Source organism: Fringilla coelebs, assembly GCF_963513975.1.
Source record: "Fringilla coelebs genome assembly, chromosome: 18".
NCBI classification, from domain to species: Eukaryota; Metazoa; Chordata; class Aves; order Passeriformes; family Fringillidae; genus Fringilla; species Fringilla coelebs.
Window position 1 is genome coordinate 5,878,466 of NC_140044.1, and position 140,704 is coordinate 6,019,169.

The following is a 140,704-nucleotide window of genomic DNA, read 5'->3' on the forward strand; positions in this document are numbered from 1 at the left end:
GTACGGGGATATGTGTACACAGAGCAGGGCAATCACAAGCAGCTGCATCCCTCACCATCAGGAGAGAACCAAGGACAAAGAATTGGTCAAGCAGTCATTACAGCAGCCCTCTCCACATGCCAGGCCACAGGGATGTTAGATCCTGGTCGTTTCTTTTACCCTCCTTTAATTCCTGAGGATGTGCCTGTATTTCAAGAATCTGATGCACATCCTGACTTCATGGAGGGAATGGAATCCTTCCATGGAATGGGAAACATCCTCAAGTTCAAATGATGCTCCAAAGGTTGATTAGACAGGGTTTGTAACAATACAACATCTACCCATCCAAATGTATTGTTGCATGGATCTAGCTGCATTGCCAGGGGAGATTTACCTTAGATGGCAGGACCTTGTTATCACCTGTCTGATTACATCCAAATTTCTGGGAGAAATCACAGGTTTACTTTAAAAGAGATGAAGAAACGCAGTTAGCACACTTGAAACAAAGCAGCAGTACCTTACCACAGCTTGTTATCTCTAATACCTGCAGCCTCCTCACTCTGACAGATCAAGAGGAGCAGTAGAGGCTAAAAGTATTAGCTGGGGACATGTCTCTTCACAGCCAAAGCCTGTAATTGTCACAGCTGCTGAAGGCTGGAGGTGCTCTTACATCCCACGGTACCATGGGGTGCATTATTCCACTCAGTTCATTTCCATCCTCCTCCTCTCCATTTTAATAACACGGTGCCTTTGCAGACGTCTGATCAAACACAGAGGTGTCAGAGTGTTCCAGCCTTTCCATCCACACCCCAAAGGCAAAGCCTGCCTGTCCCAGAGCTAATCAGCCAGCCCACTCCCCTGCTCCAGGGCACACAGCAGCCTTCCCAAGGTGGCATGTCACATCCTATTTCTGTGTCACAAGTAGAAGTAAGCCCTACTGCCAGTGGCCTGAGTGGTGGCAGCTCAGCAGTGCACACAGCAGGATTTCCTGCAGACACATCCAAAATTATCACTGTCAAGTCTACACATGCAAGGTGGGTGAGCTGTGAAGTTTCCACAGAACACTGTGGAAGTTTAAAATGTACAATTGAATTAGGATAAATCACCTTCCTGCACGGAAAAGGAAAGGGCTCTCTCCTGTCTCCTCAAGACTAACATTAGATGCAGGGAGAGGATCTAACTGGTGACTCAAGGTTGCCTCCAGTCACCTTGGGCAGCCAGCTCTGGCTGTAAAAACTGGACTCTGCGATGTGTCCCACGTGTCTTATTGAAGACTTTCAGCATAGAGAAAGATTACTGAACCAACTAGAAAGAGAGTGTGAAAAAAAGACAAGAACTCTTGACCTTCTAATTTTAAACTTGTAATTTTATAAACCTGCCATTACCCTGGCTAATAGCTGCTGCTCTGGGACTGCAGTCAGCTGAAACCAAGACTATCACAGTGGAAGACCCAAGAGAGGTAGCGATAGCTCAGACATGTCCTTCTTCTCTCCAGAGGGACCAGAGAGGCAGAGAAGCCCAAACTGAGCAGCACTACAGTGGCACATCCGCAGCAGGCCATGGAACACTCATTTTCCCCTCCTTTTGCAGCCTAGAGAATTAATTGCTGAGGAAAACAGCCCAGTGAAAGCAAAGCACAATGTTTCAGAAATTGTTCTCATCACTGCACAAGAAAGGAAAAATTCTCAATGACTTTTACGCTTTGAAATGGTTTCCCTGCAGCCCAGGGCGATCTGTAAAATTCATCAGAACTGGTGTGTGAAATCTGTCATTTTCTCTCTGATCCCTGTGAAGTCTCCAATGCTGGGGGGAGGCAGCTCCTAATCAGGGCTTTTCGGCATTTTTACACCACCATAGTCTGCATTTCACGTTTGTAATTCTCTAATATTAACTTGCTGAGCTGCACAACAAATTCTCATCACTCTCTGATGAGCAGGTGGAGGATGGCAAAGGTAGAAGGCAGATTCACCAAGTTCTCTGGTATATCAGAGTAACAGCAAGGAGAACAATTTGTCCATATTTGGCTGATGCAGCTGCGACTGGCATCCTTCCTCCCCTGGATCAAACACATCAGCAGCACCCATTTGGAGGCAAGGTTCAAATTCACACCTTTACAGATTTGCTAATGTGGTAATTCTGCCATAACGTCCCACAAACAGCCTCTCACAGCCTTCTTTGCTCTATTTCTGCATGGCTATAAAGGCAAAACATTGAGACAGATACAACCTGGAGGCTGCCAGCATATTTGTTAGTCTGAGGGGGTGCTTTGTGTCACATGCCATGTCATCCAAGCAACAGCACTGAAAATCCTCCCTCATCCACTGAAATTCCCCACCTGTCTTATTGGTCTGGAGACCAAAAACATGTAACAGCTACTGAACTTGAGAAAGGCTGCTCAAACTAGTGCTGTAGTAGCTGTGGCGATGGCATGTGCAGGGAACAGCATGGAGTTGTGTTTTGAGAGGTTTAGGTTGGATATTTGGAACAGGTTCTGCCCCCAGAGGGTGGCTAGGCATTGGAACAGCTCCCCAGGGAAGTGCTCTTGCCTCCCAGACTGGCAGAGCTCATGAAATGTTTGAACAATACTCTCAGCACATGAAAGAATTGTTCTGTGCAGGGCCAGGAGCTTGATGGATCCTTGTACTTCCAACCTAGATTGTTCTATGGTCTGTGTCAGTATTCCTGACAAAACAAGCACAGCCTGGAGCAGAGAGGAGGCAGTGCCCGAAGGGTTAAACCCCTCAGGAGAAGCACAGCTGACACCCCAGCACCTCAGCCATGCAATCCGAGTAGCTGGCATGACTGCAGCCACATTTCCAGCCGCAGTTTCACTAGGCACTGTGACCAAGGAGTAATTCAATGCAGCTGCCAAGGTCCCTGGGTATTGATACCAAGTGATTATTCAAGGTTTCCATGCAACAGTTGCATTTCTCAAATGATATGACAAAAAAGAGAGCCTGAAGGGTGAGAGCAGTCTCTGGTTTCGGGCACTGGCTTAGGGCACTCTCATTTAGAAAAGCTGCTTCCCCATTTGCTTAGGAGAATCATTTCTTCCTCTTAAATGATTACAAACTTCCCCCAGCCAATTTAACAAGTCTCAAGTGATGTGATGGAGAAGAAATCAATCAAGTTTCTTTTAGCATGTCTCTTGAAGGACATCTGCAGCAGTGTGGGTGTGCGGTGTCAGGAGCGGGTGTTTGTGAGTCCTGCCCCAAGGAGGGATGGAACATGCAGCCAAAGATATTCCAACACATACACACACAAACCCAGCTATTTTTCTGCTGTGTTTTCAGTGATATTCTCTCCAATCCCAGCCAGGGAGAGCTAATGCGTATTAAGAAGTCAGCAGTGTCAGGTGCCACCAGGCTGAGGGAGCATTTTTTATACACATTTACTTAAGAAAGACTTAATTGCCTTGGAAATAAGCCACTTGAACCAGCCTCCCAGAGTTCATTCTGAATATCCACAGAGTAGATTCAAGCAGCACTTCCAGGCTTTTTCCCTCTCCTGGACCAAACAGGCCACTTTGACAGCTTTGATTGACAGTGCTACAAACTGTGATGTGACACACATGGATGTGACATAAACACAAAGTTAAAGCTGCGTGGAGTAACAACTGCTTTTGAAAGAAAAGGCCTTGCTTTTCTGTTTGCTGTTCTAATATCAGAGTAAAGCTTCCTGTGGTCTCATGTAAAAGCTTTCCAAATTTTGTTCAATTTTTGAAATGAAAAAAATGTGCGTAGGGAGAAGGACTGATGGGAGTTTATAAATACAAGCATTTGCTTAACTTTTGTTTCAGCTCTAGCTCTGAGGTGGAAAAATATAATGAAAGGATGTCTGAGTGACCTGATGGGTAGCAGAAATACACACATTAAAATGCCCTCCCAGCTGTGTGGGGGAGTGGGCACAGGGAGCTCAATCAGAAGTGAATTCCCTATAAATATGCAGAGGAAGGATGGGGGCTGATTGCTGTCCTGATCTTGTCTGTGCTTTGAAGAGCTGGACATGAAATTCAGTGCTGGAGCCTGTGGTGTGCGGTCATGGCATAGGCAGGACTGTGATTTAGCTGTAGGACTAAAGCCCTGCCTAAACTCTGGTTTCTGGTGCCTGACCACAAGCAGGGCTGCGCTGGTCATTAGATGGAGTTACTGATTTGTGTCAGTGTCAAGTTAACTGAGGAAATGTATCAGAAAACACAGTTTCTCAGCTGAAAAGGAAGGAAAAAATTCATGTTCCCTTGTACAAGGAAAGGGAAGAGACCGTTTTATTAAGTGCATGTGACGTTTCTGTAGCTTAATGGCAATATTCATTGTAGCTGGCTAGGTTTTCTAGACTGTGGCTGCCAAATGCAATGAGTATCAATAGCCCCGAGTGCTATGATTAATAAAAATAAATCTTATTCATTCAGCATAATAAATAATAATATAAAAATAAACATTTAATAACAACTGGTGTTTCATCCTGTGGCAGAAAATACGTCACATACAATTTTTCTAGTATTTTTTTATATGGCATAAGGTTAGGAATCTTCTGTGGAGATTTACAAAAATAAGACCCTCACCAAAGTTACTCTGAACTCTCAAGCTCGTGAAGTTGAAAATGAAGTGAAACTTTTGGTGGCTCAACCTGCAGTTCCCAGGGTGCTACTCAGAGCAGGCAACACAGAAGTACCAAAAAACCCTGCAGGAAAAGGGTGTTGCCACAGTCCCATAATTAACCAGGCCTCTGCTGGTGCTAGAAGGGTTGAGTTTGAGGTGGCATTATTATTCACACAGTTACAGACACAGCTCTGAGTTACAGACACACTTCTGTGTTACATTCACAGTTGTACTTTATTCACACGGTTCCATAAGTCACACACAGTGACAATGCAGAACTCCAGTGGTGACATTTATCATGCAAACAGGCCCATTCCTCGCTCCTTGCTCCTCAGATTTATTAAGTAGATTTATCTAAGAAGGGATCTGCATTTCTTCTTGTTCCCCCTCAATTTAAGTGTTGTGACATCCTGATATAGTGGCTCATCTCAGGTGTGTTGGGAGGGAAAAAGGCAATAAAAAATCACAGTTTCTCAGTCCATGACAAGTGCTGCTACTAGTGAGGGTTGTAATTCAGCCCACATAGGCATCAGTAAACAAGTCCAAAAAGGCTTTTGCCTTTAATATTTGAAGCTCAGGCTGTCAGCTATTCTAGAAGAGAATTTTTTAGGTATTTTTGTTTGATTTAAACCGAGAGATAATGCCACTTCATTAATGGTAAGGACTGCAATATTTAATAAGCAAAATCTAGTCTTATTAATAGATTAGAAAGGGTTTAGTAAATCTGTAAAACGGGAAAAAGTGAAAATGCATGCTCTTTGGTTTAAATCCTATTCCAGAGATTCTTTTTCCCCTAAGAAGTTTCAAAGCCATCATACAAAATCATTAATTTACAAGAGAAATTGCACACTAGGTAGCTTCTCTTGGGAAGTTTCCACTAGCTGTTAGTCTTCTTCACCACAATTATGGTGAACTTATTCATGAAATCTCTGCAGAATTTGGCTCTAGCTGTTTTCTGTGCTCTCAAATCAGACTGACCTTTACATGTTTGCATATTGTCCTTTTGAAGCCAAGCAAAATGATTTCTATCTGGAAAATCTCAACATGGAAAACAGCTCAAGGATACTGCGCCTGCCTTGTATTATTTTATGCTGTAATTTGTTCCTTATCATCATGTTTCATATGTTCTTGACATTGGGCATAACAATTATAACAATGGCAATTGTGCTAAAAATATTTGTCATTTAGTTTCAAGCTAGAAACAGTTCATAAGCAGATAAAGGGAACAAGTAGGGAAGGCAGTGCTGGCTGCCTTTGCAAATGTTTTTTCTTGGCATTGTCTATTATCTCAGAATAGACATTTGCCACACATTGCAGAGATGGGAGAGAGCTATGCACCCATCCCAAATTCCAGGAACGGTGCAAACCAGACTTGCCAGGCAATGGCACACATTTATTTGCTTGCTCTGAGAAAGACAAATGTTTTGTGGCATCCCTTCATTCCTGCTGCACACCAGACAGCCCCATCCTGCAGCCTTCCTGTAGAGTCTTTTCTGCTCACTGTGTGTCTGGGGTTGAGGATGACTCCTGGCTCAGGCTGTGAGCACACACATTCACCCAGAACCACTGCAGAGCCAACGCCAGCACAAATCCCTGGATTATCTACCAATTATATGGAAAAACAAAGATTAATATGCTCATTAGGCCCTGTAACACAGCATTTGTGTAATGGGAACCTCATTGCCTGTTGGTTCACGTTTACCAGAAAATGATGGTGCTTATGAGAAGAGATTACTTTCTTCTTAACTGGAAAAGCAAGTTATTTAAGCCGAGTTTGCTTTATATTTCATACCCCTTCCTCTGTCGGCCTTACACACGCACACTTAAGGGCCCATTATCTTCTCATTGATGTGAGGGCATTATGTGTGTAGCCACCATTAATGGTAATGAAAATGGCTCCTGTTAATCTCCCGTGCGCTGATAGTCTGATAATAGCCTACTTATTAAGTACAGAGGCCAGACTAGGAGCTGCACTGAAATGAGCAGCGTATTGTCTCTGTGGGATTCAGATGTAAACACTAAATCATTGCCCTGTGCCTACAGCTGATGATTAAAAAGAAGTTAGCAATAGCATAAATGTGCTCGCCAGGCCCGTGCTTCCAAGCACCACAAAGCAACTCTGGGTGCTCTTTCCATCTGGTCCACCCTCACCTTCGGGAGGATCTCTGGAGACAAAGTTCTAGCTGGAAGGGACACAGAAGGATCATTGAGTCCAACCTGGACTTTTTGGTGCACAGAAAACCCCAAAATCCTACTCAGTGCATCCCTGAGAGCATTGTCCAAAAGCTCCTTGAGCTCTGGCAGCCTTGGGGCCGTGACCATTCCCTGGGGAGCCTGTTCAGCACCCAGCCACCCTCTGGGGGAAGAACCTTTCATAAACCTCCCCTGACACAGTTTCAGCCATTCCCTTGTATCTTATCGCTGCTCACCAGAGAGCAGAGATGCTCCTCCTGTTCCTCTCATGAGGAAGCACACACCTGGATGATGTCTCCCCTTAGTCTCCTTCAGGCTGAACAAGCTGAGGACCCTCAGCTGCTCCTCTAATGGCTTTCCCTAGACCCTTCCTCATCCTTGTGGCCTCCTTGGGATGCTCCTTAGTAGCTTTAGCTCCTCCATATATTGATGGAGGTACCCCAGACCATCCCAGTGGTCCATCTGTGACCACAGCAGCGCAGGCAGAGCTGGATGTGAAGCTGGGGGAGGCCTGGGGGTCCAACCAGCTCCGCCATCTGCTATTGCCAGCTTGGGAGCAACATGGGTCATCACCTGAAAACCCTGCTTCGCTCACATCCATAGGTGTGTGAGGAAAAACCACGCAATTCCACATAATTCACCCCCACGGGCAGCCTCCCATCAGCGATAAAACCCGGGGGTCGTTTTTGCAGCCTGGAACGGCACGGAGAGCAGCGCGCCCGCAAGGCTCGCTTTAAAGCTTTATTGCAGCTTTGGCCGGTGGAAACAAATCCCTTAAACTTCTCTCTGGAGCACGCGGACCTGGATAGAACCGAATGTTTTGGGCGCTCCTCGCCCGGCCCGGCCCGCAGCGGGTTAAACCGTGCGCCCACAATGCCTCGCGCCCTGCAACGTCGGCGGCGCCGGGCGGGACCGGGCCGCGACCGTGACCGGGATCGGCACCGGGTTCAGGACCGGGACCGGCATCAGGACCGGGACCGAGACACGGAGAGCAGTGGTGCTCAGGGTCGCGGTGCGTCCCCGTGGCTCCCCGCGCTGGGGCTCGCTGTGCCGGGGCCGCCCTTGCCCCCCAGCGCAGCGCTGAGGTGGCGGCACTCGGGCCCGGCCCCCGCGCTGTCACACAGGACGGTCCCGAGGGCGGGCGAGCTGCGGGTGCCAGGCTGGCGTGGCGGGCAGGAGGCATCACCCTGCCCGCTATTTCAGCTATTTCTGCGTTATTTTCTTGCCTAGAAAGCAGAGGCCGGAGGGCTCGGCGGAACCCGGCCATGTTCTGAGGGAGGCTGCAGGGCGCCGCTGGGATCCGGGTAGCGCAGGTGTGCCTGAAGGAATCGCCCTTCTCTTCGGCCCTGCGAGGCGCTGGGTGAGGCGGGTGAGTGTGAAACCGCTGGCTTTAAAAGTCTGCAGCGGTCTTTGGTGTATTTGCGGCGAGAACCGTGCCAGGTCCATGGAGATGGACGCAGTGTGATGTTGCAAAGGGTTCTTCAGCCTCTGTGGCCTTTTTGCACTGGTGGGACTCGCAGGGAGTCTTCAGGACCATGAAGTCACCAGGCCACGTCACCTGCTGACTCTCCGTGTGCTGAATTGCAAAGCCCTTTGCAGGTTGGCTCTGAATTTGCTGCTGTCTCAGAGGAGCAAAGTCCTGTTAGGTATTGTTTCCACTTCTAGTCCACTTCTGCCTTTTTGCTTGTTTAGCAAACTAAAGATTTAATAACCAGAAAACTCATATGGTGTACATCTAGTTTTTGCTCTGGGAGCAGATTGTTTGGGAAATAAGAGTGTGAGATTGGTCTGTGTGAAGCTGTCTCTTTCCACTTTGGAATCCTTGTCAAAAATATTTATGTTCTTCAATGGAAACTTACTCCAAAACTAAACATTTGCTTCACTGCTTATGTCCATTTCTACTAGATCAAAACAATGTTTATTTCTTTAAGGTGGCTTCTTTCTTTGGTATTTAGTCATGAAACTTAAACAGCACAGTGGTTATGTGTCCAGTCAGTTACAAGGGCTCAGTTTTTTGGTGGTAATCAATGATAATTTGAACCCTTAAAGCTTTGTGGGAAATCATTAAAAGTAAGCTAGGCACCTCTAAAGATATTACCTATTAGAAAGCTTAGGACATGATATTTGTACTGTGTCCTTTATTTCCAAATGCTTTGGTGGAGGAAGACAAGATGAAAAGCTGATGCCTTTAGTTATCTCCTCCTTTTCTTGGGTGTCATGGTGTGGGTGAAGCTCTGCCTTCCCACCAGGCAGACATGGTTTGGGCAGGGAGCTTGGTGCATGTGGAATGGGTGTATACTCAGACTGCAGTTGGCCAGTCTTTCAGTTTTTGTTTTAAAAAAAGGTAGTTCTGGGAGAACCAAAAGCAATTGCTTCCTCTCTCACCTTGGAGCTGGAGATCTGAAACTGGTGTATAAGCTCTGGAAGGGGATTGGATATTGACTGTTGGAGGATGTAACTTTCTGCTTTGTAGACAATTCCTGGCATGTGCAGAGTTGGAGTGGGAAGAGGTTTTCCTGTTCAGCTCCAGCAGTGCTCATCTGCTCTTGAGGCTGAAAGGCCTTTGCATGTAGACTGCCTCTGTTGGTTATTCTGATTGAAAACCTGTAAAAAAGGAGGAAAAGTGGTAAAGAAAGGGTAGGGGTAAGAGAATTGAATGTCCAGCCAAAGAGAGGAGCTTTGGAAGCTGTCAGTAAAGTACAGGAAGATGCTGGGGAAATTAATTCCTGAGGAAGAGATGTTGGCATGCAAAGAGCAAGCAGCAATAATGGCAGAGAGGAGGGCCCAGAGGGTGCACTGTTGTCTGTTTGGCTATTCCTGCTGAGTTATTTACTTAATTTCGCTACTGCAGAGGAAGAATTCTCTATTATCTCACCAGGGACAGATAGTAGAATTGAAGACAGAGACTGGGAGTCATATAAATGTGTTTATGGTTGCTATTTGGGACATGAGCAAATGCATATAGTGCTATCTCCCTCCCTGCTCACATGCACATGAGTAAGTCAAGGAAGGCTAAATGTTATTGGAATGCTGATGGAAAAAGTCTGTTTCATTGTATGAGAAGTCACTTGACACACTTTCATTCTCCTGTTCCTGAAGTTCCACAATTTTTATTAGATTATTGATAAAAATAACTCTGCTCAGTTTTATTTTCATGCATGATGGCAGGAAGATTTTATTCACCACTATTTGCAGTAACTTTCATCACAATTACCTCGTTTTTTCCAATAAAAAGTAATTAAGGCTGAAAAGGTGGCATGTTCTAAACATCAGTGAAAGCACTTCACCTTAAATTCCACAGAATTAAGCATTTGACAACAAGATGTTTACAGAGGAATAAGTGTTTTAGATAAAAAGCACTGACTTCTGCTACAAACACCCTCTGCTTTTAGCAGTGGCAATATGTAGGTTCAACACTGAGCTTTTTCTTTTCTGAGTCATGGTATCTTAGTGGGTGATGCACAGAACTATTTATTGTACTGCTTTGCTTTAGAGGTTGAACTTGATGTCAGCCATACAAATGCAATGTTTCCTTACCTGTAGCATTTTACCTTTTTAAACCCCCTTCCTTTATCTATTAAAGATACAGCCTTCCTCCATCCCCTAGGGCTGTTGTATGTAACATTTGCCTTCTAAAATTATTGTGAGCTTGTTAATTTTATTGATGTTTTAAGGACTTTTGATTATTTGGTCAAACAGCATAGTGAATAGGGAGTTGCATAAAGGCATTTTTGCCTCTCACAGCAGTGTTTGGTGAAAATACCAAACTGCTGTTTTATGCTTTGTATCTCGATTGGCCATTAAGTTTGACATTTAGTAGTTGGTGCTGTTTTTAGTCAGCTTGGTGACTTGTCTTTTATTACATCTTAGAAGTTTGTTTTCTGGAGTAGAAATGAGAAGATGGAGAACAAGTAAAAAGGGAGAACAGATGTTGTTTATTTAAAGTTAATTTAAATATGATGCTATTAGTTGATAACAAGATTTTTTTTTTAATCTAAATTGCAGCCTTATGCTGCACCCTACACTATAGTTCTTCAAGTCATGAGTGCTTTGTGTACTTTGGGTTTTTCCAGGCTGTGTACTGTGCGTGAATCACATTTTTTGTCTTAATGTGAATTTTATCCATAGCTTGACACTACTCCCTGCTGTTTTCTGCGTCATAAAAATTAGAGTGAGATGATGTGGTCTGCCAGTGAGACATGCCTGTTGAATTACAATATTTTGTGTAAAAGGTCTCAAGGATTGCCTTAATTTCTGACAATTCAGTTGACAAATAAACTCAATATTTCTGGAAAATTACAAGTTCTTGTATCATCTAGTAAAGGGCTCTTTTAGCAACATGTTCTGTACTCTGAGGTGGAAGAGTTTCTGCTATTTTTTGCATAGGTCTGATGAGTTGTGTGCATGTGATCTGGTGAAATCATAGATGTTAGGAAGTGCTTTCAGGAATGGTAGTGGATGGGCCTGGGAGCAGCAGCCAGTAGAATCTGTTTTGATACCACTTGTGACATGAAAAAATTCCTGTGTTTATCACCCCTGCCCACTTTTCAGCCATGACTGAATTGCACCTTTCCACTGGTGGAGTTAAGATGAATAAATCACCTCAGAAGTGCAAAGTAAATGGAAAACCAAGATTGTGGGGTTTATGGTGGTTTGGTTTGTCTGTTTTTCCTCTGCAGCTGGTTGTGAGTCAGTGGTTTAGATTCCAGGCTCTTTGTCACAGAGCTGTGCTTGTGAAGTACTGAGCGTCCTACCAACATCAAATCCCTAATCATGACTTAGTTTCTTTTTCTCCCTTTGCAGAATCATGGCAAGTCCAAGAACAAGGAAAGTCCTCAAGGAAGTCAGAGCGCAAGATGAGAACAATGTGAGAAAATTATGATGTTTAGATCAGTTTTGTACAATTGCATTTGCTTTTTACCTACTCCAGATGTACGCTGGGGTCTGCTACAGCTGCTGTTGTCTTTGTGCTGTGGCTCACTAGTGCTAACATAGGAATTTGGGTATCTCATATATGCATTACAACACATTGCTGCATATTTGACACAAGTATTTCAGAAGTTCTAGTAATGCTGGAATCCCTGGGGTCTTTTCAACAAGTTGTATCTGGGGCACAACTTAAATTAAAATTGTCCATTTCAAGTAGCTTGATTATACCTTAAATGTGATAGTCCATGGAAAGATTCAGTTTTATTTATATCAATACATTAAATCTTGAGTGGTGAATCCCATCGTGAAGCTGAAGTTGTTCTACTGTATGAGCAATAAAGCTATTTCTAAAGAAAAAAATTCTTTTTAGATCTGCTACCATTTACTGCCAAACTGTAGTGTGGCTGAAAAACTGTTCCAGACTTCAGATATTGCATTTTTATTTTGCCAAGGAGATCTCAAGAATTCATTTTGGTTACTTTCTTTCAAGGCAATAGAAATGAAATCAAAATTAATTCTTTGCATGGTAATTTCCATTTGCTTGTCTGTATTTCCTCACTGTTTTTTGGTAGTTGGTGCAGAATTTTTACAATCTAAGCAGCATAAATAAATATCTGGAAGAAGTTTATGATAGCAGGGAAGGTGTTTCCAAACACTAAGAACCCTTCCTTCTGAAAGCATTTTCGGTGTGTGATGTTTTCATGATTTGCCTTTTTGAGCTGTGAAAACTTCCCATGGACAGTGATGACAGATTGCAGAAGTAACTGTTTTTCTGTCACAGGTCTGTTTTGCAGAAGTAACTGGTTTTCTGTCACAGGTCTGTTTTGAATGTGGTGCATTTAACCCCCAGTGGGTGAGTGTGACCTATGGAATTTGGATCTGTCTGGAGTGCTCAGGAAAACACCGAGGCTTGGGAGTTCACCTCAGGTCAGCCTTTCCAGCACACCATGGACTGAATTGCATTACCTCAGGGTTCATTATGGCTGTGAACAGCATGTGTTGGTTTGGAATGTATAGAATGTCTCAAATCCAACATTTCACTGGCAGTTTTGCTTCATGCTCCTCTCCAAAGTGGGCTTTGCTCTCTGTGCCTTGTCTGTAACTAGTTGCTTATAAAGCTACTCTAAAAAACAGCTTTATTCTGTTCAGGAGATTTCTTTTTTCTTTGTAATATAAATGATAGTTTTTGTTGTTTTCTAAGAACTGTGCTCAGCTGAGATGAGGGTCTATGGAATAAGAACTGTTTGGGGTTCTGGAGACTCAGTGTCTATGTACTATAGGGTCAGAGCAGGGAGCAGTTACTAACATGAGGAAGGGAGAGGAAGTCCAGGAGGGAAATCACCAAAGCAAGGAGGCCATTTAGAAGTACATTCTTTGCTTTTCCAGGGATGAGCTGAAGCTCATTAGTGAGTAGATGTTGCATAGGAAAGGAACCTTTTTAAGTGTTCTTTATGTGGCATGGATGAAAAGATAAAATTTCTGAGATGAGGACATAGTATCGTAGAATTGCTAAGGTTGGAAAAGACCTCTAAGATCATCAAGTCCAACCATCAAAATACATGATAATAGAGAGAAAAAGAAAATTGCAGAGTGAAGTCTGGGAAAATTTTCTGTTACATAGTGGGCTAGATTAATTTCTGGGCTTTAAAGGAAGCTGCTTTTTCAGTCATTTGCCTTCTGTTGACTGTCTCCTTTAAATGCCAATAAATGACATGATTTTGGCTTATTTCGGTGAGGATCTGCCCACCTTCTTATGATGATCTGTCTTTCTCTACTTGGAGAGTGTTCTCTAAGATGTTTATACTCTCAACTTTTGAGATAGGTTGTAAGAAGCTTTTTTTCTGTCACTGTTATTACAGCATGAAATTATAACAAGCTATAATCTAAATTTTATTTTTTTAAACCTACTTTTCAGTTTTGTGCGTTCTGTAACCATGGACAAATGGAAGGATATTGAACTGGAGAAAATGAAAGCGGGAGGTAACAGCAAATTCCGGCAGTTCTTGGAGTCTCAAGATGATTATGATCCATGCTGGACAATGCAAGAGAAATACAACAGCAAAGCTGCAGCTCTCTTTAGAGACCAGGTAGGCTCAGTTTTAGGTGCATTCTCAGCCCTGTGATCTGAAAATATCAAAGTGTTTTGTAAGCACCTGGTTTTGAAAGGAGGGAAAGTGCAATTTTTTGAACCTGTGCAGTGGTTCCTGGAAAGGTAAATATGAGAGAGTGAAATCCTGGAAGAGTTAATGTAAACCTGAATGAGTTCATGGCTCAGGTATTCGGCAAAAGAGAAAAGGAATGTTGTCCTGCCAGGGAGATAAGGTGGGGTTAGGAAAGAGTGTCTTGGGCAGGCAGGAGCTTTTCTGGACTAACTCCCTTATTTTGAGTAACTCTCTCTAATTTAGCCCAAGGGTATTCCAATGGTCTGGTACCTCAGAGCTGGCAGTCCAGGACTGCCCTCTTGGGACCCTAAAGGTCTTAGAGTGCTTCTTCCCAAGTCTTGTAAGAGTTTTCTATTGAAATTTTCATTTCTGCATTTAGCTGAGGTAGCTCTGATTTGCACTGCTGCAGTTTGTGGCAGCTGTTTAATCAGTGGAGCTGTCTCAGTTCTCTGTTCACTACCTCAGCTGTACAGTTCTATCCAAAGCGATTTGATGAATCTTTAGTGTATGTAGTAACATACAACAATAATGTTGTTCTGTTCCTCCATTACTCTGTGATTAGTGCTTATATCTCATTAATCCAATCTTTCCTCTTCAAAGGAAACCTACCTCTATGAGAAAGTTGTCTAATTTTCTGTTTCAGTTGCCTGAAGTAAAACCAGTGTTCAATTCAACATCACAACCTGGAAGTCTGATAAAAAATTGCTTTCTTGTGAAAAAAAGTTAAGTGATCCAGCAGCAGATTGGAAAAATGGCTTGTCCTTGTGTTACAGAAGCAGTTTATAATGTGTAGGAATCTCTGACTTAGCATTCTTGATTATTCTGCCTCTTGTAGGTAGCTACAGTAGCTGAAGGCAAGGAGTGGTCCATTGAAACTTCTTCTGCCAGGAACTGGACCCCACCTCAGCCTAAAATGTCTCTGTCTTCTGCTCACCGGTACGTGTGCTGCTTACCTGATGTTGGTACAGATACAGCATCAGATACAGACACAGCATCAAAACCTGATGGTTTCATGTCTGCTGTTACCCTGTTGGTGCTGGTGTCTGAGCAAGCTGAAGTTATGGAGTATAAGGTAGCAGGACTTTGTTTTTGTAATAATTCTCACCCCCTGCCCCTGAGCCTTAAACCATGCCAGAGGAAAGTGAGCAAGAGCAGGGAAGATGCCATGCTTCTTTTATCCTGACTTGTAACGCACCTGAAATTAGACATTTGTGTCACTCATGGGTAGTGTGTGACATCCTCACCTTAACTGTGGTGCTGTACCAGTTTGTGCTTGGATGCCAGGGAAAAAGAAAAAGACTTTTCCCTTCTGGTGCTAATTACCAGGGGAGTATCAAAACTCCGTACCACAGCAATTCTGTTGTTCTGCTTTTGCATGTAGTGTTTGTTATTGTGTGTACTAAAGATCCTAGTTAACTGCAAAAGCCGTAGTAAATCAAAGGAACAAGAGCTTCATGCCTTTTAGTGGTTGCATTAGAGTTCCCTTCTTGACAGATGAAATAAATAATCAATTTCTAACCTGTATGATGGTGATATACATCAAGCTGTACTGCTGAGCTGGTGGGTTTTGCTTAACGTGGCTTTGATTCTTCAATGTTTTATTTCAGTTCTGCTGGACAATCTCAGACTGCAACTGCCTCTTCTGACAAGGCTTTTGAAGACTGGTTAAATGATGATGTCAGCTCCTACCAAGGGTAATGCAATATTTACTGACTTTCTGGGTGCTTCTCTCTTTAGCATAACAAAGTGAAGCATTGAAGAAAAAGTTTGTAACGCCAAATGTTATTGTGGTGGGTTCCAAACCGGGGGAATTCTGATTGTATGTTGTACCTTACAGTGATTTGAGTTAAACAGAGGCATTTATAAATTCCTTTTCTCATTTTCGTGTGTCACTTTATTAGGATTTAGGATTATTAGGATTTTGTCAGTGATTTGTTAAACCTGGAGAATCATTAAGACCACATTAGCTTACAGAGAGGAAATTATATTGTGCTAGGATTCCTCAGTGGATCCTTGGTGTTTTTATGAAGTGAGTAGTTTTGTATTTTGGGTGCTGGATGCTACAGGACTTTCTTTTCCAGGTGCAAAAACAGTTGTCATCCTCCCATGCTTTTCAGTTCTTGTTTAGTGTTTTTAATGGCTGCATGCTGATACAAAGACTGTTTATTCCTTTTCCTGTGGCAGTGGCCAAGAGAATCGCTATGTGGGGTTTGGGAACACAGTAAACCCTCCAAAAAAAGAGGATGACTTCCTGAATAATGCCATGTCCTCATTGTACTCGGTAAGGAATTGCTTGGAGCTTTCTGAATTTCTTCTGGTTTAGCCCCTGGTATTGGAAAATATGAATGCAGATGAGAAACTAAAGACTGCAAATGGATATGGAGAGATGCAGAGTATTGGTTGTATTCTCAAAGAGTGAAGAGGGTACTGGTGGACTTTACCAGGCAAAATGGAGAAACTTGAGCAGAACTTAAGAATTATGTCTGGTATCAGTTCATAGAAATAAGTGAGGATATAGCAATGAATTAAGAAATAATAATCAGCAGGGATGAAGGAAAATTGTAATTACCTGTAAGGAATAGCTCTAAATCTGTTATCCATATTAGGGATGTTCAGAGGAAAACAACTGAAATGTGTGTTTATGTGGGTGCCAGAAGCCCTGAGCAGTGATGAAAACATTTGAAATACTTGTGACAGGGTGTGAAGAGATAACAGCATATGGCTGAACAGTTGTCGTGATTCAAGTAGAGATAGTGAAAGATGCATTGTTGAAATAAAATGGGAATAAAGTCAGAGGCAGTCAGGGCCATACTGCTGCTTTGATAGGCTGCAAAGTCACAGTGCTGAGCAATATTTGGGGTTTGGAGTCATTTGGAACTACAGTAAGGTATCCTACCAAGGTTAGTGGCCAATAGCCCTCTGTAGAGCCTCACTAGCTATATACTCACACCAGGTTCCACTGTTTATTTAAAAATAAATAAATGAATAATTTCACTAGAACTTACCAGAGAAAGGTAATGCCTGGACCTTTGAACAGGTTGGTCACCATATTCCAGGTGATCCCACAGGTTGCCTAGTATAGTTCAGCTAAATATTTTCTAGGTATCTCACAGTTATAGGCCAGAGAGTTCAGATTAGAAAGCACAGCTGCACTGTATTGCAGGTGAGCTAAGGCAGCCAAGGAGAGGCAGCACTGTTGCTGTTGCTGTTCCTGTGAGCCGTTCTGTGAGTCCAGGATCTCCCTGAATGTCCTGGCTGTAATGCCCTCGTGTGAGCACAGACACACACTGCAGTGTGTCCTGAAGCCCTGTATTTCTGGGAGGCTGAGTTCCTTGCATGAGTGTTCATCCTGGTGAGGAAAACAATTTGTCTTCCACTGCATGGGATGATTCTTCCCCACACTTGTACATATTTTTAGCAGAGTAACATCTGAAACACTCTAGCTCGTTCAAATTCACACAAATACTGGAAGTTCATTACTATATTTCAGTTAAATGAGAGGCTCTAATTTTTCTCTCAGTACTACAGGACAAGCTGTATTAGAGCATTTTGACTTAAGCTAGTCTATTTTCATTAAAACTTGGTTATTTGCTATTACTTTTTGTATGTAGCTCATGACTTTCTTGCTTTCTTTAAAGGGATGGAGCAGTTTTACAACTGGAGCAAGCAAAATTGCCTCAGCTGCTAAAGAGGGTGTAAGTAAATAAAATCTGGTTTAGTTAGCAGTGGAATGCCAGAGGTGGTGATATGGGTGTTCTCTTTTCACTGTGAAATTCTGCCAATGCTCCTTTACCTTGGAGAGGATCATGCAGCATTTCTAAATGCATGTCTTTAAAAATCAAAGGGTTTATTCCAAGTAAATCTGCTTATATTTGCTTCTCTTCACAGGCTACCAGATTTGGATCTCAAGCAAGTCAAAAGGTGATTATAGATTCAGCTCTTACTCCATCTAATTGTCTTTAAGTGCCATGTGTTTGCCTGCACCAATTGAGAGATTTGATCATCAGCAGACCAGTGTGCTTTTCCTTCTTAGTGCACAGTAGTGTTTAGTTCTAGCTTTTAATTCCATGGGAATTGCAATCAGCTGCAGTGATCAAATTAAGCAAGAGATAAACAGGGATACTCTGCTGTTTCTTCCTGTTGGATATGTTGGAGAGGCTGCAGAGCTTGCAAACTTAACAAACCCCTGGTTTACTTCTGCAAATCTTAAATGTGGTCTAGCTTGAAGCAGTTTTCCTAGTGATACAATAGAAGGCAAGCCAGATTCCCATGGCTAAAGCCTAATAAGATGTTACAAGTGTGAACTCCTCAATATTATTAATAAATCAACTTACTTGTGTGTGTTTTAAAAAGTAGCAATGACAAAAGGATTACATTTATCAAACTGGGGTTAAAGCAGAGACAGACCTGATTTCACAGAGCTCTGACATATGCAAGATCTGTTTGCAAGGACAATTTTTGAATTCAAATGTAAAAGTGACAAAAGAATGTGATTCTTAATTTGCCCAGTTCTGAGTGAGATGCAGATATTTATAGGTGTTCAGAGAGGTCTATGCACTGGGATATTAATCCTTCAAATGGCCAAACTTGGGCATGTTTGCAACAAAAATGCCTTGTTAAAGCACCCAAACTTCCTACTTCAAAGCTTTGAAATTGCTTGGCTTAAGAAAAACTAAGTTTTCTACAGGTCTTCCTCTTCATTCCCTCTGGCAGTTTTCCTTTTGTTAGAAAAGCTGCCCTTTCTTTAGTATTATTAATAACTAAATATTAAGTTTAAAAGCTCATCACATCTACTGACAAGGACTGCAGCAACATGATGCTCTACAGTCTGAGCTGTGTTAGTGAAGGTTAAATTTTGTTCCTGAAACTTCTGACCCTTTGCAGAACAGATTTAACACATTTTTAATGCACTACATTGGTTAAAAGTGTATGTGTGGCCCAGTCACCAAACACATTTCACTGTTTCTCTTGTCAGTAGATGTAAAAAGTTGAAAAAGGTTCATGATACTTAACTTGCCTGGAAAAATGCTGCCAATTTTTTGCTAAAAGCTGCTTCTACCTTCCTTGCTCTTTTCTCTATTGCTCTCTGGGTAAAGTTTTGGGGCTACAAGCAGCAGCCAGAGCCGGTAACACCCTCACATCTGTTCTTGTGCATGGACTCCTTGTCTGTTCGTGCTGAATATGTGCATTTGCTCCTGAGCTGTCATTTCTTTCTCTGCCTTACATCAAACCTGTTTAGAATAATGTTGTGTGTTTTGTATGGTAACATTTCTTCAAGCCTACTTGAAATTTGTGAAGTTGGATAGGGATACCCAAGCTGTGCACTGTCTCAAAATTGACTGTGCTGCTGTCCACACTGATGATTTCAGGATTTCTGTTTGCATGTCTGCCCCAGGAATGTGCCAAGAGCTGGGTGTTGCTGGAAGGCAGACACTTGAATGAGGTGTTTGTTATGGTGGTTAAGAGTGCTGTCTTAAATTCAGCGATAGGAAGGAAGGATGAAGTGATTTAGATGAAAATACAGTTGCACCCAAATCTTTCCATTCCACATCTACAAAATTATGTGGCTGAGTAAGAGATCAGATAAGAGTTCTTCCTAATTCTAGCAGTGACTTGGACACCTGAACTGTAAGTCTGGGTGTGTTACACTCTTTATTGCCAAACATAAAAAATTTGCTGGATTCAGTAGACTCCAGAGGGTTTTTCAAAGGTGAGAACACCCCCTTCTTGTTTTTCTTAAACACTTTGTAGCCTCACTTCCAAAGGTAACAATCCCTTTGTGATTTGTACTCATGTTTCCCACTAGGTGGAAGTGAGATTTCCTTTTGCCTTTGCTTCTCAAAGAATTTTTATCCTGTAAGGAGTAGAAGTACTGGAGCTAATGGCTGGGAAAAGGGGAGATCCTGGGAATGCTGTGGCTTAGGGAAAGGCTTTTTATACACCTGGGAGTCTGTGGAGGAGAGATGTTGAGGGTGCTCCATTCCCAGGAAGAACATGAGTGAAGGCTCACACCCTGACCAATGGTAGTAATCAAATAGGGACCCTTAGGAAATCAAACTTAATTCTTGGCATATTGGCCCTTTTGGATTAACCAGGATAATTCTGGTGGCACTCAGTATGATATGGCACTTCTGAAAAAAGTTTAAATCTGTTAAAGGCTTTTCATAGTAGTAGGGCAAGGAATGATTTCAAACTCTTCCAAACCTGCTGTCCTTGTCAGCTTTGCCTTAGGAAAGTAATTTTGTGACTCGGACTGTGGGCTTACATTTTTGTAAGGTGCCTCTGAAGTACAATATCCTTGTGCATCTTGTTCTGGATTGCAACAGATTTCTGCAGTTCAGTATTTTTTTTCTCCCTGCAAACCTGGAGCTTTAAAGAAAATGACAAAAATCTTCTGTCACAGCTTTGGCTCTTGTGTATTGCTCGGAAACACTTGGGCTCTTACTAACGGATGATAATTGGAGCACTACAAGACAGAGAAGTTGGGGAAAAATCAGCCAAAAGATCTAATTCTATGAGTAATTTAATTGGTTTGGAAAAATAAGGGGGCATGAGGACAGTTCTTCAAATATTCAGCTGCAGTCATTAGCAAGGGGCCCATCCTCAAAATTGTTGCTGGTTGTGCCATTGCTTCTGCTTCCAGTGCAAGGTCACACTTTGCTTGGGCTCTGGGCATCTATTGCCATGTGTATCTGATTTTAATTTATTGTCTCTTAATGTCTCCTGCAGCACTTTGCTGTGTGTGCTTTTCAGCTCATTCTGCTTGTACAAATCAAAGCTAAAGGCTTCTTGTGTTTTTGGAGATACTGCTGAGAAATGAGCCCACGGAAGTTGTTGGCTGTGGGTTTTTATTGGTTTTTTTAAAAGAAATTATAACTGACTTTGTTTTTGTTTTGCTTTTAAATAGGCATCAGAGTTAGGTCAGACATTAAATGAAAATGTTCTCAAACCTGCACAGGAAAAGGTAACTTTGGATCTAGTAAATGGCTTGCAGAAAAATGCTTGTACTCACTCAGGGAGTGGTTGATTGCTGCTGCCACAGCTACCCAGGTTCTCAGGGGGTCTTTCTGCAAAGGGGAAACATCAAACAACTCCAAGTTAGGCTGTTATCAGAGAAATGTTAATGAGGGTAAACTCCCTCCACCTCTCTCATGTCCACCAGAGTCTGTCACATTCTCTCTTGTGTGCTTTCAATAATGGAAGATGGAACAAGGGGAAAATGCACCCTAAATGGATATAAAATGAGTTGTTGAAATATATATATATCTATTTATATCTATTAGTAGTTGTATCTTGGAGTGTTAAGTTCCTAGTGTTTTACCTACCTGCCAGCTTTATTTCAATTCAGTCAAACATCTTTGAACCATTTGAAGAGAATGTTTTAATCATATTGCAAACTAATTCCTCTTCCATTACCTTTATTAATTTACCATTCTTTACATGGCATTTCAAACCACAGGAGAAGACTCTAATTGGTTTTCTATTCCCTAGAATTATCCACAGCTTATTTCAGAGGGCTTAGATGCATTATTTTCAGGGTTATTTTTTAGGGTGCATTGCCTTGAGCTGCTTTTTATTTTGTAGGACAATTTAATGAGAAATTATGCATTTTGTGTTTAAATAAATTTCCCGTAGGATGTTGTGCTGTTAGTTCTAAATAAGTGTTATTTTCTGAAAAATTATTCTCTATATGGTTCTACAAAGTCACTTACTTCGGAACAACTGCCATTTTTTAAGTGGTGAAAGGTACCTGTTGTAATGTGTTCCACCAAAATGCAAAGCCCTTTTAATATTTAAATAAGCATCTATAAAAGAGAATAAAAGGGATCTGCTATGTTTTTTAACATAATCTATATGCAGTGGAATATATTGATAAAGCTTCATGTTTGCAGATGTTTTTTGTGCTTGTGTTTTATTGCTCAGCAGTAGTGTAATGATACCTGAACTGTGTTTAAATGATCCCTTTCTCAAACTGGCTGTGATACCTTCTTCAAACTGGGTTTTTAGCCTTAGAAAACTACAATAAGCTCAAAGGATTGAGCTTCACTCCACTACAGATCAACATTATATATAATTTTCTTTACTTAGTTTTGACTTAAATCTATTTTGATTCAGTTTGGGGCTGGGTTTCTTGACATTGTAGCTGTTAAGCACAAATGAGGCTGTCTGAGGTTTCAGTAATACTTTGTTTTTGTTTTATGACTAATTACCAATACTTTGGTCCACATAGGTGAAAGAGGGGAAAATATTTGAGGAGGTCACTACGGGGGTATCACAATTGGCCAGCAAGGTATGAGGTGGCCTGCTTGGCTTTAAGGAGGCCAAACAAGTCAAGCCAGTCTCCATATTCTCATAAAAATAATACAAAACCCTAGTGCAGCTTTGGCCTGTGCTTGTGTTGAATAGAGAAATTTGGAAAGTGGGGTTTTCAGCGGGCAGCACTTCTGTTTAAAGCTGCACAGGCATGGTGGTGTCCTTTTAGTAATTTGAATGAGGACATGGGGTGGTTATAAACAGCAAGGAAAATGTGTGAGGGAATATGGAGACAGCTTGTGTTCCACTGGTACAGTAAAACCTGCTAATGCTCTGCACCTTTCTCCTTTGCCTTCCGCTGCTCTCGGTGATGTGGTAAGTGCGTCTGAGGCTGCCAAGCACAGAAATCCTGCACATACTAACACCTGCTGGGGTAACTTGCATGGTCTTACCCAGGAGTGTGTGTCTGGGAAAGTCAGCACTGGAAGCACTTCTATAGACCAGCTCAGTGTCTTAGGATTTGGTACTGTTTGAAAAAAATAATGTTGTTTGTTCTTTTTAGAGCCTGGAAACTCTCAGGCTGAATTCTGGGATTCATCCTCCCTGTCTCTAACTCACAATAGTACCTTCCATGGTGTCATTTCAGAAGTTGTATTTCTAATCTGATTCTGGGATTCAGCTTTTGGCCTGTTTCACATGGGTAGTGAAATAATGCTGAAACAGAGTGAAAGTAGCTGTGTAGAGCAGTAGAAATATAAATACAAGTTACATTAATCATAAAACAGCAGTGCTTTAATTTAGTTTAATTTTATGTAAGGACTTATTCCAGTACTTTTGTCAAGGAAGTCTTGGAGAGGATTCAAAGATGTTACAGTGTGTGATAAAGCTAAACCTGACCTACTTCCCTCCTCCAGCAGCACAATGCTGTCAAATGTATGTTCGTTACATCCACCACATAACTGTCCATCAGAAACATTAATGAGCTCTGAGTTAATGTGTTTGATTTACGGGAACAAGTGGAGGAATTTGTTCTGGCTTTTGCTGTTGGACTCGGCAGGGGTGTTGGTTCAGTCCAAGTGAATGGAATGTCTTTTTTTTCTCTAGGTTCAGGGAGTTGGGAGTAAGGGATGGAGAGATGTCACCACTTTCTTTTCAGGCAAAGCAGATGATAATTCTGACAGGTAATACTTCGTTCTTGCTTTCTATTTTTTTGAACACATAATTTTATCTCCTGTACATTCTCTGTAGTGGAGTAGTGAAAGGTAATTTTTCAATATCAAGAACTTATTCTGTCTTTGTTGATAGTCCTCCTCTGTTATAGGGAGGAATTCAATATAACTTTGTTTATAACTGTTTTTAAACTGAGTACAAAGCAGTGCACATATTTTGGTTTAAAACTTCAAATGCATATTCCCTTTCCCTGGGCTTGTTAAGTCTCTTAACAAAATCTGTGAATTAGACAACAAGCTTATGTCATTTGGAGCAATATTTAGTTCTTCCTTTACCATCAAGGGTTTTTTTTAAGCAAAGAGCAGTAGAATTATGGTTTTCTTTGGGGTCATTTGTTTTTACTGTTATGTTTGGCATAACTAATTTATTTCTACCTTCCTTTCCCCCCCCATCCCCCAAAAGACCAGCTGAGGGAGACAGCTACCAGAACAGTGGAGGGGAGGGCTACCAGAACAATGCTGTAGATCAAAGCTTCTGGGATACCTTTGGCAACTCAGATGCACCAAAAGCTCATAAATCTCCAAGCAGTGAGAGCTGGACCTATGTGGACAATTCCACAGAGAAGAAGAGCTCGGATAGCTGGGACGTGTGGGGCTCCGGAACGGTCTCCAACAAGAACAGTAACAGCGACAGCTGGGAAAACTGGGAGACCAACTGGGAGAACACAGGAGGGGAGAGCAAGACCAGAAAACCTCCTAAGGCAACAAAAAATGCATGGGATGACTTTTAGAACTCTGTTACCCCTGCTCTGCACAGCTGGGAAAGAGAGGCTGTGCTGGTTGGTGGAGGGGAGGAAGTTTTACACACACCTGGAGTATCATGGCTGACCTTTCTGATCTGTTTGTGCTTCCCATTCATTCTCCTTCCTTCTACCCCGGTATAGGGAAAAAAAAAGTAGCATCTGAATCTTTTCTTACTTAAAGGTGGCTCTCTGTTTTTTAAGGATAGTGATAAGTATATTTTCCTTGCACTATTGGAGCTGGCTACAGCAACTTTCTTAACACAAATGTTAAAGGAGAGAAATCAGTGCAAGGACACTTCCATGGCACAACCTTGCATGTGTAGGTTAATAAGTGTTCATCCAGTCCTCATCTAATTTGAGATTTGGGGTGTTTAATGCAAAGGACAGGGTGTGACTTGGAAAGAGAGCCATTAACTGGGCAAGCTGCAGTTGGATACATAGAGTTCCAATGCCTTATGGATTGCTCTGACTACAGGAGGTCTGGCAATTCAACATGGTCTTTAACATATTTTTTATTGAAGCTTTGTTTTTAAACATTGTGACGTTATTTTTTTTTTTAGCAGTTGAAAACTTATTTTTCTCCTTTAGAATTTAGAAGGACTCTAGAGCTAGATAATTATTTGTGTAAACTGACAGGTTTTACCTGAGCTCTCAAGGGATATCCAGAATGGCTTTATTTGCCCACCTTGCTCAATGGATTGAGTTTTCACTCAATTGTAGTTTCTGCTACACAGAAAAGCCAAGCTGTGGTGTTTTCCTTCCTCACCTACACCCTTGCCCCAGTTTGAGTATTTTATGTACTCTCTTTTTTCTCTTTCTTTCTTCTACCTGTGTAATATTTTATTAATGCTGTTAAAAAATGAAGTCTTTCTGCTGCTTATGTCCTTCTGGACATCTGTTTGGCAACCTGGCAGCAAAAGAAATAATTATAAAGAAGATTCCAGCAAGAAAAAATGGGTGGAAAATACAAGAACATTGAGGAAAAAGCCTGGCAGCAAGCCCCTTTCAAGATGAGTAGAGGTCTGGATTTAATAGTAAAATTTAATTTAAGCAGATGTTTTCCAAACGGTTCTTTAGTGTGTCAAGCTGTATCTCTGTTTCTGTCATATATTTCTCCACATTTTTTCATGGATCTTGTTAAAGAAACACTATTTTAGAAACATGAGAAACTCTTTGTCAGCATTAAGATTGGAACAGGAGATTCAGTTATGTGTCAATTTTGACCCAACAAATCTCTTTGCATGACACAAACAATAACTTCTAGAGAAGAATTGTGACTTTTAACATCAGAGGTATCATTGGTATCCCATTTTATTTTGGGGCTGGGTTGTGAATGTACCCTCAGCATGAAAACAATCAGCTCACTTGAAAACTCAAATCATGATGTTCTCTGTGATCTGCTTTTCCAGCATGGAGTTCCTTCTGTGAACCCTGTAGATACTATTACTTACCTAAAAAGCCTTTTCTTTTAAAAACTGGTTAATTTGTGCAACAACCAGCTGAAGGTTTCAAAGTTTCCCTAAATAACACTCCACTTCTTTTACTCCTCACAGAGGTTTTTGAGCAGATAGTAATATCAACTGTTTAAAAAGGAAAGAAAATTAATTTCCTCATAAGTAGCAGATTTTAAAGGCTTAAGTCTGACTAGAAGTAGCTCTGTTTATAGCCTGTATTTCTATTCCTAGGATCTTTCAGATATTGATCAGAAAATTTTTCCAGTCGTTTCTCACCCTTTTCTGTGAGAGTTGGGATTTCTTTTTTCCCCCTTGCCTTTCCTGAGAGCATGGTCTGAAGCTCATGGTCTCCAAGCCCTGCAGAAGGACCCAGAGCTGCTCAGGCCCAAGTGCTGCTCCAGGCTGAGCCATTCCCAAGGTGTCCCTGCTGCCACAGACCCTGTGGAAGTGCCAAAGGCACGAGAGCTCTTGGTTTGCAGTGCTGCTCATGGTACTACTGGCAGCAGTTCACAGCCGGACTAAAACAAGGAATTTTTTCTACTTTTTCTCCAGTTCCAAGTATAACTTTGTCATAGCTTAGCTGCATGTCAAACATAACTTTGGTTTTTTATGCTTACGCCTCTGTTGCCTCCTTGTCAATGGGTCTGCTCCCCAGTCTGAAGCTGATTCAGCTTCTTCTGTATAAGTTTATTGCAGTTTCTTTTTCATAAACCTCCTGAAATGGCTTGTGGCAGGAGAATCTTTATTTCAGTCTACTCAGTCAGTGGTATTGTGATGTGTGTGTGCACGTTCTCCTCAGCTGTGAGCTTTGCCTGGGACAAAAGTGGTTTATTTATGTATCACTTGCAGCCACAATTGGCATGAGCCATTTGTTTGTTCTTCTGATTTGATTTTTGTAGCTTTTGAAACTTTTATGTTCTAAATCAAACAGCCAGAGCCTTGCTCAAGCAGAAGCTTTGGGTAAGGATTTTTCCTCCAGTTGAGGAGACAAGGACAGAACAGCTGCCATCTCTCTTTCTGCAGTGTTGTAGGGAAGCAACAAAATGCTACAAATGACAGAAAGATGTTACTGGAAGATCCAAATAAACCAATATAATGGCAGAAGGTGTAACTGCAGACACAAAACCAGTGTGTCAGCTGGTCAGTTTGATGAGCAAATGGGCATTTTTTTAATGACTTGTCTGAGCCTGAATGTGTGATCATGCCTTCCACAGGAGAGGACAAAACAAAGGCATTTTCTTTTTTTGCACACCATTTTATTGAATTTTGCTTATTTTCAGACTAGGTGGCTGGGAGGTTTCTGCGCTGTGAAGAAAATCCCATCAAGTTGCATGTGCGGAGCAAGTGTTTATGAATCAGACTTTTTTATTTTTTAATTCCTCCTCCTCTCCCCAGATCCTGCCCTTTTGGCCTGATGAGGAGCAGAGGCAGTGAGTGCAGGCTGCTGGAGCTGAGGCTGCTTGCTGAGGGAGGATCCAGCCATGAATCTGAATGTGTGGGGTGGCACCATGGGCTCTGCTCCCTCTCATCCCACTTCCTGAGTCACAGGTTTAGGTCATACAAACTGCCAGGAGATGTGCAGGAGGTGAAATTTCTGCACCAATTGGACATTGCAGTGGCTGGTTCAAATTCCCTGGTGACCCAAGCTTTTATTTCTTTGTATGGCTTCAGCTTTGGAAAATACAGAGCAGCTGGATTCCTGCAGGTAGTCTGATACTAGAAAAATGTCAAGAAATCAAACCAAGTGCCACTTGCAAAACAGTGAAAGTCTTGGAGAATGCTCCCAAACATAATCCTGGGAATTAGGAATTATTTTAAAATGTTTTATTTGTATATTGAAACCTATTAATAATTAGTACAATATAAGAAGTGCTTGGCCAGCTCTCCCTCATGGTTGAGACCTCAAGGATAATGCTGCTGCTTTTATTTTCCAGGCCAGACTGTAACATTCCATGGGTTCATAATGTACTTGTCAGTGTAATGGTCTGTGCAATAATTTAACAAGTGTAGATAAAACCTTTGTTTAATCCAGGATACATTTAAAGATACAGTGGTCCTCTTGGAGAGTAGCAGTCGACGCAAGTATTTCAGTTCTTAGCTTATTCTGGCTGAAATACTAAAGTTCAGTGATGCAGGTAAAGGTTTGAGCAATCAGTGACTTAAACAGAAATCAAGAAACATTTCCATGGCCATTATTAAGAGTTTGAGCTAATGGCTGAGTGGCCTCCAGCTGCAGAACCCTCTTTCATTTCCATGCCAGCAGAAACTTGGTCAGTCTGGAGTACTGTATCTTTAATTTTCCTGCTGTGTTTTTTTGTGAAGTTCACAGGAATGGCGATTTCAGTGAACACTATTCATTGTTCTGTAGAGTGGTTCTGGACTTGAACTGCAGTGTCATCTTTTAAAGAGTATTATAATAAAGCAAAGAGATCTGGAGCAGAACGGTGGTCAGCCCTTTTTCGGGAGACTTCAGTTAATTTTCAACCCAGGTTCTGGTGTCAGGCATATTCTTCCCTGGCAGTAACAAAGGAGAAATTAAGCTGCCAACATTAATAGAGCCAAAAACATCTTTGTGTTTCATTGGTGTTTCACAGTCTAACTTCAAATTCTCACTTAGAAGCAGTTTGGAGACATTGTTTGCCTCCTTATTTAAGGAGAACTCTAAATAGAAATTAAAATGCAGATAAATTTATGTACTCTGAAAGTTTTATTAGCTTGTCTACAGAGGTGCTTATTACAGCAGAAAAAGGTAACTTTTAAAGCAGTTTTCTTGAAAGAAGAGAGTCCTCTGGCAAATCCTTCAGCTGTGGTGTTGTTCCACATTCAGATTCCAGTTTCCTTCATGAGCCAAGCAGCCACGTGAGTACTCCAGATGACTGCACTTGGCTTTGTGCAAATTTAAAATATCTTCTGTTATGTTCTTGGTCAGCAGGACTGAATCCTACCTGCTGTGTGGAGGTAATTTTACTGATTTTTACACCAAAAAGGCCATTTGTGTTTGATAACATCACTGGTATTACTCCATGGACAGGCTGTGTCCGTTCTTCCTGTAAGGGCTGCTGTGTGGGGTGCAAAGTTTTCACATGGGAGTACTGGAAGTAAACAGGACATGCTGGTTCTGGAGAGAGGATTTGGGCCCTTTATTCTGACAACATCCAGAGTTAATGACCTAAAACCAAAACACCAAGCACAGTCAGTAAAAGCTGATAGAAAAAGGGCAGTCTAGAGCAGAAAACACTGAGACCAGAATACACAAGGCTTGGCCTGGAGGGAGGACCGGTCACTGCTGCATGGCCATGTCCCACTCTGCTCTGATCCCAGAAGCAGCAGCAAGTCCAGCTGGAGCTTCCTGCCATTATTGATCTGTGTATGTGCCCTCCAAGGCAGATGCAGGCTCAGGAGGTGACTCTGGTTCACTCACTCCACACAACCAAACATTTGTGCTCTCTGAGGTGTGCAGGCAGGCCCTGGGGATGTGTCCTGCTTTCCCTCCTCGTGCTCTCCTCCTGTTCCAGAAGGTTTGTCCACAGGAGCCATCTGCAGCAGGCTTTGAGCTCAGGAGCTTCACCATCACCCCCCAAACTCCACAGGGACCCCGCTGAGGCTCTGCACCTGCCCACTGCTTTGGCAGAGGTTTGCAGGATGCAGCCATGGGGTGAAAACTGAAAATCCCAAGAGGAAAATGAGATGGAGCTGTGTTGTCCTGTGGGGAAGCTGTAAACCCTGCAGCTCTGACAGACCTGCAGTGTGATCATTCTGGCTGGTCAGTCCCTGAATTGCAGGAGGCCAAGAGAGGCTGCCTGGTTCTGTGAGCTCCAGCCATTTGTGCTCTGTCAGCAAGAAGCTGCATCTCCTCAGGAGGGCAGGAAAAGAAAGGTCAGCTCCTCCTCTGAGCAAGGCACTGACATTTGCTTTAGGTGAGATGAAAACACCCTGGTTTTTCATCCTGAAATGCTGCTTTGCCTCCAGCGTGAATTTCACCAACACTGCCCTGATGGCAACGTTTAAACTGGTTAAAAACAGAAGAGATGAAAGAAATACTGAAAAGATCTCCTAGGAGAAGCCTCCTTGTACTTGCAGTTGCTGAGAACGAGTGGGAGAGACCAAGTCTCTGGCAGGGCTGGCTGCAAGGACTGCCAAGAACAGTCATGTTGTACCTCACCAGGATGGTGAGTGCTGCTCCAGCAGGAAAATCCAGTGCTATCAGCTCTGCACACTTCAGAAACCAGTTCTTGTCTGTCCCTCAAAGCCCTGCCAAGGTGTGCTCCCTCAGAGAGGCTGCTCAGCGTTGCTGAGGCTGATGAATTTTACAATAGATAAATCAGCTTCTGCCAGGAAAGGCAGAAAGGCTGGAGTGTGTCTTTTATGAAAAAAATTCACCACTTCTGATGGAGAAGTGCTTGGTATCAGCAGTTCTGCACTGGATTGCTCATCTTGCCTTCACTGAAATGGTGTTTTACTACCTAGGGCAAAAACCACTTGTATATACATCTTTTTCCCTACTCTGCTGACATGGATGGTTAATGTATGTAAATTGATGTGCCAGTCCATATAAAGGCCTTTTGTGATCAAGGTCACACTAGGAATTTTCCTCCTCACAGAACCTCTTCTGTGTGTTGTTGTTACTTTGAAGCTTGATAGCGTTCAAGAGAAAATTGCTATTTTAATTCTTTGTTCACAAATTGCCTATTGACTCCAGCCATCAACTGTCACCTTTGGGGAGCACAGTGCACTGGACTTGAATTACAAATCTGGTCTGCCCAGACAGGGCTTCACCAGTCAGGTCAAGCTGCCCAGTGTCACTGCAGGACTGGCAAGAAGAGATAGAATCTGAAGCTGAGGCTGCTGCAACTCCCTTAAGCTTCTTGCCCACACCAAGGTGTGTCTCTAAGCTGGTTCCAGACCTTGGGAGGGAGCACAAAGCACATCAGAGAAGTGGAATAAATACTCCTTGTGTAATCTAGGCTGCTGGGGAGAACACAGCTTGTCAAATTAAACTTCTGCAGAACAAAATCCTCCATTCCCACATCTGTTAAATATCTGTCCTCTCTCTGATAGTGGCTTTGAAGAGCTTTTACCATCTGCTAAAGGCCATCCAAACCCTCTCTTGCACTGGGCTTGAGGAAGGACTGGGGCAACACCAGCTCACACAGATGTTGCTGAAGGTGTCCCTGCCCACAGAGCAGGGGTTGGAACTAGATAACCTTGAAGGTCCTTTCCACTCAAAAGTAATTTTATGATTCTGTGAAGATGCTCCTTTCAGATCTTCACCTTCCATCCTCAGAGATTGTGTCACTGGGCATGGGTGGCTCTGAGGGAACCTTTTGTGAGGTTTGGATAGCAGGTTGCAGGGTTGGAAATGTCTTCCCGCTCACGGATCTGTTATCCACAGCCCCATCCTCTCCTCTGCCTGGGACTTTCATGCCCAATAAGCAACCATGGGGCAAATTCCTGTCCTGCAACACCACACAGGTACTCCTTTGATTTTATTTACTACCTTGGGATTCCAGCTCTCCCATCTCACTGCCAAAGTGCACCAGGCTGGATGGAGGCAGTTTAAAGCTCAGGCTGTAATAAATACCAAATATCTAGGTTTTATGTGATCCCTGGTATCCTGGCCCTTGCTGTTAAACCACTGTAAGCCCTTTCCTTATGAGGAGGAAGAGCAGACTGGTGGTGCAGACCTGGGACAGGGCTGTCTCTCACTGCTCCCCACAGGTTGGCAATAGCCAACAGCTCTTTTTAATGGACCATGATAGGATTACAGTTCCCCTGCCAGGAGTGGCTCCCTTGCCTGTCTTCAGTCCAGGCTAATTGTAGTGTAATTAGCACATTCCCATCACAGCAGGAGACTGCAGACTTTCCCACCTCTCAAGCCTGAGAGAAAGGTGGGTCTAGATTTGGCCATGGCACGGCCCTGACCCAGGTCAGGGTGCCCAGACCATGCCGGGGAGCTCTGAGTGCTGCTCTGCAGTCAGCAGCTCCCTGAATCATAGAATCATTTGAAATAGAAAAGACCTCCACAATCCTTGAGTCCTGAGAGGGCTCTGTGGAGCTGGGGCAGCAGAGGTGCCTCCCAGAGATGTCCCAGAGCAGGGACAAGGAAGTCTCTGTGTCCCTGTCCCAGTGGTCTGCAACACCTGATCTGTACAAACACACTGAAGAGCCTCACCCTGAGGGTGAACAGGGGGAATTAAACTCCTCTGCCCTGCTTTGAAGTCTCACACCCACACTCTGGTATGGGAGCTAAAGGTTGAGGACTATTACCTGTTTGAAATGTTTCTTCTGATGTTGAGGAATGGGGAAGTGGAGGTGACAAAGTTCCGTGTCTTGTTGTGTAAGAGCATTTTTTGTTGTCATTTTTTCTTTGTTGGTTTTCTTTTTTCCCAATGAAAACTTTTATTAGTTCATAAAGAAGGTGAGTACTTGGTGGTGTTTTCATCGAAGCTGCAGGTCCTGAAGCAATACAATCATGGGAGAATTTAATTTTTCAGTGTTGTTTGTTTCTTTGTTTGTTTGTTTGTTTCCCAAGCTGAACTTTCCCAAGTTTTATTCCTTGTAGTTTCTGGAGAACCAGGACTGAGCTGTATTTGTTTACCATTTTAAGGACAACAAAGGTTCCCCTATTTGTTACTTTGAAGCCAACTAAATTATTTTGTCTTCCACTTAATTACTTCAGGTTAGCAGCCTCTCCTTTCTGTGGAGATATGCAACATATTGCTCAAACATCCCAATATTATTTTCTGGAACAAAATGAAGGACACTCAATGACAGAAGAGCTCCAGCTCAGATTTATAACTGAGTCATGAAAAATTGCTGAATACCATGTTCGTTTTCTGCCACTAGATGGAAATAAATCTTCCACTTTTCTCTGAGAGCACTGCTGTCCACTGCAGCCTCCAGCCCAGGAGTGCAGGACTCTCCAGGGTGCAATGTGCTTTCCTGGTGTACAGCAACCTCCAGGCTGACTTTACTGGATGCAGGAGCATTCCCTGGCTGCTGTGGATGAAGAACCTCTGTGCCAATGCCCCCAGAATTGCTGATGTGCTGCTCCAAGTGTTGATGCCAGGTGGTCTCCAGTGTTTGCTGTGGCCCGGACACCAATGAGTTAAGCACAAATAGCCCTGGGGTGGCCCGTGACCTTTACTGGAATAGAAACAACTTTTCCCAAAGCAGCAGGGAGGGCCTGGCTCCCAAACAATGCTGGGCAATGCTGGGCACTGCTGCCAGCCCAGCTCCGGGCTCCAGCCCAGGTGAGCACACCTTGCTGGGACAAGGACTTGTCCCCAGGGAAATGCTCTCTGCACCCTGGCAGCTGGCCTGGGGAAGGGATTTTATCAAATTAAATCAGGGATTTTATTGTGTTGATGTTGGCAGTGAAATCCTTTTAAAGTTTTTTTTAGGGTTTTCTTTTGTTTAAAATGAAATTTGGTGTGTGGGGCAAGCAGCGCTGGCTGGCTGCCAGCTGCAGCCTGCTGCCATCAGATGTGCAGCTCAGAGCAGGAAAAATCTGCATCTGATCTTGCCAGACTCTGCTCCCCTGCACGGCAGATTTCTCCAGCTCTCTGCTTGAAATGCAGGCCTGAACTGCCACTGAAAGGACAAAATTTAGGCCAAGGACTAAAGCAAGCTTTGCAGCCAGTGACAAGGACGGCTGTGACAGCTCCCGGTGTCCTCCGTGCTCACTCCTGGCAAGATTTACAAACAGCTTTTTAATCTTTTTACAGCTTTTCAAAACAAACTCATCTGATTTCTTCCTGTCTTTTCCTCAGCTCTGCTAGGAAAAAAAGAAGGAAACAAAAAATCAAAGGGTGCTGAACCTTCTCTTTGATGTAACAAAGTTGGGAGCTGAAAACAAGGATATTTGGCTGTACCCAAAGGTGCCTCTATCTTTTCTGAACACTTAATGAGTCAAACTACTTCCTAATCTATTGAAACAGAAAACTCAGACACTGCAGTTCCTCTGGAGGGGAGACCTAGGAGAAGGGACTCTGCACATCCATTGCAGATTGGAGTCCAAAGCCATGCTGTGGAAAGCACTTTTCATCTGTAGATGGAGCTGATAACTAATTCAATCTAATTAATCCCTCCATGGATGGGGAGTGAGGGAGACATACTTAGAGATTGTTTCTCCCAACCCTGAAATTCTGTGACCTCCAGGATGGAGTGAACAGCAGCTTGCTGGGTGTATTCCCTATATTCCCTTCAAAAAAGGGAACAAAATGCTTTGGGGGAAGGCTCAGACCTGCAAAGGACACTGCTGAGGGTAAATAAGAGCTGGGTGCTGTGAGCATGGGGCTTTGGTTTAACATCCCTTTTCTCCTGAACTGGTGAGGTGCTCTTCCATTAAATGTCAGTGTAAAAAGCCCTGAGGTTGTGACATTCACATGTTGAGCTGAAGGAGAGCAGAAGTTCCTCCAGGCTTGGATCCTTGCTCTGGTGTGGACCAGTAGCAGAAATCAGGGAGAGAGGAGGAGAAATTCTGAGTGAATTTTCCACTAATGTACTCTTGTAATTTCCATCACTGAAAACAGAAGTAATCACCTGGATTTCCATGTCCAATACCAAGACCTGTCCTTCATGAATTTACTTAATCCTTTCTAAAATTAATTTAGATTTTAAAGCTTAACATCCAGTATTGATAATTTGCACCGTTTAATTTTTGCAGCTGAAGGGGAAAAACCCTCCTGTCAAGGAGTTTGTCTCAAGGCTGCTGACTCATTTCATGAGCTTGGCCCTGGTCCTTGTTGGAAAAACAGCCACCCCAGTCACCTCCTCTATGACAGCTGCAGGTTCACAGTGGTGCTCTGTCCTCTCAGGAGAAGTTTAGTCCATCTGTCTGCCCTTCTTCCTCACAGGCAACTTTCCAAGCACGGCTCCCTCCATCCTCAGCAGCCCCAGATATCCCTGGCTGCTGTGCGCTCACTCTGCTCCCTTGACTGTTCCCCAAGCTTGAGATGGGGAGATAATATATTTTTACCAGCTTCTCTTCCTTTTTTGTGTGTGTCTCAAGTAGAAACACTAATGTCTAATTTAAAGGACACATTTTACAAGAGAATTTACTGGAGAAATAAGCTTTTCCCTCCTGTGTTTTTCATGGAAGAAGCTGGCAAGAGCTGAAATCCTTTACCTTGTTACTGTGAAACACTCTCAGGATTGGAGCTGAGTATTTAAATATATATATATATATATATATATATATATATATATTTTTTTTTTTTTTTTTTTTAATTTTTTTTAAGGAAGATAGTTTATTATTTTTTTAAGGAAGATATTTATTATCCAATGATTGAAGATACTTATTATCCAATGATTAAAGATAGTTATGATGATTAAAACAGCAGAACTTTCTCCATAGTTGAAGCAGCACAGTGAGCAATGGATAATGGGATGCAGGTCTGGGGGGCTCTCCCCACTGTGTTCCCGGTGGGAATGAAGGATGCTGCAGCAGGGCAGGGACCAGCCCAGCCTGCCCGGGGAGCCCCTCGAAGGCCCTTGAGCTGAGCTTGGCTCGGCCAGCCCGGAGGGGGCTCCCGGAGCCGTCCCGGGGCTGGGCACACAAGGGGAGCCTGTTGTGCCTTTCTGGCCCGGCCCGGGCAGGGGACACGGGCAGAGCTGCCCCGGCAGAGCCCGGACAGAGGAGCCTTGTTGGCACAGCCCATCGGCTGCTCCGCTGTTTGCCTTGGCACGGCCGCGCCGGCAGCGAGGTCTGCCCAGCCCCGCTTGTTCCCTCTGCTGCTGCTCCTCCAGCAGGGAGCCAGAAGAAAACCAAAGTGCCTCCAGCTACCGTGGCAGCTTTAGCCCGTGTCTACTGCTCCTTATGCTGCTCTTCCCGAACCCCCAGCCCAGGTGGGTGGATTTAGCAGCATTTATGGGATGGGGGAATGTAAGCCTGGAAGTCTGAGCTGATGGAGACAACGGCGAACTCACTGCCTGCTGATGAATTACTGCCACAGAGGAGCTAATTAAAGACAGTGTTGAGTTTATTGATGCTTTATTAGACTTAAATTGAAGCAGAACCTCCTTAGCTGATAAAATTTCCTTCCCTGCCCTCACACCCATCTTCTCCACACTCTCTTTCAGTAGGTTTCTTTTGTGTCTCTGAGGTTTGGTCCCCTGTGCCAGGCAGTATTTTTCACTCCTGATTGTACTGATGGAAGCATGATTTTACAGGAATCTGACAGTAGTGATAGATGTAATTAACCCCCCCACATCCCAGTTCCTCTGCCTTTTTCTTTGCTGGTCACCATCACTTTCAGGTCAGCTCTGGCCTTGCAGAAAGTTCCTCTAATAATGGGAATGCTGGGTGGTAGCTGAGGCAGGTGCCCGTTCCTGGAGGCACATTTTAGAGGTGGCATCGGTGTCATCTTGGCACCAGCAGAGCTCCAGACTCACCAGCACCAGATCTGGATACTCACAGCCTGTGCTTCTCCATCCAGCCTGCACAGAGAGAGGGCTCCGGCTGCTCTGATTCCCCTTTAGAAAGTGTTGGATGCATCCCAACCTGCGGAAAGGCAGAGAGCCCTCGGGCAGGAAGGTGGGAATGAGGCACACGGCTTGCCTTGGGGAACAGCCCATTTTGAACCCCCGCAGGAAGGCTACAGCGTAAGGAAGGAACCGCTTTGTCCATCTTCGGCTCCCCCTCCAGCCGTGAGCGCCCGGAGCCCCCCAGAGCCATCCCCGGCAGAGGGGAGCCTGTCCCGGGCTGCAGGGAGCGCCTCCCCGGCTCGCAGCGGCGGAGCCGGGCTCGGATGGCAGCAGGCTCCTCCTCCGGAGCCCGGAGGGAGGGACAGGCGTGGGGCCGCAGTCAGCAGCTCCGGGCTGCCTCACCTGCCCGGGGCCAGCGGCGGGGGGAGCAGCATCTTCCCAGGCAGAGCCCATGGGGAGCATCGCCGGCCCGGCATGGAGAGCCTGAGCAGCAGCCTCAAGAAGAAAGCCACGGAGCAGCACTACAGGGCTGAGGTGATGATTGCTGGAGAGCAGCTGAGGTAGGAGGTCCTGGGGTCCTCCTGCTCTGGGGCTCGGGGCTGTGTGCCGTTAGCAGCAGGCTCAGAGCTTTATCCTTGAGCGAGCTCCTTCCCCCTCTCTAGTGCCTGCTGATCCTTCCTTCATCCACCAGAGTGCTGAGCCAGCTCCTCCTCTGTTATACCTTGTCCTGCTGCTCCTCTCTGGCGTCTCCCACCCTTCACCCCCTGGTACCAGGGGACTTTAGATGGCCACGGATTTTTTTTGTCCCTTTCCACCTTCCCCGAAGCACGGAGAGTGGTGTGGTGGCACTGAGCAGCCCCCACAAGGTCCCTGACCCTGGCTGGGTGAGGACAGCAGCACTTCTGGGGATGCTTTTGGGGTGACTTGGAAGGGCACTCCACGTGCCTGAACTGGATCTTCCCTTTCCTGCAAATCTCTTTTGGGAACTTCTGTAGTCCTAATCCTTCAGCAGTTTCCGAGGATTTTCTTCCTATGAAGACAGAAACCCATTCTCCCTTGCAAAGTGTGGCTGAGAAAATGTGTTCCTTGTCTATGTGGGGTCAGAACCCCCTCCTTGCTTCCAAGCATCTGACTGTGGGCTTTCCTAGCTCTAGAGCAGTTTGCTTGTTTGTATCTGGAGCTATTCTGGTTTGTTATGAAATGTGGGTGGAAAATAGGAAATATATCCTTGATAATGTAAATAGTCCAGAGCCTGAGTGTGCTATCATCAGAGCCCTAAAATTAGCTTGTTAGAGGTTTGTTGTTCATTCTTAGTGAGCACTGTTAGCTTTAGGTTTATTATTTGTGCTCTATCAAGGATTGATAATTTCCACCTAAGGATTGGGGCCCCATCTTGAGCATACAGCCAAGGGACAGAGCAGGTTTATGCATATTTATATTTCCAGTAACTTATCTGGAGTGACTAAGGTTTAAGTTGAGCTGCATAGCCCGGGCCAAAGGAAGGGGTTAGGTATTGAGAGAGAAAATAAAATACTTAAGCTGTGTGTTAAAACTGTGTTCCATATGTGGGGGGTGATGGGACTTCCTCATGCCTGTTGCAGGACAGGAGCAGATCAGACCCTGGACCATTTGGTGATTGTGACTGTAAGCATGAGAAGGGGATAGAGTGAATTTGTTTGTGAACAGAACTCTTGTGGTGCACTGCACACTGGGCTAAAGTTGAATAGAAACCCCAAATTTTATGTAGTTTTGGGGACATCCATAATTTTTTTCTCCCTCTATATTTTTTTTTCCCATAGCTGCATGCCTTGAAGTTTCCTGGTTTGGGGAGCTCCCAAAATCTGAGAGTTCCCAGTGAAGGAGAGGAGGGTCCTTTTGCTGGGACTGGGCACACAGCAGTTGCATCCTTCTGCTTTGGTCTGGGCAGGAGCCTGTTCCTGGTGCACAAGGATGGGAAGGAGCTCTTGGTGTAAAACCTGGGGAGGAAAATGAGGAGATGGACACCAGCCTGGAGCTGGGATGCTTCTTCCACTGAACCTCTGGCTGGAAGGAGAACTGAGTGAGGCAGAACCCACAGAGTTTGAATTTCTCCCTTGTATTTTGGGGATCTCACAGCCTGGCAGGTCAGGAGTTAGTGGTATGGATCTTCCTGTATAGCTGGTGGAGAGCAACGGGGAAACTGAGGCAGAGAGGCTGGGTGATGTGTCAGACAACAGCAGAGGGACAGGGATAAATGTCCACGTTGTCCTCCCCTGCTTTTCCCCAGATGTGGAATACAGAGGCATGGAAAGGAGCCTTGCAGCTGCCCTGACTCAGCAAACCTCCATCAGCAAATAACGCTGCTCTATCCGCACGAAACATCAAACATTTGTTTTTCCCTGCTCCCCGCTTCCTGCCCTGCCTCCCCACTATTACATTAAATCAAACAAACCTTTGCTCCATCCTTGCAGTTCTTTGGCTTCCCAGCAAGTTTGCAAATGCCTCAGAGTTTGGTTTGGCCGGAGGGGTGAGTCTGTTCAATGTCAGGATGTGTTTCCCAGCCAGGAATAGCTGCACAAGTGAGGGCTGGAGGAATGCTCTGTGTGGATGGCTGGGAATGAAGTGGATCCTGAAGGAATCAGTGGGAGATTGGCCAGGGGGGTTTGGGTTTGCCTGTCTGCCAGGGTCCTGCTGCTTCAATGGCTGCCTAGTCCAGGGAGGGGGAAAAAAAAATTGTATTTTGAGTCTCTCTTCACTAGAAAGACAAAAATAAAATTTTCACTGATACTTTGGCCTTGAGTCTGACAGAGCTGCTGGTTCAGGCTCATTCCTCACGTCTGCTGTCATTCCTCTTGTGTCAGACATAAAAACTTGCATGAAAATCACATTGGTTTTGCTGGGCGTTGTGTATTCCTGGGTGGCATTCTGTAAGAGAGGCCCAATTAGTCACTTCTAATTGCAACAAATGCCTTATCTACACAGAGAGGTTCTGGAGCAGCTTCCTTGCTTTGCATTCACACCCTGCTGTAATCAGAGTTCCTCAAGTATGGACAAGCCCTGGTGCACTCTCATCTGGGTATTCCCATGGTCAAGAGAAGCAGCTGTGCTCTAATAGCTCGGCTAAGCTGCATTAATCACTCCTAAACATCAAATATACTCAGTAAGTTTATATCTTGCACAGGAAAAGTGAGAGGAGAAGGAAGCTTTTTTTCCTACAAAGAATAAAATTGCAATTTCTGCCACTGTCCAAAACTTTCAGAGCTGGCAAGTGTTTTAGTTGGATACTCAAACTGAAATGCTGTTAAATAAAGTGCTCATTCTTTGATGCTCTGGAAATTGGGCTCACTAAAGGTGTGTGGCTGAACGTGCCAAAATTTGTATTCCTGCCCAAAAGTCATTTGTTTGGTGGTTCTCTGTTGGACTTGGATCTCTTGTGGAGAGCATGACTTCCTTGAGGAATCATGGGGCACTGCTTGATGTAACAGTGAACCTTATTCAAAGATGAGACTTCATGGTCAGAATGACCTTAAAAAGCTAATTATTAAATTTCTAGCCCTGGTGAAAAGGAGGACTGGGAAAAAGACTTGTGCTTGGTGGGATTTCTTTCTGAGAATCAAGTCTTCCTATGCTTATATTTAAATACAAGGAAAATTAAACATCTTGGTCCCCCTTTGGGTTGTCACAGGTGTGCAAAGCCATCCCTTCTCCCCAGATGTACTGGTGCTTTTTCAGGCTGGGGGTGATGCAAACTGGGCTTTGCTGAGCCCATTTTCAGCAAAATGTGCAGTGTTTGCAGCAGCTCTTTTGCCTGAACATGCCTCCCCAGCAGCAGCTGCTTTGCAGAAATGCTCCTGTGTCTGTTGCTGCCTTTTAGTGAGCACTTTGTTGTTTGTTGCTTTGGCCGGGCTTGTTTTTAAATTTGTTTTTTGTTTGTTCCTGTGAAGATTGGAACAGAAAAGATCTTTGGGATGATGCATCCTTTCCAAGGCCACCCATTTGTGCTTAGCTGCTGTGGCACTGTGAACTGGAATTAATATCCTTGAAAGATCCACCTTGTCATTTGAGATGTTCAAGGTTTGTTTACATGGGAGGTGAGGGAGAGTTTATTCCTCTTCTGTTTGGATGTCCCTTTCCACAAGGTTACCCAGGATGAATAATGATGGCTTTGTAGTCACCTTGACAAAGAAACAATTTGCTTACCCAACACAACCTTCCCAAAGCAAACGCACGTGGAGGCTCTGCCTGCCAAGCCAGGAGTGTTTCATAAGAGCCCATTCTCATGTTCCAGCAAGTGTTTTATCCTGGCCTTATTCTGCTTTTTAATGTTTTTTCCTTTTGAAGAAGTAATATGTCCACAGGGTAGATTTTGCCATCTAGAAAACTCATAATATTGCATATTATTATATATTTCCTTAATCTTATTTATCTGGAAGCATGATTAGAACCCACTCATGGCTTCACCAGCTTTGTTTTTGTAACATCACACAAGAGCTGTTACATCCTGTTCCTGAAGGACAAAGTTTGTCTCTTCAGGGTTGACAGGAAACAGTAAACAAGAGGAAAGTGAAAAGTCTGCAAGGACATTCCAGTCGAGCCTCTTCCGCTGCCCTGATTCTGCAGGACAGAGGGAAAACTCGTCACAAGTTTAAAACAGCCCTTAAAGGTCCAAGATGCTGCTCCAGACGTGCTGAAATACCACTTAATTCCTGTCCTGGCAGTTGCTCCCAATCAAATATTTTCAGAATAAATGTATTTTTTAAATTTTTAAATCTTAGGCCTTAGCAGCATTGCTTCCTAATAATATTTTCTTTTTTAAATTTTATTTTTCTCCTTCAAAATCTGTGCTTTTTTTTTTTTTGTGTATCCTGAAACATGATCAAATAAAGGGAATAAAATAGGGAAAATAGTGTTCTTCTAACCAGTTTCTATTCAGGCCTTGTGTGATTATGGTCTATATATTATTATATGTATAAGGTGTAAATATATATATGTATATTTATGTATATATGTATATATGTATAAGTGTAAATATATATATATATTCCTATATATAAACTCCTAGACATATTCTTTACATAGACTCCTGTAGACTCTTGGTGGCAATAGAGCACTCTTGGAACATTTCTTATCTTTACCAAATACTCCTCTAAAGTGCCTCCCCACTTTGTGATTGTGAAAGAGAGAAAACATAAAATTGGCTGTGCCTTCCTCCGTGGGTGGGGATCCTCTGTTTGCAGTCACTGCTGACTGTGTCTGGTTGCATTTTGACCATGAAATAAAGGAAGAAAAAAGACAAAAACTCTAAAAATAGCCAGGCAGCTGTCTGTGGAGTGTTCTTTCTGGGTAAAATCCATCTGCAGAACGAGTGCTGGTCACATGTGGGAATCAGCCTTCCAGGTAAAGAGTGAAATGCTGCATATGGACCTCAGGATTTGAGGGAGGTCTGTGCAAGGCAAGGCCAGGAGCTGGTTCTGCATGAATCTTTAGTTTAGTGTTTTAATTAGCCTGAAGGTCTGAAAACCTCTGTCAACTTCTCAGTATTAATTGCAACAATCAATTACTAATTATTCTTCTAACAAAACATTTGATGGTAAAACTTTTAGGAACTTAGTATTTATAAATCCTACAATATAGGGTAATCCATTATTAGCTGAGAGATTTTTAGGGTGTTCAAACTTCTTGTGAGGTACCTGAAAGTGTTGTCCAACAGGCAAAAAGAACAAAAGAACTTGAGGCATGAAATAACAAAAGGCTGCAGTGTTTAATGCCCTAGTAAAATTCACTGGCCTGGGGCAAAACTGGGAATTGCGATGAATAATTTGAAACAAAAACCATCCCAGAGTTACAGAGATGTTTAATTAATATCTCCCCTCAGAGCCTGCTGCACACACTGGGCATTTTCCAGCACTGGTGTTTTGGGAACAGTCATGGCTACAGGGCAGAAGTTTGGCCCCTGGACAGATCTGCTGCCAAAGTGGGCTGGCTTTGGCTGGGGCACAGAGGAACTCTGTGCCTTGTGGCTCACTCAGTTGTTAAGGTCCTTTTGAAAGTCAAAGCTGTGCTCACCTGAGTAACCTTCCCCCATCTACCTTTCCATCAGAGCTGCAGACCAGCCATAACGTCGGGTTTGTTGGGAGAGGAGGGTTGTTTTTGGGTAAACTCTATTCCAGTCAATCCCAGCTGGAAACAGAAAATGCCAGGACTGTTCTCCAGTGCTGCTGTGGGTTAGTGGGTTCAGGGATCAGGTAGTGCTGGGATCCACCTGGCACTCTTTGCTTGGACAGGAGAAAGGAGGGCTCCTGTTACTGCTCCCACCTGGAGTTATGAATAAAGCTCTGTCCTGGGGGCAGCTTTATTCCTGCTTTTGTGGCCACGGGGAAGGAGAACTAGACACAGAGTCATGTCAAGAGAGATATACAAATACAAATGTGCTATTTGTACATGCATGTACATATACTTTTTATTTTCTGAGTTTGTCCCCTCTTCACCCTCTTTGGTTGGCTGCTGGGGGTTTTAGAGGCTTGTTTAGAATGGAGACATGTATGGGTCAGACTGTATCTGCTGTATCTGCTCAGGCAACCTGAGTGGTGGCAGGAGGAGAGAAGGGGATGGTGGAGAGGCTCCCTGGGATGAGCTGGTGCAGTCTGGCAGTGTCAAGGGGTTTGGTTGAATTGGTCAGTCCCTGGCTGCTTGGCACGAGCCCCAGCACATCCGGGGTGATCTCTCCAGGCTGGACAGATCTGGGCGTCAGACCCAAACTGCCCCGAGAGCCCAGCTGTGTTCAGGGGCTGCCGTTCCCCCCAGGCTCCGTCTCCACGATGGGAAGCTGATCAAGGACAGGAGGTTCCACCTGCGCACGTACCCCAACTGCTTCGTGGCCAAGGAGCTCACGGACTGGCTGGTGGAGCACAAGGAAGCGCCCGACCGCGAGACCGCCATCCGCCTCATGCAGAAGCTGATGGACCACTACATCATCCACCACGGTGCGTGGGGCTCCTGTGTGTCTGCTCACCCCGTGTGGCACTCAGCCCAGCAGGCAGGAGTGTGGCCGTGTCCCTGTGTGCCGCCCTGCCGTGGGTGAGGGCTCCTGGAGGGGCTGGGAGGGCTGGGTTGGTGTGAGGGGTGTTGCTTCGGGGGATGTGTCAGAGACTCAGTGCTGGTGAGGGCACACCTCGAGGGCTGTGCCCAGTTCTGGCCCCTCGGTTTGGGAAGGACATTGAGATGCTGGAGCATTTCCAGGGGAGGGCAAGGAGGCTGGAGAGGGGCTGCGAACACAAACTCTGTGAGGAATCACTGAGGGAGCTGGGGGTGCTCAGCCTGGAGAAAAGGAGACTCAGGAGTGACCTCATCACTCTGCACAGCTCCTGCAAGGTGGCTGTGCTCAGCTGGGTTGGGCTCTTTCATCAAGCAGCACTGACAGAACCGTAGCACACAGCCTCAAGCTGCATCAAGGGAAATATAGGTTGGGTATTAGGAAAAAGTTTTTTTATGGAAAGAGTGATAAAGTTCTGGAATAGTCTGCCTGGGGAGGTGGTGGAGTCACCATCCCTGGGTGTGTTCAACAAAGCCTGGATGAGGCACTGGGTGCCAGGGTTGAGTTGAGGTGTTAGGGAAGGGGTTGGACTCGGTGATCTTGAAGGTCTCTTCCAACCTGGTCATTCTGTGAGCTCTGTGAGTTCCCTGCCCACCAGAGAAAGGGCTTGGGCTGTGCACTGGTGAAATGATGTCTAAAGTGTCTCCTCTTTGAAAGCAAGCTCAGTAACACCTGACCTGTATTCCTGTACCCAGGCAGGTGGGTGTTTGTTCAGCAGCTGGTCTGGCTCATGTCTGTGTCACGCAGAAGTAGAACCTGAATTATAGCGCATTTCACCTCTGCACCATAAGACCCCAGTACTCCTCAGTTTCCTCATGCTGGGACAAAGAGGGCTGTGGAGTTCACATCAGTCCAAGGAAAATTTAATCTGTCACCCATGAACCTAAAGCTGAAGCAATCCTGTAGGAAAACCTCCCTCAGGATTTGAGTGAGTGCTGCCATTACAAAGGCTTGCCTGTGGAACCTAATTAAAAAGAAATTTTAAAAGGAAGGAAAAAAAAAGAAGTGTGGAGAAAAAGCAGCTTGATGCTCAAGCCCAGCTCTTAGCAGTACTCAGGGTTTTTTTTCTTTTTAAAATTTCTTTGGAACTTTCAGGAGTTTTGAATTAACTCAGGTCACATACTGAGCTCTGTGCTGCAGAGCAAGGTCCAGCCCTTGGTCCTGATATAACAACAGAAAACAAGCTGTGCTTCGAATGGGCAAAAAACAATCCCTGTCCGTGTGGTTTTCAGGCCCAGCCAGGAACAAAACCTCCAGACTGTCAAACAGCCCTGGAACACCTCTGCCATGGGTGGGAAGGGCTGTGGCTGAGCTCTCCTGCTCCCAGGGCTTTGGGACAGGAGCTGGGCAGCCTGGAGCTGGGTGCTGGTTGGTCACACGAGGATGTAGCTGAGGAGACAGAAGCAGACGATGACCACACCAAACCAAACCCTCTCCTCCCCCCTCTTCTCTGGGCTCCAAAAATAGCTGCCTTTGACCACTGCAATGCAAACACTCCCTGTGGCCATCTGCTCCTTGCTGAGGGAAATGCCCTTTACATTAAACTGCCTAGAATAAAAATAAACTGCTGCTGGGCTTTATCACAAAAAGCTGAAGCAGGGAGTTCTCAGTTAACCATTAACACTTACACCTGATTATTTTTCCATCTCTCCAGCTGACAGTTTCAAATAAATCTTTTAGTTAATTAAACCTGTGCAGTGCTGGGTACCAGCACTGTTTTGATTGCATATTAAGACATGTCCCTCCTGCTCCTATGACAGTTCCTGGCAGGACACAGAAGTTGACTTTCCAACTTGCCTTGTGTCCCTTAATTTTGTTAGTCCTGTGGAAAGAAGGCTGCCAGCACAGTGCTGGGTGCTTGGCAATTGTCTGGCTGAACTGTTTGCCCTCTTCTCCCCTGGCATCCAGATAATTATCTCATGAAAATCATTGTGCTGCCTCTTAATTGTCTGGTGTGCTCTGAGCTTTGGCTCTGTTACACACTGGAAACACATTGAAATTGGTCTTTAAATAGGAAAACTGCTTTGGTTTTCTGTGGGCACAGTCCTGTAGGATTTTTTGTTCTATTCCTGGTTGCAATGGCTTTGGAATAGTTGCTCCTTGGAATTATGAGGCTGCAAACTTTCACTTAAGGAAAAGGTTGTTAAGACAACTTTCTCATCCTGCCCTCGTGCTTGGTGAGTCACAGGCTTTAGAGTCCTGATTGCATCTGAGACAGCTGCTCTGCAGGAATGATGAGCCCGAGATAATCTGACAGGTTTTGGCATTTTGCTGCTCACCTGAAGGGGAATGTGGTTTTGCCAGTCCGCTCGGAAGGATGAAAAAGAGTTAAAATTTTCACAAGAAGTTTCTTTAATCTTTTGAATTTCACTCTAGTGGATGGTGTTACTTTAGTGAGGAAACATTTGCGGTTTTTCTTTTTCCCTTTGACTATTTTGCTTTGCTTTCCAGGCATATTCTTTATTCTGGTTTTTGTTGTTTTTTGTTGTTTGGGTTTTTGGGTTTTTTACCACTTAAATTTCTTCTTCTTGCTTCAGATGGGTGTAGCTGAAGGCAGGCTGACTTTAAGAGCTGAACTATGATTTTTGGGTTGGGTTTTTTGGTCTTTGTTTTAGTTTTGTTGTTGTTGTTGTTTTTACTTTAGTCTAGGAGTCTGTTTCAGGCAGGTTTATCTCACTTATTTATTTAAATATTTGGTATCCCAAATATTGAACTATACATGAACTATAAAGCCATGCATTTACAGACTGTGAGCCAGTCCCCAAGATGAATCCCAGGCTTTTCATACAGATTTAATTATTCCATTTGTATTACACCTGGCTTTGAAGGAAATTTTCTCTTGAGGTCAGTTTGCCATGCAAATGAATTGGGCAGGATTGGCACAAAATTATGTGGAAAAGTTTGTGCCTTTTTTGTTTTTAGCTTTATGAGTATTTTTGGTAGACAGAGGTGATTTTAGTGGGCTTTGAGTGCAATGTGGTTTTGTTTCCTCTGTCCTCTAAGTCTGCTTATTTGTGGCTGTAGCTTTTTTTTTTTAAGTTGATTGAGGCAATTCTGTTCATCCTCTTTTAGTCTAAATCAAAAGTTAAATTAATACTTAAATTTAAAAAAAAGTCCTGTTTTTTTAAATGAATATTTTAATGTTTGGAACAAAATGCAGCCCCCAACTCCATCTGTGCCAAGGTCTGTACTTTGGAATTCGCCTCTCCCAGCAGTGTGAGCCTCAGGTGTTCATGGGCAGGTAACTTTTGGGGACTGAAGGCTCGGATGCCGATTGTTCCATGGGACGAGGGGCACAGGGAGGGACGTGGCACGAATCCCTCACAGCTTTTAGCCTGGAGACAACACCCTGCTGAGGTGAGCCCTGCGTGTCCCTGACACCCTGCCCCGTGTTCCTGCAGTCTGTGACGAGCACTCGGACTACAAGGATGCCAAGCTGCTCTACCGCTTCCGCAAGGACGACGGGACCTTCCCCCTCAGCAAGGACGTGAAGGTGTTCCTGCGAGGGCAGAGCCTCTATGAGAAGTACGTGAGTCCTGCCTGGCCCTGGGGCGCTGGGACTGTGCCCTGCTGGCTGTGCTGGCTGTTGGTGTCCTGCAGCTGGGAGCCCCTGGCTCTGCTTTTCCGTCTCTGCACTCCCTTCTGTCCTGCTGGGAAATGCTGCTTCCTGAGCCCTGCCACAGCTGCAGGACAGCCAGGGCATGGGACTGGAGTTTTACTGTGAGCTCATGGATGCTTCCAAGGGCTCCAGCGCACGTGCAGGATCTGGGATCTGCTGCAGAGAAGTGCTGTCTGGGTGCTCCTGGGATGAGCCCATCCAGTGGCCATTCCCAGCACTCTTCCAGCCTCCTTGTGTGAGCCACTTCCAGCAGCTTTATTAGGACTTATGTCTCACCAAAATCAGCAAGGTATGGGACTTTCAGGACCTTGTGGGCCTGGGTTCCTGCCCCTTTCTTAGCCTATTAACCTATTTAGCCTATTCGTAGCCTAAATTAGGCTATTTCTTAGTCTAATTTGCAAAATTTGTAATGGAAAATGTTATTCTCAGAGAGAAAACTCCTTCCACCTCCAAGTGTTTCATTTTCATTGTGTCAGTTGTTTCTGGTTCTAAATCCAAGCCATCTTTCCAGAGTTTATCCCCAGCCCACTCTCTGGACCTGTTTCCTTTAACAGCCTCTTCGCAGCTTCACATCTCCCCACTGTGGCAGCGAGAGTCACAAACTGGCCCTGAAGGAGAGTCCTCCATCCGGCCGGGTGGTCATTTTGGGCGTGTCCCTGTCCCTTGGCCAGATGTGCATCCCTTGTGCTTCGCTCCTGACCCGCAGCCGTGCCCGCGGGATGGGGAGCGCATCCCGGGGTCCGATGGCTGAGCCGGCTGCACCCTCTCGTGGAGACACAGGACTCAGCTCCCGCACGCTGCCAGGAAGCCCCTGCGGACTGAAACCCACCTTGTCCTTGCCTTTGGACTCTCTGCCGTCTGTTACCCACGCTCAGTCGCTTGCTTGGCTTTCCCTGTGATCTTTAGCTGAGCTCACAGCCCGCTCGGTTTTGCTGGAGCTGCTGCCTCGCTGTGCTGAAGATTTACAAAGGTGCCCGACTGCAGCTCGGTGTTCCTCCCTCCCTTCCCGCTGCTCCCCGGCAGGAATGCTCTGGCTGCAATGCTTTGCCCACTTCCCTTGGCCTTGTTTCTCCCGGCTGCAGCTCCCCTGGGGACTGGCAGGGATGTTTGGCATCACGGGAGCCTTGTCCCACCTCTGTGCCAGGCTGGTGAGCGTGGAAGAGTCAATCCTGAAGGTGAGGGAGGAGAACTCGGTGAAGTACCAGAGGACTTTCCTGGGCTCTGAGATGATCGACTGGCTCATCCAGGAGGGAGAGGTGGAGAACAGGCAGGAGGCAGTGGAGCTGGGCCGGGCGCTGCTGGAGCACGGGATCATTCAGCATGGTGAGCCAGGCTGGGAAGCGAGGGATGAGCGTGGCTGTGGAGGAACAAATCCCCATTCATGCCATGCAACAAGTGCTGGTCAAGTGCCCACTTGGAGATGGCAATGGAGCCTTTGAGTTCTATGTTTGGAGCTGGTGACCTTTGAAACTGGAGCAATCTTTAGCATCCACAAAGGCTTTGAGATGAAATCTGAGCTCTTGCTCTTCAGTTCTTCAAAGCCACCGGCCACAGGGCTGGGCTGCACCCCTGGGTTTGGAGGGCTGGGGTGTGAGGATGTCATGTTTAGCTCCTCTTGGCTGGAGACTGTATTCATCTGCTATAATTAAACTATAATTTGGAAGGCAGGGAGTCCTCTGAGTGTCTTGGGACAGGGGCAGGTGGAGGGCTGTGACACTGAGGGCACCCCTGGGAGATGGCACCTCCAGGATGGTGCCACGCTGTTCCTCCCTCCCTGCAGGCAGCATTCCCAAACAGGCAGAAAAGCTGCAGTAGAGCACAGGGGCCTTAAAAGCAATTCATGAAGGTCCCTCAGTGTCACTACAGGACACGAAATAACGCGACATGCACACGCAGCTTTTTTAAGGTAAAAAAAGCACTTTTAATTTCTGGTTTTAACATTTATAGATTTCTAAAGGTGGCGGTGGATTGGAGGGTGACAGTGCCACCTCTCCAATGACAAACCAACTGGACAAACCAACAGTTTATCAAATTTCTCTTCTTCCATGTAAGAATGCAAAACAATAAGTTATTTACATAAAGTGTGTCAGAAAGTTCGTTACAAGAACGTAAACCTCAGAAGGGTTATAAAAACTTAAAAAACCAGGGCGACACCCTCAGGATATTTGTTACATCTTTTTCCACCCCCTCAGCCTCTCCCTCCTCCCCTGTTCTCTCCCAGTCTCCAATAGGCATCACTTCTTTGACAGTGACATCCTCTACCACTTCTGGATCAATTTCCGCCGGCGGCGGCGTCTGACGGAGCTGCTCAATGAGAACTCTGCCCGTGCCCTCTCCGAGAGCCCTGACAGCCCCTTCTGCCTCCGCAAGCTCAACCCAGAGCCAGGCAACACCAGCTTCCTCTCTGGTAACCGTGGGAGTGAGAGCAAGGAGGAATTAGCAGAGTGCCCCAGGGATGAGGATGTCGCTCCAGCAGAGTTTGAGGGGTTCCTCTGGGCACCCCATGAAGGGAACACCCATCCCACTGGTTTGTGGTGGATGTCACAATGCACAGGCAGTCTCTAGCACAGCCCCCTGTCCCAGGAAAATAACTCAGCTTAGCATCAGATCAGCTCTTGATCTTTCTTTGAAGCTGGTTTTACTCTTTCTAAGCTCAAATACCTTCTTCAGTGCATCTCTCAAATGTAGGTCAGGCTTGGGGGAAAGTTTGTTATTTTAAACTAGTCTGGTTTTAAATAGAAGTTTTTTTATGTGCCTCTTTCAGTCCAGACCAACAAGGAGATCAAAGTTGTCTCAGCAGTTCGAAGGAGCAGCATCACTTCCCTCTCTGGAAACTCCAACACCTACTTCAGTGCTCCTCCTACCTTGGTATTCCCTCCTGTGGCTGAGTGCAACCCCAAATCAGGTCTGGGCTTCTGCATTGCCTGTTGTTATATGGGAGACACCTACTCCTTCAGGGCACGGGCTCCAGCCCATGCCCAAACCCATCCAACCCCTCAGCCTCACCTCTGCTCCTTGATTTGAAAAGTTGTGTGTGTGTTTGGAAAACCACTGAGATGAACTCAAAGGTTTCTCTGTGTGTGACCTGTGGTTCTAACATCTGTTTTCCAGCCCAGGGTGATCCCCAGGCTGCCTTGTTATGCACTTTCCCGTACAAACCCCTTGATTCTGATGGAATCTGTCACCTTCTGCTCTAGTGTTAAAGAGACCTGTCACCACTGAGGAGCTGCTGTCCCCTGGGGCCCCCTATGTCAAGAAAACGCTGACTGTGAGTGACCATTGGGAGTGGCACTGCTAATCCAGCAGTACCCAGCTCCCTGCCTGCTCTTTGGTGCTTTCCTGGCTGCTCTGACCTCTCTGTGGTAAAGCTTTGTCTGCTTGTCACATCATCCTGGCTTTTTGTTGGTGGCTCTCTAGGGGTGAATGTCTTCACACATTCTTGTGGATGGAAATGTGCTCAGCCCCTCTGAGAGCTTGATGTATATCCATGAGGTAAATCAGGGAAAAAAATGTTTTCTGGCCAGAAAAAATGTAAATCAGGGAAAAAAATGTGTCCAAGGCCAGGTTGGATGGGGCTTGGAGCACCTTGAGATAGTGGAAGGCATCCCTGCCCATGGCAGAGGGGTAGAACAAAGTGATCTTTAAGGTTCTTTCCAGTCAAACCCATTCTAATATTCTGTGATTTCTATTCTATCCAGCTCCATGCAAGCTGTAGGATCAGTAAATCTTGTGACACTTGGGACTGTGACACTGACCCTCTGTCACACACTTTATGCACAGCTTTGTGCATCTTTCAGGCCCCTCTGCAGATCAGGGGTTGATTTGATCTATCAGCATCTGATGGAGCTGCACTGGGTGGAGGGAGCATCCAAGGGCCACTCTTTCCTTCCTTGTGGCTTCCTTCTTTCCTTCCTCGGGCTTTTTACGTGGACAAACCTCCAGGATGCTGCAGACAACTCAAGAATGGGGCTTTTGCTTTTTAAACTATTTCTAAAGCTGTAGGACTGGTCAAGTAAGGGCTGGTGGGTGGAAATATTGCAAGGCAGCTCCTGCCCTATGGATCCTGTTGCACTTGGCTATTTTTGTGTCTCACCCCTTCACTGCCCACCTCTGAAAGGGGCAATCTCATAGAGAGCAGTGTAGGAAGCATGGGGGCTGCCTTGCCATGCTGGTTTGGCACCAGGAAATGGGGATCAGGTTCCCAAATTAAGTGTGCTGTACAAAGTGGTGGGAAAGAGCAAGGAAAACCTAGCTGGTGATTGGCATGGCACATCTGAGGACGTGCTGTTCATTCTCCTCCTGAACGTTCTTGCCCTGCCCTTCAACTCTGCCAGCCTGGGCCTTTCATGGCTCATTTCCTCCTGCTGAGCTCTGCAGTTGCTGTTGTTTATTTATATGGGCCATGTGCAAAAAGTCCCTTGGGAATTCCTTTTCTCTTTTGGGCACTTCAGAGGGCTGCAGTACCGCAGCAAACTGCTCTGGCAGGCTGACACCAGAGTGTCAAGGCAAGAGCTGCCCCTTCCACCCAGGAAATGCTCTGCTGTGCCAAGGAAAAGGCACAGCAGGTGTGTGTGCCCTGGGAATGTTCTCAAGCATTCTCATGGTGCATGCCTTGCACTTCAGCTTGATGCTGCCTGTGATGCTCCTTCCTGCACAGGCTGACAGGGAATTAATCAGAAAGCAGCTTTGCAGGGAGCAATTAATCAGTTCTGCATCTCCCTTGGTGCTCAGCCTTTTCTCTCCCGCCCATAACAGGTTAGGATCATGAGCTCTCTGTCTCTCTAGCAACTGTTGCATCTCCTCTCTGCAGCCCATTCCTTGGTTTTTAAAGGAATTTTTGTTTTCCTTGCAGATTGTGGGGGATGCAGTGGGCTGGGGGTTTGTGGTTCGAGGAGGAAGACCTTGCCACATCCAGGCAGTGGACCCAGGAGGACCTGCTGCTGCTGCAGGGATGAAGGTACTTCCTACTCATGGAGAATAAACAGGAGACAGGATTTGTGTCCTGTTTGAGCTCTTTGGGCTGAACACATCCTCCATGATAGTCCCACCTGCTGCCCTGGGGATCAGACTGGTGGAATGCGCACATGGAGCTCTGGGAGAGATGGAGGGAGGGATGCTGTCTGCCAGCAGAGTGGAAGATTTGCCTTTTCCAAGGCAGCACAGGGACTGTGGGCAGCTGAAACTCAAAAAACTCTGTCAGAAGCAAACCATCCCTGTGCCAGACCTTGGAACTGTCAAAATGGTTTGAGCTACTAAAAACAAAGCAGAGAATTCCCAGTTCAGTTCCAGTGACTTTATATTAACCCAGAGAGGCAAGGAAGCAGAGCTTTGTCCTGAATCACAGTTTCTGAAATGCTCAGCTCCTGAGCATTTTGTTTCCCTGCTATTAGCAATGGACTTCTCCATTGAGCTGTTTTCCATGCACATGAAACTTTAATAACATCAAATTGATGCCTTGATTTGATTCATCAAGTAACTTCCAGTATTTACAGCTCGGGAGAAATGAACCTGGGGCTTGAAACTCACTTTAGGCCCAGGCATGTGAGTTTGGTGTGCAGTCTTAGGCATGAATGAAAGAAGTGTTGTTTCCCTACAGAAACCCCAGCAGCAAGGGAGTAATTTCTGATATAAGTCTAAAGTCAAATGAATATTTGAAACAATGGAATTTTTCAGAGGCAGAGTGTAACTCCTTGTTTGCTTCAGGCAGGGGGATGGATGAATTTGTTTCATTTACTCAAGAGCCCAGTTAATTTCTACTTACCTAATCTCATTTGCTACCAAATTGCTGGATGTTAATATTGTGTTTCAATTCCATCTGTGAAATGAGCCCCTGCTCATAAATGAGTCTTTTTTTCCTCTGTTAGCTCACAGCCTAAATCCCCTTGGTCCCATTTTTATGACACAGTGATTGCAGCGCTGTGATTGTTTGTGTAGCTACAGGGTGGTGATGCTTGAGGCTTTCCAGGATATTGACACGAGTTATTTGCATCTCAGCCCCTGGTTCCAGTGAATCCCAGGCAGGAGGTGCTGTGGGGCTGGAGGTGAGCTGTCCCTCCTCTCTTGCAGGTGTGCCAGTTTGTGTTCTCAGTGAATGGGGTGTATGTTCTGCACCTGGACTATCAGACCATCAGCAGCCTCATCATGACAGGACCACGGACTCTGGTGATGGAAGTGATGGAAGCCATTGAATGAGCCAAGGAGTCTCTTGGCACTGCTGCTTGGGAAGGCAGGGATGGACCGTGGGGAGGGACCAAGCTCGACCGCTCACTGTGATGTGTTACCCAGGCATTTTGATGTATTTTCAAATAAATGCATTCAAATGGACAAATCTTGGATTTTTGTGCTCTTGAAATATTTATTTCTACCTGCTTTTCGAGTGTCTGAGCTCTTGCAGCTCCTTTTTAGTGCCAGTGTGAGAACTCAGCACTTAATGAAGCCCACCTTAGAGCGAGCCCTTCACCAGCCAAGCTGTGAGGCAGGTGGCAAAGCTGCTAAGCAGCAAGGAGTTTATACCAAGTGAGTCTGTCTGAGCTGCCCCTGAGCTGTCTGTGCACTCTTCCAGGAGCACAACGTGCTCTCCAGATGGCCCCATAAGCTGTGCCACCGGCTCTGTCAAGAAAATAAGGAAAAGGATACAGGAATGTGTGTTCCTTGTAAAGTCTAAGGCTCCTGCTACTCTCTTGGCTTAGCCATGCTCACAGCCAGGGCTGGTTGCTGTTCCCAGCTGTTTCTTGAAAAGGTGATACTTCCATGATTGTGCTTTTTGTGCCCCCACCCCTTAATAGTGCTTAATTTCATTAATCAACTTCACCTCAGCAAGGAGGCAGGCAGAGATCCCCAAGACCATAGGCTGTTACCAGCCTAGTGGGGAGCAGTGGGTAAGGGAGGGACCAAAACCAGAGACTGCCCCAAAGGAAAAGTGTCCTGGTCTGAATCTGGCTCTGGGAAGGAACAAAAATGAGTAAAAGCCACCAAAATCCAGCTCCTTGTCCCCTGCTGCTTGCAGGATGACTGTATTTGCAGCCAGTGCAAAATATTCCTTGCAAACTACCCTGAAAGTGAACTAAATATAGAAAAACAGGTAATAACAAGAAATTAGGGAGGTTTCCTTCTTTCCAGTTCACAGAGCATCCTGTTTGTGATTAGCTGTGCTGTGCATTGACAGGATGATTGCCAGCACTGCTGGTTAGGGCAGGGTCCTCAGTGCAGCTCCTTTGGCCACAAACCAAACTTCAAAAACACCCCAAAAGGCCAAAGGTAGTAATTTTGATTTGTGTTAAAATGGGGTTCACTTTCTTGGGGAATCTGCTGTCAGCTGTGTCTCAGGTATTGCCCTACTGCTGGCTGCCTTTTTTTCCTTGGTATAAAGGGATTTCTGCTCCCCCAGAGCTGGTGCTGAGGTAATGGGACAATTGGAACACAGAATTCCTGGAACATGGGCCAGGCAAGATGTTTGCATTGATAATTGGGGTCCTTCCAGCCCCTAAGTGGAACCAGACCATCTCCTCAACAAACTCACTGTTGTTATTTGTAGCATTCAGTGCATGTGTTCAGCAACCTCTGTGGTTTTGCTTTTTAAATTCTCCTTAGGGAGAGTTTGGATGTCTGTGGTGTCCCAAAGCTTTAACCCAGGGTGCTTGGCTTGCACTAAGGTCAAATCCAGAATGATTTAGGCATGGTGTGAGCACCTTGGGAAAGGCAGGTCAGGAAACAGCACCCTGAACACGAGCACTGAAAACAGCTCCAGATTTTCTGTGTCAAAGTAGGAATTTTTAATTCTGGATTTGAATTCCTTGAAAGCACAGGAGATGAATGCTCATATCTTTCTCCTACTTTTAAAGAAAACTGTAGCCCTGAGCAACATCAGAAAGCCAGCAGGAACTACAGAAGAGGTAATTTCTGGTATTTACACAAAGGCCAGTGACAACCCTCTCTCCATGGGGTACAAAATGCTCTGTGCTTTGTTTTATGAAGATTTGTTGCCCACTTTTTGCCCAGGGAAGCTGAGGCTGGTCCATCCCTGGAAGTGTTCAGGGCTGGGTTGGATGGGGCTTGGAGCAACCTGGGATAGTGGCAGGAGTTTCTGTCCATGCAGGGCTTGGAATAACACGCTCTGTTACGTCCCTTCCAACCCAAATCCTTCTGTAATTCTACTATTTAAGTGCTTCCTTTTGGTATTATCCTTTGGTCTGCATATTGTGATGCTTTTAAGTACTTACAAGATCATAAAACTTCAAAGAGCTAACAAGATTTTGTTTAATGTGCAAAATATTTTGAAAACTATGGGGTTTTTTTCCCATTCAACTTGACACTTCCAAAGTTATCCATGTTTCCAGCTGAATGGCAAAGCATCTTAAACCTCAGTTGTGATGGGAGACTGATGCTGACGGTCCCTGCAGTTGGAGCTGAAAATCTGGCCCCTGCAACGAGAAATGTCACTGTCAGTCATTCCCTCCTGGCAACGAGGACAAAATCTGTCCGGCAGAAGTTTTGGCAGGGAGCTGGGGGTCTGTCCCAGGAGCTGCTGGTGCTGAGGATCCCTCTGGCAGGGCTGGATCTCCCAGCTGAGGAGCTGCAGCTCACGGTTCAGCCCCTGGCCCGGCAGAACTGACAGATGTGCTCAATTTCCTCAGGCGAAGGGAGCACAACCCCTCGGGGCTCCCGCAGCTGTAAATGGGAGTGAGCGGGGCTGGGCTGGCTCCGCTCCATCCCGGCCACTCTCGGGGGGCGGGAGCCAGCACTTCTTGCTGCCTTCTAGGAAATCAGCCTGCAGCCTCCCGGACAGAGGTTTTGTTTCCTTTCATTAGCAAATCCCCTAAAATCCGTGCGCTCCTGCCCATAGGAGCAGCCCCTCTGCTTTTCACGCTTTTTTTGGCGGCGCGAAGGGGCCAAGCCGTGCGTGCGGAGAGGGAGGTGGGGGAGTCCCATCCCTCTCCCTCCCCTCCCGAGGGCTGGAATTGCCATCTTTAATCTCGCCGAGGAGCAGATGAGGCGCCAGGGCAGCTCCGTCCCCTGTCCCAGGATGTAGCCGGAGCCGCCGCCCGACTCCGACAGGTCTGTGCCTCCTTCCCCACCTCGGGGCTGCGTTTGCAGGGATGCCGAGAAGGGTTTGCTCTTCTGGGGCAGGTGTGGGTACGGCAAGGAGGGAATTTCGGCAGGGTTTGCTTGGAGCTGGTGCAGTGCTTGGTGCTGGGCAGGGGGGACAGGTCCCGTCCTTTAGGGTGAAGTGGTTTCCAGGCACATTCCCTGACACCAGCCTGAACACCGCCAGGATCTGGCAACTCCTCAGGGATTGTGGCTGTGAGAAATGCACTTTGCTTGTTGGTTTGATTTTTTTGTTCCTTCCGTTTTGTGGTTGATAGTGCAAAACTGTACTATCCTCTAGGATATTGTAGGGTATCCTCTAAAATACTGTACTATCTAACTAAGATACTCCACTATTTAGGATATCCTCTAAAAACTGTACTATCCTCTAGTATCCTGTGGGATATTGCTGCCAGAGACTGCTTGGAAGGGTTTGTCACCTGTGTGGGTTTTTCCCACCTGGAGGTGTGGGTGGGCTCAGGCTGGGGGAGCTGCAAAAGCTCAGCCTACAAGTGGAACTTTTTCCTGACTTTTTTTAGTGTGGTGTTGCTTCCACTTTTGCTCAATAGTGGTACTGAAACAGGGGAAGTTTCCAAGAGAAACTAGAAAGGGGTTGATGAATTTGTGGTTTTTAGTCTGTTTTAGGTCCTTTAACCAGCAAAGCACTCGGGGAATGTGGGACAGATTTATTCCCTGCAGTTGCCTGCCTCGGGCAGTCCCTGTCTCCTGCAGGGCTGTCCCTGGCACTGCTCGTGTCCCCAGCAGTGAGTGGGACATGAGGTGACATTGCTTCTGTGCAGAGACAGTGATGACCTCTGACATGAGGAAATGTCCCCAAACTGTGACTGTGGAGGATGGAAATAATTCACAGTGCCTGCAAATCATCACCTTTAGTCCTGATGATTTATATATGTGGCTGACATTTTTTCTCTTTGACTAAAGCAATTACTTCTAAAATTTCCTGTACAAAAAAAAAAAAAAAAAAAAAAAAAAACATAAAAAGGGCTTCTCTGACTGCCTTAACCTCCAAATCTCCTCTGAGCACACAAGTGGAGCAAGTGGAAAGTGGTGTGCTCCCCACACACCCCTATTTTCCAGGCTCTGGAAATACTCACCACTTGCTCCATGTGCTGCTGTCTCCACATTCCTTCCCCGGGGGTGAGTGACAGGAGAGAGGCACCAGAGTGCTGTGGGCTCCCTGCCTGCCAGCAGGCTGCTGTCCCTGAGCTCCCTCAGTCCCAGGGCCCACACTCAGCCTGGCTGGCTGGTGGCATCACTGATGGCAGAATGGATGGGGAGGGACCGCGGAGTCCTGGAGCTGGGGCTTGGGATGTGGCAGGAGAGCTGTGGAGAGGGAGCTCCTCCAGTGTGTGACTTCCACCACTTCAGACAGGTGCACTTCTTATTCCTGATTTACAGGTAGGAAAATGGATGTTGGAGAAGAGGCAGGATGGTGATGGGTTTGCCTCTGAGATGGCAGAAGAGATGAAGTCCCTGTTTCTTGTTTTAGTCACAGAAAAGATCCACAGCCTGGGGTCTAACTGTGCCCAATCTGGGTTAAAACCAGGATTACTGTGAGGGTGCTGGGGCCTGGCACAGGGTGCCCAGAGAAGCTGTGGCTGCCCCTGGATCCCTGGAAGTGTCCAGGGTCAGGCTGGATGGGGCTTGGAACAACCTGGGACAGCGGAAGGCGTCCCTGAAAATGGCAGGGGTGGAATGAGGTGAGCTTTAAGGTTCCTTCCAGCCAAAACCAATCTGTGATTCTTTGATAAAATTGAACTCATCCTTACTGACACAACAGGGAAGCTCCTGCCTGAATCAGAGCCTGCAGTTAGTCTGGATCAGTGCAGGCTGGAGAAGTTTATTTTTCTGGACTTTGGATCCCATATAACCCTGGCTAACATGAAAAGATCACACACAATCCTGTGCTTTTGCCAGCCTGGCATCCTGTTTGTCAGCAGTTGCACAGAAGTTTCAAGGAAATCAAGAGCAGTTTGGTGGCATTGCAAAATAGCAAAAATTTTAGTTCAAGGAATATTAAAAAGGCTGACTTTTTACTGCTGTTTGGCACACACACCTCTGTAGCCAGGGCAGGCTCTGCTTTCCTGGAGGGGACAATCAGGGTTCTGAAACCCACCTATCAAATGTTTGCTGTTTTTTATAAACAATGACCTCATTTTATTAGCTGGAAAACTAAAGCAAGTGTTTCCCGTGGCTAAAGGCTTGGGTTACACTGCAGTTGTTCCATTCATCTTCAATTAAAAAAAACCAAAACCACAGACAGAGAAGGGTGGTTAACAACTCCCTGTTACAACTTGCACGTTTTTCCATTCATTCTTCCAGCAATTTAGGTCTGATTTAAACAGATCATGCCTGGGTCACTCACTCACTCACTCACATGCATGTTTATTTTTTCTTGAAATTGCTACAGAGCTGCTGTGTTTGAGGGGAATCAGGCATTTGCCAGGAGCCTCTGCATACCTGTCCATCAAGGTGAAGGGAAGGAAAATGTCACTGCAGGAGAGGGTGCAGGGCTGGTTCTGCCAGAAGCAGTGAGGCTGAAATGTGGAGCACAGAGATGACAAAAGGCCAACAAATGTGCTTAAAACCTGGTTTGCTGGGAGCCAGATGGGGCTGGGGCACTGCTTCCATCAGGGTGGTTTCCTGCTGACCCAAAATTCCTGACCCAAACTGAACAGCACTGAAATCCAGGCTGGCAAAACCAGCTGTGGGTGCTTGAGGTCCATGGGCTGAGGCTGGCAGTCAGCTTTGGCCATGCTGCTGAGGTTATTTCTGAATCAAACTGATTCAGAATTCTGATCCTCTGCCAGGGGTAAGTCTTTCCTGTCGGCTTTCAGCCTGTTCAGGTGAACAAATTAAAGCAGAGCTATCCCAACAAATCCTGGATATAACTTCTTGGGAATGAAATAAGAAATAAACCCGTTCTTTGTAAGCTGTTCACATACAAACTCCACTGTGGATCCCTCCTGCTGCAAAATTGCTTTATCACAGCATCTGATGCCATTAAATCTGTGGTTTGCAGTGTTCCTCTCTGTGCTTTTCCCCTTGTGATTGGTGTGTGCATCCCAGGGACATGAGAAATGTGCTGTCTGTATACCTGGAATGATTGTGGTCATGATAACCAGGATTAATTACTTGCACAGTTAAAACCAGAGGTTATTCTGGAATCTCTCTGTCCAATCCTGTGCCAGTGTTGGTGATTCCATGGCCCATCACTGGGAGCTCCAGTGCTGAGATTGTCCTGCCCAGGGAGCAGTGCCCAGCCCCAGGCACAAGCAGGAGGAGAGCAGTGCTCCCCACCAGGTTTATAAGCACAGTTTAGTCCAAGGCACTGAGCAGCAATATTGAAGAGACTACAAAGATAAAATAATGTGCAGGGATTGCAGGAAAATCTGTGTGTTCTTCTCCACCATCCTTTCAGTGCCATCCATGATGCCCAGAGCTTGTGGTGCCTTAAATGAGGATGGACAAAATCTGGACTTTGATGGGATGAAATACAATTTTTACTTCTCCTTCCTGACATCTGCCCTTTTGTAGGTCCTGCTCACAATGCTGATTCACACTTGGTTCTTTCTTGCCTGCCTGCCTGTGGTGAGCCATGTCTGGGGACGAGTGGGCCAAGGTAAGGAGCCTGCCTGCCCTGGTGGGGCTGCTCCCCAGGGTTTGTCTGCCCTGGGACAGCCCAGCCCTTCCTGCTGGCAGTGACACTGCTGTCAGGGGCATTCCCAAAGCCAGGCAGCATTCCAGGGGGCTGCTGTGCTCTGGGGAAGCTCCAAACAGCCTTTCCCCAGCATGAAGAGCAATGGAGGGTCAGGGGGCCCATCTGGGAGAGCCCCTCCATCCCTCTCCACCCTGCCTGGCCTGTCCTCATCCCTGGCAGCAGTTCAGCCACTCCCCTGCATCAGGGATGCATTTCAGCCTGTGCAAGCAATGAGGGGCTTGTGTGATCTGTGGGAGCCTGAGAAATAGGAAGGAAAAGGCTGTTGCTTCTTTAGACACTGCACCTTCCTGCTTTGGGTGTTTGTGGTGAGATGTGGTGCAACATCAGGGTGAGAAGGCATGAGGTCATTCCTCCTGCACCATCCTGCTCCCCAGAGTGAGCAGAAAATGCCTACAGCACCTCAGCACAGCCTTTCTGATGTGGAAGAGCCACCTTTGGGTTATGTCTGAACAGCACAAAGGTTTCTAGAGAGGTGGTGGCACTGCAGGGACAGATCCCTGCTGTGTATCTTCCAGACTTCTGCAGTTAAGCCTGGGCTTAACTCCCTGTGAGCTGGAGAGCAAGGTTACAGCATCAAACAGTGCACATCTGACACAGGGCAAGGAAACAGTGGAGCTTTCATGGCACTGGGGATCATTTGCATCCAGCACATAATGGTGCTTTAGAGGATGATGTCCTTTCTGGTCTGTCTGGGGACATTCTTGTCTTTTTAGCTTCTGGGCTCCTAGAGTGATGCCCAAGGAGCTGGACCACACTTGGCCAAAAGAAGACAGCTCCATGTTTAATCTAACTATGAATTCCCCTCATTGTTCCATGATCTTTTACCATTTCTCTTAGGCATGATTTTAGGATTTGCTTTTTGCCCTTCACCCCTCTTTCCCCTGTTTTCTTTCTTCCTCTTCAGATTTGCCTGGGGTGAGATGTGAATCTGAGCTTTGTTTCCCCAAAATAGTTATCTGCTTGTTGGGCAGCCTGCAGGAAGTCTCTGCAAGGAAAGGTTAAGGCACAGATGTTGGGCTGAGACAAGCAGGAACCTCACTGCCAGCTCTCACTGCTTTCCTGGGTGGTGACATCATGGCAGGGATGTCAGGAGGTGTCAGGGCATCGTGCAAAACCAGACTGGGGAGCTGAGGAGCCCTGGGTGACAGTTTGGCAGCACTGAGCAGAAACTCCAGGTCACTCTGAGATTTATAATTTCCGTGAGTAATTGTAAAGGGAAAAAGGTTGGTAACAGCTGCAAATGAGGGGGAGCACTTGGGTGCAGATGTTTATGATGTGCTCACTCACTGCAAATTAGGGCATCCTGCTGGAAAGGCAGCTCTGGGCACAGTGTCAGAAGGAGGGGAGAGAAATCTGCTGAGTTGCCATCCTGCATCCAGCCGAGTGAAACAGTTTCATGTGGTGACATTTGTGTGACAGGAATCATGGATTCAGGGAGTGACACATGGGCTCAGCCGTCTAGCTGGGGTTAACAGATAGCTGTGAAATCTGGAGATGATAAAGGAATGTGCTCTTTCTTCTCTTTACCTCCTTGTCTGATACTATTTTTTCCCTCAGGATTTGTCATTTTGCTTGCAGCTCCCTGCAGCAAACTGATACAAGCTGGTGCCCATGAGTTATGGTCCTGCCAGGAGCTGTTATTTACACTTTATCAGCTTTTCTTTTTTTTTTTTCTTCTTTCCTTCTTTGTAAACCCAGCTGGTCCTTGGAGCTGCCTCTGAAATGATCACTCTGCAGAAGTGTGGGATCCATCACCTGCGGAATTTCTGTATTTCTCAGCATCCCAAGCCTATAGAAGAGCCTTGCTTGAACCCATTTATCTGTTTGCTGCCCTCCCATTTCACGTGCTTGCACTGAACACACGTGCTGTGAAAAACCATTCAGCCTGAAAGCTCCTGGGAGAGCCCTTAGAGACCTGGAGGGTTCAGAGAAGCCCCCACCTGTGGAGAGGCTGCTTTACCTTTCTGCAGGGCTATAAATGAGCACCTGAGAAACTACTCCTTGCAGAGGGGCAAGGGGACTGTGGGAGCTGCCATGGGATGCTGAGGACTTGCCTGGGGTGGGGAGGGTTCCCTTTGTAGCACAGCCACTGCCACGTCCTCAGGGGACACAGCACAGGGGGTTTGTGACAGGAATTGCACCCACAACAGCACGGCCACCTCTCCTCCTCCCCAGGGTCGGGCCGGCTGAAACTCACTGTCCTTTCAGAAGACAGGCTCCAGATGAAGTGGAAAGAGACTGAGGGGAACATCAGTGGCTACAAAGTTCGGGTAAAGCCCATGGCAGGTAGGTGCTGACACCCTGGGCTTGAGTGCCAGCAGAGCTCAGTGGGACTGGGCTCCACCTGGGGCACAACAGGACCCAAAAATGAGCATTATTGAGACCTTAAGGGAATAGAGGCAGGGCAGAGGGAATTACCCCCAGCCTGCTCTGGTTCCAAGGGTTGGTTTTGCTGGGCTGTGCGTGCAGCAGTGACAAGGAGCCTCTCAGGCCACCGTGGGAGCAGTCTGTAGTGCCACCCAAGGCAGGCACTGTCCCTTTTTCCCTCCTTCACAGGAAAGGGAGGAAATTCAGCCCTCTTCGTCCTAGGGGAAAGGTTTAGCCAGAAACGCTGTTCTTTGGGACTCTGTGAGACAAAACTGAAACAGGTTCCTTGCCTGGTTCTTCAGTGAGCTCCCAGCTCTGCCTCCACTGCAGGGACAGGGAATGGGAAGTCTCTGACCCTGTTTGTGTGGGTAGGCTCATCCCTCCAGCTCCCTACCCCTACTCCCTGATTTCAGATGTTGAACCTGGCGGTGTTGGAAGGACACGATGTCCCTCGGCGGGGAGGAGGGGCTGAGCCATCCTCGGTCGTGGCTGGCATTCGGCTCCCGGTGGCTTTCCCAGTGAGCCGGAAAAAGGATCTGCGGGGCAGGAGCGCGGGCGGCAGCTCCTGTGATCACCCACCCGGTTTTAGCTCAGCCCCCACCTGTTTCCCAGGCTGGAGCAGCAGGTTTCTCATTCCCTGCCTGCCCTGCTCCTCCCCAGAGCCTCAGCCCAGCAGAGATTGATGAGCATCCCGGGAATGCAGGGAATCCCCACAGCACATGCCTGAGGCTTTCCCTCTCAGGCTGGGGAGTTTCCAGCCCTAGGCAGGGATGGCTGGGTCAGGAGCACATCCATCTCCATCATTCAAAGCTTCAGACCTTTCCTGTCAGAGGGGTTTAGGGAGCTGCTGTGCCCCTCTGTGCTGGGAGCCTTGCTCCCTCTGCTCACTGCCCTGCCAGCACAGGAACGCCCCAGCTCTTGGCTGCTCAAGGCATCCCAGGACAGGGTCCAACAGCTTGGGACATGGCTGTGGAAGGGTCTGGAGGCAATGCCGCCCCAGAAATGAGCTGTGCCCTGCAGGCAGCAGCTGCCCTTGGAGACAGATGGGGCAGAGGCAGCACAGCTGGGCTAAGATGAGTCCAAGTGCCAGTGGTGACCTCCAGAGACTCCGAGTCACTTCCTCATTTTGTCACACATGACCTCAGCCAACTGGGTGTTTTCATAAGCAGTTGCCAGTCTTTACACTCTGAACACCAGCTTTTCCCTCAACAGCTCCTTGGGAAGCTGGTGAGAGTTGCACTAATACTGGGTGGGAAGTAATTCTCTAATTTGGGCATGTACCAGGGATTTAAAAAACCCACCTCAATCTTCCCAACTCTACATTGAAGAAAAAGAGTAAAAATCAGAGCTCCTCAAAATTTAAAGTATGAATGGGAGCTGACTGCAGTCCCTAGGCAGACATTCCCTGCATTTCAGTGCTGCTTTTACTACTGTCAACTTAAATTTAAGCTCTGACAGGCTCTGAACTGTGGCTTCATCCCACCTCAGGGGACTCGGAGCAAGAAGTCATGCTGAAAACCAAGACTCCCAAAGCCACAGTGGGAGGGCTGAGCCCCACCAAGGAATACACCCTGCAGGTCTACGTGCTCAATGGCTCCCAGGAAGCCCTGTTTGCCAAGAGGAAATTTGTGAGTAAGTGGAGAGGGCTAAATTTTACCACTCAGAGCTCCTGAGGGTCCTGGGGATGCGGCTGCTCTGGCACACGCCCTGCAGACTGCTTGGCAATCCCAGAGCCTGGTTGGAAGGAACTATTTTGGTTGGAAGGTTAGAAAGAGAGGTGGGGAAGACCCAGGGGATGAGGGAGGGAACTGTGGCTCACAGGCCTCTCTAGATGTGCATTTTCTCTGGTTTTGGTCTTCCCACAGTAGAGGAGCTCAGAAATGCATCCCAGACTAGGAACAACCGCAGGAACGCAGGAGCTGCGTCAGGGAAGAATCTCACCTCCTCTGCAGCTGAGCACAGCGGGGTGGCTGAGGCCACCCCACCACCCCTGAACACTGCCCTGTCACAGTCAGGTGGGTGCTCTCACCATCCTGGAGTCACACAGGCTTGATTTTGAGCCACGGCCTGAGCCATGCTACCACGGCATTCAGTTGTCCCTAAAACCATTCCCATTTTCTCACCACAGTCTCCCTTCATCAGAGATGTTTTTTTAGTGAGTCTTGCTAGCCTGCTGTCATCCTTTGCATACAATTCTTAGCTACAGAAACACAGTAAACCACCTAAAAATATTTGCCCCTCATTCCAGCCAAGCTGAAAACGCATGTCCAGGTACCCAAATTCAGCAGATGCAAACTTATCCTTTAACAGAATGTGGATCCTTTGAGAGCAAGCTGCTCCCTCAGCACTAGGGCTGATGGTGCTTTTTTCCCTAAGCTCTGGGTCCCAGGTCTGGCTGCAGGTGCTCTACAAGAAGGATTTCCTCAGCCTCCCTGGCTGAGGACTGTCTGTAACTACAGAGTCTTATGTTTCCATGGGCTCAAAAGGGAATTCCACCTGTTGATGGAAGAACCACAAGGGCCATTATCCAAAAAGTCTTGCACTAGCTCAGGGTGTTTGCAAGTCACAGACTACTGAGCTCTGGAGAGCAGCTGGGTATGAGGGGGCATAGGATGTTTTCCCTGATTTGTATTTTATAAGCATTCATTGTTTTTCATCATCAATGATAATGGGAAGGACACACTTGTTGATGTGATCCATCTTTGACATTAGCTCCTGAGCACACATGCAGCCCTCTCAGAGAGGTATGTATCAAGGTCTATCCACCTATTTCCATAAACTTGTAGGAATTTTACCCCCTCTGAGCCCCCTACACCTGTGCCAAATGTGGCTTAAAGCAGCTGAGCTGTGGGGTTGCATGGGGATAACACAGTTAGGGACAATGGGATTTTTCTCCTTGGAGCACAGCAAAGGACAGAGCTGAAAGGAAAAGGCAAAAGGGGATTCAGCCAAAGAGCTCAGGAGAAGTGACAAGAAACCAGCCCGGTGTGGAGGCCAGTGTGACAGAAACAGCGTCAACAACCCCAAAATCATCCCAGCACACTCCTGCAAATGCAGAAAGAGAGTCTCCAGGAAAAGAAAAACCCCCAAAGGATTCACTGAGACGAGGTGAGAGGGGGTTCAAACATGTCTTGCTTCTTCTTCCCTGCTGTTTTCCCTAACACTCATTGAGTTCAACCTTTCCAGCCCACCCTCTGCCCCCCCAGAGTACAGTGCTGCTGGTTGTGTTTCCAATCCCTAGGTCATGCTTTGGGAGCTGTCAGAGCTCACTGGAGAAATTTGGAGTCCTGTAGAACAACATGAATTCTCAGGAAAGCTGGAATTAGGCCAAAAATTCCTTCCAGATGATTTAATTTATTGATTTTAATTGATTTGGCACCATTCTCTCTTCATGTTGTCATCTCCCCCTGCTTCTGGCAGATGCATGTAAGCATTTGTGTTCTTCAGCAGAGCCCCCCCAGCCATGGACCTTTCCAAGGTGTTTCCTTTCCAAGCACCAGGAGTGCTTGTTACCCAGCCTGCTTCTCCTTCTGGACTTGTTCTTAGTGTTTCACAGATATCAGATCCACGAGGATCCTCCAGGTTCTGTTGAGATTGTGATGGCTCCCAGCACTGCTGAAATGGTGGGAGTGGGATGGGCCAGAGCATCCCCTTTGGCCCAGTAGAAATCCATGTCTGTGAGAGGAGACACACCTCCTTGGAGCCTGATAAATCTTAGTGGGATCATCTGTTTCCCCTCCACCAAAGATGGAAAATTCCCTATCTGAGAAATACTCAAGGAAGATGCATCCAATTAGCAAAATGCCTTATCTTATCCTCTGCTGAGCTGAAGGCCTGGGGTGGGGGGAAGGCAGAGCTGGAGCATCCATGGTGCCAGCAGGTTTTTACTGAGAGATTGGATTTAATATAAAGCTATGAAATAATTGTAGCCCACAGGGGATCTCGTGATGGAATGGAATTAAGCAATCACCTGCAATTCTTGGAGACTTAAGCTAGATAATAGGAAGCACTGGGCTGGGGCAGAGATGGAATGGAGCTGACAGCTTGCAGAGAGCAGTGCTTGGGTTAGCACATGCTTCCTGACAGCTTTAACCCCTTCTTTGCAGAGGTGCAGCTGCACACCATTACTCCATTTCGAGGTGCTGAGTTGGGTTATCCTTGGCTCCATGGTTTTCACAGGATGCTGACATGTGCCAGACTGGCAGATGGTCCATTCCACCATCCACACAAGGCCTTGCACAGCAGATTTGATTTTTATCTTAAAACCAAAGCAGGTTTTCCTCCTCACAACTGCTTCTCTCAGTATCCAGCCTTTCCTCTGCAGGCTCCCAGTTTCAGTGTGACACCCCAGCCATGACTGACATCGTCCTGCTGGTGGACGGCTCCTGGAGCATTGGGCGCAACAACTTCAAGCTCATTAAGGAGTTCCTGAGCAATTTGATTTCCCCATTCAGTATTGCAGAAGACAAGATCAGAGTAGGTAGGACACGCTCCTGTTTCCTGACCTTGGGATGTCGATTTTTGAAGGGACCTTGGTCACTTGTCCCCGTGGTTATGTGCTCCTCTTGGGAGCTGTTATGTCTTTAGGATGGGGTCCTTGAGCTGCTCTTGGAAGCTTTTCCATCTGGCAGCAAGCTCTGGCCTCTAGTGGCCGTGAAAAATATCTGCAGAGTGAACAGCAGCACTGTCTTTGGGCAGCCCTAGGTCGGGTGGTGATGCTGAGATACTTTTGGGATTTGCTGCCATCTCTGAGGAGGTGCTCAGCCACCAATGCGCTGGGTGCAGTGGCAATGCCCCACTGTGAGTTCAGCAGGGAAGGGGGCTGCTTCCAGCTCTGAGTGATGCTGACAGCCAGGCTGTACATGAAATAGGATGGTGTAAATCCTTCTCAGCCCTTGAAGCTGATTGTTTGACCTGCATGCACCTTGACACCTTATCAAATACCTGTGATCATCATGACAGGGGTGGGTACCCCTGTACCCCGTGGGGTCTGAGGCATCATTCTGCTGCTGCCAGCATGACAGGACCAGAGAATCACAGAACTGTGGAATATCCTGATTTGGGAGGGACCCACAAGGATCATTGAGTCCAAGTCCTGGCCCTGCACAGAACACCCCAAAGATCCCACCCTGTGCCTGAGAGCATTATCCAAACATTCCTTGAGCTCTGGGAGGCCTGGCACTGTGACCACTGCCCTGGAAACCTGTTCAGTGTCCCACCACCCTCTGGGGGAAGAATCTTTTCCCCATATCCAGCCTAAACCTCCCCTGACTCTATTTACTCAGAACCATGCAGAAAGGGGAGTTAGAAGCCCCACCTGCTCACCCCATGTCCCTGTCATTATTTGGTGTCATCTTCCCTGCCAGTCCTGATGCTGGTTCCCAGAGTGGGCCTCCTGCAGCTCACCTGGGCTGGCTGGATGCCCATGGCTCCTGCCTTCCCCAGGGCTGTCCCAGTACAGCAGTGACCCCCGCACAGAGTGGGATCTGAGCGCTCACTCCACGAGGGAACAGCTGCTGGAGGCCGTGAGGAATCTGCGCTACAAGGGCGGCAACACCTTTACAGGTAAGTGCACCTGGCAGGGCTCTGAACGGGGGGGGGGAAGCTGTTCCCATGGATAATGTGCTCTGAGGGCACTGTGGCCACTGGGGAGCAGAGAAAACAGTAAAGGAGTGGGGGATTTTCGGAAGGCTGTGGCACAAGCTCCATCTCTGCCCCTCCCCAGGTCTGGCACTGACCCACGTCCTGGAGCAGAATCTGAAACCAGATGCTGGGGCCCGGCTGGAGGCTGAGAAGCTGGTAATCCTCCTGACTGATGGGAAGTCCCAGGATGATGCCAACCTGGCTGCTCAGACCTTGAAAAACCTGGGCATAGAGATATTTGCCATTGGTAAGATCACAGCCATGGATAAGCTGTAGGACAAAGCCAACCTATTTTTGGTCATCTTCAAATTGAAGGTTATGTTCCCTCAACTTTGACAGAAGCATCCTGAGGCTGTAGAACTGAGGTGGTGGGTGAGACCTCATTACACTGTGGCTCAGATGAAAATTAACTCATTTATTCAGCCCAGGCAGTGTCTTGAAAGGATATGTGTTTTTTGGAGGAAGTATTCACATGAGAGATTTCACACCTCTCATCTAAAGACCTTTGGGAGCCTCAGGGACCAGTGTCATGAAAACAATATCCTCAGCTGTGGAATTGGGCAAGAGAACATTATTTTGTGGATGGCAGGGGACCTCCTGTATAATTACTGCCTCTCACAACTTCCCATTCCTCTGAATAACAACATTATCTGCTTTTCACTGTCTGCCAGCAACACCGAGACACAGAATAGCCTCAAGCAGGTCTGACCTTGAGGAGCACATGAGGTCTCCTGGAGACTGACACATGAGCAATAAAGTTACATAAAGCTCCCCTAAGATTGCAATCTCCAAAAGTTTAAGTGTTAATTTATGTTGGGAACATGCAAGTGAGGGTTTATTGCATAGGGTTATGAAGCTAAGTGGCATTTATGGAGGGAGGAGAGCTTCTGAGCCTCCTTGGACCGTATTAGGGAACCTTGAACCAAACTCTGGGAAGCAAAATGAGTTGTACTGTGGAGCTTGGTCAGCAGAGAGTTAATGAAGAGGGAGAGCTGAAAGATGGGGATGGAGGCTGCTGTGAGATGGAGAAATTCTGTTACATAAAAGGGCTGCTTTTTACTCATCCCTGACTGTTGAAATGCAATGTGATGTTCTGACAAACAACAGGCTCTCTATGGGGAGCGCTGGCATCTCATAAATATAAAATGGTTATTTGTTCATTCAGTCCCTCATCTGTTTATGCCAACTGCCTCTCAGGTTGAAAACCATCTACCTTTCTGATAGCCAAGGCTGCAAGTGGTGAGGAGGCAGGGAAACAGCAGGAAAATTCACCAGGCTGTCTCCAGGCCACTAAAAGCCTTCTGAGCTGAAAAGCTCTTCCCAGGCTGGGCTGAGGTGGTTGCTGCAGGAAAAGACACCACTGTGCCAGCAGGGTGGGGGTGAAGCCCTGTGTGGAGCATTTCTCAGCCTGGTGTCGCAGACATATTTTATGAAAAATCCTTTTGTTAGGATTTTTTTCTCCTGAGAAGCCGAGAGGCCTCAGAAACGAAATGTAAACAACAATTATCTGCTGCCATGGAACGCAGCAGGGGCACCTTTGATTGGTCTCATGTGGTTGTTTTTAATTAATGGCCAATCAGTCCAGCTGTCTCAGACTCTCTGGTCAGTCACAAGATTTCATTATCATTCCTTTCTATTCCTTGCTAGCCTTCTGATGAAGTCCTTTCATCTATTCTTTTAGTACCGTTTTAATACACCGTTTTCTTTAGCTGTAATATACACCATAAAATAACAAATCAGCCTTCTGAACCGTGGAGTGGGGATTCTCATCTCTCCCCACGCCGGGGTTCTCTGCGGCAGGGGTGAAGAACGCGGACGAGGCGGAGCTGCGGCAGGTGGCCTCGGAGCCGCTGGAGCTCACCGTCTACAACGTGCTGGACTTCCCCCTGCTCAGCTCCCTGGTGGGCAAACTCACACGGGTCCTGTGCGCCAGGATCAAGGAGAGGAGCCACAAGCAAACCACAGGTGAAGCGGGGCCTCCCTTCCTGCTGTGTTGTCGTCTCATCGCAGGGGTTCCATGCTGTTGTCTCCTTAGCACAAAGGTTTCACACCTTCTTGGTGTTTCTCGTGGGCAGCTCCTCTGAGCACTGACTCTTTCTTCTCCACAAAGCAGCAAACTGACTCCAATTCCCTTCTCAACCAGCCACCCTACTCTTTTACAGCCCTGACTCCAGTTCCCTTCTCCCCCTGCCACCCCACTCTTTTACAGCCCTGACTCCCATTCCCTTCTCAGGCAGCCACCCCACTCTTTCATAGCACACTTCTTCTCACTGGTCACAGCCTGTTAAAGTCAGGCCTGTTCCTGATCTTTGGTAATTGGCCCAGCTTCAACTCCTTAGGGGTAAAAGTACTTTCTGCACTATCTTTATTTTTCTTATATTCTATCCCCCCACACTGCTGCTCACCATGCCCCTTCCTCTTGGAGGAGAAAATCACCTAATGACAGCAATTACCATTATAGGGAATTACCATTATATTCCTCCCCTCTCTCTTCCTTTATCATATGTTGTGATAAATGTGTTGTATCCATCTCCCTTTCTGAGTTTCTCCCAACCAAAAAGAGGCAGAAGAAACAGAAGAACTAGTAGGAAAATATACCAGGGAAAGAGTATGGGGTAAATGTGGAAGTAGGATAAGGAGATGTTAAAAACACCTATACACTTTTTTTAATCCTCTAAACTTTGAATGTTTGATCTCCAAGGTATTTTCAAGTTCAAATCAAGCAGCCATTTCTTTCCTTTGCTGGGGACCAGTTTGCATGATGAAGAGCATGAAGAACCCCTCCAGATGTTAGCTTAGATCCTTGGGAGAAATATCGTGTACATATTGCTATCTCTTTTTGCTCTAAGATTGACCTAAGCAGAATAGGAACATCTAAATGTCAATCATAATTTTATTTTAAAGTCTCTGGACACTCATGTAAACAAATTCATTTATTCTTTTTGATTTGTATTTGATTTAATAAGACATTTTACAAAGGTGAAGGTTAGGCTGAAGAAAAATGAGTTTCTCCAAAAAGAAACCAAAGTAATTTTTGCTTGGTAATTTTGGCAAATTTTTGTGATTGAGGAATGCCGACTTGTGTTGAAGAATTATTTGCAGCACCCAGCAAAATACACAGCCTGTTCTTTATGGAGTATTTATGTTCTCTGTACACACAGTTTTAAAATATTTATTTCAGAGCAGTCTGGAACAGTTTCTCTACTCTATAGGGAAGGAGGCTGCAACTTGATTTGAAAAATGTCACTCATATTTATGAGCTGGAAAGTATGTTTGGCATGAGAAGAGTGAATGTAAGAAAATAACTGTGTTTTTAATTCCTAGGCAGCGCTGTGAAAGACACCCCTGTGAACACAGGTCCCCAGCTCAGCCCAACTGACCTGAAAATATCTGCTGTGACCTCCAAGAGCATGCACTTGGCCTGGAGCCCTCCTCTGAGACCACCAAAGAAATACAGGGTTGTGTATTATCCATCCAAGGGTGGGACTCCCAAAGAGGTGAGAGACCTTTCCCTGGACACTTGAGACTGCCACAGATTCCAGATGGTGGCCGGCAATTTAAGCAGGCTTGGGTGGACAAAAAGAGGCTGGGAGTGGGACATCAGTTAAGCCAGAGATTAAATTCAATGTACAATGAGTGTAAATGTGATGAGGTAACTTAGCCAGTGTTATCCCCTCCCTACACCATGTGTTTTGACTCAAAGAGGACACTTGGCTACAGAGATCTGTCCAAGGATACTCATCTGTGATGGATATGATTTAAAACAGCAAATCCAAGTTGTGGATGATTTTCCATTGATTTCAGTGAGAGCATGACTAGAGTTTTGTGCTCAGTGTTTGCACAAATCCCAGGCTTAGAGGACAGCATTCCTTTCTGCCTCTCACCTCTCTGTTTTGGAGAGATTCAGCTAGCACAAAGCACTGAGGGCAACTGGACTTCATGTCTCTGGGCACAGATCTGCCACGGGGGAGCCACACTGGCCAGGGATGGCCACTTCAGCTGTTCCCCTGAGGAGCAGCAGCCCCTCCCTGCCCTGACAGCCCTGCCTTGTGCTCGCAGGTGGTTTTAGAGGGAGCAGTGTCCTCGCTGCAGCTGTCCAACCTGACCTCGCACACGGAGTACCTGGTGTCGGTGATCCCCGTGTACGACAGCGCCGCGGGGGACGGGCTGAGAGGAGTCACCTCCACACGTGAGTAGGGAGAGCTGTGCTGGTGGCTGCTCTGGCCATCTCACGCTGCAGCCTGCCTTGGGTACTCCTCTCTTTATCTGGGAGATGCTCAGAACTCAGCCAGACAAGACTCCTGAGCAATCTGTTCTTTGAGTGGCTGGCTGGGCCAGAGACCTCCAGGGGTCCTTTCCACCTGTGTCATTCAGCAAAGCAGAACGTGGCAGTGACACACACCCTGCTAGGAATATACTGCAACTCTTTGCTGCTTTTTTAGAATTTTAAATCCATGGTCTCCAAGTGAATTAAACTCTCTGTAGCATAGAGACCGTGTTAGGCATGGGGTAAGTGCCCACCAGCTTGCAGTAGCTATTGTGAAGCCAGGTGGGTTTTGAGTTGTTTCAGACCTCATACACTGAAGGTACCTTTGTGCCTTATTTCTCCCTTTAGTGCCTTTGTCTTCCCCTCGCTCGCTGCGCGTCTCTGAGCTGAGCCACAACAGTCTGAGGCTGAGCTGGGAAGCAGCCCAGGGAGCCACACACTACCTGGTGCTCTGCTCTGCAGCCCCCGATGGAGCAGAGGACTATACAACAGAGGTAGAGTTTGTGACAAGAGCGATAACATTGTTTTTTCTCTGTCTGGGCTGAGTTTAGTGCTAGCTTGAAGCTTTGGCAATTGGTGTTGTGTAGTCAAAGAAAAAACTCTATCAGAATTATTGCCAGAAACAGCTTTCATAGAAGATTCTTCTTTTTATGGTTTGCCTCAAAATGATTTCTAACTGCTAGGGTTTCTTGTGGGAAATTGAGTCAAGGGAGAGATCTGGCTGCCTCCTGGGGCCCTGGAGACCAAGGCACTGAACTCACATTCAAGTGTAATCACTGTGTCCTCAAGGCTGTACATAAACAACTTGACTGTGTGTATCTTTAAATGTTAATTGAAAATGTGTTAGGGTGGATTTTGCTGACCTCTGAAAACAGACCTATGACACTGCTTGATGAATGGAAAGTCCTTAGAAACATCTAAGAACCCTTTGTTGTGCATGTTAATGACTTATCTGGAGTACCTGTAGGCTGAGGATATGAATTTTAAAAAAACAAAGTGAGTGGGGAGGAACATTTATTGCCTCTTTGACTAAGATTCCCCCTTTGGTTGCACAGGGACAATTGCAGGTTGGTTTTCAAACCAGAACAATTAATACTCTGCTTTCAGGGCGTAATAATGGGATTTTTACAGGACTCAGAACGCTTGAAGCAACACCAACATTCAAATTTGCATTTCAGCATACTAAAACATTCCCACAGTTACCTGACCTACTCCCTGCAGGAGTGCAATGCTCCAGACCTATGGGATTAAAATGTTCCCACCTCCCTATAAGCTGTGCTCCGATGGATGCAGCCTCCTAAATGTCCCCGCGGTGGCTTTGTGCGGCTCGCAGGCTGCGGGACCGGGGCTGTGCTGGCAGCAGATGGCAGCAGCTCCTGACACAGCTTCCCATGGCTCTGAGAAAAGCGGGATCACAGCTCTTGAATGCCCCCCGATCCAGCGTTTTGGTGGGAGAGACTCAGGGCTCTGCAGAGCAGGGTCTGGAGGAGGTGCGGTGCATCCCCAGGGTTGGGTGCCAGAGGGGCAGAGCGCTGCAGAGCACCTGCCCAGGTGGGGAAGGGGCTGGAGAGGAGGAGAACAAGAGGAGACACCATCGAGATCTGCAGTGTCCTCGGGAGGGGAAGGGAGGGGCAGCTCCCATCTCTGCTCTGTGCGACGGGAGCCGCTGGAGCTGTGTCAGGGCAGGTTTAGGTGGAGATCAGGAAAGGGCTCCTGACCCAGGGGGTGGGTGGGCATGGGGTGGTCACAGCAGCAGGGGGACAGAGGTCAAAGAGAATTGGTGCAACACTCTCAGGTGCATGGTGGGGTTCTTGGGGTTTTCCTGTTCAGGAGCATGATTTGGGTTTTGATGATCCTTGTGAGTCCCTTCCAGCTTGGGATATTCTGTGATACTGTGGTTCTGAGACCATTCTAGAGTGGAGATGTCCTGTTAGTGTAACCAAAGGGTCCTTGGCCTGTGTCTCTGTAAGGTCCTGCTCTCTTTAATACATGGGGAGGTACCCTAGAGCTGAAGGGTACCCTCAGCCCCCTCTCTGTTGGCAGGTGAAGGTGACCCAGCCCGAGGTGCTGCTGGAGGGGCTGTCCCCCAGCACTGGCTACTCCGTGGCAGTGTATGCCATGTATGGGGAAGATGCCAGTGATCCAGCCAGCATCCAGGAAACCACCTGTAAGTGCTGCTGCTGCTGCTTACTGAGCTGTTATTAAACACTCAAGGCAGGAGAGATGTGTTCAGTGAGGTGCTTCCCATATTGTGCATGTGGCTTCTACACATGCTGCCTCTTTTCTGCTGGATCTGAAGTGAATATTGGTCCCCAAGGGGATCTCTAGTTGCAAGGTGAGCTGTGAAAAAGAAGTGGTGTTCCCCTGGTAATAGAGGACCCCTGAAAGAGGGGTTCCTTGAAGTCTTTGTTGTCTGGGGGAGCAAAGGCAGTCATCTGGCTGTTTCCTCACCTAAATCTGTGGCAGCCCTTCCAGATGTCCGTGTGGTAGTTGATGCCTCAGGTTTTAGCTTTTCTATTTTTCAGATTCTGTGCTGCTTTAATGTGTAGGTCTGAGCTTCATATTAAGAAATAGTAAGCTCTCTTCACAGAGTAGCTAGACAAAACAATTCCTTCACTAGCTGGGGACCAAGGACAAATGATCTAAATCTCAGGCCCAAGAGCATAAACAACAATGGACTGAAGAATGAAAAACAAGCAGGATGGGACTTCATAAGCTAAAGCTATAACTGGACAATTAACTCCAGTATGCAAATGGAGCAGAACTTGTAAAACTGAGAGACCCTGTGCCCGCTCATGCATTTTGTGACCATTTTGGTTCATCTTGGGTGTAGCCCTGGCTGAGCTCTTGTACTGCCCAAGCATTATCCATGGAGGCCTGCTAACAAATCCCTACTTTATTCTTTAACTCTGCCTAGCTCTGTTCTAGGCCAGCCTTCACAAGGCATCACAGTGAATAAAGGGAATATTTTCCTGCATCATGAACGAGCCCCCCAGTTCAAGGTGGGACCACCTAAGAGCAGCAGGAGGCTTTGGGTGGCATTTGTGCAGCCTGTGAAGGCTGGGGGTGCTGTCACTAACTGTTGTTGCAGTGGCCTTGAGCCCTCCCAGGTACCTGAGCTTCTCAGAGCTGAGCCACGCATCTGTCCGGGTCAGCTGGGAGCCTGCAGCGCCGGCCGTGCGCGCTCACCACCTCACCTACGTCTCTAGCAGAGGGGGCAACGCTGGACAGGTGAGTCCTCAGGGGCTGGGGGGAGGAAAAGAAACTGGGGAGGTTGGATAACTCCCTGTTCTCCTTCAGCTGCATGGTGCAGGGAGAGCCTGAGTGCTGGCAGAGTTGTAACTCTGAAATGAGCGCTTTTGCCGCAGTTATCACCGCGTGCTGACCTCTCTGCAGCCGTGCCCTCTAGAGTCACAGGGTGGTTTGGATTGGAAGGGACATCCATACCATCTAGTCCAACCCCCCTGCAGTGAGCAGGGACATCTTCAACTAGATTGGGTTGCTCAGATCCCCATCCAATCTGGACTTGAATTTTTCCAGGGATGGGGCATCCACCACTTCTCTGGGTAACCTGTGCCAATGTTTTACCACCTTTGTTGTAAAATTCTTCCTTATACCTCGTCTAAATCTACCTCTTTTAGTTTAAAGCCAGGACCCCTTGTCCTGTAGCATGTGGCCTTGCTAAAAACGTCTGTTCCCATCTTTCCAACAAGCTCCCTCTAAATACTGAAAGGTTGCAATAAAGTGTCTCTTTTTCTTCAGGCTGAACAAACCCAGGTGTCTCAGCCTGTCTCTTACAATACTCACACAACTCCCCCACTGCAGGTGGAAGTTCCTGGCACTGCAACATCAACTGTCCTGAAACCTCTGTCCTCCCTCACACAATACTTCATCAGTGTCAGATCTACATATGATGAAGGGGACTCCTTTCCAATTACTGGCAATGTCACCACCTGTAAGTAAGGAATGGAAATGCTTCTGATCTCAGTAAGAGGTGATAAAGTCAGTTTGTGTGTCTCTGAACTTGGATGTTTTGAAGACTGGTCCCAGCAGCTTGTGGCCAAAACTCTTGCACAGAGTACAGATGGCTGCTATTCTTTGTGTGTGGAATATGTCCAACTGTGTTATGCTCAAAATGAGGTGGAAGGGATAAAGAAAAGAAGCAAATGAAGAAAAGCATGATGTATCACTAACCTCTGCATCCTTGAGGGCCCTCCTAGCCTTCTTCCCTTTACAAAACCATGTGATATCTGTGCTCCCCATTAACGAGATAACCTGTCTTAATTAGGGCTTTAAAAATAATTTACCCCTGTCTGTCCTGATGACTGTTGTCATATGGCTCTGAAGAAGCGACAGACAGGCTGGTCTCAGACATCTGCTTGGGTGATGTTTTGCTCCCCAGCCATCTGCTCCCCACCCTGGCTCTGACAAGGTGCTGTCAGAGCCTGCACTTCAGCTCCTGTTCCTTGTGCTCCCCTCAGTGAAGGTCCCCCCTCCTCGTGCTCTGAAGGTCACTGAGCTCTCTGGGAACAGCCTCCGCCTGCAGTGGGAAGCCGTCGCTGCCTCGGACGTGGTTGTCTATCAGATCAAGTGGAGCACGGCCAGTGGAGAGAAGCCTCAGGAGGTATGAGCCCACACACAGCTCTGGGGAGGCTGGGCTGGCTCTGAGCTCACCTGCTGGAGTGGCAGAGAGCAGTGTAAAACTGGTCAGGGAAATGCACTCCAGCAACTGGACAGTTCAGCGGGATCCCTGCTGGGTCTGGCTTTCAGTGGAGCAGTCACCTTGAGGGCTGGAAGCAGGAGGGACAGCAGGGCAGAGTCCTGCAGGCTCTGGGAAGATTGCAGAAGTGTTCTGGGAAACCTCAAGGATGAAATTGAATAGGGACAAGTAGAAAGTACTAAGCTTAGGTAGGAATAATTAACCATAGGTACACAGGATGTAGAACAAATAGCTAAGAAGCAATTCAGTAGAAAAAGATCTGGGGTTGCAGAGGTCCCCAATGTCAAGATGTTGTGGATAAGAAAAAGACAGCACTCAAGTATTTATAGCTGGAGGCATTGCTTCTAAGAAGGTGAAGTGTTTTCTCTTCTCCTAGTGCTAGGAAGCACTGATATTTTTGGGATACTGCTCGTTGGGAAGGATGGGGTCCAAGTAAGGAGCACTCAGAGGAGAATGACCAGAGACAGAGCTGGTGCAGGTGTGGCAGGGATGGACCAAGTGCCCTCTTCCATCTGAAGCCCCTATTTTCAGTATGAGGTCAAACAGCAGCTCAAACCTCGGCTTAATACCCAAATCTCTCCTGCAATGAGTGAGACCAAATAATTCTGTTTGTGCTGGAACAGAGGGGTGCTGGGGCTTCTGTCTGGAAACTCAGCAGAGGGACTCTGTGCTCCAGGAGGCACTGCCTCGTGTCAGAGCTCTGTGTTGTGGTGCTGCAGGAGCTGCTGGTTGTAGCTGGGCTGCCAAGCACAGGCACCTGCTCTGCATTATTCACAGCTGGAATTTTGCCTTTTCTTACACATGTGCCACCCCAACCTTGGCCCCACAGCCCGGTGCTAACTCATGTGTGCCTAGGGACAGCCTGTGAGCCAGGCACCTGGGGGGCATGGACCAGCCTGGGGATGCCTGGCAGCAGGGCTGACTCCTGTCCTCTCCTTGTGCAGCTCTCCCTGGCTGGGGATGTGGCCACAGCCGTCCTGCCCGGCCTGCAGAAGAACACTGACTACAAAATATCCATCTGGGCCTACTACAAAGATGGTGCTCGAAGTGACACTGTGTCTGTTCACCACAGGACCAGTAAGTGACCAGCGCTGGCATCGCCGCCCAGGGGTGACAGACAGGGCAGGGGACCTATTGCAACTCAGCGCACACCTGCAGCTCAGACTGGTCACCTCCAGCTCTGAAAACACAAACCCAAATGTCTGAACAGGGCTAGAGATGTTTAGGATCCTGTCTGAAAATGTTCTCAGTCTGTCCTGAGAGCGAGAGGCTGGACAGTCCCACCAGGCTGGTGCACAGCCGATAATCCCTGCACGTGTTCCGTGGGGAACACATTTCATCCCTCCCCTGCCTCTGTGTAGTGCATGGATGGAAATGAATCCTGAGGGTGTCCTGCTGAATGTGTCCCTGTGCTGCCTAAGGAATGGTTCTTGTTAATAAAATATTGCCTGTAGGGAGGGTGAGGATTTCCTGAGCTGGGCCTCACTGAGGGCATTTACAAATATGGGAGGCAATCCTGCAGGCACACCCTGCCTTGGAAGCATTGTCCAAATCTGGCTTTGTACAGGCAAGATATGAGGTTAAAAAGAGGCACTCCCACAGGTCCTGGTAATTAATATTGTCTGTAAAATGGCTTTGTTGGAAGTGAATGGAACACTTCAACACCAGCAGTCCTCCCTCTCCTCTCAGATCTCATCCTCCTCTGCAGAATAAACTCATTTAGGCTGATGTTGAGCTGATGAAGCTTGAAGTAAATAGTAATCTTGGAATAAGAAGCTCAGGTTTTATTAATAATAAATAATAAAACCATTTTTATAGGAAGCGACCTCAGACAAGCACCTTGGAGCTGCATACTGACAAAAGAAAAAAGAAAGGCAAGCATCCTACTGATATATGATGACAAGAGGACAATTAGAGCTGTTTGGAGGCTGTAGGAAAATTAATTACTATGTTTTAAGCTATGAATGATGAAGTGTCAGAGGAGTTCTCTCAGCCCAACACAGTGACACGTGACAGTGCCCTTCTGGGCACATTTGCACAAGCCAGTCCTTGCTGCTGCTGGCACCCCAGCAGGGCAGGGAAAGCAATTTGATTTCTGCTTGTCAGCTGCTGTCCTTGTGCAGGAGCCTTGGGAATTGTCAGGCTCTGCCTTCTGCATGAAGAAAATAGAATTCTCCAGAAAGCCAGGTGTGCAGCTGGGCAGCCAGCACAGGGTTCAGTGCCTGGGTGCTGCTGCTCCTTTGCAGGAGCAGTCAGGATGCTGCCACACTCTTCCCAGACAATATTTGCAGATTAAATCAATGGTTTTGATGCTGATTCTTTTCTTGTTTGAAGTAAGAAGTGCCCACAGAGGAGAAGTGGCACAGAAGGGGTGGCTGGTGATTTCCAGAGCTGCTCTGGGGCAGGTCAGGGGGAACTTGGGGATGCCAGAAAATTGCTGAAGGCTTGAGCAATTAATGGATGGGATGATGTGGAATTAGGCAGGACTCTGGTAACTCCTGGGATATGGCTATATTTCAAATATTCAGTGTTTCAAGCAGAAGCTGCCACCCTGTACTGTCCCTGGTGAGGATGTCCAGTGGTGTTAATGCACCATCAGAGCTGGTGGATAGCAACTCATTCAGACACAGCATGGAAATCTCTGGTGTTATCTGAAAACCCAGGCCTCCTGGTCTGATTTTTGAGCCCTTTCCCCCTTAATTTTCATTATCAAATGGAATTCTGAGGGCTGAATCAGTGATGAAAGCTCTCTGGATCTCCTTAGGATGGCAGACTTTGGGTTGCTAGGTGGTGAGCTGCATTGATCAGGCTGTGCTGAACTAAACCAAAAGTGTGTGCTAGAGGAGGTTGTGGGAGGGAGGAAGTGCTTTCTTTTGCTTTCATCACTGCTTTTCTCTTTTTCTCTCTTGGCAACATCCCTTAATGCAAGGATAGGTCAAGTCATGAAGTTTTTCTTAAAAATGTCTTGGTAGAATTTCCAAGAAATGCTGAAGTTTAAGGGCAAGGACTGAAGTGAAACTCAGCAGGAACTGGTAACACAAGATCCTCTCCCTGTCCTTCAGCCTTCCTGGAATACTTTCTTCTTTGAAGGTCAAGGGAAAAAATTGCCAGGTCAGAGCATTGCTCCTTGCCTATGGTTTTGTGAAATGGAGCCGAGTTCTGCCCCTGGGGTGAGGGAAACACACCAAGTTCATTTTATTCAGGGCCAGTGATGCCTCTTGGCTCACCTGAAACACCCATTTTGAGGCCAGACGTGTTACCTTCATGGGACCCTGCAGACACCAATCCCTCACAAAACACAGGTCAGCAGAAAAGTCATCCTGCTATAAAAACCAATAACCAACCATCACTGTGATGGGTCATTTGTAAGGACTGGGATGAGGTCACTCATCTTTCTGGTAGGAGAAAATGTTGTTTCAAAGTTATGGTTTGATATTTGTCATTTTATGAATTCAAAATCAGTGAGTAACTTTAGCTGGAAAAGAAAATTTGGAGACATTGATATAGTACCGGCCCCTTCTTGTCTTGGAGATATTGGATTTTTTAAAAATCTTTGTTTTGACTAGAGGAAAGAAAAAAGTTTGGGATTATTTTTCAGTAACCCAGTTAGCAAACTTTTCCCTGCAGACTTTCTAAGAGGCAGAGCAGAAACAAAAGCATGCTGATGTATTTCCCACAAACAACAAAATTGTCAAAATGTGCTGCTTACCCACAGTTCTGATGTTCCTTTTTTCCTCTGTTCTATTTAGACTGAATTCTCCTCTGAGCTGAGCTCTCCTTTAGTCTGTTGTATAAATTGGCAAGTGCAGCAAAGTCTCCTTATCCTTGACCAAAGGCTTTCACAGTGTTCACTTGTCACACTAATAAACATCTTTAGTGGTACTTCAAACACAAACCTTCCCAGCGAGCGCAGGGAGTGCAGATGATTTCCTGCAGGAATCTGCTGGGACGGGGAGGTGCTGCTGAATGGTGATCCTTGGAAAATGCTGGAAGGGGTGGCTTTGGTCCTGCTGAGAATCAGACAGGGACCTTCTTTTGTACTGAGGGAAAGTTCTTTCATCTAGGCTGGGGATAAAGAACTTGAGCAAAAGAAAAGAGCCCCTTGATGGTCCTGAAGGACAAGGAGAGGGCAGTGCGGATGGGGGCTGCTGCTGAAATGTTTTACAGAGTGCCTGTGTGCCCTGCTCCTCCAGCTAAGCTGTGGGGAAATCTCTTTATCCAGCTCCTCACTGAGGATGCACTGCTCCTAAGAGAGTATGCATGGCAAATAAAAGAGATTGACATGTGGGAATGAAGCTTAAACCCATGACAGGGAAACACATGGCTTGTAGTTAATACATAATGATCATTGCAGGTGAGCGTTTGGATGGAGTGGAGCCCAGGGTTTTATTCCTATTTGAGTATTTGTGTGCCTGTGGTGCTGGGCAGACCTGAGGGCACACAGGGATTGCTCCTGTGGAGGAGCAGGGGTTGAAGAGGCAAACAAAGACACAGATGCTGCTGGCAGGGATGCTTCTATCCTCCAGGGCAGATTTGGGAGCTGGCCTGTCCCCTGTCTGTCAGATCCATGCCATCAAACTCTGCCATGCCCCAGGGCTTTCCAGAATAAACCTGGCTCTAAAGACTTCCCCTAACTCTCCCTTTAAAGTTCTCTTCAGCAGTCTCCCCTTACCTCAGGTGAAGGAAATAGCCAGTGCAAGCAGCAAAGATACATCACTGACTGATAAAAGTGCTGCTGAAGTGACTTTATTCTTGTTTTCTTCTCTGCTTTACCTCGTGGTGGTGCACAGCAACACCTCCAGCCTGATTCAGCTGCTGCAATCTCAGTTCAGCCTCAGTAAAAGTAAGCTCATTTCATTAAAAATAAAGGGAAGGAGGATCAATGAAGGTGGAAATGATCTTCACTCAACCTGTGCTTTAAGGTCACCCCAGGCTTTGCTGGGTGGGCAGAACATCCTTACAGGAAAAGTGCAGAATAAAAACCTCATCACCTTAGTGTGTTTCTTTGACTGTCTTTAGGGCTCACCCATCATTTTTCATGTCTTCTGAATAAATTCTTCTTTTTTTCTGCCCAAAACTTCTATGTCTTCACACCAGCATGAGTTCAAGGACAGACACATGATTTTATACTTGGAAATGCCCCAGGAGCAGACGACCCCATGTTCTGGAGCCTCTTTTTGACCTGATTTAGCCCCCTCTGCCTTTCCCTTCCTCCCTCAACCTCTGCTCAGAGAAATCCCTCCAGCAGAAGAGCCTCTGTCGTCAGATCCAGTTTGCTGCACAGCAGGACCCCAGGGAAAGAAATGCATTTATGTAATTAAAAATTGCTCAGCTATGGTCTCTGGCAAACTCCTTTCTGGTTGTCTGGCTCAGCCCATCACCTGTTTGGAATCCATCCAGCCATCCTAGGACAGGGCCAGAGAAGAGGGAGTAGCTCAGGCACTGTGTGTGACCCATTCCAGGGCTGTGGGTGTTGATGTCAGAAGCTCTAGACAGAACTCTGGTGTGCTGGATGCTCTGGGATTTTTTTTAGAGTAATTTTAAAACAGAAAAAGCTGAAAAGTATTAGAAATGGTGATGGATTAACTCTGATGCGTGATCCAAGTTTAATTGCCAGTAAAGCTGTTTGTCCAGATTGATGAAATTCAGTTCCAGTTCAAGCAGCCTTGGTGTTTGTTCATGATGTGTACAATGGATCTTGTTGCCTTGTGATTCCAGGACTCTCTCACCTTTGCAAGAATTTTTCCCATGTCCTAGGCTTGGAAGTGCTGAATGTTTCAGTTGTGGTGTGCTGTAGCTGTGCAATCCTTATCCTTCCAGAATTTTTTTCCCCTCTTGCCTGGGTGCTTGTGGCTGCCCTGGGTGTTGGTTACCTGCACAGCAAAGCCCTGAGGTGTTCAGAAAAGGGCCTGGAAGCAAACACTGCTGGCTCCATTTACAGAGAGCTCTCCCTGCTTCCTGTGCTGCTCACCTTCCACCCCTGTCACAGATTCCCGGAGCCCACCCACCAACCTCTTCATCGGCCACGAGACCCCCAGCAGCCTCCAGGTGCACTGGACCCCTCCTGATGGCCGCATCCAGCACTACAAAATCACCTACAGCCCCGTTTCTGATGCTGCTGCCCAGCAAACTGTGAGTGTCCAGCTCCTTTCTGGGGCACAGGGGGACAATGGGACCAGAGGAACTCTGCTCACTCCTGTCAGGTTTAGGAAATCAGGGCTCAAAACCAAATCTCTTCTTGCTGATGTGTTGCTTTGTGAACAGAACTCTGAGGCTCTTTTGTAATTAAGTTATTATTCTCCATCAAAGCCACTAATAATACAGCTTTCTCTGCTCCCTGAACTGGGGAGGGAATTCTTGGAAGCAGAGGGGTGGGGGATAAACCTACTGCCTCTCTGGCTTAGGGAGGTTAAATATAATTATTTTAAAAGATTCCCTACTTAAACAGCCTGATAATCCTGTTATAAGGCACTACTGCTGCATTTCCATGGGGAATACTGGGGCCTTTATACGGGAAAATGCTTTTCCTCTGGCCATTGCTAGTCCAGCAGCAACACACAGCCAGGCTTCCTGGGCTGAGCTGAGCAGGAATGCTGCTCTGAGCCTCACACCCAGGAGCCAGCCCCACCTAACTCCAGGCTGTGAGAGCTGCAATGAGAGCCCCAATCACTGGGATCATTTTTCCCCCCGTTGCAGATCATGGCTCCAGGCAAGAGCAGCAGTGTGACCCTGCAGTCCCTGCTGCCTGATCGAGCCTACAAGGTGACCATTTCTGCCATCCACTACACGGGAGAGAGTGAGAGCACCTCCACCACGGGCCGGACAGGTACGGGGGCCAGCTGGAGGGGGCAACTCCTGCACAGCCCTCCAGCTGCCTCCTCTGCTGGGACACTGCCTGCAGCCAGGGTTTTGCTCAGCAATAGGATATTAGCCTTAAAAAGGGAAAATCCTGCCCCAATTTCTGTACTCCTGTGAGTTATTGACAATTCTGGGACGAGCGAAGGGCTGGCGGTCCTTTGGGTTTCGAGCCTGGCATCACAATCTTGGATAACAGAGCTCAGGCACGGCCTCAAGGTGGGCCAGGAGAGCTTCAGATCAGATACCAGGAAACATTTCCTCACTGAAAGAGTGGTTCAGCATTTGAAAATCTCCCCAGGGAGCGTTTAGAGCCTCCCTCCCTGGAAGTGTTAAACCCTGAGCAGATGTGGCCCTTCCTGATGGGGCTGAGTGGGCGAGGAGGTTTTTGGTCAAAGGTTGGACTTGGTGGTCTTTAAGGTCCTTTCCAACTTTCTGATTCTATGGTTGCTTTCTCTTCCAGCTCCAGTGCTGTCTAAATTGCCTTCCATCCGTGGATTCATCCCACCTAAAGCAGAGGGTAAATCATCTCCTCTGAAGCCCTGCTTTGCTGGGGTTGGTTTTAATTCAGAGCAGGGTGGGCTCTGCAGAGCAGCAGGAAGGGTCAGCTCTTGGCAGATGCCCTTGGGGACAACCCAAGGACAACCAGAAACCACAAAACTTCTTAACACCAGGCTCAGTAAAGAGACCAACGGTATTTTAGAGGATTTCTGCACAACTTGACCAAAATGTAGTGCAGGGAAGTGTGACATGTTTTAAATTAAAATTCCCTGTAAAGTCCCTTATTAAATTTAATGAGCATATGCTCTCATAGCTGATAGAAAGCAAACTATGAAATGGATTAGTGAGAAATGTTGAATTAATGGGTTTATAAAAAGTTTTTAATAAGTAAATATCACAATGCAGATATTGTGGCACTGCTGGCACTATTTGAAACTATTCCAAGCAAAATTTCAGTTTTAAAATTTATTGAGTGAAGTCAAGATTGAAGAATGAGGCAGCTTAGATGTAAAAAAAAAAATTAGTTTGTAGCCAACAAAGGACATAGCAGATTAAGTTTTCAAGTGTTATTGAGGTGTTCAGATCACAGTGGAAAAGTTCTGTGAACTTTCAAGCAGAAAACAACCTCTCAAAGGGCTGATGAGTCACCTTGTAGAATTTAATATAGCTGTTTGGCTATGAGAACTGAAAAGACAATGAAAAAAATACTAAATTCTTTATGTTTTATAAAGTACCTTTGTTTTGAAGAAGGAGAGACAATATGTAACAATGCTGGGGAAACAGTTGGATGTGCAATAAAGGCTCCAATATTGATATATAACCAAATTATTGAGAGAAATGATCTGATGTTGCAGGAGTGAATGTTCATTGAACAGTGAATAACTGCATTAGGCTGGGATTTGGGGAGAAAAACAAAAACCAAAGGAAATAACAAGACAGCAGGAATCTTAGGCTGGAAATTCTAGGGAAAAATCTTCAAAGCAGAAGTGAAACTGCCAGTGTCAGGGATCCTTGCCCTGACTCTGAGAGGCTTCCCACAAGCTGAGCATTGCCTGATCAAAGAGCTGTGAGCAATCCCAGCGCTGCCAGCTGGGAAGGAGGGGAGAATTGCCAGGGATGGAAGCAAGAGGGACTCTGGGGCCCAGGCAAGGGTCAGAATGAGCCCAATGACTCCCAAACAAGAAAGTCAGATACCTGGAAAATGGACAAGTTTACAGCTTGGTTTAGGATCTTTTTTTTTGTTGTTGTTGTTGGGTTTTTTTTCATTCACTGTGCTTCAGTTCTGACAGAGCTGGAGAGGGACTTTTCCCAAGGTGTGGAGTGGTAGGTGTGAACAGTGATAGAACAAGGGGGGATGACTTCAAGCTGACAAAGAGCAGGTTTGGATTAGATGTCAGGAAGAAGTTCTTCCCTGTGAGGGTGCTGAGGCCCTGGCACAGGGTGCCCAGAGCAGCTGTGGCTGCCCCTGGATCCCTGGAAGTGTCCAAGGCCAGGTTGGATGGGGCTTGGAGCAGCCTGGGAGAGTGGAAGGTGTCCCTGCCCATGACAATGGTGGAACAGGATGAGCTTTAAGGTCCCTTCCAACCCAACCCATTCTCTAAGATTGAGAAAAGTTGGTTTCTGGAAGGAGAAGGGAAGAGCAGTACATAGGTTGGAGATCCTGCATGCAAGGGCTGGTCAGGCTCAGCATTGCAAGGCTCAAGCTTCAGAAGCTGATTTTTTAATGGATTTCCATAGATCCCATGCACAGTTTTGCACCCAGTTCTACAGGAATTATGGTATATAAAAAATTAGGCATCAGTTGGAGCAACAGAGGTCACAGCACCCTGTAAGTCTTTGTGGTTTAAATCCTGGCTTTGGTGGTCCTGTGGCCATCAGAGTCATAGGTTTGGGTGCCCTTTCTTCACCATGAGGAATGGCATTGAAACTCTTACAGGCTTAGGAATCTCAGGTCTTTGGGGCAAGCAAGTCACCTCCTTTGAATGCCTTACACATTTCACAAAAGCTGGGCTGCTGCTGAGGTAGGAAATGGCATTGATGCAAGAAAGGCAAGGCTATGCTGCAGCCTCAGTACAATGATCTCTTAGATTCTATTATCCTGATGAATGAGTAAGCCCCTTGTGAGACAGCCCATCCTGTCAAGTGTCCTTGATTTTCAGGGACATTTGTCATCTTGCATCAAGCCTTCCCTTTGTCCCAGCTCCATCTGGCACCCATGGCCTGGGATTTACGTGGCAGCAGAAGATTGAAAACAGCATTCATGAGCTGTTTTCTAAAACACCCCTTTACCTGAGCCTTTGAACAGAGTGCTCATAGCCCTGGTGCCTCTTGATCCAGCTTCACATCCCCATCTCTTCTCTGGTCTTGCTTTTTATCCTGTGGCATCTCAAAGGATTCATCAAGAGGATTTCTGAAAGACAAACTGCAAAAATTTTCAAAACTCTTTGTTTTCTGAAAGAAATCAAGAGCCAGACTCTCAAGTTGAGATACATTTTTTTTTTTGCTGTGTGTATTTTTAATTGCAGGTACAAAATTTGAAACGGCATATATCTTTATTTTACCACACTACTAAGGCACAGTTAAAAGAAAAATAGATGTTTTGATGTCTCTTTAAAAAAAAAAAACTTGCCAAAATGATGCTCTCTTGTATTGCATATCATCAGGTGCCAGCTGAGTTAGTCAAAAGAAAGTGATCATGGAGATGTTTGATGATGAAAGATGCTATTTTTACTTTGCTGATAGGCAAGCCAGGAAACAACTTTTATGTCTGCATAAAAATCAATTCTCTCCTTCTTCATATATATATAAACAAGGTTAAATTCCAAGCTCCGAATGGAGCTGCAGGATATTCTAAGTTTTGCTATGTTTTTCCTTTGCTCTGTCTAAAGGAACTGTGTTCATTTTGCTTCCATAATTCCCAGCTAGTTTTTTTCCCTCTAACAGTTTTCCCCTTTTGTTCTGTTCTCACAGCCTGCCCCACCATCACCTCCACAGAAGGTTCCATCAGAGGTACAGTAGCAGATCCAAGCCCTGGTGCTGCTGGGCCGTGACTGAAAACACTGCCTGGTCTTGATTTGAAGACATATGCAAGAGCTGAGTGTGGGGGAAATGTCCCAAGGAAAAGGGGAGAAGTGTGAGAACCAAAATTGGAACATGTCTTTTATCAGGTAGAAGAATATTTTGCAGCACCTGAGTTGTTAGTGCTTAACATCAGGATTTTCACCAGCCTTAAGGAGGCGAAGCTTCAAACAGCCCTTGAATTCCAGGAGGATTTGAACTCCAATCTCACAAAGGCTCCTCAGACTATCAAACTCCAAACCTGCCAGTCAGTCCCTGGCACCCCTGTGCATCCTCCAGAGCCAGAGGAGCTCTCTGCACTCAGGCTGCACGGATTTTGGGGGCAGGAATCTCCCCTTTCTCCTGCCTGTGCCGCGATAGCTATTCATGCTGTTGGGTTTGTGGCAGGTGTTGCTTCCTGAGAAAGCAGTGAGTTCTGCTTGGAAAGGGGCATCACCTCCTTCCCAGAGCTCTGAGTGACAGGAGAGCTGAGGGACTGGCTGCAGTTCTCAGGTCTGGCTGCTCTGTGGTTGAGTCACTTCACCTTGCCCAAGGCCAGGCTGGATGTGGCCCTGAGCAAGCTGATCTTGCAGGTAACATCCCTGCCCATGGAGCTGGATGATCTTTAAGGTCCCTTTCAACTCAAGCTGTTCTATGATTCCATGACTCTGTGATAATAATGGGATTATATTTCAATATGTTTTTAATTGGGACTCAAACCTTCTCTTCCTGTGCATTTTAAAGGGAGTCTCAGTGTCAGAAGCTCCATACCAGAGATAAATGGCCCTCAAGTAGGTCATTTATTTTGGCAAACTCCCTTGTACTGCTGGGATATGAAAAAAGAATGAAATAAAAGCACCCTGGGCCAACCCCCAGGCAAAATAAAAACTCAAGCCAAGAAACTGCAGAAGATTGTGAATGGTGAAGGGGTGAGGGAATCCAGACTGAAAGCACCCCACTGAAATGAAGCCCTTCCATTTGCTCAAGGAGGAACCATCTCCTTCATCCCAGCGCTGCAAACGCAGACAAACTCGAACAGAACCCAAACAGTGAGATCTTGTCTTACTGAAGAGAAAACTGAAATGAAAATTACTTGGAGCTTTAATGATGAGCTGGGGGAGAGAGATGAAGCTGCATGAGCCAGAGGGGATGTCAGAGGTGTCAGAGGAGAATCTCTGTAGCCCACACAAGGCAGGTCAGCCATGGGTGTCTCCTGAAAATAGAGAGAAATGGAAAAGTTTGTATTTAAAGTTTTTTTTTCCCTGTCTCTTACACATAAGCCATTTCAGAGTAGAAATCATTTTCTCTCCCTGCTAGCAATTACTGGACTGATTCCATGCCTTTTGAAGATAATACTTTGTGTGTAGTTGAAAGGAAGAAATCATTGGAGTAACATCTTTCTCATTGGGGCTTTTTTCATCCTGAAGATTTGAAAACACAGTTGTGAAAGCCTCCATCTTTTGCCCACTCTCCTTCAAGAGGATGAGATTACAAGAAATGTGCACACAATCTTCTTTTCCTTGGCTGCCATTTGAGGGGTACACTCGAGCTGATGTTGTGTCATGCAGGGAATTTTCTCCAGTTGCTGTCTCTGTGCTAATTCCACCTGCTCTTCAAACACGCTTCTTTTGCACTGCTGTCTAACCACTGATTCCTCTGTTCTCCTCTGTTCCAGGATTTGATATGATGGAAGTTTTTGGCTTGGTAGAGAAGGAATATTCCTCCATTAAGGGCGTGGCCATGGAGCCCTTTGTATTCAGTGGCTCCCGCACCTTCACGCTGTTCAGGGACATTCAGCTCACCCAGAGGACCAGGTGGGAGCAGAGCTCTGGCTCTTGCCATCCTCAGCCTCATGCTGTGTTCTCAGCAAAGGAAGGTCATTTTGGGGAGGAAGGGTGCAGCCCTGCTGGCAATTTCCAAATGAAATGATAAATATGATGAGCTAAATCAAACCATTGGTAGATTGAAAAAATAACCAGAGGGTTTTTACTAAATGTATTAATAAATAAACCCCTGACTTTCCTCAAGATGAGTTGTCATGTAGAAATTAGGGAGACACAACAGTATTGATTCTACATTAGTACAGCCAAACGTTTTCACAGTGCTGCTTTTGGTTTCTACAAAATCTCTTTTTTCCAGCTTTTTAGTTGCTGTGATGGACATGAGGATCATGTCACGTATGGACACTGCACCAGTCTTTAGGCATTCTGTCCACAGCCACCTACATTTCAGGGATGGCAGTTTGAGGTCACATTTTCATCTTCAATCCCTTCTCCCAAATATCTCTGGTTTGGAGAGAGATCTTTGCTTTAGAAAATATCACTCTCGTAGCTGCTCTCTGCAGCCTGGGCTGCACTGATGAGAGGGAATAACCATTAGCTCTGGCTTGTGGCTTGACCTCATTCCGTTGCATATGAAGCTTCTCCACAGGGTCCCAAGCAAGCCAGGCAGCTCCTGTGACCTCATTCCTTTTTTATGATTATGAATCAGGAGTGATCTGACTCCTGACATTCATTGCTACTTTGTTTAAAGCCTAATTACTGAGCCACTGACTCCGCTTAATCTTAGTTAAAGAGGCAAAGCTTCTTAGAGTAAACAGAGTGGGGGAGATTCAGAGAACCCTCTGGTCTAAATACTCAGGAAATGATGGGCAAATCCTTTTGTTCAGCTCTTATAGATGCCTTTCCAAGGACACCACCCCTTCAGAAACTGAGAGAGAAAGAAAAAACTTGTATTATTTATGTATTATTTATGAATCAGTCCTGAAAAGATGCCTGATGGGCTGTGTTTATGCCGTGCCCATGTGTCCTGTTTCAGATAACAGGCGTGTTTCAGGCAAAACCAATTTGACCTCCCCTTATTGCCTTGTATCTTCTCACTGCTGCTGAGCCTAAATCCTGCAGCTGGAATGTGGGGACACAGAGGGGGCTTTTTCTGTGGGCTCAGTGCTTATCCCTGAAGGGCATTTACACTGATTTAGACAATAGAATCATTTAGGCTGGAAGAATTGCTGAGTCCAACCATTACCCCAATGCTGCCAGGTCTGCCACTAAACCACATCCCTAAGCCAAGAGTTTTGTGCCAGGGTTCAAAGATTTACTCCGTGATATATGGAAACCATTCCTCCTCCTTGAAGAGGAGACCTGGGGGAGTGCTTTGGAACCAGGCAGGGATATTTTTTAAGCCTCCACTGAGCTCTCATCTCATCTCATTGAGGCTGCACTCGCTGTGGCTTGGCACTCCCTGAGGCAGTTCTGGCAGTGATGGATTGACACCAGCTGCTCCAGCTGAGCATCCCCCAGGCACCAGGAGAAGCCCCACGAGGGTTCATCACTCACCACAGAGTTGTCCAGGCACAGCAGGTCCGGGCTCTTTCTGTTCATACCACCATCATCTCCTGGGAGCAAAGCCAGTCCAGTTCTGGCCCCTCAGGAAGGACGTTGAGATGCTGGAGCACGTCTAGGGGAGGGCAAGGAGGCTGGTGAGGGGCTGGGAACACAAACCCTCAGAAGAACCACTGAGGGAGCTGGGGGTGTTCAGCCTGGAGAAAAGGAGGCTCAGGAGTGACCTCATAAGTCTGCACAGCTCCTGAAAGGTGGCTGTGCTCAGCTGGGGTTGGGCTCTTTCTCAGACAGAACGAGAGGTCACAGTCTCAGGCTGCACCAAGGGAATATAGGCTGGATATTAGGAAAAAGTTTTTTACAGGAAGGGTGATGAAGGAATGTTATGCCCAGGGAGGTGGTGGAGTCACCATCCCTGGGTGTGTTTAACAAAGCCTGGATGTGGCACTGGGTGCCAGGGTTGAGTTGAGGTGTTAGGGAACGGGTTGGACTCAGTGATCTTGAAGGTCTCTTCCAACCCGGTCATTCTGTGAACTCTGTGATTCTTAGCCAGCCACCCCTGCCCAGCAAATGCAGGAATGAAGCTGCAGGATGTTTCTGGGGGCTGAAATCACTGATGTTCCCTTGCCTTGTGTCGTTGCAGTGATGTCCACCAGTTTGCCATCCCTCCCGAGCACACCATCGTCGTCCTGCTGCGCCTGCTGCCCGACACGCCCAAGGAGCCCTTTGCCATCTGGCAGGTCACGGATGAGGACTTCCAGCCCCTCCTGGGTGTTAACCTGGACCGTAAGATCTCTTGCTGAATACATTCAATTCGGGTGCTTCCATGCATCTTGCAAGCAGCAGGACTCACTTGGAATGTTTTGATGGTTTCCTGACTCAGCAGCAGTTTTTTGGGAAGCTTCGTCGTGGCTGCCAGCCTCGTGTTTAAATCACTGCCCAGTGCAATTGAAAGACATGTTTTTATTTTTATTCTGCTTGTAGTATATTCTTTATTTTTTTCCATTGCTTAGAAGTGCTTCTTGATAACATAGGAAATCTTCCACTGTGTTTAAGGCTAATTATTTACTACTGTATGTATGTGTGAAATCAATTTCTAAGCTGTTATTTGTCCTATTTTCCCTGCAGCTAGTAAGAAATCCTTGACCTATTTCAATCATGACTACAAGGCTGATTTACAGGAAGTCTCCTTTGACGAGCAGGAAGTGAAGAAGATATTCTATGGGAGCTTTCATAAGGTCCTTAACAAGAGAGGGAGAAACGTGGCTCATGATCTCACTCTGGTCAAGGAGTATAGTTCATACTGAGGGGTGATCATCCAAATGCTTTGCATCCTGATTGCCAGAGAAGTGGCCAACCTCTTAGATATGCTGAAATTCATAATTGTAGAGATTTCAGGTGGATCTCATGATCGAAATATGATTTCCACATATTGATTTTTCCCTTTTCCCCCATACTCCAAAAACTGAGGTGTTTTTAAGATCTTTATGATCAGGAAAAATGTTGAAATAATTTTTTTTATTTAGAATTTTGGTAACCATTTATTTCTGGGTGAAAGGAAAAGGGAATCCAGCCTTGTGAGAAAGACACTTCATCACTCATAATAGGGTGGGGATTTGGTTATACATGTCCTCCTAGCAAAGGGATTGCACCCAAATGAGCAATGAGCTCTTTCTGTGGGTATCTGTGGGCAGGTTCATCACTTACCTCCAGCAAGGCTTCTCCCAAGGAGAGGTGAGGGGATCAACAGGGGAAAGCCATACTAAAACTTATTCCTGAGCCCCTTCCATCCATTCACTCACTAAAAACACCCCACCCGTGCCAGCAGCAGGCTGTGGATGGGGCAGAAAGTGTTGCTGTCAGTAGGAGACCCCCTCATCCCACCACGGATCTCCAACATGGTTTTGTCCTCCTGCTGCCCAGGTGCACGTGGCTGTGAGCCACTCCAAGGTCAAGCTCTATGTGGACTGTAAGAAAACAGCAGAGAAGCCCCTCAACACCCTGGGCAGCATCTCCACTGCTGGCTTCATCATGCTGGGAAAAGTGACCCGCACCCGAGGGCCCCGGAGCGGCTCCGTGCCCGTGAGTCCTGGGACGTGCTGCTGCAGCTGGCCGGGGTGGCAATGGCCAGGAGTGCCACATCACCCTCATCTGAGCTCCTCCCCACGCTGCTGGGATGCTCCCTGGGGCTTTAATGAGCTTTCCCAGCGCTGGGAGAGCGTTTCTGTTCCTCCTGCCTTGGTGTGGGGACTGTGATAGAGGGGTGGCAGCAGGAGTTGTCCCAGAGGAGGCTTCTGCTGGCTGCATCCCCCGGGGTTGGGGCAGCACGGTTCCTGCACTGGGATGCTGAAGCAGACAGGAGGGCTTGGGAATTGCTTCTGTAAGGAAATTTGGGCACATCAGCCCACACAGAGAGATGTTGGGAAATGCTGGTGGCTGGAGGCAGCAGAGCTGGGTGTGCCTCAGTCTCCAGTGTGTTTGGATTTGTCTATCTGAATACAAATGAGGGGAAAATAATCTCCAGTAGAGAGGCTCTTTAACAGCTGCTACTTGGGAAAAAGAAACCCCAACCCAGCAGTGAGTGCTGGCCCGCGGGTGTGTCCTCACTCAACTCTGCAGGGAGCTGCTCCCTGCAAGGAGACAGGAAAAGGGGATGTGGACTCGGTGTCCTGGCCTGTGCACAGTCCTCAGGGCAAAACCACCCTTCTTCTGTCTGTGTGTTCCATTCTTACTCCCCAAAGCAGGAGTGTTAACTATGTGCAGAGTCAGGGGCAAGTTCATCACTCACAAGGGTCCAGTGGGGCTGTAGGAAATCATTCGCCACGGATGTCAAGATCTTGCTCCTTGGCCCTGCTTTTAGATCTAGAAGTCCGGGGGGAAATGGCTCATCAGGTGATTTGTAACTCCCCTGGCCTCAAAGCAGCACTGTAAAAACACTTTGTCCCATGTGCTTCTCCGATTGCAAACTGAGAGGCAGAGTTCTGGGATACACCCAGAAAAAAGTGGAATTGCCTGTAAGAAATGGGGTCTGCTGCTGAACAAACCAGGGGACAGTGTGTTCAATCAGTATTTACTTGTTTCCTAAATAAATTCTCTGGTAATTTGATCAAAATCTGTGGCCATCAAGGCAGGAATCTGTGCTTTCTTGTCCCTCCCAAATTCTCTCTCCTGGCAGCTCAGCTAGACAGATCTGGCCAAATAATAAACAGCCTTGTGCCATCCCTACTCCCACTGCCTTTCAAGCACAGCAACATTTCACATCTTCCACAGCTCTGCTGTCCTTGAGAAGACAGAGTGCCTCATTATTGGTTATCATGGAACCTTATTTAATTTAAGAAATCTTTAAATGCCACTTGATCTGCAGGGCTCATCTGTACCCGTAACCCTCCCTGGGCTGTGCAGCTCTCTCCTTGTTAAATGCATGAAGTGAAAGAAAAGAAAAAAAAAAAAGATGAGAAATGGTGTCAAGGCAAGAAAAATTAATCTCTGCCTCATTATTTTGTTTGGCTTTGTGCAGAGTGTGCTTTTTTGTTAATCAGAATGGGAAGATGTGGCTGTTGCGAGGGAGGCAGTGAGAGACTGGTTGGGGTTTCTGGGGAGGGGATCACATCCCTGCCCTGGGAAATGCTGCTGCCACATTTACTCTTCTCCCCATGCCCCCAAGGGGAGCAAATCAAAGTTTGCTCTCACATTCTGGGGGTGCTGAAGCCCAATTAGTTGAGAGCCTGCTGCTATTGCAGGGCTGTGAGCAAATTGCAGATGTGATGGAAGCTGCTTTGTTGACTCGCTCAGCAAGACACAGACCTGAGGACTTGTGGAACACTCAGTCTGGGGGTAGTTCTCATGTTGTGGCTTTTTTGGGGTACAGCTATAATTGGGATCACACAGATGAGTCCTGCCAAATCATCCCTGAAGATTTTTTTTATCACTTGAACTTCATAGGATTTGGTGATGGATGGTGGAAGTCAATGCTGCTTTCTTATCAAACTCTCTTTTTTTCCCCCCAGCTCCAGCTGCAGTCTCTGCAGCTCCTGTGCAGCAGTGTGGGGGCAGAGCAGGACAGATGCTGTGATCTCCCTGCACTGGTAAGGCAAGGGGCACTGCTCTGCTCATTGACAGCAAGTTAGGGCGGGTGGGACAAGTCCGTGGTGCTGAAGTGACACTGAAAATTATTTTGATAGACTTAAGAGGGAAAGCATTTTTTTCCTCTTGGGAATGATATCACTGTGTTTCTTGGTGAAGCAAACAAAACTATGTTTGCTTCAAAAAGAGTGAAAACTTCCAGTCCTGGTGCAGTGCATATTTTTCCTGTCACGAGCTCATCCAGGAGCCCTGGCAGTCCTAGAGCTTTGCTGCCACCTGAGCCCCGAGGCACAACATCCCCCACTCTTCCTTTCACTTCTCAACACAGACAGCTGCTATATGGGGTGTATATGAAAAAAGAGAAAATTATCTTCCAATATGTGTTTTGCACATTGCAGGCAGGGCTGGTTCATAGTTTTTTTAATCTACATTTGTTATTCAACAGAAAAAATAAAGCACTCAATTGCTCACAAAAATCTCTCAGTGGAGTAGAAAAAAAATTTCTGCTTTAATTCAAGTAAAAGATTGAATTTTGAAGCACTGAGTGTTGTACTTGTGATCCATCCTGCTCTTGCTGTGCAGCTGCTCATGACTGGTTTTTGCTTGATTTCATTTCAGAGGGATGAGGACACCTGCCCTACCTTGGCTCCTGCCTGTTCTTGCACTTCGGGGCGCCCAGGCTTGCCAGGACCCCCAGGGCCCCCTGTAAGTCCACCCTCCCACCCAGTGCATTGCAGGTGCTGCTCTTGCTTCCTTTTTTGTGGCATGTTGGGCATGTGGGTAACACTCCTGGGGCTCTGTAGGGTTTTAGAATCACAGAATTGTTCAGGTTGGAAAAGATCCTAAAGATCATTGAGTCCACCCGTTAATCAGGGCTGCCAAACCCAGCTCTAAACCATGTCCCCAAGAGCCACATCTACACTTTTAAATCCCTGCAGAAATGGTGACTCCATCCCTGCCCTGAGCAGCCTGCACCAGGGCTTGAGAACACCTTTGGTGAAGTTTTATCCTCATGTCTGATCTAAACCTCCCCTGGTGCAACTTGAGGCCATTTCCTCTCATCCTAACTCAAGGAGCTTTTCCAGGGCAAGGCTGAGAGTTTCCCTTTGGATTTTGGATGGTGATGAAGTGGGGAGATGGAGAGCTGGCAGTGCAACAGCTGCAGCTGGGAACAGGCTGAGCAGTGCCTGGTTCCACATTAATCCTCTTAGGAGAGGAGGACAGGTCACCCTCAGTGTCTGCAGAGATTTCATGGATTGGAGGCTCTGGAACTCTCTGTAAATTTAAGGAAAAAACAACTCACCAAAAAAATCTTCCTGTCTGGATCCTATGTTAAATTGGAGCCTTGTGTGGGTGGACAGTGTGAAGAGAAAGGGGAGACTTTGCTATCCTGTCTGTCCCCAAAGCTCCCTTTCTGTTCAGTGAATGTCACTTGCAAGAAAACCCTGAAGAAATGGGGGGGGGGGGGGAAGAGAAAACAGCCATTACACATGCAGTGTGCTCAGGAAAAAGGACATAAATTCTGCCCTGTCCCTTATGGATGCAGGAAAGCTGTCATGGGCTTAAATCCCAGTAGAAAATATTCCTGTTAAACACTAGGAAGCAGTTAAAAAAATTTTTCTTTTTGAAAATCTGGGGAAGAATATTTGATTTGCACAACCCAACAGTCAGCCTGTCCAGAGCACCTCGGTTCAACCACTCCAGGTGCTTTTCTCCTGGAAAATAACCATAAATGGAAACATTTGCCTCCTTTTTCAAGTGAAACGGTCTCAGATCGCCTCCTGCACTGACCTGTGGTTTAACTGTGAGTTCAGTTCTGTGCAGGGGGAGTGCCTCATTGCAGTGTAATTACTTGCTCATTCTGGTGGAAGTTTAATTAACAGCACACTCCACTGTCACAGTTTGCTCCAATATCCTAAGTGCATAATTAGCAGCTTGCATTGCCCTGTGGTTTAAGCATCTCCACAGACAACTCCTTAAAGAGCAGGACTCTTTAAAGCATTAGAGGAAATTGGGTTTTGACACATAACCTTCTCCTCACACCACTGAACCCTTGGTAATTTGCTGCAGTTACAACAGCACTCACTGCTATTTTTAAAATTCCAGTTAGCAAGACTTGTCCCACCTTGTATTTATCACTGTCCTTAATGAGTGTGGCCGACTAGATCCAGCTGGCTTCTGAAATGAGTTTCTGGGCCCTTCTGAAAGCACCTTTCCCAAAGTTCCCTGCCTGTGCTTCTCAAGTCAAATCCACGTGGTTTATTTTGGATTCAAGAATAGCAATGTTCACATTAAGATGTCAGAAATTCACACAAAATGAGGTCATGCCAGGAGGTTGGTTTCTTCTCCCCACCCAGAGTTAGGCAGAGCTAAGCCAGGTCTCCCAGAGCCAGGTCTGTCCCTGATCTCAGCACATGTCACTTCTCTGGAGAGTGTAAAACCCAGCTGAGTTCCAAGGGAGTGCAGATGTGAGCACCCCTTTTCTTCCCTCTCAAGTGTGTTCCCATGTCCACATGAGATGTCTCAGCATGGATCCACCGAGAGGGAGTTGGAGGAAGGTTAAATCGGTTGAAACCTCATCCCTCTCTGCTGGGAATACGTGCTGTGCTCCCAGTGCTGATCATGGAGGGACTGGGCTGTTATGTTCTTCCCTTTCCCATATTTCCTGGACAACTCAATTAATTTTCTTCCTGTCTCCACTTGTTTTGAGCTGTGTGGGGCAGGAAGCCTTTTTCAGTGTGGGGCAGTGAAGTGCACAGAGTTCTGTCCCCCAGGCTCCTGTTACAGTGCAATAAATGTGATGATGTTCTTTGTGTCCCACTGGCAGGGCAGCCCTGGGAGGAGAGGACCTCAGGGGGAGCAGGGGGAGCCAGGACCCAAGGTGAGTCCTTAGGCTGGAGATTATCTCACTGCACCAAGCTGAGCCCAAACAGAGTCTTAACGACACATAGAGGAGGATGGGATCACTTATTATTAATTAAATGCTCAGTTGGGCTTTGGAGATTGAGATGATGAGCGTGATTGTGCTGAATTAATGAATGCCACATGGTCAGCAATGTCCTCTGAGAGCAGCTGTGCTGTGACAGGGTCAGGCTTTGTGCTGCCAGATCTCCTGACCAGACACTGCCCTGGGGCAGAGCAAAGGGAGGAGGGAAGCAGAGAGGGAAGCACAGCCCTGAGGTGGGCATGAGGAGTGGCTGGGTCTGAGTCCCCCAGCCCTGGGGACTGTAGCAAACCCTGGTGCAAGTGCCAGAGCAGAGCCCTGGTCCCATTTTTTGGGATGAAATCTGGGAAAGCAGCATGGCTGCAGAGGAAGGATCTGGGGGAAGGAATGAGAATGGACACAGACCTCAGAAATGGGCCAAGGAAGATTTCCTTTTGCTCTCTGACCACCTTGAATAACAGGAATAGCTGCTTGGGAAGGTGAATTGTGCTCTGCAAAGCACCCTCTGCAGCTTTGCTGTCTGCTCTCGTGAAAGATGGACCAAAATCTTGGACCTAAAATACAAAGGCAGCTGAGGTTACTGGAGATGCCCTCAGTGCTCCAGTTTAATCTTGAATCCTGTAGATGGCTCGTGCTGATCCAGGCCATGCAGTGAAGCCCACGAGGAGAGCAGGCACCAGCCACTTCCTTCCCTTATGATTGTTTCCTTGTCTTTGGTTCCAGGGTGAGCCAGGCCCCCCTGGACAAGTGGGACCAGCAGGTCCCAGTGGCCAGCAAGGCTCTCCAGGCTCCCAAGGAATCACAGTCCAGGGCCCTGTGGTATGTGACCTCTTCCATTGCCTTTTTTTTGTCACTCACTCTTCACAGCTAGAACCTGTCAGAAATGGGTGTCAGTGCTGTGATTTATGTGCTCACATCACCCTCACCAAGAGCTGAACAGCTGCAGAGGGAGAGATGACAATCAGTGGGTTTGTGCTGACGAGGCTCTGCACTGAATCATTGTGGCCAAATCCTGCTTTTGTCCAGACTCTCCTTAATGGGCTTTTATTTCCAGCAGCCCAGTGGGGTCCCTTCCAACTCAGGATATCCTATGAATATTCAGGCATTTCTCTTTCCAGTGATCAGCATTGCTTGGCAGGGAGTAGTGGCAAGGGCTGCCACATGTCTGGGATGGCAGAATCCCTGTGAACATGCTGTGGCTGTAAATTACCCTGGAACACTGCAGGGAGCAGGAACAACCTGGGACATGCATGTTGAGCTGCAGGATGCTCTTTGCCTTCAAGGGTTCTGCCACACACCCAACTGAGTGCTTCTGTTTAAATCCAAGGGGCCACCAGGAATTAAAGGAGAGAAAGGAGACACTGGAATCCCTGGCATGCAGGTAATGGTAAACACCACTCCTACTTGTCCCAAAGATTTGCCCTTAATTTTTTTTTTCCTGAGTAACTTTAAGCAAGTCTGAAAAGTTGTTGCTCCTGTCTGCTTGGGAACTGTCTGTCATTTTGGAATGCCATCACTTTCCTAAGGAAACTGAGTCACCTGGTGTAAGGGAGATAGACCTATCTGGAAGCTGGATAGGATGGAATTAAAGCTGTGGTAACAGTCTTTGCTCTGTGTAATGAATAACTCTCTCTCTTCTTTGACCTTTCTCTTCTGTCCTCTGTTCTAAGATGGATTAGGGCAAGGATAATCAGATGCTGACTTTACCCAGCATTTCTGATTTACAGGGCATTCCTGGTGTGCAGGGAGCTCCGGGCAGGGACGGACTCCAAGGTGCAAAGGTAAAACACCTCACCCCTGAGGTTTTATGCATGGGTGCCTAAAAATCTGCTAGGAGCGTCCCAGCAGAGACCCAAATCCCCCAGTGCGCTCACTGCAGAAGTGAATGGTCTTTTCACAAAGCCAGATGGATTGGGGGGGAAAAAAATGGGATCATTTCAGGTTTGGCCAAATTTGTGCAGATACTGCCCTTCTTGCTGCTCGACAGATGCTTTTCTTACCCATTTTAGCAGCAGCACATGGAAAAGCATCTCAATGCTGATGAGGTCTCAGAATCCTCTTGTCAGTAAATGACTGGATGTGCTTTGCAGGGGGTGAGGGGACTAGAAGGCACAGCTGGGCCTCCAGGACCTCCTGGACCACGGGTGAGTACTCCCTGTGAGTGATGCACTCTGAAATCTGTTCCTCAGCTGAGTTTTTTGCTTTCACCTGGAAGTGTCAGGGCAAACCCCCTTCCCAGGCTCCCACAGGGAACACCTGACACATGGTGCAGGTGCCCCCTTTCCCTGCCACCCTCAGTGTAAGAAGAAAATCCTTGGCTTCCTCTGGCAAGACCTGAGGAAGCTTCATCCCAGCCAGGAGATTCTTATTGTGCTGTTCTCACTTTCCTGTAGCTACTGTTTTCCAGCTGTTGGTTGAGTTGGAGGGGATTTGGTTTGTTAGACTGAAATCAGCAGGAGCTGGAGGATGCAGGCAGTGTGAAAGGTTTCCCCCCACATCACTGCCAGTATTTTCTGCCAGGGCTGGATGTAGAGGGGTGTGCTTGCACTCAGTCATGCCCAGGGTAGCAGAACTTTAAGATCTGTTGATTCACAGCTCCTAATTGGAAGGCACCACAGGAACACTTCATTTTACTTGGGGAATTGGACCAAATTTGGGGTTAGTTGATGGCTGGTGGACCTGATAAGTTACTGATTCTCACAGCTGAATCTCACAGCTGAGTCTCACTGTGGAATTATAAGGAATTTGGCAGTGGTTGTGCTAAGTTATTTATAGGAGCCAAGGTTGAATTAGGCTCATAACTTTGACTTGTTCATCTTGGGAATATGTGGAGCTGGCAGCATTGAGCCTCAGCTTTTTAAATATGAGGAAAGCACTGTCACCTCCAGAGCAGGCTCTGCAAGCTGTTCTGGTGCTGCCTTGAAAACTTTTCTCATTTTCACTGTTCAGAAAAGTTGCTAATATCTACTGAATTCCAATGTAACGGCTGGAAAATTCTAAAACAAAATATTTCTGCTAGTTGCTTTTGGCTGATTTTTTTCCTTCCCTTTATGGCTCCAAAAGGCACAGAAAGCTCACAAAGAGGAGATGACCACAGAAGGCACTTCCCACTTTCTAAGCTGCTGTTGATGTTGTTAAGTATTAGTGGCCAGCACAGGTTTTAAAGGAAAAAGAAAACAACCACGTGGTATTGGGAGGCTGAAGAAGAGGGTTGTGCTCTAGGCTATGTCTAAATCTGAATATATAATGAAGGATCAAAAGCCTGTAGGGTATAAACTACACTGCAGTTTGCTGGCTTGGCCATAATTAAGACGGTGATGGGAAATGATGTGAGCATGACTCACACACGGTGTGCTTTGAACAGTGGGCTCGTGGCTGGACAGGAAACTTAAGGCCACTGTTCCCTTGCTTGAGTCCCCTAAACTCCCACCATGGGTGTCCCTGGAGCCCTTGAACAGAAAAAGAAAGTTAGGGAATAACTGCATTGTTAATCTGTAATGTCTGCAGGGTTTCCAAGGAGCCACAGGCACCCGAGGCAGCAGCGGTGAGAAGGGACCTCCAGGTGATGTTGGGCCAACAGTAAGTTTCTGCCTTTGGGTCTCAAAGAAGGTAAATTAATGGAATAATTGAGTGGGAATGAGCTGTTCCCACAGCAGCTCTGCCTCAGAGTCTGAAGAATGGTTTAAATTCACACTCATCCTTCTTAAGGAGATGTCTGGGCATTCAAAGCCCAGGCTACTGATCTGTTGATAAAGCATTCAACAAATCCCACCTCCCTTCACCCTCTGCAGATTCACCTGCTGCACAGAATCTAAACAGATTTCTGGTGTAAGATTATAGAATAAAGCCTGAAAGTCACTCCTGAGCTGGTGCAGCCAGCCTTGGGCTTTAGGTGAAACCACAGATGTAAATGTCACAGGTATTTCTTCTTCTCAGATGTTAAAAACCACCTGTCCTGTTGGAAAATCTGTTCTAATAGTGCAGCTGAGAAATTTCTGCATCCCTGTGGATGGTGCTTATCCCACTGTTCCAGTTACTGATTTATTACTCTTTTTATTTAAAAACAAAGTGTTGGAGTATGACTTCATACTTTTAAGTATGGACTTAAAGCTCTTACATTCTGCCATGAGGTCAAGGAAACAACAAGAGTGTGAGAAACAATCATTGTGGTCCCACTAATGTAACCCACACTCCCAGTGAATTTATTTGTTTGTTTTCTGTTCTTCCTTTCCTTAGACTTCTTTATTTATTTTTTTTTTCCTGTAGGGGCTGCCAGGTCCCAAAGGAGAAAGAGGAGAGAAAGTGAGTTTTTCTGGTGCTGGGTGACATTGTCAGTGCATCATACTCTCAAAAGAGTGGGTGTGCTAACCTGAATTGCAACTTTTACTTACAATTATGAGTCAAACCTCTCCAGTGTTGGTTGTACCTATTGCTTGTTGCCTTTCCTTTCACCTGCACAGGCTGGGCTGCTGGGGTATAAATAATCCCACAGCAGTCAGGAGCTCCTTAGTATCACTTGTAGTAATGAAGCAGAAATGTCAAATGCAAATCCATTCTTTGCTGAGAAGGGAAAAACCAAACCCACTTGGCTCCACTTTGTTCTGGTTTAATGTGTTGCAAAAGGGGATTCATTTGTCATAATCATTGTCTGTGCCCCAGCACAGACCTTGGCAGCCAGGACCTCCACACTACCTTGGAAGGTTATTTTGTTGACAAAAGAAGTTTTTCAAGTTTTTCTCATCCTGACTTATGGTTAAATCAAACTGCCATGACTTTCTAGAAGTCATTGCCAAGACTGACTCATGCAAATTTTTCTTCAGACAGGGATGAGGTGCTTTTGTCTCAAGTTAATGCTTCAGAATTATAATTTTTAAGAGCGTTCTCCTTCCAATCCCACCAGTTTTTCCTTTTCTAGACTTTTTTTTACATTGGAACTTTCTATTTCCCCCTCCTTTGGGTGTTGAACAGAGCAGTTTTTTAAGCCTGGATTATCTGCACTGTGATCCAGCCAGAGATGTATGTTTTATAAACAGTTCTGGAAGTAGGTGCATTAGGTATGAATTTTCACAGTCAGTGTTTATTCTTAAGCAGGTTTTTGCATTTTAATCGCTTTTCCCTACTTTACTAAAAGCTTTCTGAAGGGCCCATCATATATGCTTTATTCAAAATGCAGTAAGAATCAATATTCATGGAAGATGGAGTCAAAGATAGGAAGTTGTAATATCTGATCATACTAAATGTTTTACATATCACACAACACTGAGCTATAGACTTAGCATCTTTTCTGATAAAATTTGAGGGTGAAATTTGCTCTCCCTTTTTTGGTAATTATTTAGATTCGGTCTGGGCCTTTTGATGTGCAGGAGAAAAGCAATTATTGATGTTTCCAATTTCAATTTTCTGGTTTCAGAGCTTCATGATAAATAAATAGAGCTGCATTTCACAGTAATTAATATCTCTGGAACTCAAGCTGAGAAAATGAATGGACTGAAAGCTATCGTGCATTATGAGATTGATCCTTTCAAAAAGATTTTAATACTTCATTTTTTTCTTAATTTTTCTTTTAAAAATGCTTCATTTTAGGGGGAACCACAGTCTTTGGCCACCATTTACCAGCTCGTTAGCCAGGCCTGTGAGCGGATGATTCAGAGTGAGTAAAACCAACCCAGCTCCCAAGTCTGCTCATGTGGGGGTGGGACAAGGGGGAAGAGCTTTAAGCTGAAGGATTGCATTAATATTAGATATAAAATTGTTGCCTCTGAGGGTGCTGGCACAGGGTGCTCAGAGAAGCTGTGGCTGCCCCATCCCTGGAAGTGTCCAAGGCCAGGTTGGATGGGGCTTGGATATAGTGGAAGGTATCCCTGCCCATGGCAGGGCATGGAACAGGATGGGATTCAAGGTGCCTTCCAACAAACCAGTCTGTGATTCTATGATCCTATGACTCCCCAGAAGTGGAAAACCAGAGGAGAGACAGCCTGAAGCTGTAGTGGTCCCAGCAGCTCCACCACCAGCAAATGTCCCATCTCAGGCTCCAAGCGCTACTTTGGCTTTATCAGGTGGCATTAGCACAGAAAAGACCTGCAAAACATTTATTTGCAAAACCCTCTGGTGTTTTGCAAAGCCTCCTTTATTTCTTAAATGGAAGAGCTTGAAGCTAATTTGAGAGAAATTATTCTTTCAGCAATATGTGCTGATTCCTCCTGAGACGAGGCAGTTTTGTAAAGCTCCTGTGCTGTGATGTGCAGAGAGAAGCATTGCCTTGTCCAAGGTCAGGCAGCAAAGTCATCACTCAGCTGCCCATCTTCATCTTCTGCCTTTCTCAGTTTGGACTGACAGTTTTTTAGCACTAGCTGATCATTCTAAGTACCTTTCTAGACAAAATCCTTTGATTTTTATCTCCCTTCTGAATTTCCCAGCCAAGGAAATGTTTATTTTCTCTCTTGCTTCCTCAGCTCATGTGTTGAAATTTGATTCATTCATACATGAACATGCAAGGAAGCCAGTTCCCATTTGGGAGGAAAGGTTAAAACCAGGAGAACCAGGACCACCAGGTCCTCCAGGCCCACCTGGGAACAGTGGAGAAAGAGGAGAAAATGGGAGCCCTGGACAGCCAGGCAAAGATGGGTATCCAGGAGAGAGAGGTATGGACAGAAGTGTTCATATGCACTTTTCACTGCATCTTTGATACTTTAACTAAACATCTCAGTGCCTCAAGCAGTACTGTATAGATAATCCATGATATTGTCTCATTTCATTGCTGTTTTCCTTTTGAACTTCTCCTTTCTAGGAAGAGACACGCAAATTATAAATCTCAACAAGTAGGGAGAAGCCAGATGCAGCCCACTCTATTTTTAAGCTTTGAGTGTAAGGAAAGGCCAGTTTAGCACCATTTGTAGGTTTGAGGGGATGGAGAGTTTAATTTTAGGGGGTGGGAGGCTTTTTCTACGGAAAAGCAGTCATTTGGGTGAAGACATGGTGGTAGAACAGATCAGCTCTGGGCAGAAATGAGGAGCATTGGAAAACACTGATGGAAGGCATGAGACAGCTGAAGCAATCTTTAAAGGGGAGTAAGTTTCTGGATCAGTAGTTTCACCATGAAAGACTCAGACATAACTAAAGAAATAGATTCGTATGATCTCAGAAGTGGCCTCAGTTATTGCACATGAAGGAGTGAAAGGTGGGAAGATATTTGCTTGGATTCCCAGACAATGTTTGTGGTTCAAGTAATTGTCTGTCAAAATAAAAAGAAAAACATTGGTTTCAGCAGTGTCCTAACACCTTGGAGTAACTGGAAATGTTCTGTTTAACTCCTTCCTCCTGCAGTAGTCAGTCTTGGCTGGTATCTGCAGAGCTCATCAAAATGTCACTTCAGAGAGAAGGGAGTAACAACAGATTTTTCCAGCCTGTCAAGCAGGAGAGGGCAGAAGATGGATCTTAGTGAAAAACCACCTGAAGGACATGGTTGATCAAAATATTTTCATCGTAAAACAATGAAAAATCATATTTTGTCAAAATGTACCTGTTTTCTCTGAAAGGTACTAGTTTCACAAGTAATTTAACAGGAAAATATCAAGCTTGGCTAACCAGCACCTGGTCAAAAAAGACAGCTCAGCTTTGTGATTTTTTTGATCCACATGAAGAGCACAGAGGTGGACCTGACCCTCAGGCTGGTGCAGTAACACTCTTGCTATGAATTTCTCTGTGAAAAATGTTGATTCCCACCCCTATTGGGCTGCAAATCTGTGCTGCTTGGATCAAAGGAATCGGCGCCCTGCGGGTCAGAGCAAGAGGGGGTGCCCAGACTGAATGAAAGCAAATGGATGTTTCTCAGTGTTGCCTAGGGTTGTGACTTTTCTTTGACTCATGGAGAGACTGCAGCAGCCTCAATTCAGGGTGAAATTCAACATATAGTGAAGCAACACTTATCTCTTATCTGTGAATAGGTGCCCCAGGGCCCAAAGGAGAGAAAGGGATGTCTGGAGCCAGTGAGGAAGGGAGCCAAGGACCCAGAGGCAGAACAGGTAGAGTGACCCCAACTTCTGTCTATTGATCCAGCCAGGCCATGTGATGGCCACCAGCTCTCAGATTCAAAGCATCATCCAGCTGAAGGACCTCTGTGGTGGGGTTGGACTCACCTTCCCACCACAGCCCTGTTGGCAGCATCCTCAGTGGTTTCCTCTCTGCTAAAATTCAAGAGATTACTCCAGGCAGCTTCTTCCCTCTGGTACCCATTCCCAGGGGATGATGTGTTTTGAGGACATGAGACACATCCAGGGAGTTTTAGTTTTGCTGCCTTTTTGCATGCAAGATCAGATGCTTGGGGGACAGAAGCTCTGAAAATTCAGCTCGTGGAACATAAGGGTTGTGAGTAATCTGTGAGGATTTGTTGTACTCCTCCACCCTGATCCCTGCTACTTGGGACCTGTGGGAAGTTTGCCACTGGCATAACAAACCAGGCACTGTCAAAAGAGTGTGGTCAAACACATTCCTCTGCATTTAATTGTCTACAGTTGAGATATAAAGACACAAACCCCAGTGACTCTGGGATGGATCCTGGGATTAAGGTGATTCTCTGCATTAACATGTAGGATTTGGGGTTCCCATAACCACGCTCCATTTTTAGCCAAGCTGTGCACCCTTAAGGTCAAGAATACTGGGATTCAGGTTCTGGGATTCAGAACAAGTTTTTCAACAGGCAGGTCCTGTTTATCCACCAAAATGAGGAAACTATGCTCAGAAAATTACCTGCCATGTAGGATGGAGGAAAATACAGCAGAGGTATTACACTGCTAAAGCAGATGTGCTGCAGCTTTCTGTGCTTCTCCTCCTGCAGGCCCACCAGGAGAAGTTGTGCAGGGGAAACCAGGTGCCAAGGGTTTCCCTGGGAATGCTGGTCCTCCAGGTTTCCCTGGTGTCAGAGGGCAGCCTGGGCAGCCTGGGCAGCCAGGGGGCTGCGATGTCTCTGGATGTTATGAGGCTGACAGAAGAGGTAAGTCCTGACTAGGTCAGTACAAAAGCGATGATTTTATGGCTGGTCTCTGGTTACTTCTCTTGAGCCAGGCAGAGACCTCTGTTGGTCTTTCAGGCACCATCAGTCCTGCAAAGCCTCCTCTGCAGAGCAGTCCCGTGCAATCCATGTGAATAAAAGCCAGCTCCACAGGCTGCTCCTCAGCTATCCTTCATGGATTAACACATAATGCAGCACTAGTCAAGCAGGTGGGGAGGGATCATGGGGGATCAGTTCTTCGTGCCCCAGCAATGTTTCCATGGGGGATGGAGAGAGGCACAATTCTCACATTTGCATTTCGTGGGGCTCAGTGGGACAAAGGCCTGGGTGATGAAGAAATTCACTGGCACGGAACAAAAGGTTTACAAGGGAAAGGGATTAATTCTTTGCCATTCCTTCTCAGACCCTGACACTGATTTATTCATTTGCTCAGTGGCCTCATCCTTTCCACACACAGATTTTGTCCCCTGATGGCTGGGGCGGAGGCAGCTGAAGACATTGCTTTTCCCTGGAAATCTCTGGAAGAAAACTCCACAACTCCAAAAGAAGCAGCAACCCAAATAGCAGATGTGTTATGTTTTTTTAATGCCCCATCATTTCTGTATGGACAAGTCAATCAAACTCCACAGGCACAGCCTGTGTCTGGCTGAGCTGTCTGTCTGCACAACTGCAGTGCTCAAACTCACATCCCACAGCAAGAAAAAGGCACAGCTGGATACTCAGGCTGACAGACTTGTAAGAAAAAGAAATACTGTATTGAAATGCTCAGAAATAACAGATAATTTCTGCCCATTTGTCTGCTTGTGGTTTCTTATTGTCAGTTGTTGTTCTGTGTCCCCAACACAGAGAAAAGCAGCACCTCATAACCAAAGAAGCAAATCCACTGGAGCACAGCTGCATTTTCTGTTGGCTGCCAAGGTAACAAAGTCTAGCACCATCTTGGCTTTTTCTGTTTTTGGCAGAATGCTGATTGTTTCCTTGCTGGGGTGTTTTGTACACAAACATTGCAGCCAGAGATCACCTCACTGGGATGTGACAAACCACTGTTCAGCTCCCCTGGGGCTTGGTAACTCAGGCAAAGCCTTACACGAGTCACAACCCTGCGCTGAGAGGAGCTGGATTAACCTGCTGCCTTTTCCATGTCTCCCTCCTGCAGGCTGAGTAGCTACTTTGCATTTTATCAGGTGGAATATTGAACAGCTCTGAGTCTGGCTTTTACCCATATAACATGGAGGTAATTGTTGTGTTACACCCCGTTCCTTGCCTTCAGCTGAGATGTGTATTTTATCAGTATCATGCAGATACTGATAAAAATGTTCCTCCTTCTTTGCAATCACTGCTTCAGGCTGTGCTGGATCACTGCCTGTAACCTGCCCCTGCTTCAGAAACAAACCTTCCTGAACTCTGATTAAACCCTAAGCCTAAACGGAGTGGCACAAAAAGTATCAGTACAGATTTTTCAGAGCTGTTAAAAGGCAAAAAATGGAGCATAATGCACATTCCTCCACATTTGTTCTGGATGTGTAATTTCTGCAGTTACATACAGGCTGGCAGCCTGGTGTTCATACAGCCAAGCTTTGAAATCTTAGCAGCAAATACACTTAGAGAGTAGATTGTCACATCAATACCAAGGAGAAAGAGGTTTACCTTAAGAGAACTGACTTTTTTAGACAAGGAGTCCAAATATTATTTCTTTTTGTCATTAAGGAAAAAATCCTATGGAGTTAAGAAATTCTGCTAAAGCAATATTGGAACATGTCAGACTTGTGTGGGAGCTAACCTACAACAAAAGTCAGATGAAATACGGTTAGTGCATTCTGTAAGTATTTAAAGTCATCCTTGGCTTTATGTGTGTTCATCCTCTAGAAACTCCCAAGAATTAATATTTTCAGTATGACATACATTAACTTTGGAAAATATAGGAAAATGCATAGAAATACTACTCTGACTTTGTTCACTGTGGAGCTCTCCAGAGTTGCCTTGACATATAAAATGGAAACCTTTCAGCTCAGATGAAGTGTTGTTAGACAAAGCTCCAGTCAGAAAAAAAAAGGAGAGGTCAGAGGCGCTGAAGGTTGCAGCACACCAGGAACACTGTGCTTGGAAGAGACACCTGCACAGGAACACCCTGCTCAGGTGGTGGGAGTTGCAGTGTTTCTGTTTATACAGGTCAAAGAGCTTTGGAACTGTGCTTTCCAGATTCCTTGGGAAAAGAAAAAACAAAACCCAAACCAAAGAACATAGCCAAACCTACAGTAAGTTGGTTCAGAATGGTTCTGAATTTTGCACTGAGTATAAACTCCAAAGCTGTGATAACTGGCCAGCGAAAGCACTGGGCAGAAAATTATTGCCATGAAATGCTCACAAAGTGGGGAAGGTGAGTAGTACAATGAGGAACATCTGCATTTGCAGGTTATTCTGCATCCTTTCTGACTTAAACCAGTGCAGCCAAATTCCCAGTCCTGAATTTGCTGTTCTGCCTGTTAAAATTAGTAACCACAGGTGATTTGAGACAGAGCTCCTTTACTTTTCTTTATCAGCTGTTTTTGGAAATTGCTCACATCCCCTCTCTGCCTGTCTTGGGATTTGATCTATTTTGGTGGAATTTCTAGTGAAATTTACTTTTGTCTGGTGATTTCAGATCCAAAAGCAACAGTCAGACTTTAACAAAATTGGGTCCCAGCAGGGCTATTGATTAGGAGACAGACAACCTGCACAAACAACTTGTCCATTTATCTTCCTAAACTTTGTCCCATGAGTGGTTTTATTTACTTGAAGTCAAGGATATTTAGTCCATGTAGTGTCACAGAGCCTGTGCCAGTGCTTTGTAACCCAATTCCTCAAGCCAAGGAGCTTCTCTGCTGTGAGATTTTAGGCATTGAGAGTTTGACCCACCCAGTGTAGGTGGTTTCTGGCAGAGGCTGAGGACCTTTCAGTGACAGATATTTCTGCAACAAGCATTTTTGGAGGTGTTATCTCTGTCTCAGAAATAAGATACGGCCACAGGAGTAACCAGCAATGCTGTGAACAAGCAGCAGATCTTGTTATGGCCTTTCTCCATGACTCAACAGCTTGGCTGAATCAGAATTAAAGGGCTGGAAACAAAAAGATATCCTGGGAATGGATAAAGTGTCAATAACAGACATCCCTGCAGTGGGGGAGGGCCAGGTGGGGCTGTTATGGGGGTGTTTTTCCTTAGGACTGCACATGAATATCTCATCTGCATCTCTGCCTGTCTCCCTCTACACCAGTGAATTTCCTTGAGCCAAATTTCTTGATAAATGTCTAGAGAAACTTCTCCAAAAGGGAGGTGTTATGAGATATGTGGATTAGCTCATTGGGGAATGAGATGGAAATCAGCCCTGGAAATGCTGGGGAAATGGGGATTACATAGCTCATCCTACCAGCCAGCTGCAGATAAAACACCCTGCATCCTCTGTGGCTGGGAAGATGATCTGGACAAAGTGAGAATTAGGGAAGCAGGAGAATGGAGATGAAGGGAAAAAACAGAACAGTGGAGGTAACTGAGGTTGTTACAGCCAGTTCTGTTCCATTCATGCCCAAAGGAGCTGTATTGGAGGGAAAGCATCAAACACCATGGTAAGGATTCAATCTCTCCTGCACAAGTAAAACAGAAAAGATCAACATCCATATCTGCTGTCTTTGATGCCTTTGGGTCTCTGAGCTTGGTTTTGCACTCCTGGAAGCTGAAAACCATTTACTTAGCTCTGAATCTCTTCCAAGACATTTTAGGGCTCTCGTTGTGTCCCACTCTTGCTTCCTCACTCTTTTTCTGATGTCAGCTTGTTCACTCAAGTCCTGGGAATCAATTCTGAGCTGGGAGCATTACAAATGCCAACAGTCTGGCTGCCTGCATTTTCCTGGAGTCTTTCATATGCTAAAACCTCTCTTTGTGTTCCAGGGGTTTGAAATAGCACAATTATTCATTATTCTACAGTTATAGTCTGGTTCATGTCCCAGTTTTATTCCAGTTTCTGATCACTGAATCCTATGGAGGGATAGCATCCTCCTAAACAACCTCTAAGATGGAATAACCTGCCTGAGAAAGAGCAGTAGATGTTGTTTCCTAATTTCTCCCCTTAGACTTTAAAAGGAGGCACGTCAGAAGCAAAAACAAGAATTTACTTGAACTTTAACCTGAGAAACTACTTATGCAACATGTGAGGAGATGTAGTTATCAGTGTATGAAAACTGCTGTGACATTAGCAAAGCAGAGGAGGCCAGGGACCTGCCCTGTGCCAGCTTCTCCCCAGACACCAGTAACACCTCTCTAAATGGTTTCAGCTGTCACTCCTCATCTTGTCCCTCCAAACGCTGTGATCCTGCAGAGGCACTGGCTCCTCAAGGACACAGCCACACCCTCAGCATCCTGATCACACCTGGTGCCTCTGATGTGTCAATGCAGCTCTTTCCTCCCCCCCCTCCTGCATGGCAGGGCCGTTCTCCCCCGGGTTTCATGTCCTGCTCTGCTGCAGTCAAAGTGACAAGCTCCCCTTGAGACACTGCCCTTCACACAGTGTGCACTGGCCATGGCTTTGAGCAGAAAAGGTGAAAATTGGAGATGAGCCCTTTGCTGTGAACAAGGGACAGCCTGTGCCTGTCCCTCCTGAACTTCCCAGTATGTCACCTTGAACATTTGGCTCTTATTCTGTCCTTGAACCTTTATCAGTTCTCCTGGTGCCTCCAAGCCATTCCCTCCTGCCCCAGGGGCCCGGCAGCAGCTCTGGCAGCCCTGGCTTGGCTTTGGCTCCTGCGTTTGCTGGGAGATGTGAGCAGACACTCGAGCTGCTGCTGACTCCATCCCAGCTGGAAACTGCTGCTTTTACTGCTAAAAATGTGCATGCACAGCCAAGCCTCCCACCTGCCCTGCTGCTAGTGATTCCCATGTGCTCAGGAGGAGGAGGAGGAGGAGGGGGAGGCAGAGCGAGCTCTGAGCAGCTGCTGCGGGCATTGCTGATACGATGCCCCTAACCCAGCAGTGCCCAGGGGCAGAAATCTTCCACCTTCACAATCCTTTTGTCAGGGCACTCAAAATGTGCAAAGGTGCTGGAGAGGGCTCGCCCTGTGCCCCGGTGGGGCTGTGACAGCGAGAGGCTGTGGCACAGCCCTGCACACGCACCGCAGCTGTGCTGGTACATTTATGCACTAGACCTTGAAGATGTTCGACTGTTTGTTTTCCTTTCATTGCCATAAGCAAACTCACTGACTGTGAAAAGGGATAAATTAGCATCTCCAAAGGCTGGGTCCCTCTTCATTCTGAAAACAAGCAGCAGCTCGGCTCCCTCATCCTCCCCCCCTGCCTCCCACCCGGGCTGTGCCAGCACAGCTCTTTGTGGAACTGGCCCAAACCACGGCTACTCTGCTTTCTTGGTGAGCCAAACACATTTTAAGCACTTGGCTGAATCTGTGAACACAGAGGTCACTTGTAGTTCTTAGATGAAGCCTCACAGGCCGATCACTGCATTGATTTTTAACCTGTGCTGTTCTGGCTGAGTGCAGTAACTTGTATTTCAAAGAAGTCTCTAAACCCCATCGTGCTGGTTCCAGCATTGCTGTGACAGTGAAGAACAGCTCTGTGCTGCTCATTGAGCCGTGTGGCAGCAAGGAGCCTCATGTGCCAGGCCACTGCAAGGGTGACACACGTCCCACCTGGGCTCTCACCTGGGCTCTGGCTTCTGCCAGGACCTTCTCTGCTGCTTCCCAGGCAGCTGCCTGCCTCTCCTGGTGTGTATTCCCCTGAATTCAGGGCAGGGTAAACTTCCCAGTGCCCAGACTCTCTGCCTTTACCTGCTGAACACAGACCACATCCCGCACAGGGATCCCAAATTTGGAACTTTATTTATAAAATGACTCGTACAGGGACGCAGTCCTGAAAGACTTCAGCCTGACAGGGCAAAATCACTGGGCAGGGCACAGTGAGACTGCTGAGGGTGACTGGAGCTATTGCCAGGGGCTGGTTTGTGGATGCAGAGCCCCTTTCTGTGCTGCTCTAGGGACAAGCTCGTGTTCTTACACTGCTGAGTATATGCCAATGAATACCACCATGCTATGTACAGACTTTGATAAGAACTTTTCCCCTAAATTAGATGGGGGAGATGAAAATGGCTTGGCAAAACAATGTGACCTCAGAAAGGATTCCCCAGGAGCTCGGGAGCAGCTCAAGTGTGGACACACAGTGAATCATTCAAAGGGCTGCCTCCATTTCTCTGTTCTCTCCTTCCAGGTGAACTAAAATCCATACAGTGGGATAGTGGGACCATAATTTCTTCCCTTTGGTGCTATATTTAGATCATTCCTGCCAGCCATGGTGGGAGAAAGAGCCCAACAGTTCCCAGCAAACACACAATGATGAACATCCAGAGGAAGATCCTGTCGATGACCATTGCGACATACTTCCAGTCTTCCTTCACCTGGAACACAGAGGGGACAGGCCAATTATTAACATTTACTGGAGATTCAAATGTATGAAAACTCTTAGAGCTTTATTCCAAAGTAGGATATTTTAATATAATTCCCGAGATAGGAGGGGGAGTCTTGCTCACACTTAGCAGAGCTATAAAACGGCAAAGGTTTATTCATCAATCACCTGAGGGATCCCCAGACTGCAGGGGTGTGCATGTGAAGTCCCAAATCCCATGGATAACACACCCTTGTGTACAATTAAGACCATCTGCACACTCACTCTCCCATTTTCCATCAGCAACAGCTGTAACTGGGAGTGTAAATGAGGCTGTGATTCAGGCTGGGGCAGTGGGGGGTAAGGAATGACTCGTTTCCACACGCTCATAAAAAGATTTGCTTACAGATTAACAAAGCCAAACTCCTTCTGTGAAGGGATTCACAGCTTTGGGTGAATAAGCAGTGAGAACGGACCAGCAAATAAAAGTACCCTCACCTTCCTTCTCCCCCATTTTTGCCTTGCTGTGGGAGGATTTTCCAGCAATTCCTCTCTGGGGAGTTCTAGTACCATGAGGCAGACATGGTAAATGACTGCTTCATAAAGAAACCATATATATATATATGAAAACCTCTTTTATTACATTGCTGTTAGCAATTTCTTTCCCAGGAAGAGGCCTGATCAGATGGTAAAGTTCTATTTGATATGACTGTACCCATTATGATTTCCTACAATTTCCCACTTGGTGATTAATAGACCCGAGGGCAGAAATTCGGCACGCTGCCTTGTTCTTTGGGGAAAACATCTCAGCAGGAGCCCACTCAAACCTCCCCAGTGGCTGTGAGTGGTGAAAGGGGAAGGGGACTGCAAAGCTGCCAAAAATGCATTTTGGTAAAGGAAGCAATCCAGCTGTCAGTGCAATGCCATTTGCAGCAGAGGATGTTTCCACAGGTACAGTGGTGTTGCTGAGCTCCTCGGCTCAGTGAGCAGCTTTGTGAGCTGGGAAATGAGGAATGCACTGGAGACCATATTATATTTTCTCTGAACAAAGCATTTTCAATTTCAGGAATACCTGAATGTTGTCAAAAGCATAAGAATGGGTTCAATGTTTTCATTCAATGGACAGATTTATTCCTTTTAAAAGCAGCATTGAGTTAAGTCAGCCTTTACTACTGAATAGGCAGAGAAAACAACCAGGTTCATCCTGCATCTTGTCACCTTCTTGGGAAAAATCATGGTATCTTATGATTGTACAGACCTCTGCACAACCATCCATAATTAGAGTAAGTAAAAAAAAAAAATTGACCCTTGAAACCAAAAGGAATTCTCTCATCCTAAGATTCTATCATTTCCCTGGGCTGTGAACTATAATTTATTCAAATTCATAAAATCATGTAGTGACAGGACAAGGGGGAATGACTTTAATCTGAAATGTAGTGTTTTAGATCAGAAATTAGGAAGAAATACTTTACTGTGGGGGTGCTGAGGCCCTGGCACAGCTGTTCAGAGAAGCTGTGGCTGTCCCATCCCTGGAAAGCTCAAGGGCAGGTTGGATGGGGCTCTGCTCATGGCAGGTGGAATGAGATGAGCTTTAAGATCCCTTCCAACCCACACCATTCTGTGATTCTACAATTCTGTGATAAGAGGTCAGTGCATAACTCCCATTTGCTGCACTTATTTTCTGACCTATTCATCACTTGCTGAGAGTTGGAGCCTCTGATGCTTAAAATTCCATGTGAGAAAGGCATCTAAGCAAGCCCTGGATGATTGTTTTTATGGGATTAATGTCTTATGATGTAACCAATGTGTAAAGCAAATCTGAAATTTCCCATCTGATGTTCAGCTAGAAAGCTGGATTGAGTAAATAATGCCTCATTCTGGTGTAATAACTTTCTTTGAATATTTATCCTAGTAAAAAGTGCTAGATCACACAAAGAAAAGAAACTTGATGAGTTTCTCTCTGAGCGAAGAGGAGGAAAGTGGGGGAAGAACAACTTGCAGAGGAATTTGCTTTCTAATGTAATGGTGTATGCAGAAATACTGAGCCCATTTTGAAAATGATGGCTGGGACTGCATCAGATGTTTGTAAAATCAATATCCAGCTTCAGAATGAGAGCACAGGGGGTGAAATTGGAAATTATGGGGAGATAATAAAAAAAAAAGAGGATGAGGGAGAGAAAATTATTTGGATTTTTGATTTTGTATTCTGCCACCATTGTAGCATTTCCTTGTGGTCGAGCAGCCCATGTGGAGTCTGATCTGCAGACAGCCCTCTGACATCCGTGCAGCTGCCAACATCTGCCACCACAACTCCTGACCTCTATTCTGATTAGTTTTTAAGAGGCTCACTCAAAATTATTTTTGGGAAACGATCACGGGAAGAACCAGCTGACTCCCCCAGTCTCAAACTCCTGAAAAGTGGGAATCTGCAGCTCTGCCCTGGTCCAGCTCCCTGTGGGGCTGAGCCTCAGGATTGAGAGGAGGATTGAGGTGCCTTGGTGACATCTGATCCCCAGGACCCAGAGTCTGCAACACAGATTAGAGCAGTCCCAGGCAGTTTTATTGTACTTTGTTAAAAATAACCCAGTGAGATTATCCTGTTTCCTCCCCCTCAGCTTTATTCCTTCCCATTTTATTTTTAAATATCTTCATATCAGAGCATTGCAGAGATGCACACAGCCATGGACAGAACGAGTTCCCAGATGGTGCTGGTGCTGTCTGGTTATTTTGGCTGATGTGTGACATGGAACCTGTTTTGCCTTTCAATCTGTAATTAATTTCTAATGGCATTTCCATCTTCTGCTGGGACAATTCCACCATGTGTTTTCCCCAGCGCCCCATTGTGCCTGTATTGTTTGCAGATATCTTTCTGTAACAAACAACTGCCTCTTGCATTTCCCATTTTCTCTTCGTTGGAGCACTTAATTAAATGAGCTATTTACTTTTAATTTAGAAGCACTGCCCCTGTGGCAATGGAGCTTTAGAGAAAAAAATTAAAAAGACAGGAACTTAAAAGAAGCTCTGTTCTCCTTCTGGGAAGGTGAATGTCTCTGGAAATATTGCCCACAAGACAGCGAGATGTGTCTCAGCAGCTGCATCAGAGGTGCCTGCTGATAGATTTATTGAAGACTTCCATGAAGAAATGCCACAATTTGATTTTAAGATGAAAGCACATTTCTGAGTACTGATTTTTTTCCCCAATAAATTCTCATTTTATTAGATCAGTTCTGCTCCTCACAGTATATTTCAGTTCCAGAAGATCGTTTTCCTTCTTCTTTTTCATTTCCTCTGGGAGAAAAAATTGTGCTTTCCTACTTTATGTTACTTGGGTCCAGAGAGAGAAAATAGTGCAGCCCCACCATGGAGTCAGCATTATCCCCTCTATCTGAAAACTCAAGCTCTGCCTTCTGTGCCAACCACAGCTGCTGTGGAACAGTGGAGAAAGGTCATCCTGAATCCCCAGGGGAACCCAAAAAGCTGCCCACAGCTCATTTCTGGAAATTTTCCTGGTGCATTTCCTCACAGCCTGGGCTGGCAGGAGCTTGGGTCAGAGACCAAAGACTCAAAGCTGCTCCTTTTCTTCTGCTTTTGATGTTTAGCACTGTAAATAGCTTTCTCCTCAGGATGATCACTTAATTTCAAGAGGGAAGAGCAGCAGAAGGTATCAGAAGAAAATTTGTGGTTTTTGAAGACTGCTTCATTAAAAAAAAATTAAGAGGAAGGAACCCGAAATATTAATTGAGTCCATTCTTGTTAACACCAACCAGCTCAGCAGGGAGAATCATTTGAAATGGGAAGTATTATTGGTGTAATATTTTTTCATTTGCACCATGGGGAAAAAATTGAGCTCAACTCAACTGACATCCAAGGGTTTACTTGTGATTATTGCCAGAGGGAGAGAGCAGACTTTAATTCCTGCACTCCTAATGTGCTTCTGAAGTGCTTTACCCTGGCAAGGAGTTTTGGACTGGCAACTAATGAAGATGAGGATTCACAGCCCATCTCTGCCACAGATTTGTTCTGTGACCTTGAAGAGAAAGTTTGTGTTTTGGCTGTAACTCCTCAACATAAGGAATTAACAGTTCCTTCCTCAAAGTGAAGTGAAATCCACTGTAGAACAGAGGCCCTTAAGTGTGATACCAAAGAGTGTAGAAATGGACAGTAGTGTTTAAGCTTTTCTTGCTGCTGCTTAGTGCTGTGAAAAATGCGAATAAAAGACACTGTCCGTGCTCAGGAAGTCTTGTATAAACACACTATGACTTACACTGATTCTAAACCTTAAGAAATTTAACCTGTAGACATAGCTGAAAAGCACCTTTTGCATATGGATCTGCCCAGGAAAGGGCAGATAAGACTTTTCTTTATTAAGATGACTAACTTCAGGTTATCTTGTGCCTCCTTTCATTATGGCCATAATTACTAGCACACAATATCCATAGTCCTGCAGGAAAGAGCTACAGGAGCTGTGAAAGGATGTGGCATTTGTTATCTGTATCACTGTCTCCATGAAAAAAAAATATTTTCAGCCTCTACTCCCTTTATTTGTAGCCATATTTACCCCCACAGAATAAACAGGAAATTTGTTCCCCCATGTCCCTGCACAGAGCCAACTGCCCCAGTGGAAATCCACTAATAAAAAATCACATCATGATACATGAGCAGAGCTGAACAGACCCTGCAGTATCCCCACTCCACTACAGCTTCCCACAGCCTGCTGGGGCAATTTGCTTTCCTGGGCTCCACAGTCACAGTCAGTGATTAATAACAAGCAGAGAGTGTGAATACCCCATTTGTCAGAGCCTTAAATAAGGAATAAGTCTCTGTTCCTGTGAGATGGCTGCACTTCGGGTCTCTCACAAACCTAAGTGCTTCTTTGCTGCCTAACAACAATTTATTCCTATTTTCTGCTGGAGAATCCATTGTTCTAGAGCAGCCCTGAGCATGACCTGGCTGTGCTGCCCCCTTGGCCATTATTCCAAAACCCCAAGGACACCTCCAGCTGTCCCTCCAGTGGCCAAAACCCATACCAGAGGTATGGTTGGGCCTGCCTCAACACATATTCACTCTGCACAGCTCAAGGCTTGCTGTGGCTCCCTCAGCAGCTCATTTCTGACCCTCTGAAGGAGAGCAGGCTCCGCTGGGCTACTCACCGAGAAATCCGCGTCCTCCGCCCGCAGGTGGTCTGCGATGTAGTGAACCCCCTCCACTGCCAGCTTCAGGGCTGGGGACATCAGCACCAGGGGCTGCTCCTTGGAGCCGTGGCTCTTGCTCCCCTGGGCTGCTGTGCCGGCCCCCTCACCCTTTTTGCACTTGCACTTGCACTGAGGGGGCTTGTGCTGGGGCTGCTCCCCGTTGAGGTGGCACCGCTGGGATGCCGGAGAGCCGCTGGAGTGGCCGTTGGTCTGGGAGGAATCCTCCTGCAGGTAGCAGTACTGGATGCTCCGGGACCTGCAGCGGATTGTCCCCTCCTCTGCCGCCTTGTTGGGGCTGCACATCTGCTGGACGCTCAGTGACCTGCCTTTCAAGACAGAGGTGGCCTGGCTGTCGCTCAGGGGGTGGCAGGAGGGCTGTGGAGAGGGGCAGGTCGCCTGCACGGGCTCTGGGCGCAGCACAGAGTACTGCCCAGATGGGGACTTGCAGATGGGCTGAGGCTTGGCCGGCTCCTCGAGGCGGGCACAGAAGGAGGAGGTGGGGGATGGCTCATTGCTCTGGGGGCTGGGGGAGGATGAGGTAGTGAAGTTGGGTTCCACGTCCATCTCGGACCAAAGCCTCGGCGCGTTGGTTATTTTGTGCATGGACTCGATGAGCTTCTTGCAGTTGTCCTTCACTGTGGAGGGACGTTTCATGAAAAGGATCCGTGGGACTACGTCGAGGAAGACCCTCCTCACCCAGTCAGGCATGGTGTGGGTGCGGGGGGAGCGGTGGTGCACGTTGAGCACAAAGACAGTGATGATGATAGACAAGGTGACGAATATCATGGTGAAGAGGAGGTACTCCCCAATCAGAGGGATGACCAAGGAGGTGGAGGGGATGATCTCTGTGATGAGCAGCAGGAACACGGTGAGGGACAGCAGCACGGAGATGCACAGGGTTATCTTCTCTCCACACTCAGAGGGCAGGTAAAAGACCAGGACGGTCAGGCAGGAGATCAGCAGGCAGGGGATGATCAGGTTGATGGTGTAGAACAGCGGCAGCCTCCGGATGATGAAGGAGTAAGTTATGTCAGGGTAGATCTCTGTGCAGCACTCGTATTTCTTGCTGTTGTAATTGCCCACAGCGTTGATGATGACCCACTCCCCACTCTCCCAGTAGTCCAGCTGGTCCACATGGCTGTGCATGCTCACCAAGTCTATCTTGGCTTTGTCGTAGGTCCAGGAGCCAAACTTCATCGTGCAGTTTTGCTGGTCAAAGGGGAAGAAGGTGACATCGATGCTGCAGGAGCTTTTATAGATAGCAGGGGGCATCCATTTAATTCTCCCGTCGTAGAAAAGGTGAGCCTTGGTCAGGTGGGTGACTGCAAAGTCACCATCAGCACTGGGGACAGATGGAAGACAAAAAAAGGCTCAGACTTCTCTAGGACATGTCAACCCTGTTAAGGAAATAGGATTTCTAGTGCCTGGCTTCCAAATGACCTGAGAGATACACAAGGCACATCATGTCCAAACACTGGATCCATCTCCTCTGTCCAGGGATTTTGAGCTCTTGGCTTACACAAGCCCTGGAATTCATGCCCATGTCAGCCTTCCCCTGACACAAGTAAGTTCCTTGATGTGACTGTACACAGTTTTTCCCCAGAGGTGTCCCAGATGTGCTCTGGAATGAGTTGGGTTTGTTTTAGAAGTGGGAGGAAGTACTATGAGAAAATGTTGCTGTGGGCTGGGCAGAATTATTTGTGACAACTGCTAAAAATGAAAGAGTGTTGGGTAATCACCCAGTCTTTTATGTGAAAAACAACAGGAACATCCTATTAGTAGGAATAATGAACATTATTCTTTGGATTTCCCAGTCAGGAAGAGAATTGGCTTTTGTGGTGTCCTCTCATAGGAACCCTCAACTGGGGGTTATCAGATAAACAGATAACAGCTCAGGAGTTTGTATTGGAATTGTATGAATAAATTGTATTTTCCAGACTTTTGGAGGAAGAACCTGAGTTTCAAACAGCAGCACTGCCAGACAAAAGACAGGATGTGCAGGGGAAGAGAGCTTCTGCTAAAAACTTGAGATGAATTATTCAGGCTGATACAGATAGAAAGCTCTCTGCTCCTGCCCAGTGCTTCTGGCTGGAGCCAGCCCAGCCTGCAGTTGCCAAAATCCCTGGGCCCTGCTCTGCTGCTTCAGTGCCCAGATGTGCCCTGACAGCAGCACGGGGTGACAGGGGACACACCTCTCCTCCTCCCCACCAGCAGCAAGATCATCAACACACGGGTGATCCAGCAGGGCTCCTCAAGCTGCAGAAGGCACAGGAACTTTCTGAACTCATTTCTTTAGCAGACCATTCATTTACAAGCAAAATTTAAAAAAAAGGATTTTTTGATAGTTTCATACAATCATGGAATGGTTTGGGTTGGAAAGGACCTTAAAGACAATCTGATTTCAACTCCCTGCCATGGAAGTTTCTTTTTTTTCCCCCTTCCACTAGACCAGGGTGCACCAATCCCTATCCAATATGGCCAGGAACAATTCCAGGGATGAGACAGCCACAGCTTCTCTGAGCAGCCTGTGCCAGGGCTTCACAACTCACATCACATATTTCCACTTGCCCTGTGAAACATCCTAAAAATGAGACTGGTGTAGTATTGGGAAATAGTGGCAGATCTGGCACTTGCTGAGCTGCCTTGGCTAACACAGTTTCTGGACAGAGATGAAAATGTCCCCAGTCCTCAGGATCACAGCCCAGATGTCCTTGAGACAATTTTCTAGGTTGTTTGAATTAATGGAAAAATAAATTCAGAATTCTTGTGTGGCGGAGAACCAGGTTTTACTAAACTCATGTTTATTCTTCGTGTTCTTTAGGGCAGATTTTGGGAAAACCAAAAGAACACAAAGGGACATAGTGCCTTTTGACTTCTAAACTGGATTTTTTCTAAAGATTTAAAACACTTTGAAATAAAAAAGTGGAAACTACGTACAAAACTCTCACAAAGAGATTAAGACAAAATCAGCATGGTGACCTACTCTGAAGCAAACAAACCTGGGCCACTGTACAATCCATCCAGCTCCTGTCTTACCTCTCCTTTCTTAAATCTAATTTACACTCCAGAACATGTGATTTGGATGAAAACCACCTTTTTTTTTCCCTCCTGAGTTTTGCCAGGAGCACAGTAAAGCCAGATTGAGACATGAAACATGTACAGCAAGTGGCAGTCCAGTGCTTGCTGTTCTTGGTGGTTTTCTTTTTAAATCTCAATAGGAATATGGAATCCAATTCTGCACTTAATGATATCTCTGAGGCATGACTAAATAGCTCATTAATGGAGCAATATTTTTAATTGGATCTTATTAAAGAAAAGGGATTATGAACATGCACTATGAGTGTTTCCCTTCTTAGGTAGAGCAGCGTGTGAGTGGCTGGATAAACAACACAGGTGTGCATTTTTCTTTTGAAAACTCTTGGAAGAAAATGCTCAACTCTTGGTAAAACGGCATCCAGGAATGATGATAATTCATGTAACTGTGTTTCATTTCCAGAAATGCCTTCCCTGGCAGTTTTGCAGTTCCTGTGTGATCACTCCTCTTCTGCAAACGTAGATGGAACCCTTGTGATGCTGCAGATCTTGTGTGTCACTTGTTTCTGTAAATTATCTGCTTTTTAATGAGGAACATTTTGTTTTTAATTTTTTAATTGCTCACTTAACAAACCCAGCTTCATCCTGGGTCCTCTTTGGCTCACATGTTTTTACAAATAACACTGGCACTGCCTGCCAGGGTGGATTTTGCCTGCAGTGCCATGGCAGGAGTGAAACCAGCTGCAGAGCATCTCCTTGGATTTAGTCAGTTATTGACTCTGAGGAGCCACAAAACACCCTGGGATGCTCCTGCCTCACCAGCCTACCAGGACTACAAAGAAATTCCTGACTTTACTGAGCATGTTTGGATTTCTCATCGCAGTTCAACGCAGAGGAATTTGTAAGCAGGGTAAATCAGCCGTGCTGTGTACATAGAATATATCCCAGCCAGCCACATCATGCAAAGGCAGTATTCCCACTTGTCTCACCCTTCATGCATCCATACATTTTTGCCTCCTTCCCCAAGATTTCCACCCACACTGGACCTTCAAGCATATGTTCAGTGGACTGGAAGCTGTGCCTGCTGGCACCCTGCCCATGCAGGGGAGCCTGGAGAGATTCTCTCTCCCCTCCTGTGTGAGACTTTGATTCTGCTCCTCTCCACATGAGAGAGGGAGCAAACAAGGTCACCTGGCTGTTGAGTGCTTTCCAAAGTCCTTCCCCACTCTCCAAGGGATGAAGGTGAGACAACCAACTGCAAACACAGCCTGCAGTTGGGAAACTGGGGAAACCCTGAGTTCTTTTGGACAGCTTTGCTGTGGGAAAACCCACTGCTGTTCCTACAGCCCTGACTGCACCACGTGCATATTGCCTTAGACAGGAAGGTGGGAGACCTGATGAAGTGGGAAAATGTGCAGACATTCCTTCAGAGCAGTGGCAGGGTCTCGTCTCACTCAGTGGAGATCACTCTGTTGTGACAGTTGTCATGAAAATCCAGTTGGAAGAAGGCGTGAGTGCAAGGTAAACATCACAAGAACTGCAGAATTCAGATAGTCAGGCTCTCCTGGTTACTCTGACCTGACAGCTTTAGAAATATGTCAGTAATAAAGAACTGGAGCTCTTATATTTTAATGTCAAACACAGCAGTGCACACCAAGAAAGAGAGATGACAATTACTTATTTTTTTCCAAAAAAAAAAAAAAAAAAGCTTTGGTGTGCTGCAGCCTTTGATTTCTCATTTTGAGAAGAAAGGCTGCTCTACTAAATCTGCTAGGTTTATAAGGGTTTAAGGGTGGCATTGCTTTACTGACATCTACCAGCCATGTTCTACTAAAAAGCTCTGCTGACAGAGAATTTCTATTTTCTTTTGACACTTTCTATCTTCCTGCAGTTGGGAGATACACCATCTCACACAATTAAGTGTTTTCAGAGTGCATGTAAATGAGGCACACATTTAGTTTAATTTCTGATGACGCAATTTAAATCCAAACAGACCTTTAAAAGCCTGAAAATTATCTATACACATATATGGATATCGTAGAATGTCCTCACTTAAAGCATTTTTCATCAAAGAGCAGTAATAAAGAAAAATTGGGATATTAGGAGCCTGCATCCTTTTGGTACACATTACAGAGAGGCTTCTGGAATGTTTAGAATAAAATTCTCTTCAAAGGGAAACGAGAAAATATTTACTAGAAAATGTATAGTGATTTGTGCAACCAAATAACTCAATTGCACTGCTTGGAAGGCATCTCTGGAACTGTCTCCTGCCCAAAACTCCCTTCTCAAAGCAGGTCAGCTACAAGAGGACCAGGACCTTACCTAGCTGGGTTTTAAATAGCTCCAGGATCTTGGCAACTTGGGTACAAAACTTCCTGGGAGCCCAGGGGAGATGTGTGTGCAGTGATGGGACTTCCTTCAGTCCCACCCCAGCTTTTGCTCGTTTTAGGATTTAGGAACCAGCAGTAACTCATGATGTTTTAGCTGTTGTTCAGCAAAACAGGCACCATTCTCAGCAAAGGCTGTGCTACACCCATGGAACGAGCACAGGGGTCTCAGGAGGCTCTGGCTCTGCTGGATTGGTGCTTTTTGCTCCAGCTCTCCCCTTTGCCAAGGATCCCTGACAACCCTTTGAAGGCAGAGGTCCTGCTCTGTCCTTGGAATGGCAGGAGCAGCCCTTGGGTGTGAACAGAGCAGCAGCCCAGGAGAGGGATCCCTCTTGAATATTTCCTTTTATCAGCTCCTGCATTGCTGGGCAGACCCTGACAGCAAAGCATCTGAAGATGTCCCTCTCCAAAAAAACAACCACTGAACCTGCCAGGAGAATCTGGAGAACTGAAGGGTGAATTAGTGATTTTTTTTTTTTTGCCTATTATAAATATAGCTGGTGCAGAATGATGAGATCTGTGCCAATGCACATAAAGAAAAATGTCAAGTATGTTTCCAATTTTAAAGGTTACACTGGGGCATCTTTTGGTATTTCTCCTCCAAAGAGCTTTGGGATGAGTCATTAAACCAGTGTTACTCCATAAATCTAACTGGTTGCAAACATCACAGAATAGCTCACGAGAACAAGCTGCTACAGGACTTTTCAAAAAACCTCTTTGCTTTTCTATGATTTTCAAAAGCTGCCTGACAGATGATCTTCTTACCCTGTCCAGTAATCCCTTTGTGTCCATTTTATCACTGGATGAATTCCTCAAGATATTTCCTACCCCTAATTACAGAAATTTGTATTTGATTTTCCTTCACATCTGATCTTGTCTTCTTTATTTCTTTTCTTTTTTTTTTTTTTGGTAGCTGTGGAGTCTAAGTCAGGGATTACTTTCTGGAACAGTTAATCCCAGAAAATACCAAGAAAAGAGAAACTTCTGAACTCTCAATATTCCCAGTGGCTTCTTCCCAGGTTTTACAACCACTGGGCTGGAGAAGAGAAATGCTGTGATACTACCATGACTATCCAGCTAAAAACCAGCATTAGGCTCAAGGACATGGGCTTGGATTGCCCTGGGCAGCCTTTAGCAGCTGGAGCACCTGGGTGCAAACCTGTGCTTTCAGGGGTTAATCCTCTGGAGCTCCTGTGCTGAGACAGTTACTCAACACAGTGGTGGAGAAGCAAAAAAAAAAAAGGCCAAAAAAAACCCCACCACAAACAAAAAATGGAACCATACAAAAATACAATTCTTTTTTTTTACTTCAAATATACAAAGAAAAACTAAAATGTGCTTCAAAGCCATTCATGAATGGAAAAACAAATCAATGCAGAGGATTAGATAATTCATTTAGAAATGAATTGGTGGTGCCTGAAGAACATTTACAACCTCAGATAAGGAACAACCTGGTTTTTTGGCAAAGAGGAGGCTTTGTCACTTCACTATGAGGAACTCATATTCCTCTGTTGTACATATGTTATGTCACATCCAGTAGAAACTATTTGCAGAGTCTTGGAACTCATCTCATCATGCCTGAAAATTCAACAGCATAATAATTTCCCTGTAGGATATTAATTTCTTTTCAGATTCCTTATGAATGTTGACAACTACATTTAGTCTCTAGGCCAAACCAGCTGAATTTACTGATTTAATTTGGGTCTCTAGAGTGGGTAAATAGAATGTTTTTACAATAATGAGCAAAGATATGAGAGTAACCTCAAAACAAAGAGTTAGGTTTCCTTGAAGATGTACATCTGAAATCAATTGAAATTTTACCATTTCTGTAATATATAGCCCAAGCTGAAAACAGGAGGGGTATTTGTATAATCTTTCCTAAAGGAGTCCATCCCAAACAGAAATACCATATTTCAATAATATCATAAGCAATAATCAGCTCACACTAAACAGCCTGAAGACAGCAAAAGGTCGGTGTGGCCTCTCGCTCTCTTCCACCAAGGTTCCTTTCCACCTTCTCTTGCTCTCAGAGACCCAGAATCATGTGCAGCTATGTTAAACTCCCTCTAAACTATACATATATATATGTGTAAAATATGAGATGGACTCCTTTTCAGCACCACCATGGCTGATCACTATTATTTCCAGCTGAGATGCCCAGCAGGAGAAGCCCTGGCTGGAAATGCAGTTGGTGAAATGATGTGCAGAAGATCCTCACTGGTGTCCCCTCCCTCTGGAGGCTTTCCCTTGCATCTGCCCTGCAATCCCTAAAATATGGGAAACCTGATGAAGATACTGACTGCAGCTCCAGATGTGTTTGCTAGGAAGTTAGGTGGAAGAGAGAAGTACATCTCGGGGCAGAAAACATTTTGCAAAAGAAGAAAGGGAAATATAGCAGTGAAGACACATGGAATTCATGGAAACCCACTAATGTCTGGTGCCTAGCTCACATCCATGCTTAATTCATGGATAAAGTAACCAATTAAAAATGCATGATAGACTCGTGACAACCAACAGACAAATGCATGATTATTAATGCTAAGTGTGGATCGAAGGAGGGAAGCAGCCTGGATTTGGGGAGCTGGGGCACGAGACCTCCCTGTGTCAGCAGGTCCCAGGACAGCCAGATTTGTTACGCAAATCAGAGCAGTAAGGTGGGCAAGACTGAAAGACTCTCACTGCCCAGAAGAGGAAGAGAAGGACATTCTGGAGTAGCTGCTGTGGCCAGGAGACCAAACCCTGGAGTCCCTGTAGAGACTCAAGTGACAGCAGCAGTGAACTCCACAACAGGGCAGAGGGGCAGAGCTTGTGAGGAGCAGGAGACAAAGGCTGCCCAACTCAGAGTCTGGGTGTCCTGGACATCTGGGGGATGTCTGCAGTACGAAACCCCAAAATCTCCAGAGACCTAAAGGATACCAAGGTCTCCTGGAGCGTTCCCCATCCCTGGAAGTGTTCAAGGCAAGGTTGAGCAGGGCTTTGAGTATCCTGGTCTAGTGGGATGGCCACTGCCACTGGGATGAGATAATGTTTAAGATCTTTTTTATCCCAAACCAATCTGTCATTCCGTGGTTCCTTATTTCCTGGCCCTTCCTTGCATGGACCATCCCCATCAACCCTGATGAGCCAAGGGAGAGGAAGCAGAGGTGACATATCAGGTTCTTCTGTGCCAGTAGCTCCAGCAAAAGGATGGTTTAATGCATAAAGGTGGCACGAGGATTTGTGCCACTGCCATGTCATTTCCTTTGGCACCATGGTCTGCCACAACAACCACCAGAAGCTCCAAAAACAATAATCCTTGCCATTGTCATTAATTAAACAACGAGAATGACGAGGACATTATTTTTTCTTTCCAGTGGAAGCTGTGAACACCTTTCTTGGCTGCCAAGTGAGGCACTTTTGATGCAATATTCATGTTCAGAGCGTGTCCCTGGAGGGCAGGAAGGTCCAAGTACCTCTGAATGAATCATTTCCATCGGGCTAATCTCTGAAAGGTGCTCAGTGAGGATGCAGTGATTTCCGAGAGGTTTGCAATCACTCCACACCACTGAGGATCCAGAACGAGCTAATGGGAAAGATAACAGCCCCTGTAGTCTCCAGAGCTCACAGTCCCCTGGGCAGATTCCAGCTTCAGCCTTTTATTTTGGTTTTTAAACAGAAGCAAAATCATATCAAGCTAGAACCAGGCAACTGTTTATTAAAACCAAGCCTGGCTGCTGCTGTGAGGGTTTTCTCTGAGTGTCAGCCACATGCAAAGATGCTTTTCTTTGATGCCTGCAGCAAGTGTTTTCTCTGGGGTCTGTGCTGGGCTGGGGGACTGGAAGATCTGAAATCCTGGGAGACTAAAGAGCTGTGGTGGAGGCTCCAGGGAGAAAACAGCCTTGGCACTTGGGAAGCATTTCTAAGAATATCAACAGGCTCTAAAGGAAAGAAAGAAAACCACAACCTGCTCCCTAGGAAGTGTCCTTACAAAGAACAGATTCCAAGTATCTGCAATAAGGAACAAATACCTATTTAGAAATCATTCCAGAATGGTATTTAGCTGACCTGAAAGCCCTGTTGGTAGATGCCTGACATGTTTCAGCATATTTTCCTTATTTAAGCCCATCATCAGTAATTGGCTTTTCCAGTTGATGGTGATGAATTAGGGGAGAGCTCCTGGGTGAAATGAAATTGAAGAGGACTGAAAGCTCAAATCCAGCTTAATTGTGCATCTGACATGTGAAGAGAAAACAATACCTGGCATCTCCCAACAAAACTGGCTGCCCAGAGGAAGGATCATCAGGAGAGCAAAACCCTTGTGAGGAATGTCAGTCATGTCATTTAAGGCATGTTATAGAATCCACATGAACTCCGACCACAGAGAACAAAATAAAGTGGAATTACTGCAGGAAACATTTTAACCTCATGAACAGAGAAAATTTGCAAGGATGGGTTTGGCCTCTGGTCACAGTGCTCACACTCACTTGTTGTAAAGGACAATGTCTGGCCTCCAGATGAGCTCCGAGGGGATTCGGATGGAGGTGACATTTTCATATTCCTGGGGGTCCCAGCGCAGCTTGTAGTCATGCCACTCCTGCCAAAAATGAGGTGGTTACAAAGCTGGGAGAGTTCAGCAGAAAAACTGAAAAGAAATATGGACAAACACATATCTGGGGGCACCCACCTGCTTCACCCACACATTCGTGGTCATCATCTGATTTTTCTCATCCTGAAATGCAAGATCAGATATTGGTTACAGGAGCAGATTAAGAGGCCCAAAAACCCTCTTAATTTCCCTTAATTGTATTTCATTTGCGTAATTACAAATCACCTCTGCAATAAATGTAAATTCTGTCTTGGAAATAAAAAGCAGATGTTTCTGTCATTTGACATGGGACAGGGCACAGCTGTCTGATACCACTGAACAGCTGAGCCTGCACCTAAGCAATCCTGTGAGCAGATGGACTGGAATTTATTGGGATTTTACTCAGAGCTGATGGATTCAGCCTGGGATGATGATACCAGGTAGAGGAAAAAGCTCCCCAGCCTGTCTTTGACCTGAGCACTAAAGGAGGGGAGTGATGGATACATAAACCCTGACTCACACACGTGTGGTGGATTCCAGTGCTCAGCTGGGTGCAAGGGTGTTCTCCTGTGAAACATTACCCATGGACACAGCTCTGGAAACAAGCAGCTCAGCAGCATTTCTCCTTCTACCAACTAGATGAGCTTGTGGCACAATGGGTTGGGTTTTCTGAACAAACCCCAGCTGCTCTGCTGACATGGAATTCTTGGGCAGCCTGGTGTATTTCCATCCATGGGTAGACTTTCTATGCACAAACAGCATGGAAAAGTAGGACTGTATATACATATTTAAACAATGTCAGGCATTTACAATGCTGGCAGCACTGCAGTAGAGTTAATTACTGTTTGCTGCTTGCCTTTTGTGCCCTCTGTAAGTGACTCAGATGAATTATGTGGGGCAGAGCCTCGTGCTGGTCTGACTGAAGTGTCCCACTGGAGCTCAGGGTTTATTTGTTTTTTGTCTCTTGCCTTGGTTGGCACCAAACCCAGCTGAGCTGGCACAGCTCAGCTGACAGCAAACTGCTCATCGTTAACCTTGCTCTTGTGGCAGTTCAGGATTGATTGTGAACATCAAACCCAGGAAGTCTGGGGGGAGCTCTGCCTCCTCCTCCCTGAGCCTCCTCATTGCTGTTGTGACACCCGATGTGACACCTGAGCAGAGATTCTCTGCCCTGGGGTTAGGGACCAGAACCACGTGGAGAGAGGAGGAATGCAAAAACACTCCAGAGAGAAACGGAGGGAGAGAAAACATCCAGCTGCTTCTTTGGGTGCTGATGGGAGATGAAGAATGCCATGACCTGGACCAATCCTTGAGAACCTGCTTCTCTTACCCCTTTGCAATTCAAGCACCTGAGGGTCTCCACCACAGCCCCTTCATGGGCCATCCCAGTGTTGCAGGTGTTGCCTTTTCCTGGAATTCTCCCCCCTGGAGCCACCCTTGCTGGAAGCTCCTGCCCATCACCACACCATCCTCCTGACCTGAGTGAAGCACAGCTCCAGTCCCAGGGGATTTCCTGAGAGGGGTTTGCAATGTGATAATGGCCAAGCTCCTCCTCAGCTGGATGCTCCTCTGGGAGCCAGCCCAGAGGGCAGCAGGGACTCCACAGCCTTGGGGTGTTGCAGTGCCTGGCCCCTTCTCTCAAGGTGAGCACAGCACATGAGCTCCTGCAGACACAGGCACAGCAGTCCAAGTGTGTCTCTGGGTGCTGCTTCTGGACACATATTCGACCTCTCCCCCCTTATTTCTGGTCCCAGAAAACCCTCAGCAATCCAGGGTGAGGTAAGGACATGCAGGAATGTAGAGTTCCCCATTGATTTCTGTTCCCCTGTCCCCAGCTTTTGTCAGCAGGAGCTGGGGTTTGAATACAGCTCTGATTTCCCTTTCAGAGTCCCTGTCGTTGGGAGCTGAGCATTGTGTCTAACAACTGCAGCAGGGTCTGCACCAAAACTGTCACTGTCGGGAACGGGGAGACATGAAGAGCCACAGTGGTGGCAGGAGTGTCACCAGCCACAGACTGGGGCAGCAGGGCTGAGAGCTCTCCTCCAGCCATGCCCACAGGACCCAGCACAGCTCTGCCTGTGAGCTGCACTTCTGACCACTGACATGGTTTTAAGAAGATTAATTTTTCTTCAGTAAACTGGGAAAGCTCTGTGGAGCAGGTGTATCGATCCCCCCTCTCCCACGATGCAGCAGCTGCATAATGGAAAGTCTCCCCCATGCCTCCACAGTCACTAATGTCTTATCTTTAGTCTTATCAATTATTCAGATGAGAACCATGCAACTTCAACATTAGCAACTGCAAACAGCCCTGGATCCCTCAGGCTGATGTAAGAGTGAGGAGGGGAATGGGAGACCATTGCTGTGCTGCAAAGCTGGAACTGGATGGATTCTGCACAAGGAGATGAGACTCTCCAGCAACTGGTGTCTTTGATGCCCTATCCCCTGAACCAGCTCAGCTGTTTCCTTTTCATCTCAAAAATCTGATTTCAGAATATAAAACTGTGTGGAGAGTCCTCTGTTAGGATTGTCTCACACCAGTAATGTCTTTAGGCTGCGTTATTCTTTCCATTCTCACAGGAATCACAGAATGGTTTGTATTGGAAGAGGCTCCAAGCTCATCCAGTTCCAACCCTCTCCAACACCTTCCACTAGACCAGGCTGACCAAAGCCTCATCCAGCCTGGCCTTGAACACTTCTAGGGCTGGGGCATTATCATCCCTTTCATTCTGCTACATGACTACAGAAAAAAATGACAGGGAGTCCCTTCTTCTGAAAAATAAGGGGGTTGGACAAGATGGCCCCTAAAGGCCCCTTCCAACCCCAACCATTCTATGAAAGCCAGTCCAATACCTGCTCAAAGAGTGTGCAGCTGCACAGACACTGTCCTGGGAAGTGCCACATGCAGACAGGGACAGGAAGGAGAAAAATGCAGGAGCAAGATCTGTACAAGCTCTAAAGCCTGTGAGTGTGTCTGGCATCTGCAGGCCTGCAGGGACCTCCTTTGTCCAGCACTTGACCCCAACACACTGTGCCAGAACAATCCCATAAATACCGTTTCAGTGCACATCAGTCTGCATGCAGACTCTGTTTTGTACAGTTTGCATGTGTGGCTTTTACCTGAGCAAACACTCAGAATCTTCTTGTTAATATCTGCAAGATTAGCTAAAAACCCTTAAAACTTTCATTTGCAGAAATCTCTTCAGGCAATCTCTCTTCCCAAGGCGTGCAAAGCACTGTCCTATTAGCTTGTGTAAATTAATGTTAATGATCATGGCTCAAATTCCAAATTAGGTATTTGATTTATTATTTTGCCAGAATTCTTTGTCATTTATGCCAGCTGCTCCATTGCCCTGCTGTGATCAGTCCCATGGGTTTTGATAGGGAATTTGGGATTTTGCCTGTAGTAAATGAAGAGTAGAGGATGCCCAGCTTGATGCCCAGCTATTCACATGTGTCCCCCTGTGTTCCACCAGCTCTGTCTGCATGATCGCTGTTCTCTGCTGAGGGCAGGGCCTTCCCAACCCAACCCTGGATCAGCCAGCAAAGCTGATCACACACCAGGAGCCTCTCCCTGGGCCCATTTTGGCCTTTGTTGCACAAAGAGGCTGCACTTACGACATCGATGAGCTGGGCGATGGAGAGGCCGAAGCGCACCAGGACCACGTCCGAGATGTTGGCCACGGGACGGGACCACTTGTTATACCCAGAGAAGAGCTTCTTCAGCAGCCTCTCCTCCGCGTGGGCTCGGGTCTCCACGTGGCCAAAGGCTGTGGGGAAGGAATGGAACACCTGCAGGGCCACGGGCTGGACCTGGAGCCTTCTCCAGAGGGAAACTCCAGCAAACACAGCTGGGGACGCACAGGAGGGTGATGCGACCCAGGTGGTTTGTGTCCCCTGACACTGCCAGGTATTCCTCACTCTATTCTGAAGAAAGTGGGAGCACCAGTAATACCATCTAGAAAACACTTCATGAGCCATTCTTCCCTGAGTCTGGCCTAATTTTTATGGCCACTTTGTGGCAAGTTTCTAGCACTGGAGTCTGCAAGCAGGGAAGAGGGATGCTAGAAAGGCAAGCCAAAAAGGAAAAAGCAGCCTCCTGCTGAGAAATAGGGATTTTGGATCAGATTTGCACATAAAAAACTGGCAGTACATCTATCAGGGGAAAAAAGGCAGACTGACACTCAGCTCTTTAACCTGCTCAGTGGATATTTCACAAAAACAATGGGAGAAGGAAGAGGATGGTGGGGAGCACAAGTTGAATAACAAGATCCCAGTTTTGCTCAGGCATAACTTCAAAAGTTGGAGGCTGCAAGGAGCACCCTGACCCTGCACGTAGGCTCCAGGAGCTGTCAGAGGTGCCTGGTGGTTGTTAAAAATGAAAGCCACGTTTCATGCAGGGGCTGCCGGAGGAGCTGCGCTCATGGGCTGGCTGTACCAGACAGAGGGCAGAGGGAGCCGGGGGCTGTCCCCACGTCCCTCGTGGAATATGGCTTCTACTTAGCGGCTGCCCTGGATTATACAAAGGGAAGCATTAGCTGAGCGCTGGCTGTGCTCTCCCCAGCTGGAGCTGTAGCCCCGAGACACATTAACACACTTTACCCAGGGAAGAAAAGCCCAGGCAAGAAGCAGGATGCTGAGCCCCCGTCTGGATTCTCCCTCCTGTCCCCTTCCCACCGTGGCTTTAACCCTTTCTCCATCAAATCAGACAAGGAGCAGAGAATAAAGGCAAAACGCTGCTCAGCAGAGGCTGGTGCTCAGGGGACCAGAAATGGTGGGGCAGAAGGGTAGAGGAGTCGGGGAAATTCCCTGTTGACAGGGGCTGGTCCCTGCAGCGTGTCTTTGAGAGGGATAAGGGAGCCAAGAGCTAAAGAGCAGAGCAAGGGGAGAAGAGCTTTCTCAAACTTACCGGGGAAAATGCTGGCACACAGCAGCAGGAGGAGGTTTCGCTTAGGCACGAGAAATCCCATCGTGGAGCAGAGCTTCAGTGTGCAGAGCCTCCCGTCAGGGCAACTTTTCCGCTCTGAGTTTCTGGATCCTCCAGGTTCATTCCCCTGAACTCCTTTCGCTCTCTCTCCCTCTGGGAAGGGACAGCAGCTGGTGCTTTGTTGTTGTTTATTTATTTTTTTTCCCCTTCTCTCTTCTGAGCGATCTCCAGCTCTTGCTCCTCGAAGGATGCTCTTTGCTGGGACGCTGCTCTCGTTTACTCACAGCGGCGCGCCAGGGCTGCAGAAAGCTCCTGCGAGAGCCCGGGGTGCCCGACCTGGCTGGGCTCTCCCCTGCTCCTCTCCCCTTTCCTGCGGGGCGCTGGGCTGCTGGTTTGTTTGCTCCTGCTGCTTTCAGCCTTCCCCCAGCCCTTGGGGCAGCCTTTGCTCGGGTTCCGCTGCTGACGGGCCACCAGTGATGCCTCTGGAGCAGAGCGTGAGCGCAGCGTGTTTGTATATTTAATGTAGGCAGTCCTGCCCACCTCCTGCTTAGGAGGAGGAGGAGGAGGAGGAGGAGGAGAGAATGCCTGCGCTCCAGCAAACAGGCTGCAGGGAGGAAAACTTTTGCAGGAGAAATAAAGGGGGAGATGCAGAGGCCAGCTGCAGCCAGAGGTGCATATGGGGCCAGCTGGGATCTCTGTAGCACCGGAAGCCCAAACAGTTCTTAATTAACGAAAGCTGTCTCTTTAATCTCGTCCAACTGCTTTTCAAAATCACTCCAGTGTAATTAGACTGAGATATTTCTGGCTTGGGCACGTATCTTTGCTGTCAATAATTACTGGGGGGATGAACCTGCCCAGGAGAACAGGGCTCTGCTGTGCTTGGTGCTGTACAAACATGTAGTACAAATACAAATATTAGTGTCTGCCCACGGGCAATATTGCAAGTCAGGGGTGAGACTGAGACAAGGTCACTTGGATTTAACTATATGTTTGAACGTACATTAAATGCATCATAAAAAACTCTACTGAAGTCTTGCAAAATTGGTGGAGGAAAGGATAACTCCTTGTGTTGGCAAGGAATTATTACTCCAGCCCTTCATCTCACATCCCTGATTCCTTGCATGGGAGACATGGAGTGGAACTCTCCCCATTTCTTTTCCAAACTAGCTTTGATATTAACACAATTACTTCCACACGGATAGCAAATGGATTTAATTTTCAGGCAGGGGTAATGTTGCCAGCTGCAAAATTAATCAGAGTCTGTTCTAATAATATTAGCTACATATTTTATGTGTAATACTTTCCCTACTCCCAAAGCATCTCAAATATCTTCCAATATAATAGATTGCTCACTGCAAATGGGGAGGATTAAAGTCACAAGAGAAAATAGGTCTGTAGTGAGATTATAAATAACATCACTATAGTACCAAACTCATCTTGTTTTTCTTATCTCATCTCTTCCTCAACAATTGTCAGCCTTTCCAGTGACAAATCACACCCTATTTTCCCACTTCATGGATTCCTGTTTCCTACTTTGCTTTCGGAGTCCTGACCCTCGCTGCAGCACCTGAGCACCTGTGGTATGCTATAAAAATCTATAGTGCTCATTCCAGGGAACCATGCAGCATTAATTTAATAAGCAGCAGATGTGAGATCAAATTATCTCGGAGCTGGAGCGTGGGATACATCCTGAGAGCTGGGTCCTGTGTAGCTCTGAGCACCTCCAGCAAGAGGGGAGCAGGGGGGCAATCACTCCTCACCAGGGTTAAAACAGCATCACTCTGTCTCCTGCTGCAGCCACACATTCCCAAAAACAATACTAAAAAACCTCCTAGCATTTCTTCAAACCCCTTTTCTCTGTGGATCTGAAGCCTGCAGGTTCTTGTGCCCTTTGCTATGTCCAGCCCTGCCCAGCTGTGACCCAGCAGCATTCAGTGAGGGAATCCTGGCTGTCTGTCCACCTGCATCCAGCCATGAGCACCAAGCACAGGAAATAGTGGGGAATAGGATTTCTAAAGGCCATTTTTCAGCGGAGCTGGTGCTCTGCACAGGTCACACACTGAGCAGCCAAACCCAAGGGATGCAAGATCAACTATTCCCTCCTGAAAACCTTGGCCATAAATAATACAGGTATCCTTGACTACAGGCCCTCTTGTGCAGAGCTGATTCAAATCCCATGGACAAACCCCATCCATCTTCACCTTGCCTGGCTTTCCATGCTGGCGAGCAAACCCTGCCTTTAGATTAACCCTATAAATTATTTTGATTAAAAAAGGATTTCCTTCTTTTGGAAATTAATCGTAAATCACTATTTCCTGTGAGTGAAACGTTTATCCCTCACCTCACTGGCCATGTGTGGAATGAGCATATTTTACAGTAGTTTCTGTGCCTTGAAGTGACCTTGTTAAATCTCACTGCCAGTTTCTTTCTGCATCATTGGGCCATAACAAAATTTCCATCAGCTCCTGTGTGAATTTGGAAGGCGATGACTTCCCCTGGTACATGTGCAAGGGACTCTGACTGGAACAAAAGATGCCATTTAAAGGTTTTAATTTTTTTTTTTGTTGTGGCAGAAAGCTGCAACTCCAGCCTGATTTTCAGGGACCCAGCTCTGAGTTTCCTCATTATTATTATCTTCCTTTGTCCCAAAAAGACGTTGATAATTTGGGCGATCCAGATGTTCAAAGAAGCTGATTCAAACATCCCAATTATTGAAGATTCTAGACTGAACAAAACAGAAACAAGGCAGTGTTTCCCCAAGGTTTCCTGTGAAATCTCAGACTTGTCCTTGGAAAAAGGGCAAGCCCGTAACAAGCTCAGTTTTGAGCCATTTAGTAGAATTCCATGATTTTGCAAGGATCTGGTAAGTCTTGACTGTGCCTTCTTGCATTCTGCACTCCTGTAAATCTCTTGTCTACTTTAAACCTTTCTCAAATAATTTTTATTCTATAAAAGACACTGGCAGAAGCGGATTGAAGGTCCCTGAGAGGTGGGTGCCTGCACATAAACTGCACCTAAGCCCCCTCTCCTGCCTCATTCAATATTGAAAATACTCAGCTGCTCGAGAAGGCAGAAGCTGCTGCACTGCCAGGGAATCCTAGGACTGCACATTTCCTTTGAATTTGCTCTCTCTCCATGATCTTGTCTTGGATGTCACAGCCAGCTCTCCAGGGCAAGCCCTTGACCTCTGTTTATTTTGTAAAATGTCACTGGGATGTTTAAATCTACAAGAGTGAGACATTATAATGATAATATCTCCTTACCCGTTGCCCATTTGGGCTTGGCATGGGGAACAGCTCAGGTTAATGGAATACTTGAGAAACACTAGCCTTGCATTCAAAGGGGATTTTTTTCCTTGTCTCTTCATTCCTGTGAAAAAGATTTCCCTCTCCTGTCCTGACTGCTTTGTCATCGGCAGAAGCTTCAGGTGGAGCAAAAGCAGAAAGAAGAAAACCAGCAGTGAAAGGGGAGAGATCTCCTTTCAGTGAAAAGTGCACTGGAATGAGCAGAGCAGAGCAGAGGGATGTGCGGGGCTGTTTCTGAGCAGAGCAGGCTCCATCTGCCCCTGGGGAAACCTGCGAGCTACTGCTGGCCTCTCAAGAGTGACTCTGATTTATTCATACCCATTTCAGTTTGTTTCTGAAGTGAAAGAATGCTTCAAAAGACATTTTTACCTAAATCAAAGACTTTTTACTGTGTGAGAGACTTCTGGCCAGGCAGGGGAGCTGAAACACCTGCATGGGAGTGAGAAGAGCAGTAAAACAACGCTGTAGGAATGTAAAAGGATTCAAATCCTAATGAGCACACAGAGAGGAGGGAGAGATGCTGCCTGTAAATGTAGGAATGATTATTTCCAAAGCAGTAGATATAATTATGGAGCCCAGGCTTTTCCAAGCTTCCCCTCTTCCTGGAAGTTGGCTGTGGAGTGGATTTCTTTCAGCCACTGAATTCCACCATATCCTCTTATTATTGCCTGGAGCACCCTTGTGGCACTGACCAGGCCCTGCAGACCAAGGCAGTGCCATGGCTTTGCTAAACCTCACCCCCAGGGAGAACCCAGCTGTGTCTGAGATGCTCCAAAGCTGCACCTCCCAGTGATTCCCCTCCAGAGCAGTGTCCCTCTTGGGGTGCACACAGTGAACACACCTGCCAGCCCAGCCCTGGCTACCTGGGACATTGTCCAGGCAGGGTGAGGTTTTAGGATTTTAGATTTTATATTTTTCAGATCCTGTGCTTCTTTAGTGTATAACTCTAAAGCTCCTGTTAGTTACTGGCTTCCCATTTTATTCAGGTGAAACAATTCCTCTCTGGGCCTGAAACTCAAGGACACCCTATTGTTTGGGGGCCTGAAAAGTGTAAACAAAAAGTAAGTTGGGAGAGGAGGAGACTGTGGGTATATGGCTTCATTGCCTGAAGCTGTAATTGCAGGATTCACCCCTGATATGTAAATGGACCAAACTTATAATTGTGGGAAGAACTCATGACCATTGTCCTTGGCTGTAGCCCCTCTCAGAGGCTTTTGACTGCCCAAGGTGCACCTATTGAAGGCCTTCAATAAATGCCTGCTTTCACCCTCTTAATCTTGTCTAGCTGTGTTCTAGGCAGCCACTCCAAGGCATCCAGGCACCCCAGTGCTGAGCCAGGGCAGCCCATCCTTGAGGAGATGCTCGGCTGGGCTGGGGCACAGACATGCCCACTCCAGAGCAGGGCAGTGGGGCTAATGCAGCATCTCCCCTCCTCTCTGTGTGCTGATTAGGATTGGAGCCCCAGCACAGGAGCCCTCGTGCATTGACCTTTTGGTTTGCCTTGGAATTCTCACACATCACCAGGCTGGGAGCTAAGAGAGCTCAGAACCTTGCAGGATTAACTCCCTAATAAATCTCTGGGGAGAATCCAGTTGTATTTACCTTTGAACAGCCTCTGCTGATGGAGAGCAGGGGGAATTCTCTCATTCCTTCTGTCTCCAGACTTGTTCCCACCTCTGTCCTTCACAGCAATACATTGATTCTCTTTTTGTCCGACCAATGACTCATCATGCCAACAAAACACAATAATCCACACATTTCTTCCTCTCTGGATTTCTCTTCTTCCTGTTGCTCACTCAGGCATATCCTGGGAATTTCTGAATAAGGCACTTTATTAATGAAGCAACAGGAGGATTTGTGGTTCTGGTTGTACTTAAACAAGCAACAAACAACGTGAGCCAAGCATTGAAAGAGGAAATGAAGCAAAGCAGAAAGTCATGGCCTCATTAAGACTTCCAGTTCTACAACTATTAAAGGGCTCATGTTACAGATCAGATGAACCTCTACATCTTATTTGTAAATGCCAGACTCCATTGTAAAAAGCCCATAAAGAGCAAGGAGGCAGCTTTCACTTCTCTTAAGATCCACAAAGATGGATTTTTAAATTAGAGAGCTGAAGCATGTTTCCCCAGACAAGTTTGTTCTCCAAGGATAGCTTTGGTTTCACTGCTCAGCTTTGTGGATCTAAATTAGGCTCTTGTCCTTCCTCACCAGAGGGCAAACTGCCCAATTTACTCACTGTAGAAATCTGGAGCTGAGTGACTGACAAATCCTTTCCTCTCCCCAGTCAGCTCCAGCAACAGATCACAACTTCCCAACCAGTGCAAACCTGTCCGAGGGTGCTGCAGGCTACAGGCAAAGCCAGGGCTCCTGAGAACAGGCTGTAATTAGCCAGATGAGGTGACTGAGCAAGTCCCAACCTCCCCTGAGCTCCTGGCCTGCTGATGGGAAGTGTCACAAACCTGCTGAACAGCCCAGGCTGTGAGGGTCAGGGGCAGGACCTGCCCATCCTTCTGGAGAGCAGGAGCTGGGAGCTTCTCCAGCCACCCCTGTTGGCATCAGTGGAGCTCAGGAGGTCCCTGATTGAAGCTCTTGATGCCACTGCACAGACATGACCTGGAAAAACTCCCATGCCACACCTGTGAAGGCAGAGATGAGCTTTGCCAGAGAGAGACCCTACTCCAGGCTCTGTCTGGATGACTTCAGCCTTCATTTTCATGCCTACACCAGTGTGAATGAGATCTGTGTCCTCTGTGCAAAAATCAGCATTAAAAAAATGCAGCCAGTGGTAGAAACTTGGTCATAAATATTGTGCTTGGCACAAAGCTTTGGCCATAAATATTTCCTTGGTTAACCAATAGGAAATGATAGCTCTTAAATCTCAATTATAGTTGAGTAGTAACTGGCTCACACTCATTGGCACCAGGGTCCTGCCTTGCTTGTGTGGCAAATAAGGGCAGCTTTCCCACAGCTTTGGAAGCAACCCTGAAACTCTGATTTCTGATTTCCAGAGTTCAACAGCATTTGTTTTCTTTCTTAATTTAGAAAGAGATGGGATGAAAAAACCCTCATGTTTAGACTTCCTTAAGCCCTGTCCAAAAGCTTCCTGCAGTAGATGTTGTAGTGGCAGTTCTTTTCCAGCTCTTTCATTTTTCCATCAATTTCTTTATTTACTGGATTCCTTCATATATAGCTCACAGACAGTCTTAGGATGTGAATCTTCAGAAGTGCTGCACAAACAGAAAGGACAGGTGGTGTTTCTTTGGGAATTTTTGGAATTGGAAGTTGCTGAGATGATGCCATCCATCCTGTCTGGTAGTTTAGCTACGATCAAGCCAGTTGAGATACTTTTCATACCTACTATAAAATCTATGTTCAAAGTTAAAAAAAATAATGAAGGGGATTCAGAGCATCATCTTTTATGGCTGCAGACAAGCTGTGGCCACGCTCACCATATTGGTACGTGCTGGGGGTGCTGCCTCTCCCTAGTGTGCACCTGGGAAGGTGGAGAGGGGACCACCCAAGAGCTCCAGAAAAATGTGTCCTTAGACTGGATTAGGGCCAAAGATCCTTTTCCCTTTTACATCTCTTTTTTGTGCAACAGATGAGAAAGGTTTTGGGTAACCAGGGAGGCAGAGCCTGATTTGTCTGCACCCTCCTCCCACGTTTCTGGTACCTTCAGGCTCCCATCTTCTCTCTGCTCATTAAGACACGGGCTTTATTATTTTCCTGCTGACTGGCCCACACAAAAAGAAACATCAGCCATCTGTTACTCCCACAGTTTTCTGGATCACAACAGTGTTGTTGATTAAGGAGGATGTTTTTTCCAAAAGGCACCCAATTCCCACTGATTTCCCCAAAATATAGCGCCTTCATCTAAAATTACAGCTTTTTGTCCTGCATGCTAACAACACACTGGCCTTTCCTTCAGATCCATGTACAGCTCTTGTATTTGCACAGCAGTTATTTACAGCACTACTCACTGCTCAGTCAGGGTAGAGGAACACAAACACTTGATTTCAAGTGCCTGGATATCTTTGGAAATCTGGACCATGCCCACCAAAGTATTGTCAGAAAACCAAGCAGTCTCATGCTATTCAGGAACTCAGTTATTTTTTGCACTTATCTACAAAAACAATTTATCATGATGTTTTTAGGCCTCATCCTGCCACTCTAAACATCCAAAAGTTCAGGGATATTTATACCTGGACTGCTTCTAATTTTGCCAAGCGAGATGATTGGGCTGGCATGGCTACAGCAACTCCCATCATGAGGACTGTAGAGCTTGGAATCAGCATGAAGATACTTTGACATATTTTATTCCTGATTCTATTCTTCTTCCTTTGGCACAGACTGGTGTCCCATATGGCCCATTGTTGGACCCTGCACCAGCTGAAGGAAAAGCATCTTTGATTGACACTTGAAAATACCAAGTTGTGTCTTTGGGCTGGCTCAGGCTGAAAATGCTCTTGGCAAATGGAAACAGTCATGTCATTTTTATTTCACTGTTCAACAGGAAGAAGACATTTTATACACTGAGTAATACACATAAAAGTTTATTCTCTAAGGGGATGAAATATTCTTCTTTTGATCTCCTGTAGCATATTTCCA

At 46.4% G+C, this 140,704-nt stretch overlaps 4 protein-coding genes across 11 annotated transcripts; 3 read left to right on the forward strand and 1 right to left on the reverse strand.

Moving 5' to 3' along the window:
- The first annotated feature begins 7,661 nt into the window (after positions 1–7,661).
- On the forward strand, positions 7,662–27,970 carry ARFGAP1 (ARF GTPase activating protein 1). 5 transcript variants are annotated; one of them, XM_084217861.1, is made up of 15 exons: positions 7,662–7,782; positions 8,001–8,139; positions 11,574–11,637; positions 12,517–12,626; positions 13,615–13,786; positions 14,697–14,797; positions 15,469–15,555; positions 16,046–16,142; positions 17,500–17,556; positions 17,750–17,782; positions 18,958–18,987; positions 20,769–20,825; positions 22,092–22,151; positions 23,219–23,295; positions 23,747–27,970. In XM_084217861.1, the coding sequence occupies exons 3-15, from the start codon at positions 11,578–11,580 to the stop codon at positions 24,072–24,074; spliced, it is 1,269 nt and encodes a 422-aa protein (XP_084073987.1). In that variant the 5' UTR covers positions 7,662–7,782; positions 8,001–8,139; positions 11,574–11,577; the 3' UTR covers positions 24,075–27,970. The 5 variants fall into 5 exon arrangements, with proteins under 5 accessions (XP_084073987.1, XP_084073983.1, XP_084073984.1 ...); XM_084217857.1 differs by lacking the exon at positions 18,958–18,987; XM_084217858.1 differs by lacking the exon at positions 18,958–18,987 and having other exon boundaries at positions 8,001–8,130.
- Positions 27,971–36,379: 8,409 nt separating this feature from the next.
- LOC311160959 (DEP domain-containing mTOR-interacting protein-like) lies at positions 36,380–52,860 on the forward strand. Its single transcript, XM_084218165.1, has 9 exons — positions 36,380–36,528; positions 42,752–42,930; positions 46,442–46,565; positions 47,804–47,982; positions 48,881–49,066; positions 49,424–49,564; positions 49,857–49,927; positions 51,512–51,616; positions 52,726–52,860. Exons 1-9 carry the CDS (start codon positions 36,443–36,445, stop codon positions 52,849–52,851), a joined length of 1,197 nt encoding a protein of 398 aa, XP_084074291.1. The 5' UTR covers positions 36,380–36,442; the 3' UTR covers positions 52,852–52,860.
- A 2,602-nt stretch (positions 52,861–55,462) lies between these two features.
- On the forward strand, positions 55,463–106,988 carry COL20A1 (collagen type XX alpha 1 chain). Of its 4 annotated transcripts, none has more exons than XM_084217902.1 (40): positions 55,463–55,713; positions 59,302–59,386; positions 61,661–61,771; positions 63,341–63,484; positions 63,718–63,867; positions 64,760–64,960; positions 66,177–66,332; positions 67,298–67,417; positions 67,578–67,742; positions 69,296–69,460; positions 70,820–70,992; positions 71,555–71,684; positions 72,111–72,256; positions 73,806–73,929; positions 74,854–74,993; positions 75,588–75,717; positions 76,244–76,386; positions 77,427–77,559; positions 82,472–82,614; positions 83,179–83,308; positions 83,801–83,857; positions 86,809–86,847; positions 88,571–88,709; positions 90,880–91,022; positions 91,365–91,474; positions 92,160–92,318; positions 94,244–94,321; positions 94,938–95,024; positions 97,147–97,200; positions 97,987–98,082; positions 98,591–98,644; positions 98,991–99,044; positions 99,354–99,407; positions 100,771–100,842; positions 101,530–101,565; positions 102,847–102,913; positions 103,716–103,904; positions 105,207–105,284; positions 106,097–106,252; positions 106,728–106,988. In XM_084217902.1, exons 2-40 carry the CDS (start codon positions 59,314–59,316, stop codon positions 106,739–106,741), a joined length of 4,413 nt encoding a protein of 1,470 aa, XP_084074028.1. In that variant the 5' UTR covers positions 55,463–55,713; positions 59,302–59,313; the 3' UTR covers positions 106,742–106,988. The 4 variants fall into 4 exon arrangements, with proteins under 4 accessions (XP_084074028.1, XP_084074029.1, XP_084074030.1 ...); XM_084217903.1 differs by having other exon boundaries at positions 61,694–61,771; XM_084217904.1 differs by lacking the exon at positions 97,147–97,200.
- Positions 106,989–112,575: 5,587 nt separating this feature from the next.
- On the reverse strand, positions 112,576–132,831 carry CHRNA4 (cholinergic receptor nicotinic alpha 4 subunit; the record flags this gene model as incomplete). The annotated part of the gene is made up of 6 exons (XM_084217646.1): positions 112,576–112,701; positions 117,839–119,222; positions 127,764–127,873; positions 127,964–128,008; positions 131,480–131,631; positions 132,771–132,831. 6 exons carry the CDS (start codon positions 132,829–132,831, stop codon positions 112,576–112,578), a joined length of 1,878 nt encoding a protein of 625 aa, XP_084073772.1.
- Positions 132,832–140,704: the final 7,873 nt, after the last annotated feature.

Coding starts and splice junctions, on each gene's coding strand:
- ARFGAP1 (XM_084217861.1), top strand. CDS start 11,578: ATGGCAAGTCCAAGAACAAGGAAAGTCCTCAAGGAAGTCAGAGCGCAA. Junction 17,783..18,957: donor GATCTCAAGCAAGTCAAAAG/GTGATTATAGAT, acceptor CTCTGGGTAAAG/TTTTGGGGCTACAAGCAGCA. Junction 20,826..22,091: donor TCAAACCTGCACAGGAAAAG/GTAACTTTGGAT, acceptor TGGTCCACATAG/GTGAAAGAGGGGAAAATATT.
- LOC311160959 (XM_084218165.1), top strand. CDS start 36,443: ATGGAGAGCCTGAGCAGCAGCCTCAAGAAGAAAGCCACGGAGCAGCAC. Junction 36,529..42,751: donor ATTGCTGGAGAGCAGCTGAG/GTAGGAGGTCCT, acceptor CGTTCCCCCCAG/GCTCCGTCTCCACGATGGGA. Junction 49,067..49,423: donor CAACACCAGCTTCCTCTCTG/GTAACCGTGGGA, acceptor TGCCTCTTTCAG/TCCAGACCAACAAGGAGATC.
- COL20A1 (XM_084217902.1), top strand. CDS start 59,314: ATGCTGATTCACACTTGGTTCTTTCTTGCCTGCCTGCCTGTGGTGAGC. Junction 99,408..100,770: donor CAGGACCTCCTGGACCACGG/GTGAGTACTCCC, acceptor TAATGTCTGCAG/GGTTTCCAAGGAGCCACAGG. Junction 102,914..103,715: donor CTGTGAGCGGATGATTCAGA/GTGAGTAAAACC, acceptor TTGCTTCCTCAG/CTCATGTGTTGAAATTTGAT.